This window comes from Ornithodoros turicata, chromosome 9, assembly GCF_037126465.1.
Source record: "Ornithodoros turicata isolate Travis chromosome 9, ASM3712646v1, whole genome shotgun sequence".
Lineage (NCBI taxonomy): Eukaryota > Metazoa > Arthropoda > Arachnida > Ixodida > Argasidae > Ornithodoros > Ornithodoros turicata.
Window position 1 is genome coordinate 21,243,583 of NC_088209.1, and position 104,376 is coordinate 21,347,958.

Consider the following 104,376-nt stretch of genomic DNA (forward strand, 5'->3'; position numbering starts at 1 on the left):
CCTCTTCTGGAACCTTTTGGGGCCACACCCAACGCTAGCCCTAGCGACCCCACCGTCATCAACATGCTGGCAACTGCATTGAGCTCGATCACCAAACTTCTCGAACAGCAACACGCAACCGCACTGCAGGTAACTACGATGCCAGACTTGACGTCTACGCTACCACTCTACTACGGGAACGACGCCGACTGTTTCAAAGACTGGCATTCCGCTGTGCAGTCCTTACGAGAGAGGTCCGGATGGAGCGACAACGCCACGCTCAGCTCTGCTATATCAAGACTTCGAGGACGCGCATTGGAATGGCATAAAACCGAGGGCACTAAGCTAACACAATGGAATGACTGGATCACCGCTCTCCAAAAAGAATTTGATATTCCCTTTTTGTTTCGCCAGTGGGTGAACCACGTCAACCTACGACGCCAACGCGAGAAGGAACCCCTTGTGGATTACATTTACGCCCGATTACAACGGATCAAGAAAGGAAAGTACCAACTTTCTGACCCTGACATAGTGGACTGGATTATCGACGGTGTTCTCGAACCAAGGCACAAACCTATGCTCTCTGCCTTTTACACGCTCCGGCAAGGTTCTGTAAACGACCTGGTACAGTACGCTCGGGAAATTGATCGCCAGTCTACGAACACAGTGCACAAAACTCCCTCCACCGACCACTCCAAACAACGAACAGCGAAGACGTTCACAACAAGCAGAAATGACCAAGAAGGAGTTCGGGACCAGAAACCTTCTGACGGCATGCGAAGCCAACCACCCGAAATACAAAGGAAGGCTAAACCTGCAACTGTTCCACCAGACATGTGTGCAAGGTGCTTCAATGTCGGACACCGCGCAAAGGACTGTTCTCTCCCTGACACGCGTACAGAAGAGGAAAAGGCCGAAGCTCAGCAACGTCGTCGGAGCCGTGACGGCCAGTTCCAAAGACAAACACCGCCTCTCACTGAAAACGCAATCAATAACGTTGTGTCCTCTTATCATGCACCTGCGCATGGCATTATACTTGTTCCAGCCAGTATAAATGGCATAGATGTCTTAGCACTATGGGACCCAGGCTCTGCTGCAACACTGCTATCTCACGACATCGCAAAGCTCCACAAAATTGACGTCATCCCTAACAAGACCGTCACGTTAAAGGGACCCTTTGGTGGAATCAACAGCCCTGTCGGCCTGGCCCAAGGGACCGTGTCAATTGGATCGGCAACAGCTACCGTCGAACTTCGAGTCGTCGACAGTTTGAACTACCCCCTTATTGTCGGCTTGGACTGGCGACGCGCAGTTCCTTTTGATTATATTGAGCGCTTTCACGGAAACGTACACACTCTCGAATGGATTCCGAAACCGAAACCCGCAGACATCGATACACCAGAAACCGCAAATCACTCGCCTGCTGTTGAGCTTGTAGAGTCCGAATCGTCTCAGCTCTCTGCTACTCCGCCACTGAGCGACCCCAAGACTGCAAGCATCAGCCACACCACCGATACAGGCACTGAACCTGACGCTATCAACATCGGGGGATTCACAAAACTGATCATGGAAAACGACACAGGGCAAGCTCGCGACAGACCCATTCCAAGTCTTCCATCAAAAGATGATATAGCCAGCAAAATATCCTGTCTCCAGGGCTCACAAAACGTAACCGCAGAGGAGCTTGAGAGGCTAAAGAACGCATTGCTAACGAACTTGGAAGCGTTTACGCAACCGAGTACGGAACTTGGACTTTGCCCACACGTCGAACACACCATTGATCTTCTTGATGACAAACCGGTACGCATGCAACCTTATTCTACCTCAGAGGTCAACCGGAAATTCATCAAGGAAGAGACTGCCAACTGGCTTCTCAAAGGCATCATAAGGCCGTCACGATCACCATATGCATCGCCGGTCATCGTAGTCGACCAACCACACCACGTGTCCACACCCAAACGCCTCTGTGTTGACTACAGGTATCTCAACGCAAAGACTGTGAAGCATGCATACCCGATGCCCCGCGTTGAAACTGTACTCCGCAAGATAGCAGGATCTCGTTATATGACAAAACTGGATATCAAGAAGGCTTTCCTCAACATTCTGCTCAAGGAATCCGATAAGTCAAAGGCTGCATTCGTCACCGAGAATGGACATTACGAGCCCAACCGTATGCTTTTCGGACTATGTAATGCGCCAGCAACGATGCAGAGTGTCATGAATGACGGCTTAAGACACCTTACGAGCACGGGACATGTTGAAGTTTACATTGACGACATCTGCATTTTCACTGATAAGGTTGATCACCACATTGAGCTTGTCTCCGAAACGCTGCACACTCTTTGTGAACTTGGACTGCGAACTGACTTTACCAAGTGCATCTTTATGAGTTCCGCCATTCCATTTTTGGGTCTGATTGTTTCACCCGAGGGACTTTCTATCGATCCTCAACGCACAGAAGCGATCGAAAGGTACCCTACACCACGTAACAAGACGGAACTTCGGTCGTTCCTGGGACTAACATCGTACTATAGAAAGTACATCAAGGATTATTCGAAGATTGCCCGTCCTCTTACCGACTTAACAAAGAAGGACGCACAGTTCGTATGGACTAGCGCCTGCGAAACCGCAATGACCACGCTCAAACAATGTCTGATGCAAGCGCCCATACTTGCAACCTTCAATCCTGAGCTTCCCACAGAAGTCCATGTTGACGCATCACACCAAGCTTTTGGAGCTGTTTTGGTTCAGCGAGAGGGTAAAGTTGCCCGTATTGTAGAATACGCAAGCAAGAAGGTTCCCATATCGGACGAAAACAAGCATTCAACTGAACTTGAAGCAATCGCATTGCACTGGGCTGTGACTGACAAGTTCCACTGCTACCTTCAAGGACTGACTCACTTCGATGTTTTCACCGACAACTGGGCCGTTACACATATCATGACGAAACAGACGCCACACAGACGCCTCGCACGGCTTATGCTCGACCTGATGGAGTACAACTTCACCATCCGACACACACCCGGCAAGCAAAATACCGTTGCCGACACGTTGTCAAGAATACCCGACGAAGTTCACAATCTCCTAGTTCTCCGTGCAGCGGACTCTCGCCTCAACGACGCACAAAGGCAGGATCCAGCACTTGAACCTATCATAGACGACCTCGAAACTGACTGTCCATCCGCAGCGAAGGAACACTACTCCCTTGTAAACGGCACTCTTATGTCAATCTCTCCAAATGAGACACCTGGCATAATGCGCACCGTCATACCACGATCACTCAAGCACGCTGTCCTCAAATGCTACCACGACAAAGATGGCCACAGCGATGCTCCACGAACACTTTCAAAAATTCAGCGAAGGTACTACTGGAAGACAATGTCGCAAGATACACACGCATACGTGAAGGGATGCCCGAAGTGCCAGGAATATAACCACGTGCCCGGTGTACAAACGCGCACATTGCAACCCCGAGCACCACCTACGACACCATTTGACCACGTCGCTATTGATCACGTTGGTCCAATAAACACGGAGGATCCGAACAAATATTTCATTACAGCTGTTGACCTCACCACGCGGTTCATTGTAACACGCGCTGTTCCCAGCAAATCCACTGAGCATTTCCTCACATTCTTTGAGGAGGACATTATTGATACGTACGGAACACCTCGAGTGGTCATCACAGACAACGACAAGGTGCTTATATCTGCAGCAGCAACACGATATTTCGCCGACCGATATATTGAACGACGGACCACCATACCTTACGCACCTGAGACTAATGGGCTTGTAGAAAGAGCCAACGGCAAAATCTTGCCAGTACTCCGGAAAAACATCGACGGTGACATCGATCACTGGAGCGCCTACCTCAAACGCTCAACATTCCAAGTGAACGTCACCGACCATGCAGGACTAAGAACATCGCCATTCCAGCTGCTCTTTAATTACTCACCCCGACGGCACATCGACAACGCACTTCATGTCAGCCCCGACAATCTAGCCATCGACATTGAAGATGCGCGTAATGACGCACACGTCAGCCTTACAAAGTATTTACAAGCCATGAAAAAGAGTTTCGACTCTCGACACCGGACACCAACATACAAGATAGGAGACAAGATCCTCTTCTCCAACGGAATGAGAAACGGCAAGCTTGGAAGTCTCTATGAGGGACCCTACACAATCACGAATGACGAGGACAACGCTTACACGATTGAACGCTCGTTGCCGAATGGGCAAACGGAAAAGAAAATCGCCACTGCCATGCAAATCAAAGCCTACCGCGAACCTCATCACATGGAGCATGACTACGACCTCATTGCCGAATGGGCAAACGGAAAAGAAAATCGCCACTGCCATGCAAATCAAAGCCTACCGCGAACCTCATCACATGGAGCATGACTACGACCTCAGCGAGATATTTGACGAGTTTCCCTCGGACAGCCAACCTGACGAGGATCCATCAGCCCTGACCCCTGATATAGCAGAACCCGCTTCCTCGGAAGTACCGCTCAGAGCTCCCGTTGGAAGCCACAAACGCAGGAGATGCCCACCTCGATGGCTATTGGATTACGTCACCGGCGAAGATTGCGAGGACGCAATGTTTTACACCGGGGCCGTGTTAGCGTGTTAGCGCAGCGGTCAAAGTACGCGCGCACGAGAGCGAGGAGGGCACGACACCCGAGACGGGCGAGACGGCCGGGGAGAAACACAGAGAGTTTCGTCGGAGGCATTCGACGCTACACCTTTGGCAATGTCAGACGTTTGTCTTACGTATTAAAGTTTCGTTTTTTTCTTCTTCCTATTTCCGATTCCGATCCCATTTTTATCCGACAATACGCCAGGTTTTGCTATACGTGACATTCCATACGCGGCAGCTTGTCACAAGCCTTCTCTTCTTTTGCTGCAGGAACTGCAAGAACGTGCGCAGGCCCTCGAGGGATTCCACAATGACATCTTTTTTGCCATTCATGACATCCAGCGGAGCATGCGCCACCCTGTGAAGCCCACGTATCGTGGTACTTCACCCATCGCGCGTAGCAGCCAATCAAGTGTCAGCGAAGGTTTCTCGTCAAGGTGCCATAAGTCAGTCTGCCCTGTCCAAAGTCTGCCCTGGGGTCTGGGCCAAGTCACAGGAGCTCACTGGAACGAACTCAAGTCGAACACGGACTAAGCCAACTAGAGTCAAAAGCTGAACGTCCGAGAAAACAACCTGCTAGTCTCTCTTTACAGCCATAAAAGGCGATGCTTCCACTACCCTCGAAAGTGAAAGCAGAACGGCTGACTATAGACTGTGATTCTGGCGATCACCCTTCTGGTGTTCCTAACAACTCAATAGGCCGCATCGGCTGCGGAGGCTCCATGTGTTGAGGAATTAGTCTGTTATTTCACATTATTATTATTATTATTATTATTATTATTACTCACATTATAGTCTGTTATTCCATGCTATCAGAATATATGCTACAAATGCAGTTAACAAAAACTGATATGATAAAATATATGTGCACAGTGCGATTGATCTCATACTTCATGCTTTTGCTATTCTCTTGCCTAAAAGATTGCGCATGTAGGCATTTACAAGCAAGAAAAATAAAATTGCGTATTGCACACAAGTTGTTCTGTCCTAGAGATCTTGCATGTGGACATGACGTAATTCATGAATGCCCTTTCATGAATAGCGAAAAAGATGCCATTGCGGAATCCCTCGAGGGCTTGCACGCGTTCTTGCAGTTGCTGCAGCAAAAGAGTAGACATGTCACAAGCTGTCACGTATAGAGCGTCACGTATAGCGAAACCTGACGAAGACAACCTGGTGCAATCAATTACAGCCCGAGGTTTCCAGGGAATACTTGTTCGCAGTTTGTGATCATCATGAAAAATTCCGAAGAGAGTGGAATATTATCAGCAGTCGACAAAACGCGAAAAGCGGTTGCTTGACGTCCCGACGTAATCACTTCTCAGATCCTTCTAAGAGAGGAATAGCAGTGAGGGGGATCCCAGATGAATGCAAGATGAAGACGGAATGACGATAGACGATGAACCACTGCACTATCGACAAATATTTATTTTCAACGGCGTTTTTCGTTAAATACGAGCGCGCGAATGGAAAGTTTGGCTGCTTGATTAAACGTGGTATCCATTTTTTTGAATGTAGGAGGAATGTTGTTTTCGAGATTCCGCTGACTTGTCGTAGAGATTATGTAGGGAAAACGTCGAGGGAAAACGTTAATTTTCGGTAACGTGAACAACGCAGTAAAAAGGGAGATGAATACAGTACGTTTAGAGATCACGTGACGGAGTGCACATGTGGATTTTTGTTTGAAAAAAACGGAAATTTTGAAGACTCGTAAAGACGACGGGGAATTGCCATTTGAAGAAGACAGACACATAAAGAAATTGGGTGATAACTGTGTAAGAAGGGTTTCCATCTATTATTCAGATAAATTTCAAATTTTGGAGGATACGGTCGTACACGTGGTGATGCAGCTTGATATTACACATGCTTATCAAAGCTATTGTACTCGTATTTAAGGAAAATGGTTTTGAAAATAAATCTTTGTTAAAAGTGCAGTGGTTCATCGTCTATTGTCATTCCGTCTTGGTCCTGGATACCTTCTATAACGTCACATCACCATCACAGTCCATCACATCATAACCCATCATTCAACATCAAACTCAACATCACATTACATCATGGTCCACCACTCAACATCATCACATTACATCATGGTCCACCACTCAACATCATCACATCCCATCATTGCCCGTCATTCACATCATTCTGATGATGTGATGGTGAATGATGTCGGTAATGGTCACCACGAGTGAATTCGCCGACCTATGTGTCCAGCTGAACGGCAAAAATGAGCAATGTGAGCACAGCAAACAACAAAGTTGCTTCTCGAACTGAAATTAGTACCACGACCTACTACTATACTGGAGACCTAGACATCCGCAAAGCTCCCATGCAGCGCCGGAGTAGACGTTCTGGCAATCGCCGCTTCGCTATGGGATTTGGCGCTACTTAGCACTATTCGTTTCTGCGTTATTTGCCGAAACTATGGCAACGTATGGTGGGCTGTGTTGACAACGACGAAGAGGTACGGAAGAGGGTAGCGCGTGCTTAGCAGCCTATGTAGCCCTCTGTATCAGATGAACGACGGCGGCAATGATGAGAGTAGTGCACATGCCATTTCCTCTCACCAATAATGCCATGTGGCGCTTGTAGCGGCCGCTCGTAACTAACCCAAGACCCGGTTCTCCCATAGGCGACTGCGATTTGTCCAGATCTCTACACTCTCTAGTATGGAGTAGGTCGTGACTAATACTTGAAATTACTTCGTCCTCCTGCCATACGATGATCAAGCACACACAAAAAAAAACCTGAGCAGCTGTGCAACGTTTGATACTCGCAACTGAAATACAGCGACAAAACTGTGTCGCTGCGGTTTATTAGGGGACTTTAACGAGATTCTTTCTTCGTGTCTGCGAGTTCTTAACTCCCATATGTTAACATATACATAGTGCGTTAATACTTCGAAATTATTTCTTACAAATGAATTGCAACTCGAACCCTGCTCAGATATTTAGAAATCGTTACAATCTTTTCTGAACCAGTCCGTATTACAAGTACACAAGACACGAACACTCACTTGAAACATCCCTCGGTGGAGCCTCCATGAAGTGTTGTGTTTTCCACTCCAGACACCTGCATCACCACACCTCACGTGAGACCCAACGTCGCGTCACGCCTCCTCCGCAGCGCGCTTGAGTGACGCACCGCGCAGCGATATCTGGGACACACGGCGCACGCATGCTATCCGGTACTTAACTCCGCATGTACAGCTGTCGCTGTAAAATTGGTACGCCCATGCAGACCACTATCAGACTCCATAACGCCGTTGTCGGCCTCACAGAGGTGGGCAACGTCCTGACTCTGTAACGTGTAATAGACGTGTAATAGCTCTGGGGGAATCTGCGTCCTGGTCCGACTTCTTAAGCAGAACTTCCCCGCTAGCACGCTCTTAGCCGACCACGATCTCGAATGTCATCATTCTGCCCCCGATTGGCAGAATGAGGGAGAACGTTCTGCCTCGCCAAAATAGACGCTTCGCAGAATGCAGCCGCGTGGCGCCTACCGAGCCGTGCTATGACGTCATGTTTCATGTTACGTCACGCGTGACTTCTAACGTGGTGCCCAAGCAGAAGTCTTGAATTTGCTACTTTCGGGGATTCTATTAAAGACATAATAGAAGACATACTTTTAAGGGTGTAGTGGTCACCGGCAACTGCAGCCCAGTGCTGTAAGGCAACCACTAAACGGATTTCCACCAACTACGAACCCTATCTGATTAATTAAGATCACAAATGATGGGCAAAACGACGCCCCCTGAACTTTCTGAATACTTAGTAAAACAACAAACTGACCTCGAAGATCTAAGTGTGCGCAGGAAAATATCCCGCTTATAATTCCTTCATAAATTGTATCACGTACACTCCCGCTCTGCCATCAAGCAACAACAAACATGAACGCTTTCATTAGCACCACCATCACCGCCATCAAGGTGGCTCGTTGTATAGGTACTCTAGGTGTAACACCTTGTGGCGGCCCGTGGACGACGACAATATGACCCTGGTGCCACGAGCTACCGCGCTGTCTCATCAGTTCTACCGGCACCGTCCTCGTACCATAATCCTAGGTTGAGGCCGAGCATACCTGCCCTCTGGGACATTCTATCACCGCTGCTCAGGACTCAAGAAGAGAGACACCACCTCCTCTACTTTTGGTGAGCCGAACAAAGAACACCATGTTCGGCGTACTTCGTCCCTTCACCATCCCAAATATTCCATCGACCAGCGAAGCCTTCACTGAAGCTACTGTGCCTCGTTCCTCCGAAGGCTCGCTAGGCGGTGACGCTCCACGCACATTCAACGATCTGGCATTCCACGACGCCACACTCAACTCTCAACACGCCACGCGGTCACCACCCCAGCGTCCCTCCGCCTCACGCTTCGTGACGGTACTCATCGGGCATTCACCGGCGGCACCTTCCAGAGCAACACGCTCCTGTACCTGTCGCGGTACGCTGCTGTCAGCCGCACCACATGTATCTCCTACGTTGGAGATCCAGGAACCCAGCCCGGGCTGCCTTCACTCCTGGCCATCCCCATTGACTCTCCTCTTGGCAGAGCCAGCAGCCGACCACCCCATCGTCGTGCACCCAGGACCGCACCACACCTAAAACGTGCTCCCAGTTGAACAACCTCCCATCTCTGTCCGTCCGTCCGTTTGTCCATCTGCGTGTGCGCGTGCGTTATTTCTCCGATATCTGCTCTCCTCCCACGTGACGCCTTGCCCATGGTGTTTTGGGAGTAAATAAAATGATCGATTAAATTAGAATAAGTTGTGCGAAGAAATGTTTTATGTTGTATGCTTCTGGATTGCGGTAACTGTTGAGGAAAAGTATATAACGCGCAGTGATGCCAAGTAATGTTGTACCTGCTATCCAAATTAAGTAACAGAATACCGCTGTTTAATCCGCACGAGCGTAACCCAATACCAACGCCGCTACAAAATTCAGGAGGTAACGCGACACCGTTACCGCTACCAAATGAGCGAAGCCCAATACCATTCCGCTATTTTTCCCGCGGCTGTAGCCTTCCGTCGTACAAGGATCGTCTCGCTGCTCGGATCATCTAAGGGCGGTATATTTATGATCCTTCAGATCATTATAGAGTATCGCCCACGGCGATGACACTCCCCACCTATCATCCCGAAATAAAGTTGTTGTTCAGATCATTATACGTTACACTGTGAGCACGCATCACAAATACGCAATAACTTTTTTGTTATTACGGGAAAATGTTTAGTTTCCTTTCCTTTAGCTTTTGTATATTTTACCTTTTATTGTATGTAAATATTCGATACATATACGTACATATAACAACCAAACACAAAATACGTTGAAAGGTGAAAGTCACTGAAAAGGTTAGCCAGCTGTATCGAACCCACATCTTCTGGGTTACCGGTCCAGGGCTCTACCAATTGAACTAAGCTAACACGCCTCTCCAGCGACTTTCGGGGTGTGTCATCTGAAGGGACAACGATCTTGCATCGTTGATTTCTTAGGCAATTTGAGGCATTTGAGGCAATTTGTTTGCATCTGTCCCTTCTATGTTATTCCAGCCTCAGAACATCAGTTTCTCTCTTGTACAAAATACGTATTATACTTGCTGAGTGAACATCAAAGTATCATTTACAAGAGATCACATCCGGATGGTATATACGTCCATATGACTGGAAGATGGCCAAAGTACTTCCTAATCATAAATCAGGACACCCATGTCTCGGTTCAAACTACAGGGTGTTCAAAATTAAGCTTTCATGAGCGCTACGCAAACACAGCGATTACAGGAAACCGGATGATAGCTTTACGCTATTTGTGTAAGAAACAGCTGCTACATAATTAGCAGCACCTGTTTCTTACACAAGTAGCGTAAAGTTATCATCCGGTTTCCTGTCATCGCTGTGTTTGCGTAGCGCTCGTGAAAGCTTAATTTTGAACACCCTGTATAGGCCTATATCTCACCAGTACAGAGCATGTATGAGCATTTCATATTATGGGTTTCTCAGAAGATATCTTGTCTCCACGACAACATGATTTTCGAAGAGGCTTATCTACAGGATGTCTCTTGTAACGTGTTCATAAATTTTGTTTAAAGAGAGCAATAAAAGTAAAACGACCGCTACTTTTCTGTTACTTGAGTTACAAACAGGTGATACTTTTGATGTAGCATCTGTTTGTAACTCAAGTAGCAGAAAAGTTGCGGTCGTTTTTCTTTTATTGCTCTCTTCCAATAAAATTTATTGACACGTTACGTGAGACACCCTGTATACTGTTACACAGCTAGTAGAAGTAACTCATGATTTATCACGTATTGTTAATCGAAACCAAAAAACAGACTTGGTTTTCCTGGATCTATGAAAAACATTTGATAGAGTATCTCACCAAAAGTTGCTACATAAGATAAGATACCTCTTCGATTTACAAATTTGGTATGTGGCTTGAAGCATATTTGACTGGCCGTACGCAGTACGGGCAACTATCAGAACTTCAGAAGGGTAATCCCAAACATTACGCGTTTCTACAAGTATCTTGGTGTGTATATTGAACTTGTCTTACAAAATGCATGTGCAGGAGTTTGTTAAGAAAAACGCTGAAGAAGTTGTGGTCTCTCAAAAGGCCCTTGAAATATGCTACATCAGACACTGGAATCATTGCATACAAAACACTAACTCTAACTGTCATCGAGTGTGCAAGCCCTGTATGGCATCCGTACATAAAATCTGCCCTGTTGAGGTTGGAAGGGTTGCAAAATAAGGCTCTTCGTTTTACTTATAACGAGCACAACTCAACTGTATCTGTTTCTTTTCTCCTTGGCAGGTTTTTCTACCGTGGGTAAAAGATTTGACATGAATCGGTTAAAACTTTTGTATTCTATTGATAAATGCTTACTGCATATAGATAAACCCAAGTATCCTTAGTTATGTTATCCAAGTATCCTTATCCAATATCCAATCGAAGTATCCTTAGTGTGATACCTTACTCAAATCGACAGACTCTGCACTGAATTCAGATTTCACAGAGATTGTTTCAAGTTTTCGTTTTTCCCTCGCACTGTTCGTGAGTTGCCTTTGAGTGTTATTAGCTCTTCCAGTATTGACTCTTTAATGTCAGCTTTAGAGTTGTAGTTCCAGTAGACCGTTGTGTGCAAATGCTTGATATCTTCATTTCTTGATGGCTGTGTAACCACTCCTATTGTGGCCCCATCGGCCGATAGTATTGTCTAAAGTTAAAATAAACACCTTATATTTCGTATTTTCTTTTGTTGCAGTACGTCTGCGCAACGACTGCAACATCATAAGCCTGTCGAATCCGATATTGTGTTTTTTTACTTTCTTTTCCGCCTCTCCCTTTCTCTTTTTGATTTATTTTCTTTTTCTGAGATTTCACGGTACGTGACTGTATTAGGCGCCAAGTCACTGGAAACACAATTGTCATCAAACGCAGTTGCAAATCCCGTCGTAATGCACGGAAATGGGAGCTCATGAAGCGCACAGCATACTGACATATTTTCGAGGCCCTGCTTTGCAAGTGCGGATGAACTTTGTCAGCCTTAGTGCCTTCTTTTTAGGACGTGTTTGACATAATAACTTTCCTTCAAACACGGTGTGATTGAGGTAATCTTCTTGGAAACTCCCCCCCCCCCCCCCCCCCAATGTTACTGTCATGTCCCATTGTCTCGGAAGGATAAGATGGTCATCGTCCCACGCACGAAACGCATACATAAATTTAAGTCAGACGTCGAGTCTCCATAAAACCTGGCTCCAGTCGGACGTCACTCGTTCGAAGAGGGGACAGAGCAATATCCGTTTTTCTTGGACGACAGGACTGCGAACGGAATTTAAAGATTACCGCCACGATTTCTCAAGCTGACTCATCTATTGACATTGACCAAGCATCTTGCGTTCTGGGAAATGTTATTAGTTGCCGGTGGTGGCGCGCCAGACCGGAAACTGTAAAGTTGTTTAACGCCGATATTCCAATTTGGTCCTGTATATCTACGCTGACTCGTGTCTTCGTGTTTCATCGTCTACGTATCTGGTTTATGGCGAATAAAACGGAGTTCGGATTTAGGGCTCTCGGGAGACGATTACCCCGCATAACGTAACGTAATTTTATTATGTAACGTAATAAAATTAGACGCTAGCGACGACATGCTGCGGGATACGGGACAATCAGAAAGACCTTCATCCTAGTTTCAAAGCTGTCTCTCTGGTAAAGGGTGAAGTCGGAGCCTGCGTCGTTCTTTGTTACGTTGAAACTTTTGTGGCATTTTTTGTAGTCACCAAAAGGCCTGCGCTCTGTTTTCGCGACGTGTGCTTCTGGTGGGTAAATGTCCCTTATGTTACTGTTCAATATGACTGACAGAAACTGCTTGCCGCGGCTGAGACCACAGTCAAAACAAGCCAGTGGGAAGTCGTCCTTGCAAGGGGCGTATCTCGCTGTCGATGGCGATGGGTCGCGCTATTCAGCTACCATAAAGGGACGGACGCCCTATTCTGTGCCAATACGAAACTGTGGTGGCACATTATTCTTCGTTGATCGTAGACCATGGTGCCGAAAATCACATGCGAGTTACTGGCGTAGTTTTTGTGTAATTTGGTTAAGTAAGCCGGAAGAGCAGATGACGTATGTTGAGAGTATGGCGGAATCCCCTGTTTCGGAAAAACAGGAAGACATCGTACACTGACCAACCAATGAGGGCACTCCTTCCATAAAGATGAGCCGACTGCACGGTCGTCTCGAAGGAGCGGAGCAGACGAGCTTGGGAAATAATCGTCTGCGCGCTTCACCCTGATTGGCGTACAAAAGTACGTCACCACGATGTCCTTGCCGCTAGGGCTGCCCCAGCTGAAGAGGCAGCATGCTAACCTAAAAATCGCGTTTATTTAATATCTACGCACTTTTCGGGAGAGAAAATTGGCCAAAATGACCTTGAAACAGTGTCAAACATTGTAGTACTTGTTTCGTACATGCGTTTCCGAAGGAAACTCTCACTTTAAACGTAACTACGAGGCGGCCTATCAACAGTACAGAAACATCTCGCGCACAGTTTGCGTTCCTCGTTCATTTTAGTTCATGCATTTGAAAAGAAATGAGCAGCACTCTGCTCTAAACCCATGGGAGAGCGATCCAGCGAAAAACGAACGGAAGCTATATTCGCGTAACGATGTGTAGAGCCCCACACAGACAACTTTATTTCTAATGATGATGATTGGGAAGTTTCATCCCTTTGAAACGATAATCCTCGAACTTCTGCTGCGAAGAACCCAACCAGTGAATCCTATCATTTTTGAACTCTTTCACGCACGATTACACAAACAAGTCCTAAAACCCTATAAAAGCGACTCCGCTACCAGGCAATGCCGAAAAGCGGGCCTGTCCGGGGATTATTTCACAGTAGCGTGCACCGGCACAGCAGTCAACAGCGGGCTCTTCCAGTCAGTCTTATCAACTGTAACCGACATGAGTTCATGAAAGCATTCGGAGTAATCTACTTTGATCCTTGCCCCCAACTTTCAGAGCGGAAACCTGATTGTTGCTAAAAATGCCAGCAATGTGGAAATACGGATGTCGTGAAACGGAAATTATTTTTCTCTATTTGGTCCGCGAGCCTGCATTTTCTCTGTGGCTCCCAATTCCGGCTGTCGAAAGTGTTTCCACTTTTCCAGCGAGTCTTTTACCCACGTCCTAACATTTTATTTTATTTATCTTTTTAAATTACGCTTTCTATCCCTGTCTGGAGCGGCGTATCAATACAAACTGCGCCACATTACGTCGTTGTTGTATTGTCAAAGAATGCAGCCGGTGTCGGCTGTCACTGTCCACATACGCATAACTAAGTAAAATAGTAATACGAACAAATAGTACTAGGCAAAAAAATAGGAAAAGGAGTTCTTATGACATGTGACGCTTCTGCAAAAAGCCGAGTATTTTTTTTTTCGAAAAAAAGAAAGAAAAAAAAGAAAGCTCGTGTTTCCGCACCGCGAAGCGAATGTGACTATGATCGGCCAGTAAAGGGTGGACGGAGAAAAAGGAAAATAGCACGAAGAAGAGGAAGTAGGCGGAAACACAATCGCACACGTGCGTCCAAGGCCGACTTCTGGGTGGACTGGAGCGTGTGCCGGAAGGCCCAGGCAAAATGTCACTCTTCCAAGCCGTTCGTGGAAATCGGTCTTCGGACATCTTTTAGAGGAGCAGTTGCACTCTTAGCAAAAAAGGTGGAGCAGTTACACCTTTTAGGAGGCAATAGGTGTCGCATATGTTGTGCCTAAAATGTTGCACCTGCTACCTGGTTGAAGTCGACACAACAGATTAGCGCAAATCCCAAAACAAATTTTAGTTGCAGTTATCTTCGTGGCACACAATGTGCACAATGTCCACTGCACTGTCAATGCTGGGAAAGCGACACTCCCTGAAAGTGGATTGCTTCTGTCGCTGTGATAACAGCACTTACATACATTTTGTGTTGCGCAAAGAGGCGGTAACAGGCAAGGTTACCACCCTTTTGCACCCTTTCGTCAGACGCTATGTTGACTTTGATGGTAACTATAGAAGTTACCACCTTTTCACACTCTTTTTTTTTTCTGGTGTGTTTTTTTTCTGGTTTTTAGGTGTGGGAGCACCCCTTCAGTTTTCTCACTTTCTTCTTCTTGGCTTCGATGTGTGGTTCGACAAATGCTACGCGTTCGTGCAAGAAGCAATTATAGTAGCTGACCTGTTGGAGTCGCCAGATGATTTGTTGCACACTTGCACTCTTTCCGAGAACCCCGAACAAAACGCGTGAGGCTGACGTGAAACCCGTGGGAGTACCATTCAGGTTGCTTGTGTAGTGACGTCAGCCGGCTCTGCAGAAGCGGCCTGAGGGTATGTGGTCAGTGTGAAGCGCCGTGTCCGGCGCAGACAAATTTTCTGCGTCAATCGAAAGCTCATCATTTCTCCTTAAACGTCTACCTACCCGCTTACTCAGTCGACGCTTGCTCCGTATGCAATGTATATAATGACGAACTGAAGTGTCTTTCTTATGGTGTCTTCGAATGGTCGTCCCGATACTCCGAGCTGGAGCGGCTCACACTGCATCTCACTCCAGCTCCGAGCCGGAGGAACCGGGCAGAAACCGACCGAACGCGACAGGTTCGAGCAGAGAAGCGGATAGGAAATGTTAATTCACGTGACTTCCGGTGCTTCCCTCGTAGTCAAAACTACGACGACGCAAACTGCAGAGCATGGCAGGCATGGCGGAACAGAAACACTACTCAGCGGAAGCTGTCACTTGACACTCCGGCGGCGTTGGTGAGAGCACTCTATAGAGCGCTCCGAGTTGTAGGAGAGAGCTCCAAATAAACCTGTCGAATGCAATGAGAATGTTCTGTTTCGACCAGTCGAAGATGAAACGTCGCTCAGAGCGCTCTGGAGCAATCGGAAGCAGCCAGTCGAAGACACCATAATGTTCTGCGTGGCCGATGCAGCACAAAACATATCCGCTGACTACGTTGCGGAGTGCAGTACGGATTGTCAGTCAAATTTGTGCGTCTTTGCCCCATTGCAACTCTTTGCAGACGAAACTGTTGTGCTTTTCACGAGAACAAAAATAATACGCCACTGCTCACTTACTTCTATAGATTTGGCCATCCATTTGGCCATCAGCAAATATTTCAATCTGTGCTGCTCTGTTCTTTTTCGCCTCAAGGTAATCAAGAACGCGAGGTGCAGGCCTTCCCCGTCTGGGTTACAACCTCCACAGTCATCGGATTGCATGGACGAGTCGTTTCTAATAAGCGCATCAATGACTATCATTTTTTGTATTTGCCACACTTCTCAACGCCGAACCATCCATGCACCGTTCGTATTCATCTCCTCTAGGTTCACTATGGCTCGCCCCTTCCCCCTCCCCCTCCCCTTACCGTGAAGGACTTCCGACGCCCCTGTCTATCCATCACCGAGAACCGTTGCGGACACGCCACAGTTCAAATAGAAAATTGCGTAGACATCGAGAAATAGAAGGAGAAACATATATCAATACAATGTCGGTGTTTTTAATCCCGTTGTAGCATTTACAGACGTGGACAGCAGGAAGGAGTGAGGACAGGGGGGTTAATACGCGTCCTGGGTCGACTTCAAGGGGAACTGCGTCGACATTCGCCTGGAAAGTCTGCAGGAAAACCCAGGGAAAACCTCAGACAGCACAGCTGGTTGTACAGGATTCGAACCCACCGCCTCCCAGTCTTCGGCACGACTTTGGCTACCACCAACGGATGCTTACCAATACATAATATTGCAGTTTTACCGCAAGCAGTGCGAATTCATATGCACGTGTTCATGTGAAGCAAGAAGTATATATGTTGCAATATCACACGGCTGGCGCAACAACGGCAACACGCGTGGGGACTGCCCACGCACAGCACCTCTAACGAACATCGAAAGCTTTCATACAGTTCGTCAGTTTTTCGTATTTTGACTTACTTGGTCGCATGGCTCGCAAGAACCATGAACTGTCCCCAGGACGTTGATCGGACTCGCCGCTCACACTGTGGAAGTTGGACGAACGTCCGAAGAGTGTCATTGTGCGGCTGGTGGACACATAGGGGCAGCCAAGAGCGTCAAGTCAGATCAGTGCTGTACCGAAGTCCGTGGAAGGTCCGCTACGGCGTTCAGAGGACGTTTCAGGAAGTCCACGGAGTGCTAGCTACCCACTGACAAAAAAAGGCAGCCCCACAGAAATAAACTGGCGTTCACAACGGTACCGTCTATGCCCACCCTGGAAGAAATGCGGGGTGCTGCCCTTTCCAGCGAGTTGCAGTTTGAAGGCAGACGCCTCGCTGCCTCGCCCTCTCGACTGATTAGAAGAGATCTGTTATCAGCAGGTGCGCCCTCGATACGTTATCGTTCTCAGCTGCCGTTGCGTAATGTTCGAAAATGTTGTCAGTACACTAGTCATGTGTCTCCCTTGTGGAATAGGGCATAGCACGGGGTTCCTTGGGGCGCTCAAAGTTCAACCATGGGAACCATATTTAGCCAGGGGACAACATCAGTTAACATACGTACTGGCAGTGGCCATATCGCCTTGCCGTTATTGGCCTCGTTGATGTAGGCCCGACTCGAGGGTACCTCAGGGACACGACACCGTTGCCCTCGACAATTACGCTGGCTCCACGCTTTGAAGAGACGGTTGTTTTCGTCCCCATCATGTCCTTGCCGCTGGAGCTCCCCAACAAGAACAACAGATAAATTAATGATGATGAATGGGGAAATTCGCCACATGAAGTGCGGCCCACTACCGCAAGACACAATGGACGGAATGATGATGAGACGATGAACGACGCTGAAAAGCTGCAGAGTCAATGCTATAAAACTCGTTTATTTAATATCTATGCACTTTTCGGAAGAGAAAAATTGCCAAAATTACTGTCGAACATTGTCAAACATTGTGGTACTTGTTTCATACACACGTTTCTGGAGGCGACTTTCACCGAAGTACGAGGCAGTTTATCAACAGTACAGCAACATCGCCCGCACTATTTGCTGCACCACTGTTTGTGGGTTCGGGGGTTCAAACCCACAAAATGGTACCTTCGGTAGTGCATTTGGGAGAGGGAAACGAGAGGGAATCTTCCTCACCCATGTAAAGCCCCCAATAAAAGAACCTCTGAAATATTTTTTGACTACGCCGCTGGTTTGAAGACTTTATTTATTTACTTATTAATTAAGTAAGGTGCTTTATTGAAGGTCACTAACTACTCTCAAGTTTTCCGTATTCATCCCCTTATGTCGCACTTTCCAAGGGGAAAAAAATGTCTCGGGAGGGGTTATATGGGGGCTTTACATATGGGAGAGGATTTCCCCCTCGTTTCCCGCTCCCAAATGCACAACCCAAATGTACGATTTTGGGCGGGGGGGGGGGGAGGTTCAAATCCCGAAACACACACACACACACCTGGCTACGCCACTGCTCATAGTGGAAGGAAGCATACTGCTCTATGACTATGTCTACATGGTTTCGAATACCAAACACGAATTACCCGGAGTAAGCCGGCGTTCCTTGTCTAGACTCGTTACGGCACGGATTAAACTTCCTCGGAATGGATGACGTAAAATAGTCGCGGACAACAGACGACGGGCAAATATGCCCGTCTGTAAGTCAATTAACCCTGAGACGCTCTTGAACTCCACATGACCTCTCCTCACAGCTCGAGTTGACCCTCAACAATCGAATAACAGATGTATGCCGACAGTGTTGTAAAGCAGCTCCGTGGTATGATGTAACGCGTGTCGCATATGTGAACACGTTGCAGATTACCTCTTACGTAACAGCAGCTGGTAGGTACCCTATATACTGTGCTGAGACGTTTCGATCAACACGCTCGCCCTATTGCGAGCCATATGCGAAACTGTAGCACAGGTTGAGCTTTAATGGCTTTTATTGTGCGCTTTAAAAATTGTGGTCCATAGCAACAACGAGTGCAAAACAATCGTCCCCTTTGTCAGGTCTTCATGTGACGCACATAACATTGCTCATGTGGCTTAATTCTCAACGTATTCGATAACACAACGAGCTGTTTCGGGGGTATAAGCGCCAGTTGGACTGCACAATCATTCAGTTCCTGTACTCATGTGACCGCCCCCCATTTTTTTTTCTCGTAGCATTTTGTTTTTCTGGGAATATCCCTGTTTTCACCTAAGAGGTTGGGTTTGCCCTACTCCACCCCACAGATGGAAGGCAGCTCGCCCAACACGCATACCGCGTAAACGGTGTCTTTTGGTAATCTTTTCTAACGTCTAGCGCACGAACTGTCGTGCCAACTGGATGGCGCAGCTGTTGCGGTACCGTCGGTCACAGAACGGTGAGTATATACCGTTGTTCGCCACCAACCCACTCCGGTGCTTCATATCGAAGTCAACAGCCATAGTCTCATCAAGCATCAAAATAAGTACCTTACTTGTACACTAAAATATTGAAGCTCCGTTCATCCCATAATACCTGATACCGTGTTTTCAGTTTGCGAGAGATCTAGTCGGGGGACCTAAATGTCCTGTGACACCGTCTGTGGTCCAAAGTTCCGTTAGCAGCAGCATTCCTGTACAAGATAGGAGTCGCTTGCATGCCGACTGGTGGAAGACCGAAGGACGTGGAGTACTTACTGGTGCTCTGTGACGTCAAGCCGATATGGTCTCTGAAAAGTGCCCCTAGATATAGGCGTGAAGGAGGTTCTGGGGGACTGGCCAGGTCAGAAAACGGCAACCAAACACTTTGCGCCTACTGGTGTGCTTTCTGAAAGACATGCGGCGTCCATATTTTAAGACCAAAGGCTCAGAATATCCCAAGTGAGTGACATACGTCCTGAGTCACGCTTGCACGAACGTTGAGGAAGTTCCTCAGTGGTGTCCTCATCGGTATCTTCTGTAGTGCTTCGGGCACACGCTACAGCCCTCAGCCCTGCTCGTGTGCATAAAGTACTATGAGAAAGATACTCAGGGCGCCACTGGAGAATTTCTTCAGCGTTTGTGAAAACGGACTCTGATTTAGCATCCATCGAGTGTTCCGGTGGCAGCTGGCTCTGAACCGGTGCGGCTCAAACCTCCATTTTGTTCTTCTCTCTCTCTCCCTCGGCAACACGTGGAAGCGAGGTCTAGACAACGTTGTTTGTTTAGGTCAACCATTACACAGCTGGCCAGACTCCCGAGACTTCTTTTGCTCCACGTGCTTAAGTGTGTTGCAATTGTATATCCATCCTCCAAACATTTCTTCCGGCAGTTACATGAGCAAATATTCTTTTCGCCATTCCAGCGTGCCGTAAAAATCATCCTCTTGGATCACTTTCATACAAACGATCAGTGCAGACGAAAGAACGCCCAGAGCAATACGAGCTTAATAAAGGGACGACCGCCGTTGTCAACATAAATCTTGATTAATGATGACAATCGCGCCACATAGTCGCGCTGCCCCTCAAAAGGATCGAATGGGATGTTAATACAGAACTAAGAATAAAGGAAGGAGGAAGTGCTTTCCAAACGTTACTTGCAGCCTTATATTCCTTCTTGTTAACCGCAAAAAAGAAAAAAAAAAGAGAAGAAAAAGAACCGCGGCTGATAACGGCAAGTGAGAAACAAATCGCAATGCCGATAAACGTAGTGCATCAGTAATCTACGAAGGATTGAGAGCGAGAGAGAAATAACAAGACGTTGCTTCTAGCGACACCCATATGGATCACTTGTTTACTATCCGTATATATGGCTTCAGCGTCCATAATGGTCTTGATTGTATCGGCAAACTTCTGCATTAAAGCATCAAGAACTTTCTCGCGCGGTAGTCGGTGTTGAGATAAGTGGACATGTTGGTCCCACCTTAATTCTGTGCTGTTTTGCAGAGACACTCTGTCGTTGATATCGGCAAGAATCGCAATATCATTGTCCTGTGCGGATGTAAGCGGCAGAAGGTACAAAGCGCATCCTGTTCTTTCCCTTCGGGCGATCGACAGGAATAAAATGATAGTGGGATAAGAAGATGCGAATGGTCCCTGAAGACGATCGACGGTGTGCTTTTGCTGGAGTGGGAAGAGATTTTGTTACCAGAAGGTTGAAGGTCTGCTGAATTTCCGCTATTCTTCCAAGCTATACCATAATATCTGCACTGTCGATTTAGTCGAGCGCTAAAATGCCATATCCCATAAACTTTTCGTTTTTACATCTTCGTGTTGTACGTCAAATACCATGCGGTTTTGCACAATAAAAGTGACTATACAACCAAGATCATACTTGTCTGCAACGCGCTAGCTCGCGATTGGAACACCTGGTGACGAGATATAAATCCTGTTGGTCAAACCACTATGTGTTTGTAAGGGAGGGCGTAAAAAACATGAACGGTAGCCGGGACGCGTAAGTGATCAATGTCACTGCACGAAACACACGGTAACAAAACGGCAGAGTCCCCCTAAAGTCGGCCAGGGATGCATACTAATGTCTAGTCTCTCACGCCTTCCTGCTGTCCTCTCTCCATCTGTCCACGTCGTCTGTACGCCTCTCATAGCCACAGTTGCTTCGCGACGTCGCAGAGTTGCTGCGGTGCGGCAACAAGAGCTGCTCCCGTGCGTGTATACTCTGTCCTCTTTGATGGAGTACAGATGATGAAAATGATGAAAGTATATGAGTCAATTTGCCGAACAGCACAAAAGGTCTTGATGCATGCAGTTTTCTTTTTGTGTTTTGTTTTGTTTCGTAGAACAAAAAACGTACACAAACACAGCCGCGCTCGTTCACTCTCGGCTCGCCCCCGAGGTGTAACAAGAAGGAGAAGGACGACCTATGACGTCATAACATCGGCGCGGTCAGTCGAGGTCAGCGCCTGTCTTTTTCTGTTCGTGCATGAGGGCTTTCTTCTTTTGCAGTCGGTAAACTTGCTCCCTCGGGGAGGGGGGGATTGAAAGGGTGACCCATGGGTATGGAGGATTTCATTGTCCCGCGGAAGTTTCTCTGTGAGCAATGCTTCTTCAGAGCCCTGAACAGCTGACCAGCAGACGATACTCTGAACCAATCAGCGAGCGCGGACTAAAGCCCCTATAGCACGGACGGTGTAGCGTCAGAACAACGTCACAGGCTGGTACTGCTCTCCACCACCGTTGCGCACGGTCGCTTTTTGTGGCGTACTTTAAATTCAATCTCTGCGATAATTATAACTCTGTGGGGTGAATTACTTCTCATAGTGCATTTTACCGACCTACTTACCAGTTTTATAGAAAGAAAACCTTGCGTTAAAAATGACTTCTGGGCTACTTTAAACGATACTGGTTTGTCCTGCCACCTACGTATTCGTTACAAAGTACTCGAATTGTGGCAGAGGCCACATCTGGCGCGTTGGAGACGTGAGACGTGATCTGGGGTGTACGCACCCCACACAACCACCAATGTCCTGAGGACGTCCTGAAATGGTCAGAATATCTTTGTCGGAATGTGACGTAAATAGGATGTCTTGTGGATGTCTATTTGCGATGTCCGTTGGGACAATAAAACCGTACATCCTGTAGATATCCTGCAGTCATCCTGTGGCTCATGTCTCATGTCAAACCAGAAGTTGCGATTGAAATCATGTGGTATGAATTCCCAAAGTATGTGGTGGGTGTAATTCTCTCCTGACTTGCATGCCACATTAATAATACAATGTACGTATTGTATAGCAAAAAGGCAAAACAGCTAAGCTCTATTGACATGCTACACGAATATTTTAATAATTAGCCTAAGACTCATTTTGTTTCTGATTACTTGATTTAATGTTTTTTGTGGATCTCTTGGATGATCCATTCTTAACTGGCATGAAGCATGGAGTCTTGCCTCAATCTGATCTCACTAATGAATGATTTCACACTAATTGTGTGTCGTCCCAAACAGCACAGAACACAAAAGGATATGTACAACAGCATGTTAAAATGGTTAATGTCAAGTGCCACTGTGGTTGCACAGTCCTTTGGCAAATTTCACTGCAAGATTTGTGCAAAAACGTCTGAGCAGACAAGTCGAAGTTACACGGGGATTGAAGCATTTCCCGTCACTCACTCTTGGCGTATTGTGTGTGACGAGACAAAACAGTAGACGTCATAAGACTCTTCAGCGCAGTTAGAGAGCGCGGATATCAAGTCACTTCAATTTCCCACTACCTTAGAGGGAATTCAAATACTGCAGTTATTGCCCTTTGTTTGGTTTCTGTGTCTTCAATACACTATTTAGGAAATTGTCCAAAGTGTGCAAATAATTCATGCTCAAAGATAAAAATAAATAAATAAAATAATAAAACAAATTAATTAACTAAATAATAAAACAAATAAGTAAAATAATAAAATAAATATATACCAAAAGTTTACAAAGTTGTGCAGACAACTCGAAATAACTGAGTATTGCAAAAACTGATTGTGCAATACGATAGTTCCTGGCTTTAGTTACGTTGCGAGACGTGAGCTTTCCCGGTCCTTCAAACCGAAACTTAACTATAGCCACAGTGCTCTCATCGTCACATGCGACCAAGCGGCATCGGCATCAACTCGGAGTCGGTTTTGAACTTGGAAACTTTTGTTGGCGTAGCGTCTACGCAGCCTGGTGAATTGTGTTTCCTCCTGTCCTTCAACTCTTCCGAACGTATAAAAATGTGAACGTCTTTTCATCTGTGTAGTGAGGTGCTTCCTTGTGCATTTTGTTCCTGAAGCTTTGCAGAAGCTCTATTACGGCAAAGGGGAAGCGGCGTGTGTAGAACACAAGTCGCAAGTTCCGAACCGGCTGGTATAGTGATGACCAGATATTTATCTATAGTTATCTGAACTGCATTCATGATGTGTACTCGTGCTCCACTCGAAGCTCTTAAAATCTCTAGTATTACCAACGTGATCTTGCCATGTTTACCTGATGCAATGATGCATGATATGCCTATGTTCTGTGTAAACGCTTAGAAAATACTGATTTGCATCGCATGGTTTCGGTTCAGCTCTAGTGATCCCTGGAACAGAAGCATTGCGGTGCTAGTCAACTCTTTCTATCAGTCAGTTTAACTACGTATGCAGAAACATATCAAACTAGGCGTCATATAATTACGTGAGCTTATGTCTGGAGCCTGAAGGTTTCGGGAAATATTTTTTTTCCAAATTCGGGGGTGAAAAATCGCAGAAATAACCATATGCTCTAAATTCATGCGAATTCTGGGTAGAAATCTTCCTTTATGCTAAAGTTCAGGATAAATCTGACTCTATTACTCAAACAAACTGTGCAGGTTTCATAGAAATGGTGATGTAATTGCGTTTGCTGCCAAACAAGCTAGTGTGCATCTTTTCAGTTCGTTTTCTTCGGTTTGTTTTTGAGTAAGTTTCGGTGAGGGCAATTTTCTTTGTAAAAGAACTAATTTCACCCTAAACAGGCAACCTTCAATATGGATTGTAGATTCGGGGAATTAGCTGGTTAAACCCTTTCAGGCTCTACTCATGTTGATACAGCATATGCAGGAAACATCATGAGACCGCAGGGACACCAACAGTCTTCCGCATAAGAGAGGAAAAGTCTCAATTATGTGTTGTGTTAAGTCAGTGGTAATCTTTTTCTATAAGTGTGATGAGCTTTTGGAACATTTCCTGCTTTTAGGTTCAAGAGCTTGATTAGCTTGGCGGTAGTGAAGTAAAGCAATCTACACGAAAGATACTCGAGTACCTTCTGACGAACTGCGTTGCTGCAGAGTTCAGCTGGGTTGTTCAAAAGGGCAAGCGGAAGTTTGTGTGGCAAACCTGTTTCAGTAAAATTGCCTACTTAATCTATGCCTCCAATATTCCTTGGTGGCAGTTACTGTTTATACTACATGTCAGCTCTACCCTGTGATATCTTCATGTTAGGATGCGAGCAATTTTCACATTTTTGGTGTAGCAAAGTGCCTGGGCTAGCTCGAATCTATATGCCCTTTATGGTGCTGGTAACTTAATTAACCGCCTTCGTTACTCAGGATACTCACCCACTTAGATGAAACACCAGTTCCTACATCAGCTGCTCATTCCAAGAACTCATGTTAACTTGATACATTGTTAACTAGCTCATTGCCAGGTGATATACAGATGGGTTTTTTGAGTGGGAGTACAAAATATTCAATAAAATGTTTTGTCACAGTGAACAGGCTTGTGTGATGGAACAGCTTGCATTATAAGGTGTATACACAACATACGGGGCAGGGGGGCACACTGCATTAACGTTCTGGAGTGTCCAGAAAAACATCCTGAGATGCCTAGAAAAATATCCTGAAAATGTCATAAAGGACGCCACCAGGATTGCCCAAACCAAGTCCCCGGCTGTTGCAATCGAAGTACGAATGATGTCCAATAGTATGTCATCAGGACAATCCGGGATATCTTACGGACATCTGATTGTCCAGTTGGTGACATCATATAGACATCCTCAGGATGTGCCTTGGTTGTGTGGGACGACAGGTCATTTATTAGCACATCCTATACACTCCCTCACCCTCTTTCCTGGATCACGGAAGAGAATGAGCAAGGTTGACGTCACTCCATGACGCAGCAGGACCCGAAAGGAGTGCCGCTCAAGAGGCTCGCTACGCGGCTGCTACGTCATGCTGGGCTGCCTACGTCACAGCAGCAGATGGGGCTCATTCTTGGTCATCATGGTGCACTCCTTCTACTACTTCTGTTGAACGCAACTACTTTCTAATCAGTGCCAGCGTCAACGGGAAGGGGGGGTGGTGGCAAATGCCCGCCTGGGGGGGCGCTAATGATACACTTTTTGGCAGGAAGTGACTGCTTTAGGACGACAGAAGAGTGGGAGAAGACGGGAGGGGGGGCTCATATTTGCCACTTGTACCCCCGGAGGCAAAAAGTAGACGCCGGCTCTGCTTTTAATGTTTTCTGACAAATTTTTGAAACGTTCAGTTCCGTACACCATGAAATGGGACGCTACGTTCCACTAATCCTTCTACACCATTATGTGGTACATACGGTATAACTCAACTCGTAACATATGATGCGATAACATCGGGCGGCCAGTGGACAACGACGCGTCACTATACTACCCCGTGCGTTGGCACAAGCTTCAGTTCTATCAACCCGGCCGAGGACGGCAGCAATGTGGTGGAGGTAACATTGCTTTGAGCAGCGTGTGTCGGAGACTTCCGGCGCACGTCAAAAGCACCCCCCGAGTTACCCGCAGTCCCACCCTGCAGCATGTATAGGCAGGCAACACCCTACGTGTAACATGACGGTACCATTATTATTATTATTATTCAGTTCTATTGGCCATTGACGGGTTTAGAATCTTCCGTGACGTGTATATATTCTATTATCACGGATATGGACTCAGGAAGAGGAGTAACCTCGTTTGTACAATGCACAATGTCATTGGGTGGATTCACAGCTATAGTGCCTGTGGAACCACTCTGACTTAGCATGTTGTTGCGTATGTAGTCTGTGGTGGCGTGCCAACATGCCAAAAAACGACTGGGAATGACGTCATGAATAGAAGCAAATGAAGAGAACTATTTGCATGCGTACAAGAGATGGGAATTACAGGAAAACTGTCGGCGATCCGTTCAGCCTGGTCATCGCCGGATGAGGAACGGCCCCTAGGCCACCGTGGTCTCCTCTGGTGTATCCTCAGCCGCTGCGGAGACCGCAGGAACGTAACCAGCCAAACTTTTGTGGGGTGCGAGAAACTGTGACAGGAGACAGAGTCGCACGTCGGAAAGCAACAACATAAACGGCACATCTTATTTTTCTTTCCAGCAATCTGCTATGTCCTCGAATTTGATATGCCACTCCTGAGGCGCATCACAAAGTGAGACAATCAAGCAACGAACCTCAGCATCTAGATTTCACAAAATTTATCGGCCGTGAAAACGTGTCCGATGCCCAGAACAGGTCTCTGTCTCCCTCCTACTGCCAGTGGAGCGACCTCATTGGCTCCCTCTCCCAAACAACGAGATTTTTCAAAATGAAAAAAAAAAAAAAGAAAAAGAAAACGTACGTGGTTTGGCATGGATTGCCGGCAAAAAAAATTGCTGAAAAAAATTGCCTCGCTCCTCCTGCGTCACAGCTCGATGTGTACGTACATTCACATGTGACACATGCTGAGAGAGGTGCTACACCCAATCTTCCAAGTGAAAAATCGATCTCAAATCCCCGCTCATATTCCAAAAATCCAGTGACATTACGTGCTAGAAGCAAAGTAGGTTGAGCACACGTGCTGCACTGGTGCAACCACCATTGAAATTGCCCGAACTATCTGGATTTGAAGTGCACAGTTTGTCGCGGCTTTCCCATTTTCGGGAGATGCCACGCCGACGACATGCCATGAAAAATCGACCTCTTCTTTGAAGGAATGGTCCCAAATGCTGGACGTAAAACACGTTGGTCCTATGGAGAGCTGGATGGTGCTAGCGGTGGAGGCCAAAAAATGGCAGTCAGAATTGTTGGAGCACGAAAAATTATCAGCATCTGTAATCTAGACATTTTGTTGAGATCTTGGTTGTGAAAGTGAGCACGTTGATTCAATCCCTTTGCCAGCAGCAGCAAGGGCCAAGTGCACCGTCAACCTGCTTTGTTAACATACCAGTTAGTCATTCAGGAAACGACACAGCAGCAGCGACAATTTGGAGAAATCAGTCGGCCTTGATGTCGGCACATATACTGTCACGCTGTCCAGGATTGCAATTCCTGAGAGGGCACCATAAGTGCGGTTTGGATGTTTCCTTTTGCGCTGTTGATAGTTTCCCTGAATTTTTGTGACCTTCTTAACTTGGGTCCAACTGCAGTATCAATGAAACGTTCGACCAACAACACACCGGCAGGCAACATTGGACAAGGTGCTGGTGTTTATTAAAAATGCTCTCTTCTTTTTTTCTTTTTTTTTTCTTTTCAACTCCTTTCTGCACTTCCATAGAAGGTCTCAAAAGGAAATAAATTACAAATGATGGAAACCTATTCACAGGCTTCTTAACTTCCCCCTTCCAAACAGAAACAGGCAAACACGATCCACAACAAACGAACAGGAGAGGTCAAATGCCAGAACCTGGAGGATGATCATCTGCATCTGCATAGGAAAAAAAAACAGGAAAGGTGTGAGAGAAAGCCACGACATTTTCGAACAACAGCAGTACATGCCATTCTGCCAGGCAACATGTATCCCCACACATGCTCTGAAAAACTCATCATTCTTCTTCAGTCTTCATCCGAACTACCATGTTGGTTAATGTAATTGATGCACGTGCATGATTAGTCCTTTGTTGGTTACTTTCTCATGCATATAAGGCTTCCTGACTTCAGCATATATGCTGAAGTCAGCATGCTGAAGCATGAGTTCAGCATATATGCTGAAGCTGAAGCAAAATTGATCAGCAAGAACACTAAACATACTTCACTGGGGAACTCCACAATTTCAAACTGCTTGGCCACATCTGGAATGACGCCTGTCACCAGGCAGACTATGGAGAGCCCCGATATCAACAGACTATAGAGAAGTGCCTTATTTTCTTGTAAGCTCTCCATGAATGGCTGACCCTGCAGAACAAGAACATGGCAGACGTGTCAGCTAATCTGTGGGCATCCGAAAAATTTGGGTGGTAGCCCAAGATTTCATTTTCAAAAGATTTTTTTTTTCGTGTAGCAATTAATCAGGAATCTGTAGTGACATGATTCTGCATGACACCATGAGTGATGACAACATGAATGCTCTTTGAGAACCTTGGTGCTACGATGTTACCAAATGCCATTACAGGTCATCCAATATTGTTGTGTGCTGGTGAATCCTGACCTAGCTCAAAATTTTAACTTGAGAACCAGAATGCATCCACAAAAATTCACAATGAAAAATTCAATATTAAACATAAAAATTAACACTTGAAAAACACTGCGTATTTGAGTGCTGAAGTTTGAAAAGCAGCAAACAAAAGTCGGGCAAAGCATTTGTTATCAAAGGACTCAAATGAGGCAAAATATTCATGAACTAGATCATACAGCATGTCCTGCTTCCCAAATATTGTGAACGTCAATATTCGTACGTGTATTAACCGAATTGTTCAAATTTGAATATTTGTTTGACATATCTCACAAATCTCGAAGTGTTTGACAAAATCAGATTCGCTCACTACTATTAATTAAACATGGAGGGGACTGCAGAAGAACTTACCCTGTAGTTGATTGCAAACGTGGACACTTGCAGTGCCATGGAGATTATGTACACTGTACTGTTTAGTAATGATGGCTTGAATTCTGCTTCCAGATCAGCAAACTTTTCTGCTCTAAAATCATGTTCAAAACAAACCTTCAGCTCTCTAAATGCACTCCCTGACAAAATTTGATTCAGATATTTAGCATAGGGGGTGGCAAACACCAAAGGATATGGAGTGCTTACAGAATGAAGCCATAGAGAATACATAGAGACTTGTGTTTTAGGGTTGAACCCAGTAAAAGCAGTTTGCACACCCTGATTTGTCATTTCTGGTAGAACCCAGAGAATGGACTGATAAAGTGGAAGAGGCATTTTGAGAAACTTTACAAAAGCACTGTAGGTGCATTCCAATGAGTACTAAGCAGCATCAACGGTTCCGGACTAGGTATTATCCTTGAAAGGATGATATACTTTGTCTAAATGCTAGCACGTAAATAGACCAAGCAGAAGGACAAGGAAAAAAAAAAGCGACTAATGTATCTGCAACTGCGAACAAGCTGTGCTAAACTCAGTAAAGGTGTGCCATCCATGCTGCATTCAAATTACACATGTCTAAACAAGAGAGACAAAATTGTGGGCATACCTCGGGGGCGACCTCGAGTTTGCCTCCCTTACTAGGTACACGAGGCTGGCAAAATGCACAGCAAACTGCAGCAGGACTGTGAGGAGCGTGTAGACATTGAAGATGTTTGGCAAGGGCCGCTCTTTTGAGAGTGTCTTCAGGGGCTATGAAAGCAAGTGTATGTGAACACGAGAAACTATTAGAAACATGCACCACCGTGACAGCTTCTCTCCCTTCCTGGAAATTTTGTCACAATGTGCAAGCTGTACCCAGAAAGCAAGTTCCGTCTGCAGGTGGAGACGTGCCTCACAATAATGCAATCTACAGGGATTGTAGTTCCTATCATTGTTTCAAAACGGACGAAATTTGAAGGGATCTATGTTTCAGGTCGTAAAGAGGCAAGCAACATCAATAGAAGTACGTTGAGAGGTTTCTGCGGTGTTTTGGTCGACTGTGTCTTACATATTCTGGTGTTTTAAATGTAATGTGTCTGCCTCGGCAGAGGTTCAGTCCCCCTTTGCGAGAGCACAGTAAAATACATAAATAAAATAAATGCATAGTACACAGTAGAATCTTTGATGGTACGTTACAGAATTTTTTTGAAGTCCAGGCGGTGTTAACAGCACGAGATAGCAGGACAACGCGGGTGACGATCTTTTGCTTTACCGAAGAAGGATGGTTGAGCAGAAAGAGTACACGGAAGAACCGCAACTCGGAATGCACTGCCGGACTGCAGTTCCCACTGTGGGGTTGCGTGCGACTTCATTTGTCATTGGCACGTCACAGATGCCAGTTTGAGACAACCGGAGGATGTCGACACATGACAGCAGTTTTTTGCCACGTTAGATACCACTTTAATGCTCCTTTAATAACGGTAGACACTGCATAGAAATGTACCTCAAGACATGAAGAACGCAGTGAAGAGTTAGGGGGTGGGCTCTCTCTGATGAAGAGAGGTCCGCGAGGCTTTGGGCATATAATAAACATTGGTGACTTTTGTGATGTTAATTGTGTTAATGAGGTGATAACTTTGACTAGTAAGTTGCAGTACTAGTTAGTTCTGAAACATCTGAGGCACCTCTCACAGACAACATTAATGGCTGTAGCTTGGGGACTGAGCATATCTGAGAGCGCTGTGACAAAATTGGTGGAGGAGCCGTCGACACCAAAGATTTTTCTGTGCAGATTTTTTTTACTTGTTGCTCTTGGCCACACTCCACCCCGTAACACCAAAAATGTTGCGTGAAATTTCTTAAACGTCGGTAATGTAAACGATCGGAACGACGTAAATTCTACATCCATGCGACACATTTGAAAAACATGTTTTGATGCTTTTTAATAGCCAAGCGGAACTTACTTTCTGGACACCCATCGTATTTTGAACACCATTTCATTTCGAGACCTGCTCAACTCTAGTGCCACCGCACTCGTTGCATTCAAGAACTACTCATGTGAAGCTACTCATGTGAAGCATGTGAAGCACAGAACTACTCATGTGAAGCATGTGAACCAGTGAACTCAACTGACTACCATGAGCAACGTTTTATCTTGTCTTACCTTCGACCGTGAGATGAAAAGAAAGCAGCCAGCTAAAAGCAGGCCTTGCAGTGTGGCCTGTGTGTCACTGAACTTGATGCCATCAAGGTAAAGAACACTTTGGCTGTATGCCAACACGAGCGCATTCAAGGCAAGAATCTTGAACATCTGTAGAGTTGTCACAAGAGTACAGCGGCCTTGTTTTATAACGTGGCAAACTGTAAAAAGACACGAAAAAGACTGCAACAAAACGCGCCAATGCACTTGTCATTACCCACTACGTATTCCAGTGCACGATAAACAAGTGCAACGGAGACACAATCAGTCACAGTCAACGGCTGTGATGTCCTGTCTCCTTTGCACTCGTTTATCATGCATCGTAACTACCAGCAAGCCAGGTCTGTTGCTATATTTTATGTATCCCCGTTTTATACCCATACCAGTCTGCAGTACACACACTACAGTACAGTATCTGAGATACTAGTACACTGCTTGCAAACCCAGGGTCACAAGGTACTGTCCTTTGGTGTAGCAGTAGCACAGCTACTGTGCTTTAGAGGGACGGTCGCATCCAGAAACCCATCTATGCAACCGGTACCACGATGTTCGGCATCAGCCGACAACCTAGCTGGCTGAATTTTTTTTGTTAGAAAAGCACTTAGATTCTAAATAAACGAATTTCAAACACCGCCGCTGCTTCCACGGCTGCTGAGGCTCCGCCGGCATGATGGCACTCCCTAACCGGAGGGGTGAGAGGGCAGTGCTCACGGGAGAGAGGCACTGTCCAGACACCTCGCGACTCTGTGAGACCTCCCCCCGCACAGCCGCGCATTCCTTTTCTCGAGGCATGGTTCTGATTGGTTCTTAGGGAGTGACGTCCTCTCGTTTTTCCAGAGAGGGAATTCCAGCCAACTCTCGACATCAGGCATCTAATCTTGTCATGTGTTCCAAAGAATAACAGTCAAACTATGCCAGTAGTTTGAAATAGAAAGAAATAGAAATAGACTGGAACAGATGTGACCGTCCCAATAAAGTATTCCGAAGTCAAGCCTAAGTTGTTGTTTTTTTCTTTTGCATGGAAGCCTGTCATTTTGAGAGAAGGAACAGGACAAACAGGTCGGAATACGTCAACATTTCGAAAGTCTCCTGGTCAAAATGTCATCAGCTCAGACTGTATTTTAAGAGGACTTTTCGTCTGTTGACTGTCAGTCACCCGGGATAGACTATTCCAGAAACACAACAGCCACAACAGCTTGCAGTTTAATCCAATCCCCTAACAACAAACAACATTAAAAAATACTCTGTTCTGAAGATGGTACTCACTGCACTGTATAGATGACAGCTTGGAAGTGAACGGTGCGGCGATGCTAGCATCACCCAGCTTCACAACTTGTGCTTGGTCTTGTTCCTCGAGTTCTTTCAACAACTTCTGAAGCTGTTTCTGCAGAAACACCAGGTAGTGCATGTGGGCCATATTGATAGATGCAAATAGTCTGGACCAGAGACACCACTTCAAATGCTTGACGTTTCATGCTATCTACACCGGTGCTGAAATTAAGGGGTCTGAGGGTTTCCACCCATTCCACGCATCTCATTTCTGCCAAACCTTATAGATATACTCACTGGATTGAACACACAAAGGTGGCAGCACCACTGCCTAAAACAAAAAAAAAAAAAAAAAAAAAAGACCGAAGTCTTCGTCGATCTCGTACATATCATTCACTCAAGCTCCACTCTGACACTACCAGGAGGTACAGGCACTTTTCAATGGGCTGTGTGGTCCCCCCCCCATACACACCATTAAAGGGGCACTAAAATGAAAACAAATGCCACAATCGAAATTATACCGGACTCTTTCTTCCTTTGGCGCTATGCAGTGAACGTCGTTTCAGCTCGCGCATCGGTGTTTTTAGTCCATGCTACGCGTGCATGCACGTGCCACACCACGGAGTAGTCCCGGTGAAGAACATAATGCACGTTGCAAAGCGAACTGGCATCACTGTCCGAAGAACATGAAGATAAATGTTGTCAGTGGAACTATTCACGAGAACTGTTGCGGACTACAATTCAGTGAATCGGTATTGAAAAATGCAGTGGTGCGCATCATGCCGCGCGCATACGGAACACAACGATCGGACCCGTTCCGAATCCACACGACCACGATAGCTATTCACGTGCTTCTCCCGCTGTCTCATTGGAGGCCGCGAATCTTTGCCTCCTGGGGATACCATTCGTTGCCGCCAAAGATGGTTTTGTTTTCATTGTGTTTTTCTTCTGAACGGTAGCATTGTGTGAACTAATTTTGCTTGCGTTATACGAATTGAAACACGGACTTTCATTTGAGAGCAAGTAGTTTTTGCATTTTAGCGCCCCTTTAAGGGTGCCACAATGCGAGACACCTCAGTTGATTAGCCAACTTCGGGATGTGAACGGTTGTGCCTCTCGCAATGCCGGCAAGTTGTGACACAGCAGCACTGCCAACTACGTTTTGCTTTTGCGACTGTACCAGAGCAAGGTACTAGTACCAAACATATCTGCAACGTCTGCTGAAGATCAGCTGCCTGGAAGGGCGAACGCCCTCCATCTACGATGCAGTATCCTTTTCGTGTCTCGATCACTGATGCGCTACTTCATTGTTTCACAAAATTGACAAGCAGGTCTCGTTAGTGATGTTTTGGCATGAATCAACACACAGAATAAGTAAAAAGTGACACAGTAGGGATGAGGAAGCATGCGGGCACCTGAAATCACCGTGAGTACCTGAGCGTCTGCCACTTTCTCAGCCCTGCTGAGTGGTCTGCCTTTGTTCTCGGGGCGCTTGCCCAGACGTCCTCTAGCTGCCAGTGCTTCCAGCTTGCTCACCGTGTGGTTGTTCTGTTCCCCATCTACAGCAGCTGATGTGCTGCCAAGCTCTTCCTTTTCCTTCCTGCGCTTCCTGTCCTGGCTATGGGGAGCATTTGCGAGTAGGGCTACCCCTGCGGACAAGGACCATTTTTTACCTGCTGCGAGCAATCTAAGAAAAATAAAATTACTGCGTGCTTGCTACTAGTGTATCACGAGAGCCTCGGGTTCAAGAGTCATACCTGGCAAAAAGCTACAGGGAACAAAGCATTCGTGTAATGCCGATAAACTACATCCTTGCCTCTGAGCAAGGATATAGGCAAGGACACCACCTCGACAGGCTAATTTGTGATACAGAGCAAGCCACTGCATTCAGTGGAATTTTTGGAGAGAAGATTTAGAAGAAGAAGCATGTGCCATCCTATGCACTAACTACTGGTATACAAATACCCTGCAGTATAATTTATGGTAAAAAAGAAAGACCATGTAGTTACTTTAAAGTAATTATCCCACATAAGCAAGACAGCTAGCTCAGGACATCTTTTTCTTACAGAGTGATGTGGAGCACCTCCATCCTGGTGTGTCCCCATGTATGTGATCATATGCGAAGACCACTTAGTCTATCCATCATCCCCAAGCAATCTCAGTTTCCTCACACTTTGGTGTGCAATGGGTTGCTTGTATGGGCAAACTGGGTTTGCTAAATCTGTTCAGTATTCATCAGTACCTCACCAGTGCTTAGTCATTCGTTTTACAATATTCTTTAAGCGCACTTGCGTAAACAAGACTAGCGATATGCTAACTGCAGTGCAAAACATACCGACATGGGCGTGCCTCAAGGCTCCAACGTCATTCGTTCCATCACCACACATCAGCGTCGTGAAACCCAGACTTTTCAAGGCTGTGATCACTTGTTCCTGTTACAAAAATACAATACAATCTGGCATCAGTGTGCGTGAAATCAACCAGACAAAAATAAGATGGGCTTTTAACACCGAAAACTAAAGGCACAAATCTTCATCTGTGTAGTAAAGGTACAGGGAAGAGAAGGACACCGTAAACAAGGTCGTTAGAAAACGTTTCTGGCTCTGGAGCTGCCTCAAACACTCGAGACTGCCACAGGATGCGTATAGCTTTTGTGCAACATGTTTTCATCCCAACCTCGCATAACTCTCTCCTTGTTTCACGTATGGCATCAGAGGACAACCAGAACTAGGTCAAAGTGTGACACAAAGGACATTTAGTGCACAACATGCGCTTCCAGACCAGTGATATCGTGACGACTTCCCCATGGGCCCCGGTGTCATGGACTGCTGGGACAAGTGAGCACCCCGTTACCTCTGGACACAATAAAATCTTGTACAGCACAACTTCAGTAATTCATAGTCAAACAGGGGCAAAGAAAATTTGCAGCTAAGCAGGTTTCCAAGTTGAGCAAACTCAGGCAAGCTCATTGGAATTGTACCTTTGTTGAGCAAGGAGAAGGAAGCAAGGGTGCTAAGGGCGCAGAAAATCACTTTTGCGGATTTGCTGCGCGCAGTAACTGGCGTCGGAAGTAACCGTTCATTCAATGTGGCATGTCACGTCCATCAGGCCGCTCTGTGTGCGCCGTCGAATTCCACAGAGTTGCGTACAACGTTAATCAACAGTAACACTTCCGAGAAAGACAGCATGTGTGGCGGTCCATCAACAGCATCTTCAGCAGGGTCAGCAACAACACAGTTTGTGCTAAGAAGGACATCCTTCGCAGCACAGATGTTCTCAGCGCCTTCCTGTGCACACGTACTCTTGAGATGACGCGAAACCAGATAAAGATTATTCGCAGTTATCAGCGTTGCAGCACAGCTATCAGCGTTACGTTGCAATAACCTCTTGCAAGACATGGGAAGCCAAATTGACACGGCACATGTGTTTTTGAACATGTTCCATCTGTCGCTGAGTCGACGATTGAAGAGGGGATGTTGGTGATGGTTCATGACGCAACATTGCAGCACTCAGACAGGACATACTGGGTTAGAACAAAGAGACAAGCGGATTGTTGCGAGCATTATGCTTCGACTTATGGGGTCAGGCTTCAATGCACGAACACAAGACCATAGGAGGCCTCTTGATTAAGCTAGGTCAAACTAGCAAGGTTCTACTGAACCAAGATGCGAAGGAAGTTGAGCAGCACAGCTGGTTTAATATCAGTGGAATGACACTGCAGCACAGTCCAAAGTTACTGTGTCCCAACTGGGGTGGTACAGAAGTAAGTCCTTATTCTTCTGTCCAGTACTTTTCATCAAATTTATGCCTCAGAGTTGTAAGAAGCATAATAACACACACTGAAAAATGTGTACACATTGTGTACTTGCAGATATATATATCTATTTTTTTTATGTCTCGAAGCAACTGAAACTCGACAATTTCTATCTGATTTCACCATGTAGTACTGGTAACCATATAGAGCTCCCATTCCCAATCCTCAAAAATAAAAAAATAAAAAAAGCTCAAGAACATCAGACCTTCTCGTACCTTCTGTTTTGGTGCAACACGGGCAAACACCCGCACGTGGTGAAGTATCTTGCGGAAAAATGCTGGGTCTTTCTCCACGAGATGATTCATGCCCTAATGATAAAGTGATGTTGAAGAGTTTATATGAAACATAATTGAAAGACATTGCCATATTTTTATGTCATGTACACACGGTCGCACCAGCTATTGCTATGTTTGGTTCCTACAACTTTCATAGATGAGGTTATAGGTTCATAGGTTCATAGGCAGATTCACAGTCATAGGTTCATAGGTTATCACCTTCATAGATGAGGTTCGTAGAACTTTCATAACAAAGAATGAGGAAAAGAAAATTTTGATGTTAAACAACGCGTACTGCACACAGCAGCTTTTGCATGCCACAAAGGCAACTCATATGCAGTTCATTATCACACCAAATTCCAAATGTAAATGTTTTGGTTTTCAATGGAGTATAAGTGCACACATATTTCAGCAGCCCCTTAGCACATTTTTTTTTCTCTTTCTTTTCCCAGACCTACTAGTAAGAAAACCACAACACCTGGAGATTTCACTCCCAAAAGAATTGCAAAGCCTGGTCAAAATTAAGTCACCGAAAGCTCTAATAAAATATAGCTGCTGTTAAAACAATTATATAGTGTGCAAGTGGTAGAAAAAAATAAATAAATAAAATGCAACATGACTTGCACAGCGCTGTTGAACTACCGACATGTTGACTTTCCCGTTCAGGAAATATTCTATGTCCCTGAATAAACAGTACCTCGTGTCAAACATTCATCTGCATCTAAAGTCCCTACTTCCCTAAAAGTGTCGAATGACTCACCTCACCAGTGATGCAGAAGTCGTACTCATCAATGAATCTCCTATTCAATACTGAACCAGATAGTGGTACCTTGACTGACTCATCGATAGACACCCACTCCCACACTGTCAGAAGGATGGAAAGAAAATGGAAGAATGCACATAGTTAAAGGTAAAAGAGAAAGAGACTGTGAAATGACTCGCTGAGATCCGAAGCAAGAAAGGGGTACAGGACGTGATTTTAGATTTCTCTTACCGTCATCAGCAATCTCCGTCAGAATGAGCGTCACCTCCTTCGAAAAAAAGTTTAGCTCTCGCGCCACGTGACAAGCTGTAAGCGGAGCGTCTCCGGTGATCATGCAGACCTAAAAAGCGAGCAATCAATCCCCCTCATTCACGATACGCGAGGTACAGTCGAGCCTGTTTATTACGATCCTCAACTCCACTATACGATGATAACTCTGATATCGAAATCAAATTGCTGGTTCCCATCAGATCACGCATTGAAGCACAGGTAAGCAAGACTTAGATGCAACGATCGCCGACAATTGACATGGAAGCGCCTTGCTCGCATACGGCCAGTGGCGGATCCGGGGGGGGGGGGGGGGGATCACCCCCAAAAATGTCAGTTTATACATTGGATTCCCCCCTCCCCCACTACGCGCTCCGACAAAGAAACCGCCCCCTTTCAAACAGAGGGTCTGGATCCGCCCCTGCATACGACGATCAAAATTCTCCCAACAGCCAGTAAAATGAGACGCAAGATTGATTTTTTATTGAAAACATAGCAAGCAAGCACTTTCCAGCAGCATTTAACTACACATAACCGACAAGGATTAAATGTGTTGCAGAGCGTGACTTCAAAGGCACTTGCTAGAAGTTACGGAAGTTACGGTACCTGTAACGGTTCTCCGTCTCCATATCGTTCTCTCCCCCAAAAGTGTTTTCTCGGTTGCTGCGCACAGCGAGGGTGTCCGCAGTTCTGGGAACCGTTTTGTTGAGGAAACGCACATGCCTCAAAATTACGTTCCGCGTGCTCTGCGGATTTTGTACTGGTACGAAACCGCTTTGCAAAATACAGTGCAAAGAAAGCCACTAAAACGTGTGCCGATTTTAATTAACCGTGGACAAGGCACGTTCTGATGGATGACGCAGTTCCGATAGTGAGAACAATGATGACTTATGTGATTACGACATTGATGGTGAGCAACGAACATGATCATCAATCTCAAGGGGTGCAGACCCTCACATGATATAGGCAGTTATGTTGTCACTGCAAAAGACTTTCGTGGAATGTAACACAAAAGCTGCCTCAAACTAGAGTAACATAAAACGTTTGGATGCTTTCAACAGACATTCATATTCAGTAGCATTCTACTACTGTTCTAGTACTCTATTCTGTCCTATTCTAGTACTGTTCCACTTTGCTGACGCGATCCCGACCGGCGATTTAGAGAAGGTTCATGTGTTACGACACTTCGATATAATGACCGGATTTCGCATTTACGTCAATATCGTTGCGAACAGGCTGGACTGTACCACAAAAGGTCTTTGTTTGTGAACAAGTATGGCAACTTACATGGTGACTGGATGATTGAATTTCTTTGATCACAGACAGGGAATCAGCTTTCAGTGGGCAAGAAATGACTAGGAATCCCACAAAGTCAAGGTTCTGTTCAATGTCTTCTCGTGTGAGGTCCCTAACCTATTCAAAGATCATCATGTTAAGAGCGTGAGTCGAAGGAGTTCCATCAAACCACGCAGACTCCATTAATGATAAGCTCAATGGGTTTTCGTATTTGGAGAACCTCATTATACTAATGGCAGAAGTCACAGTTGAAGAGAGACAAAAAGTAGTAGTTATGGAACACCACCATTACAATCATGGTGTGTAAAGAAGACATTTCTGCAAAATATATTTATATAAAGAACAAATAGACCCCAGACCACACCAACAGTGATTGTTTGATAAATTCAACAGCCTCTTCCTAATGCCACTATAATCGTGTTCAAGTCAAGAAGGAAAAGAACTCTAGTCCGTCAGCTCTCAAAATATTACTGCGCCACAGATACGATGCAACACCACCTAGACGGGGAAAGCCTGCTTACTCATCGACGTGACATAACAACTAAGAGTCAGCCAATCAGGACCGTGTTTTCAATGGCGGTAGCCAATCAAGAACGAGCTTTCAGCCGTTGTAGCCATGGAGATGAACCAAAGTCGTCTGCGAGTAGTGATTGAACTTCCCCGTATACTATATGGGAAAATATTAAAATACGGCGCAAACGATCCCATATCTTTCCCAAGACTGATTTTCTGGAAATCGTGTTGCACTTTTTGTCCACAGATTCATGTCTACAGGTTCCAAAGTGGGGTGCAATCATTTGCGAGTTCTTGGATTCGCAAACGGAGATTCGCAGATAGCAGACGAATTCTATCCACGTAGCGAAGGAGGGAGAGGAGGCAATAAGCAGGCCTTCCGTATCTAGGTGGCGTTGACACGACGGCTGGACATAGAGAGGTCACGCTGCTTCCGTACTTGCTGCTAAGACCAGCCGCATGATGCTGCGGTGCAGCAGAGAGTGTGCTCCCCCTACTGATGGTGCGTGGTGGCGCTGCAGTATTTCTCCTGGTGGGGTATTGTGTCTCCTTATCTCCAACGGTGTATGTAGTTGACGGACTAGATATCTTTTCCTTCTTATCTTGAACACAACTACAGAGGCTACGCATTTTAGCATACTGCTCCGAGAAGTGTGCACTGTTCTGTATTTGCATACACACACAAACAACAAGAGGAGAAACTGCCTCACCTGTTGGTGACTCAGCTGTCCAAGCTCACTGCGACCCATGGCCAAGACTCGGGCCCCTTTTCGTGACATGCGAAGGTACACCTCGTCGTAGTCATCCGGAATGTGAGAAAACTAGGGGAGAGCACGACATCAAATTTGCATTGCTGAAATAATGCCTGCCCTGGGTTTTTCCTTTTTTCAGTTCAATACCATCGTGAAGTGGGCCAGCGCATGCTAGAGTGGAGCCCACAATATATTAATAGTATCATTGTAGAATAGCTCGAGAAAAGTAAATGACCCCACACAATGATAGAAATGTGCAAAGAACACTAAGATATGTGAGAATGATTCAAAAACTGTTTCATGTCAGCACTGCTCTTTGTAATATAACAATATAGTCTCCGTTAAAACGCTACCCAGAGAGTGTTCCGTCACACCTCTACAAGGTTTCTAATGACACAGAAGCATGTTCATGCTATGTGACCTGGCATAATATTCACCATATGTTGTCACATTGCAGTCAAACAAGGATGTGCAACAAATAATTGTCTAACAGCTGTGTCATACAAGTTGTTGATGGACGAGTGATGCTGCCTTCGTCTTGTGATTGCAGCAATTACAGATTTCGTTGAAAGTTTATTAACACTCAAGCAGTTTCCTTGTGGAATTTCAACATGCAATTAACGAGAACGCAGTTTCATAAAAGTTACACACTGAATGACTAACAAGTAGATGAGACATGCCATTCTATGTGGCAGTTCAAAAAAGAGGCTCGCAGAAATTGGTCAAGCTCCAACAATAAGAAGGGTGCTGCTCGCAACACGGTTGTTTGAAATTGCCTGTCAGTAGTTCTGCAGCCCATATTTCCTTGGTTACCCTCGAAAATGTTGTTCCAATATTGTATTTAAAAGTGAACCATATGCTGCACGTGTCTCTTACTCGAAATAAATTGTGTTGCAACACCTCGCAATTTGAGATCGGATAAACCGCGGGGTGCTGATTTCAGACAGCTGTGTCGCAAGCAGTACACGTAAAATCAATAAGAACTCTCTTTTATCACCACGTACCATGGGCTTCAGTGTCTCCGGGGCTCCTTTCACAGCTGCTATGTAGTTGGTTTCAGTGGAGCCCTGTGAAGCATAACCAGCAACCACAGACATTCGCTTGAGGGCACTGCTGAAGTGAAAACGGTTGAAGACCTTGATGCCGGGCACTTTGCCTTTCTTCGGAACCACAGCATCTCCTAGGGCGATGAAAAGACGCAAAGCCCAGTGATTGCACGTGCCTAAAAAAACTACATGGAATCGAGCTTACCCTTTGTCAAGTTCCACTCAATTGCTAGCAGAGTGGCCTTTTCCAAGGGGTCACCCACCAGTCCGTCATCCAGTTGTACCAAGGAATGACAAGAGGCCATCACTTGGGTAGTTTCTAAGGGAATGTCTGATACGGGGCAAATGTCTCTTTCATTTCTGTTGACGAATGAAGATTTCAGTTCAGTCTGAGGACTCTCGGGAAAATTATACCGTTAGTTAGGCTTTTCTTCAAACGCTAATGTAATTTAAAAACAACAAGCGTGTTGTAGTGCATCAGATCTGACCCCATAGTAACGAAAACTCACTTCAGCCCAGCAACACCTTCCACTATGAGACTGTCGCTAGTCAAAGTTCCCGTCTTATCGAAGCAGCAGGTTTCAACCTTTCCTGCAAACGGAATCCTGAACGGCTCTGTGCAAAACACATCTGGAAGAGGTAACGGAAAAAATTGATGTCCTGATAGTAACAATATATAGTCACGGTATAAACAGACCTTGTAATTAGAGATATTATGTTTTTTTTTTAAATCAGGGAACAAAAATCGGGTATTTCAGGGGATCTAAAGCAGGGTAAAATCGGGTGTTACAGGGTGGAAACATAAACTGTCGGCTTGAAAATAAAAAAATACTGCATTTCTAGCGCTTCAAATGAACACGAGATGCTGAGCGGCAAAGTCATAACAAGGACTCACCTAAACGAGTGAGGGCGAGCAAAGACGTGTTCACAGCCAACGACAGCTCGATTGGCAGTTCTGGAGGAACCACCGAAGTTAAGATGAGGGCGCACTCCAGGAACAACTTGTAACGATTCCTGGCGGGATCTTCTGTACCTGTTGCGTGTGTTCACACAGGAGCTATCAGACGGATGCAAGGGTGCGCGGACTTTCGCGGAGCAGTGACGGCCCTACCTTTCAGCCAAACATAGCTGGCAGCGGCAATGGCAAACACAAGCAGGAACAGGATAAACGCAAAGGTTTCCAGGTTGTTAGCTGTGACACGCTTCACCCCAAACAAGATTGTACGAAGCAGTTTGCCCTGAGCCGTGTTGAAGCCAGTCTTCAAGACATAAGCCACGCAGCCGTTATCCGCAGCTGCATAGTAAACGTGGGTCTCACAAGGTGCGTGACTTTACGAAAGGGCGCAGAGTTAAGAAGTGGTGAACTAACGTCTCAAACCAGGGCTGTTCTTTGCAGGTGGTGTATGCTGAATAACCTTTGTCCCACCAAAAAGAATATGAAGACGACCGTCCATTCCAATGTCCAAAATGTGATTAGCATCAACGCCATCAACGGGCTCCTGTAAGACAAGGCACGTTCATCATCAACTGGTACAGTACTGGGCAATGTTTCGCACAATGTGATCACCGAGGATCCTAGAAACTCGTTTATCACGGAAAGACATGGGGAATGCGGATTTCAGTTTTGGCAACGGTAAAACAGAAATTTTGGAATTCGAAGCGGAACGTCGTGAACATTTTTTTTTAATGATGCAAGTTTTGTTTCACCTCGGAAGGGAAAGCAGTCAAACACAGACCTTGTCACGAACATCACATCATTTCTTAGTTATGCTTTCCGGCACATCGTAACATCCAACCGTGAATTCACGAGAGAACAACTGTGGGTTCTTCGACCACATGCAAGCCCCTTCCTCTGTAGCAGAACAACTCATGCACTTGTAGAACGTCCTCGTTAACAAGCTCCCTTACTCTTTCAAACTGCGCCAACCTAGCTTCAAGTCACTGTTGATCACACACACACACAAATTAGGTAGGCATACCTTCATTTGAGGAACTGATTCTCCAGTAAGCATGGACTCATCCACAATACAGGGTCCTTTCAGAAGCAGCATGTCACATGGCACGAGATTGTCGTTTTGTGAACGTCCTGGAAGATGGCATATTAACCGCCAATCGCGCGATGAAGAATATTCGACGTCGTAACTCACCTATAGAAACGATGTCCCCAGGTACGAGATCACAACTGAGTATTGGCCTCCACTTTCTATTTCGATACACCTGCCCACAAAAAACGGTAACATGTTTGTTACTGAACTTAAAGCCTTCCCGCAGATGGCGCTGCACACCTGGATCATGTAGGGCTTGTTCCCCATTTTGCGAATCTCCGAAAGGTTCCTAAGCTGTTGTTGAACTAGTGTGCATTCAAAAGCTATAAGCATCATCAGTGTGAACACACTGTAGTACCAAAACTCGTCTAGGCACCAGAGGGCCACGCAGAACACTTGAAAGACGAAAAATGGTGCTGTGGCTCGTTCCTTGAACAGTTCCATGAACTCTGGAACCACCATTTCCAACCTGCCAAGATGACATTGCAGAGTGAGTGACAGCGGCAAGTTCAGCAGGGATTGTTACAGAAAATAATAGTGTTTCCGTTTCTGATCGAACTTTGGTACTGGTCTCCGTTTCGCTCTTGAAGTAGATATTTAGTTTTTGTGTTCGCTTCTCAGCTATTTCTGTTTCGGGTTCCATTTCCGAAACAAATTTGGCAGAAAGATTTGGTGAAGTGCGAACTGCACCTGCATCACGGTAAAGGCCATCACGCTTGTCATGCGTTGAGTTGTAATTGGCTGTAATACGCTGTGGATACCAAATGTAAGAAAAATGAATTTGTGGGGTTGCCAATTCAGGAATAACTGGGATCAGAAAACAGACTTCCTTTATGGTTACTGTCCTTTGAATTCTGTTTCGGTTCCTGGTAACGGCAACAAAAATAGTTTTGTTTCTATTTTCGTTTCTAGAAAGCATAGGAACCGTTTCCGGTAACAATCCCCGTGTATGACATTCCAGTGACATCTTCATTGATACGAAATATGGCATGGTAAAGCAGTCACGTACTCGTTTTTGCCATATCTTCTTTCAGCATCGACAGCTTCATCGTCATCACCATAGCCCTTCCAATCTTGGTACTCCCTAAGTGGCATTTCTGTAGGGAACTGTATCCCTTGAAAGCATTTTCTGTCGAAGTTGTAAAAATATTTTGTCTTTTGAAATATAATCCAAACATCTGGCTCCGGCTGTCCTTCGAGCTAGGTTAAAAAAGAAAAGAATGCGTTGCGGTGACGAGCTTACAGGGTTTCGTCGTAAACGTACCTTTTTGACATGAAGTGGAACCAGTTCAGACGATCCATTGTTCGCCGTTGGAATCACCTTAGCAAACGTCGCTTTAAGAGGATCTTTTTCCTGTACGCAGTATGGGGAACGCATTAACAAACCGTAATGACATGAGGCACAATCGATACACAGCGTATTTCAGGAAGTTTCGCGCCCATCAACTGTTGCACACATATTGGTACTTCATGAGGCGTAATCTGGTCGTCTCATATCCGTTTTAACCTTTTGGAAGTGAACCCCATTTTATAGTTGCCTGTCGTGTTGCAACATATGGTAATATCACATATCTATCTCGTGAGACAACCTGAACGAGGAACTGAATTCCTTAAATTGATATGATAAAAGTTAGCCACCGGACCCTCTTCATTTAAAATGTGTGTTAAAGCTATGTTATCGTACATACCTTTCTGTATGACAAAAAGCATCTAACGTGCACGGACCAATGACAAAACAAGCATGTGAGTATGTGGACTACACCGATTACAGCCAGCGCTATCAGTCCAGGCTCATAGTAGTCCGAAACACCATAAACAGATGTCCATGTGTAAAACCAAACTCCATATAAGACAACGAATGGACTGATACAACCATCCGAGAGGAAATGCAACGGAGTATGTAAAGAAACATGATGCACAAGTTCGTCGACGCTGCCCGTCGGCGCCGCCATGTTAGAAACTGAAAGTATTGCAGTACCGCAGTCAGCAGACAATGCCGGAAATGAAACACCGGTTGATAAAGGTGTATGGAACATTTAGAAACCATCCAACGAATATTTCATAATTTCAAAATTTATCATATACACATTGGCTATAAACTACTTTATTTCATAATTTCTCAAGTGATATACTGCGAGCTTTCGAATCGTCTGCTACAAAACCGAAAAGACGAACTGGCCGGCGAGGACGGGATGAATTAAAAAAGGACGGCACCAAGAGAGACTGGGTGGTGGTGGTGCTGGACTCGGCTTCTTCCGAGCTGTTCGCCAAGAGTTACAGTAGTGGCCAATGTAGCCGCAAGTAGAATGTACAGGACGGACATATCACTGGCGCTACTATATATACAGCAGTGCTGGGAGGAGCCGGTAGTTGTTTAGTAGCCGTTACTGATGATGATGCTCCATCTTTGTGAAGGTCATCCAGTCTATGGAGTTCAATAATAATTAAATTGGGAGTACATTCACACGTAAGGTGCTTCCGCTGCACGTGCTGCAGGTATGACTGAGGATAATTTGAACTGAATGTAACTCTATAAGACGACCGCGGCCTTATTTTTCTCAAGGTCGTGCCCTCACTGGTTCTCAGGGAGTGACGTTTTCTTGTTTTTCTAGAGAGGAAATTCCGGAATACTCTCAACATCCTTCGTCTGCTCTGGGCATGTATTGCGTCCAAGGGCAGTATTGAAATACACTGTATTTAAAATACTATTTAAAATAAAGATACATATATGTATTTATATCCTGTATTGAAATACAGACTTGAAAAATGTATTTGTAATTATATCTAAATATCAATTCCTGTGTATTTATTATTGTAAAAAATACATAAGATCATGGTGTGTTCCAAGGATTCGCGCCTGAGCGATCCTGATTGGCTGACTATTAGTTGTTGCGTCGCGTCGATGAGTAAGCAGGGAGGTAACCGGGTTCGAATCCCGGTGCCGGCTGTGCTGTCTGGGGTTTTTCCTGGGTTTTCCTCAGACGCTTTCAGACATATGTCGGCACAGTTCCCTTAGAAGTCGGCCCAGGACGCACATTCCCCCAGGGCGTCAGTCGTGACGTTGCCCACATACGTGAGGCCGACAACGGCAAGCCCTATCGCCATCACCACCACCACCACCGATGAGTAAGCAGGCTTTCTCTGTCTAGGTGGTGTTGATCCAGGCCCTATGATTGAGGGGGGGGGGGCGGTTTCTTTGTCAAAACAGCGCGTAACAAGGGAGGGGAGAACTAACGTGTAACCTAGCGGTTCGCGGGGCGGGCTATCACCCCCCCCCCTCCCCCGCCACAGTGCCCTTATCGGTAATGCACGCGTTCGTATTCAACAAAACATGTTTTGAATGACTTCGTCTTCGTGTTACGTTTAAACACACAACCAATGGAGTTGTTTTATTTCGTGAACTGATGGGAAAACGGGCGTCTGAAAAGTGGCATGTCGATGATTGCTTCCAGTTGCTGACGACGGCGTTAAACAGGCATATTTTTGGCAGGCTTGGGAGCTTTCTTTCTGCAAAGAACCATCGGGAAAATATTTCAGTTGCAGCACCACAGTAGACAGCGCGTTAAAGGGATGCTACAATGCAAACATTTCTCTACGCGGAATGAAAGATGTCGTTACCTTGCCACCAACATAAAAGGAACGGGATCCATCGGATGCAACGTTCGTGATTTATGAGCGAAAGTTTTCTCTTTCCCTCTCAAGAAGGCCCGCCAATGACGAGCGGGCTCTCATTGGTCCCTTCAAACAATTCATCCAATCATAGCGGGAGATCGTTTGAGGAGACCAATCAGAGGCCTCTCCGCACTGTCGCGCTTCGTGAGAAGAAAAGGGAGAGGGAAACTCAAAGTGTGGTTCCTTTCGCTCATAAATCACGGACGACGCAACAGATGAATGCCTTTCCTTTTGTGTCGGCGTCAACGTAACGGCACCTTTGATTCCACGGGGAGAAATATTCGCACTTCAGTGCCCCTTTAAGAAGATTGAGTGCATCTTTTGCACATTCTACCAAACGCGACTTAATGTAGTGGGTTTTTGGGCCACCTTCCAGTCCTGACTTTCGGGTTCCCGCTCATCGTAATTTGTTCCTTCTTGTCCTCTCTCTCTCTCCCCCTCTATCTCTTTCTTCTTCTTCCCCCACAACTGTCATTGATGGACTTGGCACAAGGCTATCGACGTAGTTGGGCCCTATACGTAGACTACAACTTAAAACCACGACTTCTAGATGGGTGTAAGAAACCCAAAATACCAGGAGCCGGTGTTTGGTCATCATACAGAAAACTTAATCGCGGTCAATACAACTATATAGTTCGTGTTTGCGCGCAGTTGAAGTTCGGGTGCCTGTGGCAATTGACCACTTGCCGAGAAACGTCATCATGACGTTGGTAGACAGACTGAAACCGAAACAAATCGGAAGGGGAGGGCTGGGTTCCACCAATGGGCAGTTGTTCGCTGCCTCCTATTGAAAGAAAAGTAGGACCGAAGGTCGCGTCCCTTTCAGGGACCATTGTATAATCCCCTCAAGACCGCGTGGCTTTCGGGCGCAACCTTGTTCGCCCCCTAGCTTTGAGTGTAGTTCAAGTCTACCAAATAGGTGGCGCTGTCGAACACTACGACGTCATTTATTAACAAACAGGGAGAGGTCTATTGAAAGAAAAGTAGGACCGAAGGTCGCGTACTTTTCAGCTACCACCGTATAATCCCCTTAAGACCGCGTGGCTTTCGGGCGCGACCTTGTTCGCTCCTAGATTTGAGCGTAGGTCAACTCCACCAAATTGGTGGCGCTGTCGAACACTATGACGTCATTTGTTGACAAGCAGGAAAAGGTCTGTTCCAAATACCTGTCCATCTTGTCTGCTTCGTAAAAGGTGTCCGGTAATGGCTTGTTGAGCGTCTCGGGAAGCAGTAGGGTCGTGCCGGCCATGAAGAAGCAGCTGGCCGCGACGAACACGTGTGGCACCCAGTATTGTGTGACGTCTCCCTGAAAAGGAAAAGAGAAGACAAATGAAGTGTCATGTGAGGTGGCTTCGAAATAGAAAATCTTTGATTTCGAAAGCAGTAACTAGTTAGCCAGAAAAGTACCTAGTTACAGTTAAAAGTTACATTTCCCGTATCAGTAACTACTAAATTACTTCCCTAGACTGTACATACGGATAGCAATCAGATCTTATCACCACGTTCAAGCAGTATATACATCGTCTGCTTCATTACGGATTTGCTGAGATTACATTTGTGTATGGATGTGGAACGTATTAAAACGTAAAAATCACGCTCACATCACGTCATGTGATCACCCATCATACCCCCGCACACTTCAGGTTCCAGGTTTCAATGATGACCCTGGAACAAAAGTGCTAGACAACGGTACAACGTCTCATGCACCGGCGTAGCCAAGGGGGGGAGGGGTAAAAAAAACCTCTCAGCAAAAAAAAAGCTGATCTCATGTACGAACATTCATTCAAACTTGATGCCCGTATATCCATTGTGGTGAATATTTGGGGATTCGAACTTATTCTATTGTGTCGACCTGACAAACTCCACAAGAAGAAATATCGATTTAGTAAAAGCATGCAAAAGTTCGTCTCTCTGAAGTGCGCAATCTGCCGCAGCGCTATACGGATGCGGCGAAAACACCTCTCCCGTAATGACAAATGCTGACTTCAAGCGTCCCCCCATCGTATGGAATTACTTCACACGGTATTCCTGTTAAGCGCAGAAAGGACGGCCTGCGAAATATTGGAAGCTTGGAAGACCACTTGAACGATAGCTGTAGTATATTAAAGTAACAACTATGTACAACAACAACAACGACATAGATGAATGGATGATGATGATGACGATGTGGGATGTTTCCCTGCGTTGAGTGCAGGGCCCTACCCTATTACAAAAATGTTCACATAACCACTATGTAACGGAAATAACTAATAAGGCGGGTTTCTTTGTCAACTTTGTGATTAACTTAATCGTAAGGATTAGCATAGCAAAGTGTATACCGAATGCCCAAGCTTTCTGTGACAGCCTCCTATAAACAATGACAAGGGTTGTAAAGCATTGACTGAAACATAGCGTGCAATAGTGCAATAGGACATATTGTGGCACCTGGTTCCCCTTGACAAGTTTATTCAGTGGATGGAAGCCCTGATGAGGTCGCCTGCATCAACTAAAAGGACTATCCAAAAATGTGCTGTGTATGTCCAGCTTGTGGAATTCTGGCAGAATTCGACTGGGAGAATTGTCTACAATTCGGGTCTGTAGAGGGTTCCATCAGCTCCTGTTCACAAGTGGGTCCCTTCCACATGCGTCTTCAGGTTCAAATGAAATTGCGGGACTCGAACATGATGTGCATTCATGCGGTGCAATTGCAATCCTACTTTGATGGGAGATACGTCTTCACTATGGACTAGTCTAAGACTGGACTAGACCCCGTGCGCCCTCGCCAGAGAGGGTGCCGAACGGCAGGTCCTGGTAGGTTAGTTGGACAGTATAATGCGGGAATCAAGAGAATTAGAATTTACGCGGGTGAGCGCAGATGAGCGCTTTCTTTTCTCTGTTTACAGACCTTCTGACGGCGGTAAGGAAGGGGGGGGGGGGCTTCACGTTTACCCAGCCCCTGACGCAAACTCGCTTCGGGACGGCTCTGGCCACATGTTTTATTCCTTAAAAATATGTCCAGGTGATCAAGGGGCACAGACAATGAAAGAGATGTCAAGCGGTATGTCATGTTGGCAGAAAGAGAGCACCAAGTGAAATCATTTCACTTGGTTTTCACGAGCACGGGCGGAAGAAAGTGCACGGCCAGAGAAGATGTGCACGGGACATTTGCTGCATTATTCGGCCTTGGCTGGACAGCTTGAGCATCGGTTTTGCACTTGGGGCACGGCCCTGGTTCCTGGAATTGTACTAGGCACATGGCTTCGGTCCTTGGTCCTCGCCGTTCGGCACTGACCCTGGTTCATGCTCGCGGGAGGGAGTCTGCGTAACTGCTGCTTGCGTGTATCCCTTGTATACCTGAAGGCGGTCCTCACTCGATGTGTCCACCCTCCTCCCCCCTCCAGACCGAGCTCCAAGTCGACGCCCGGACTCATTCGTACAGTAAAGCTTTTACACATAACCTTAATGTGCCATTATTACCCTACATCACTTGCCACGCTGTGTATACGTATGCGACAAGCCCTGAGGGTCCTGTCGTCCACACGTGCCTGTCCAGGTACTGTGAACCATTGACCCGCAACCAAGCACCAGCACCGAGCGTCCACCAATGGAATGTCAGTCCTCCCCAGCCTTATTCCACGCACATCGTACGCATCGTACGCAGTCCCACCTCGATCCCACATCTTATTATTTGTTATGCTACCGAGTTTTTAAAAAAAATCCCATTTCCGAGGTGCCTGCCGACCGTGGTGGCGCCAAGCGGTGCGGGGCAGCTCCATGAAATAGGCGGAATGTGACGCTTTGACCGGTTGCTCTATGGCCCAACGTCACAGCGCTTCAGCTCATTTCCGCCGGCCGCGTCCCTGTTCACAGGCCTAGTCATGAGACTACGCCTGCACTTTCGTTGCGCGCTGGGTACTAGGTCATACCGAGATCGGGCGAGGAGGAGGAGGCGACCCAAGAGTTCAAAGTGCCATAAAGTTCAGCAAAGTTCCATGACGCGGGAGCTCAGTGAAGGGGTTTCGACGGAGATTTTTGGCACACATAAGCCTACATTTCAACCATGGTTTCGTGTAATATTCGGGATTGGATTCACAACCCCTTTAACACGCATTGCCAATGTTCAAATGAACTTTTAAAGGTGTTCTATACGTGTAATAATTTTGACAGTGATGCCAGAAGTGACCGCCGCCATCAGAACGGAACCTCTACAACACAAACAGCGGTGCATATCCAAGACCCGTCTTCATTATGCCATTGAGCAGACGGTTTCATACCAGATCTTTCAGAAAAGGTGCCACCATTCCGCCGAAGCGGCTGCAAGTAAGGCAACAGGCGAAACCGAAGCTCCTTGCGGTTGTCGGGAACACCTCGAGTACCATGATCCACTTGATGAAGCCCGAACTCAGGATAAAGAACCGGATGAGCATGTGTGAAGAGATGTTCAACCAAATAGAAGAGCCTGCAAAAGTCCTCGTTCATTTCAAAACACATGCCAAATAACGTTGCACCATCTCTAAGGTACATACCTCTTGGAAGGAAGGGGCGTGGAATTGCCGCCAACCCCGCCAAGAACAGGGCCGTGCACTGCGATTTCCTTCTTGGCCACCGACGTGCAATATAGAGCCCCACAAGGGCTGCAGGTATTTCAGCAAAGGCGGACAGTGCGTAGTTGACGTAGGGATTACCTGGTACAGCAGTGGACGCCAGTACGATATTGTAGTACACAAGGGATCCCAAGGTCCTGGGTTAAGTGCCGTTACTTGTTAATGCTTAGGAACATTAACTATAGAGAGCGCAAGAATTAAGGGTGAACAGCTTCTTTTCATTTATCGCTGGCTCAAACGGCTGCAGGTATGGAGTGAAGGGTTATACAGAAGTTCACGAAACACTACTAGATGGACGGAAGCGTCCATCTAGTAGTGCATAACCCTTCCCTACATTACTGTATCAGGTCACATAATGACCTAAAACGAATGAGGCCCGTAGACTTCTCAAGCGGTGACACAGTATTTGAAGTCGAAGTTGATTGTATGCTCTATAGCGAAGAAGTAGAGGCAATGGTAGGTGTGAGTGGTTCCATTTGGGTAAGGGAGAGAGAGCAACAAGTGGATCAGAGCAAGGAAAAGAAGAAATAATTAGGCGGTGACAAGCTGCACCATATGTAAAGTATATAAGCAAGAATTGATGCCAAAGTCTGTTTCTCTCATGTTTTTTGTACCATTTTTCGTTGGAAATCTGTAGCGACTGCATGTTCTTGGCAAGTGGCACTGGGGCAGCGCCCAGCCTGCTGGCCGGCATCCCCATCTCATCATCGTATCTCTATTTGTGTGTGTTGGCAATCGTCTTGCACAAATCAGTGTACCATTTTTTTACCTTTCCCTTAATTAATTTAAGTGACGTAAATTATATATGTCATAATTATCACTCTTTTGGGAGCGCGGCTAAGAGAAAAAGGCCAGGAGCATAGCGGAGAGCAGATATGTTTATTGGCCGATGGCCGCAGAGGGAATGGCTCCCGCGTGGTGGAGAGCGTGGGCGGGAGCTCGCTTCTTCACCGTCGGCGGAGGCCGCTACACTCTCACAGCTCGAGTGTCAATTGAAAGTGGTAGTGTACGAACAGAAACCACTGATTAAGTAGTGTCCAACCAGGTGCCCCTAACGTGGTTCTTCATTCCGGGCCCCAAAGAAAGACTGCGGGATTTGAAAAACATTCCTCGTGTCCAGCAGCCTGCGCGTCTGGACAGCCGTGCTCTGAACGAACGAAGTCGTCTCCTTCATTCCACTTCCACGGGGCCACCCAAGTCGCGCTAGATTCAGTTCAGCTCGTGTGCACGCAATACTCTTAGAGGATATACTTCAGAGGAGAGAAAGACAGTGAAGAGAGAGATAGACACAAAGTAAGCAATGGACAAAAACATATTTCTAAACTGAGCCCAAGTATACGCACGGCAGACGTACCATAGTGAGAACAATACCAATGTGTTTCGGCGTAGTCGAGGAGTTGAAAAAAAATCGAGGAAACGAAACGCAGATTCACGAGGTATCTGTAAAGAGCGTGTGATGGAAAGTGTTACACAGCATTACGAGCAAGCTCGTGAATGAAGAAACCCAATCACGATGTCTGCTTCGAAGATAACTCCGTCGGTTATCGTGAGTTGGGTATCATCGAAGAAAAAAATAAAAAAGGAGGACTTACATTCGTGGAATGAAGGACTAATTCGGTCATAATTTGCTCCATTGCAGGCACAGGTTTCCGGTTGATCCTCAAGATGCGGACGAGTGCTGCCTCGGCTTCCTCGAGGCGACCCTTAGTCATCAGCCAACGGGGCGATTCCTGAATAATGCTGCAGATAAAGGCACGAAAGAACCAATCTATCACCGTAAAATGTTCCTCTGTCTCTGCCTGTGACAGGCTTTACCTCCATCGAGGACTCGAGAGTTAAAATATACGCTCGAAGAAGGGTTTTTTAATGTATACTCACAACCAATAGGGCAAAAGCAAGAGCGCGAACAGCCCCGCTCCAAGCTGGAGGTAGTTCCAGCTGTCCAGAGTGTATGCCAACAGGGGCAGAAGGAGCAGTGGAATGGTGTAGCCGATTCCGAAGCCGACGTTCATCATCATACGGTACCCAGGTGGCATGATTTCCATTACTGCACGCGAACGCGGTTACCGTTACAGAAATTCACAAAGCAGTAAATGAAAACACCGAATATGAAAGCGTGTGTCTCGAGGTAAACAGCATAAAACGCTTACACAGTGACACGGCCGTGGCCTGGCATCCCGCAATGCCCATTGCGAGGAAGGAACGAGCAGCGTTGAACCATCCGATTCCGGGAGAGAATGCAGCCACAGATCCAAAGACAAACACGATTGTAGCACAGGTGAAGAAGACTCGTCTCCGACCGAAACTGTGTTACAAGAGCGTGCATCAAGAGAGAGAGAAAAAAACTTGTACAAAATATGCTGTTACATCAGGCTGTTCGCGAATAGACCTCGCCCTGTTTGTAAACAAATGACGTCATACTGTTCGACAACGCCACCAATTTGGTAGAGCTGAACTACGTTTGAGGCTGGAGGTGAACAAGGTCACGCCCGAAAGCCACATTGAGTCTTGAGGGGCATTGCGATGAGGGGTGAGGGTCACTGAAGGGAATCGCGGGGCACTGCGGTATCGTTACAGTGGATGTCTTCCCACAAGGGCATACCGGGCAATGACCACGCTGACTCTCTGGCAGAAGCAGCTGGGAGAACCAGGCCGAAAGTCAAAGCTCCCCCAAGCAACTTCTGCTGCTCGAAATCAACTAGGGGGTATGTGTGGATGCTGCACCCTGACAAGCGCACGAGAGACGGATCTGCACCGCCACTCTGTGCTACTGGTGGCCTCTCCAGGGCCGAGACTTCCCTCCTTCTACGTATCCGTTCACGCAGTGACTACACACGGGCCCACGCCTTCAAGCTCGGCCGTACCCCGAACCCTGGATGCCCGCACTGTGGGGAAACAGAAACGGAGGAGCACGTTATTATGTGTTGCCCAGTCACATCAGATGCAAGACGCAGGCTGCAGCAAGGTGTAGAGCATACCGGCAAGCCTGAACTCGAGGAGATTGTCTATACCCTCGTGGCAGCCTCCATCGTCGGAAGCTCATCCAAAGAGCTCTTCTGGACTTTTTCAAGGTCGTCGACCTACAAGGGGGACTGTAGGAACACGCGAAGCCTAGCAGCAACTAATGTAACTGTTCTCCCCTTCCCCTCCCTCTCTTTTCCTTCCCCCCGAGCAACATGCAGTCAGCTAGGCAGGCAGACCGCTCGACTACCCAACGTTACAACCCTCCTCCCTTCCTTGAGGGAATTACGATGGTCCCTGAAAGGGACGCGACCTTCGGTCCTACTTTTCTTTCAGTAGGAGGCAGCGAACGAGTGTCCATTCTTGGAACTGAACCCTTCAGATTTGTTTCCACTTCAGTCTGTCTAATAACGTCATGATGACGTTTCTTGGGTAGAGGTTTATTCCATACGGACAGCAAATTTTCAAGATGGGTGAGGGTCAAGTGCCTACTCCCAGCGGTGTCGTATGGGTTTGCATCTCCAATGGAACACTATCTGTCTTCCGCTGGAGCAAAACGCATTTCTGGGATTGGACTATGCCACGCTACGTAGGCCTCGCCAGATTTCCTCGAACCCGTGACCTACTATTGGCGAATTCTATTTGCAGATCTGGCTCCAGGAAGATGCAAAAGTTGTTCCATTGGAAGAACCAGGTCATGGGTGGAATGTTCAAATCGGCCGAGAAGAGGCAAAACATTTGCTGAAAGGGGCAAAATTATTCCACCTACCATATAACTAGAGCTCCGCGTTTTCGGTTTTAACCGAAAAACACCGCAAAACATACGCCGTGTAAATTTACCTTCATTCGATTTTAATCGAAAAACACTGAATAACAGAGGAACATTCTAGGAAAGATGACTGAGATATATTGCTGCACATGCCCAGCAAGTTGTTGATGCAGATCATAAGACCATACAGAAATACGATGGTTGTCAGGGCAGAAATCAGGGCAGATAACGATGTCATTCGAGGTGATGGTTGGCTAGGAGCGTGCTATGCGGTAAAGTTCATTTTTAAGAGTATAGAGAGCGGGCATGCACACCCGAAGGGGGCGAGAGCTTCACCGCATAGCACGTCCCGGTCAACCACCGTCCTCCTGAACGACAACGTCCTCTTCCCTGATTTGATGAAAACGGGGGAGGGGAGGGGCAATTATGAACTGCGTAATGCCACAAAAATGGCGTCCGCCCTCGTCTTCATCAAGCCAAGGAAGAGAGCGTTGCCACTCGAGATTATGGTTGGCTAAGAGCGTGCTATGCGGTAAAGTTCGGTTCGGTGTTTTGTTTTGCTATGCGTTTTCCTTTTCTTTTTTTGGCTATAGTCGTGACGACGCCCACTTCTGTGTGGCCAACAACGGCGAGCCTATCCTGCCATCACCCCCCCCCGCCCCTCGGTTATAAGAGTGTAGGTGAAGCTCCCTGTAACTCACATACAAAACAACACAACAGGGCGAGTCAGATCGCAATATAGGTTTCTAACACACTAGGCAGACAAAAGTCAATGGGAAATTCACCGATCCGAGAGATCCCCGAAAAGAAGTCCTCCAACGAGAGACCCGGCCATGACGATACTCTGCATTGCCGAACGGTGCCAATCATTCTTGCAGACGAGGTCCCACTATGCGGAAAAATAAGTTGGAACAGTGTTCCTCAGCATGGTTTTATTCTCTCAGTCATTTTAGCCGCTACGGCAGTATGTCCCTGCGCAGTCGAGAGGGTAAAGTTCGCAGAAACCACGTAATGAAGTGTCAGGCCAATCATAAGGCAGCAATAAGGAGTTGGTGGTGCTGGTGGTGGGGGATAGATCGACACGGGTCCACAGATCTACTCACCTTGACATGTTACCGTTTACTGTAGAGGGAGAGAAATCTGGGCGAGTTCAGCGCTCTGTCCACGTGCGTGTGCTTCTTTTTTTCCTTCACGCTGTTCCTCCGCACTTGATCATGACGAATGTTACGCCTTATTTTGGAGAGGGCCCGATTGTGTCGCTCCATGACTAATATACCTCTCCCTGTTTGTAAATAAATGACGTCATAGCGTCCGACAGCGCCACCAATTTGGTAGAGTTAAACTACGTTCGAAGCTAGGGGGCGAACAAGATCGCGCCCGAAAGCCACGGTCTTGAGGGGATTAACATGGTCCCTGACACGGGAGGAGGAGCTTATTTTGTGCCATTATGCACGGCACAAAATAGGCTCCTCCTCCCGTTTTCGACAAATCTAGGGCGAGAACGTTGTCATTCGGGGTGATGGTTGGCTAGGAGCGGGCTATGTGGTGAAGTTCATTTTTAAGAGTGTGGGCGTCCCCAGGCGTCCCCGCGTCGCCTGGGCGTCCCCGTGGGTGGGGCAGAGCGGGAGAAATGACGTCCCGCGGACACCGTGTTGTCATCACCCGGAACATCCCAGTGACGTCCCACGGCAGTCCCGTCATGAATGAATCATTATGAACCCAACCATTATCTCGAATGATTATGGTTGGTTAGGAGGCGAAGTTACTGCCATTCCGTTTAATGCATTGAGTTTGCCATGTGGCTAGGGTAGTTGCATAACTTTATAAGTGTCACAAAGAGGCGTACGCTTCTCGTTTTTAACAATTCTGTTTCTCTCTCTCCCTTCTGTTTTCAGAGTGCAGAATGATATCGTTCTCTTTCCTGACTGCTTCGAAATGGAGGCGTACGCCCTTTCGTAGAAATCAGGAAAAAGAACGATATCATTCTGCACTAAGATATACGTTAATTGCCACAAAAATGTGTACGCGATGTTCTCTTCTCAAATCAGAAGCGATAACTGTATCACTCCGCGGAACGGTTGGTGCAAAGCCTGTTGCGCGGCGAAGTTCCGTTTACACCGTGGAAGTACCAATTAAACAAAGATCAATCAATCGGTAAACTCTCACCTGTTCTACAATAGTGTTCTTGTGCGTGGACGTGTTGTACTCCCACCTACCGCACGGTACCGTGACATCCTTGTCCACAAACCACGAATCATTGACGAACGACACTGAAAACATCTCACACTTGGCGTAGGAATCACCTTGGAGTTTGGGTATAGCCATCTCTTTCCAGTGCTCCACACTTAGGTTGAGGAATCCCGCAGGCCGGGCGCACCAGTGGTCGATGTCTGGGGCGATGAGCGGCGTCAGCATGTTCGTCCATGCTGTAGGGAACGCCCGGGTCACGGCAAGAGCGATGACGACTACGTGGTAGATGCCGAAACCGCCAATCACGCTCACGATGTCCAACATTAGCACCTGCAAGGACCAGGTACATGACGCTGGGCTGGTACAAGAAGACAACTAGAAGAGTGATTGCTTGTCCTTGGTAACGAGGTATTATCACTGAACCCCGAAAGCTAAGCAGGGCGTTAATCCATGCGCAGAAACACCAGGCTGGATGCGATACCAACGCATCTCGTCTGTCAGCCATGGAGTTAACCCTGGGCGCTCTACAGTGCTGTCATGATGTCACACACGGGTAATCCCTCCACGCAAGAGGACATCGGACTATCCTTCAACGTACCAAGCAGACTTCCCCATCATTTCGCGTCCTTCGTGCGTCTAAGTCAAAACGTCGCTCGTTTCGGCCCTTTGTTTCAGCAAGTTGGGCCTGAGCAGCAGAATCTTGTGCACAACCTGCACTGTCCCATTTTCCTCATGACGTGCCAAACGCTACACGAAGGAAAGCTATACCGTTATGGATCAACCAGAAGCTATCGACATCAGACCGTTCAGTATATCCTGAATTCTTGGACCTTGGCGCAATCCAGCGGCAATCCAGCTGGGCTGTTTGATCGCTCATGACTTTTCTAACAGCTATACAGGTCTACTCGACGAACTCTAAGCCTTACCCCTGCTACCTTCGCGTGCGTGTCGTGCTACCTCATAAAATCATATTTACCCGCGCGCACTGGGCTACGGTCTCGCAGCATAAGCCGGGAAACACCACATGCCATCACCATTCATAATTTAATTGTTGTTCTTGTTCTCTTACATGTAGACCGTCGGGCTCTAGACATCTAGTCAATTATTCACCTGCATTTTGCGCCGATTTTGTGCACAGTGTAGGACATCCCACAGTGCATTCTTCTTCTTTTTATTTTTCTCCAGTCCCAGTGTGTGTTGCGGTTATGTATTCTTCGCAATGGAACAGGTAGCGCCTTTAATGGGTGCTGAACGTTGCAAGGTTTATCTTCTTTTTTTCTTCTTCTTCTTCTTCTTTGTTCCCTTACAACGTTGCAAATGCGTACTTGTGTTGAAATTAGGCTCTAAATTTGGAAAATGAATGTCTAGTCGAATGCAAGTGAAGTGAAGTATGCAGATGAATCTAGATATCAGTATAAAGAAAATTTTTAGTCGTACCCGCGGTACACGTCAAGAGCCCGTGCAACAACCGGAAGTTTCTAGAAGAGCGTGTTTTTGTTTCATTGATGTATAGCAAAAACCTTCCACGCGATAGAGGGTCACTCCCCTAACGGCAAATAAACGAGAAAAAAAATGTTTTTCAAGAAATTCAAACATCGTCAAGGAACACGCCACGGTGATGTGCTTGGTGATGGTGATGTGCGTGGTGAGGTGCAGACCTATCCAACAACTACAACGGTGTCAGCCACCGCGTTTTGGCTTTTTCTGCCTGCGCCTGACGTAAATGGCCAATACACGCAAAACCAAGAGCAGAGAAATTAAATAGGCTGTGCACAACTTACTTTTTACTTTCACTTACAGATGATAGGAAGTAAAACTCCAACTTGCTTCACTTCTCCGCAGGGTATGGGAGCAAGCATGAACTTTTCAATGCTGCCATGGGTCTCAAATGAGTTTGTATTATCTCAGCAATATGGGCGTTATCTAGCACTGGCTGTCTTAAGTATACATTGCGATAAGATACGACGTGTACCAACAACTCTGAAAGCGATTCACTCTTCTACTTGGATCAAATGATTTGATAAGTTTTGGAGTAAAGGATTTGCTACTGCATTCCCTGCAGAGGCAAATGAGATGTAGCAATCTCCGAGCAAGGAGCATCCCTACATGCACCGTTAAAAAAATAACTAATCACGTAGCAGCTGCAATTTTTAAAAATAAATTCTACACAAATGTAACTAATACACATGTTGTCCTACTTATGTATGCCGACTTCTGGCCTGATCCCTCAATGACCCGAACACTGCTGCCTTTTAACAGGCTCTTTTCGTTTAGCAATCCTGACATTCGGAGTAACGGCATTCAGAAAGCCAAAATCATTGTAACGCCCTCACCTTTTTTTGTCGCCTCCAAACAAGACCTAAAGTAAGGTCTCCTCTGAGAAAACCAGCGTTATCCCGGACTAGCGACAATCTTGGAAAGAAATCCCACTTATCTATATTACCGAAGCATTTATTGCAAGTGAAAGTGCAAAATCTCCTTCCACGAGCACAGGGAATCTCAAACACGTGATCGGTTACTGTTACAGATAACTTATAAATCTGACAGTTCACTGTCATGTTGCCTGAACAGACGTAGGTGCTGAGAGATGATTCTGGGGATGCTCGCGATGTTTAGGAGGAAGAAGGCAGATGTTTACGCTACGACGAATAACAATTGCGGCTTTGAAGCACTGTTTTCTGTATTATCCACAACGTCTATGGTGGTTACAGGAAGGACACTGCACTTACACTCTAAAAACTGGTGGTGATGGTGATCATGGTGAAAAGGCTCGCCGTTATCGGCCTCACAGAGGTGGGCAACGTCACGACTGACGCCCCGGGGGAATGTACGTCCTGGGCCGACTTCTAAGGGAACTGTGCCGACATATCTCGGAAAACGTCTGAGGAAAACCCAGGAAAAACACCAGACAGAAGAGATTGAACTTCACCGCATAGCACGCTCTGCGCCAACCACTTTCACGAATGATAGGGTTACCGCTTCGGATTCGAGGAGAGATAGGGTGTAAGCCTTTTTGTGTCAATTTAGATATATTATAATTGACACAAAAAGGCGTACGCCTCCCTCTCTCCTCGAATCAGAAGCGATAACCCTATCATTCGCGGCAGTGGTTGGCGCAGAACGTGCTATGCGGTGAAGTACTGTTTTTACGGTGCCCTGCTTTAGCGCTCCTTGTGTCCATGAGGAGAGTCTCGTGTGTCACTGTTCTCATGTCTCTTGTCTCCAATTGCGGATCAAGACACTAGGTTCTTCTTCTTTCTTTTTTTTTTTTGGGGGGGGGGGGACGGTTTCTTTGTCAAAACGCGTAATTAGTGAGGGGAGAGCGCGGAACTCATGTATAGTCTAGCGGTTTGTGGGGCGATCGCCCCCCCCCCCCCTGGATCCGCCACTGGTTGTCTCAATTATTATTTTGATAAGATTACGTGTAACACGTGTCAAAACTCCCTAAAGGTTACTTTCGTGTAAATATCTGTGTACATATATGGTGATACACCCTTCCTTTGGGGATGTTACAAACCAATGTTGGACATTCACAGCGACCTTATCGGCAATGCACGCCTTCGTATACAACAAAATATGTTTTGAATGACTTCGTCAATCGTCTTCGTGTTATGTTTAAACACAGAACCAATGGAGTTGTTTTATTTTGTGAACTGATGAGAAAACGAGCGTCTGAAAAGTGGCATGTCGATGACTGCTTCCAGTTGCTGACGACGGCGTTAAACTGGCATATTTTTGGCAGGCTTGGGAGCTTTCTTTCTGCAAAGAACCACGGGAAAACATTTCGGTTGCTACACTACGGTAAATAGAGCGTTATAAAAACACTAAATTGCAAAAAAAAAAAAGAAAAACCGCGCGGAATGAAAGATTGCGTTACTTTGACACTGACACAAAAGGAAGGGGATCCATCGGTTGCGTCGTGCGTGATTTATGAGCGAAAGAAACTGCTCTCTCTCTCTCCTTCTCAAGAAGGCCGCCAATGCGGAGCAGGCTCTCATTGGTCTCCTCGAACAATGTGTCCAATCATAGCGAGAGATCATTTGAGGAGACCAATCAGAGGCCTCTCCGCATTGTCGCGCTTCATGAGAAGGAAAGGAAGAGGGAAACTTTTCTTTCGCTCATAAATCACGGACGACGCAACAGATGAATCCCGTTAATTTTGTGTCGGTGTCAAGGTAATGGCATGTTGCATTCCACGAGGAGAAATATTTGCACTTTAGTGCCCCTTTAAAAAGACTGGCTGCATGTGTGGACATTCTACCAAACGCGTTTTAATGTGGTAGGATCATAGAGCCATGTTACAATCCTGACTTTCAGGCTCCCGCTCTCTTTGAGGTGCCAATGTGTTGCCATTGTAACCTCTTTCTTGTTATCCTCTAGCTCTCTTTCTTCTTCTCCCTCCACAATTGTCACGAATGGACTTAGTACACAGCTATTGACATAGGTGGGCCCTATGTAGTTATGACTTAAAAACGTGAATTCTAGAGACGTGTAAAGAACCGGAAACAACAGGAGTCGGTGTTTGGTGGTCATAAATTAACACATTGCGGTACGGTTACGGCTAATTTACTCGCGGTGAACACAACTAGTTTGTATGTGCGCACAGTTGGAGTTCGGGTGCCTGTGGCAATTCTAAATACCTGTCCATCTTGTCCGCTTCGTAAAAGGTGTCCGGTAATGGTTTGTTGAGCGTTTCGGGAAGCAGTAGGGTCGTTCCGGCCATGAAGAAGCAACAGGCCGCGACGAACATGTGTGGCACCCAGTATTGCGTGACGTCTCCCTGTAATGCACAAGAGATGACCCAGTACATTTGTAAATTTTAGCGTGAGAGTAGCGTGGTGCTTGTCACACGGACTCACAGTACCTGGAAAGCCGCCGCGATTTCTCAGTGAACCTATAGGGTGTGTACGCACGTGTGGTATAATTCCTGCTGATTTGGAGGAGACCGTGTTATCACTAACGCACGAGATTCGTCCAGGAATATACCGTCATGCAGCTAACGAAGAACTGAACTATATGCTACCGCAGAGAGGGCACCTCCTCACTCGAAGACTTACACACCTAGCAGTCAGATCACGTTCAAGCAGTCTACATCGTCTGTTTCATGACGGGTTTGCTGAGATTACGTTCATGTATGGATATGGAACGTATTAAAAAGTAATAATCACGCTCACATCACGCCATGTGATCATCTATCATACTCCCGCAAACAGTTCCATCTCCCAGTTGGCACCACCACATGGATCAGCCTCAGCCTGGAACAACAGTTCTAGACAACAGTACAACGTCTTATTTACTGCATATGGTCTCATGTAGGAACATTCATAGAAACTAGACGCCCGTACCAACTGTGGTGGACATTTTGAGATTCGAACCGATTCTATAGCCCGTACACTATTAAAAACGAACTTCACCGCATAGCACGCTCATAGCCAACCATCAATCCGAATGATATCATTCTGCGTATTGACTTGTTGAAAATAAGAGGAGGCGCTTATCTGGGACAGATTATCTTGTCCCAGATAGGCGCCTCCCCCTTGTTTTGAACAAACCAGGACACAGAATGATATCATTCGAAATGATGCATGGCTAGGAGCGTGCTATGTGGTGAAGTTCATTTCTAAGGGTGTATACACTAAAAACAGAACTTCACCGCATAGCACGCTGGGCGCCAACCATTGTCTCGTATGATAGCGTTATCGCTGATGATTGGAAGACAGAGGGGGGGGGGGCGTACGCCTTTTTGTGGCAGTTTTCATATATCCAAATTGCCACAAAAGGCGTACGCCCCCCACCCCCCTCTATCTCCGAATCAGAAGCGATAACCTTATCACTCGTGGCAATGATTGGCGCACAGCCTGCTATTCGGTGAAGTTCTGTTTTTAGAGTGTACCTGTCAAACTCCGCACAAAGAAATATCGATTTAGTAAAAGCACGCAAAAGTTCGTCTCTCTGAGGTGCGCAACCTACTGCAACGCTACGAATGCGGCGACAACATCTCTCCCATAATGACAAGTGCTGACTTCAAGCGTCCCATCGTATGGAATTACTTCATACAGCATTTTTGTTCCGCGCGGAAAGGACGGCCTGCGAAGGATTAGAAGCTTGGAGACTTGAATGATAGCTGTAGTATATTAACGTAAACACTATGTGCCTGAAATAATTAGTATGGATTTCTTTGTTTCTTTCCATTGTTTCTTGGTGAGTAACTTAACCGTAAGAATTAGCATAGCAAAGTGTATACCGAATGCGTAAGCTTTGTGTGGCAGTCTCGGATAAACAATGACGCTCAAGGGTTGTAAAGCAATGCCAAGCATGCCAGTTAAAACACTTTCGTTATATGGTGTTGGTTGAAACAGCGTGTAGTAGTCCTTGTGTTCAAGGACATACTGTGGCACCTGGTTCTCCTTGGCAAGTTTACTCAGTGGATGGAAGCCGTGATGGGGTCGCCTGTATTAATCGAAAGGACTATCCAGAAATGTGCTACGTATTTCCAGCTTGTGGAACTCAGGCAGAATTCGACTGGGAGAATTCTCTACAATTCGGGTCCGTTGAGTTCCATCAGTCCCTGTTCACAAATAGGGCCCTTCCACATGCATCTTCCAGGTTCAAACGAAATTGCGGGACTTGAACATGATGTACATTCATGCGGTGCAATTCCAATCATAACTTTGATACGTCTTCACTATGGACTAGTCTGAGTGAACCGGGGAGAATTCATCTGCGCGACGTCAGTTTAAACCACCACGTGACCTTGCTTCGGTTTCGGCTTCGTTTCTTTGCTGTGTAGAGCGGTATTCGTACCAGGGCCTTTCGGTCTTGAAATCACATGCCCTATACTTTGCTATGATCACATTGCTGATCGCCACACCAGTGCAGTGAGGAACGTGCCTATCCATATACAGCTCTGTAAAAGGCTCAAGCTCCTTTCTTCTATGGACTAACTAGACTGAACCAGCTTAAACTCTCAATTTCACTTCGGTTTTGTGATTATAGATGACTCTACACTACTATCAACGGGCTGCTCTGTGTGCTGTATGCAAAGAGCCATAACTCCGTGACGCGAGAGCGCAGTGAAGGGCTTTCGACGGCCATTTTTGGCACCCATAAATCTACATTTCAACCATGGTTTCATGTAATATTCGGGATTGAATTCACAACCCCTTTTAACACGCATTGCCAATGTTCAAACGAACTTTTAAAGGTGTTCAACGTGTAATAATTTGGACAATGATGTCAGAAGTGACCGCCGCCAGCAGAACGGCACCTCTACAACACATATGCCGCCGCATGCAAGACCCGTCTTTATGCCATTGAGCAGATGGTTTCATACCAGATCTTTCAGAAAAGGTGCCACCATTCCGCCGAAGCGGCTGCAAGTAAGGCAACAGGCGAAACCGAAGCTCCTTGCGGTTGTCGGGAACACCTCGAGTACCATGATCCACTTGATGAAGCCCGCACTCAGGATAAAGAACCGGATGAGCATGTGTGAAAAGATGTTCAACCAAATGGGAGAGCCTGCAAAAGTACACGCTCATTTCGAAAGACATGCCAAATAACTCTGCACCATTTCTCAGGTATATACATACCTCTTGGCAGGAAGGGGGCTGGAATTGCCGCCAATCCCGCCAAGATCAGGGCCGTGCACTGCGATTTCCTTCTTGACCACCGACGTGCAATATAGAGCCCCACAAGGCCTGCAGGTATTTCAGCAAAGGCGGACAGTGCGTAGTTGATGTAGGGATTACCTGGTACAGCAGTGGACGTCAGTACCAGATGGTAGTACACAAGGGCTCCCAAGGTCCTGGGTTACGTGCCGTTACTTGTTAATGTAATCTATAACCATTCCCTACTTTACTGCAGCAGGTCAAATAGTGACCTAAAACGAATGAGATCATAGGTTTCTGAAGAGGAAGGGATGTGAGTCACATCATGTGACCCAGTATTTGAAGTCGAAGTTGGACTCTACGCTCTATAGCGAAGACGTAGAGGCAATGGTAGGTGTGAGTGGTTCCATTTGAGGAAAGAGAGAGAGAGAGGAACAAGGGGATGAGAGCAAAGAAAAGAAGGAATAATTAGGCCGTGACCTGCAGCATCTTATGTAAAGTATATAAGCAAGAATTGTATGCCAAACTTCCCTCCTCTCTTGTTTTCTGTACCATATTCCGCTGGTCATGCTGCAGCAGCTGCATGTTCTTTGCAATCGCCTTGCGCAAATCAGTGTACCTTTTTTTATCTTCCCCTAAGTAACTAATTAATTTAAGTGACGTTAATTATGGATTTCATAATTATCACTGTCATAAGTCGAGTGTCAATTGAAAGCTGAAGTGTACATACAGAAACCACGGATTAAGTATAGTGTCCAACCAGTTGCCTCTAAAGTGGTTCTTCATTCCGGGCTCCAGAGAAAACTGCGAGATTTGAAAAACATTCATCGCACTCTTAAAAATGAACTTCACCGCATAGCACGCTCCTAGCGAACCATAATCTCGAATGCCTCGTACGCCTTTTTTTGTGACAATTGTGAACAGCATAAGTGTCACAAAAAAGGCGTACGCCTCCCGTTTTCGACAAATCAGGACAGATAACCATATCATTCGAGATGATGGTTGGCTAGGAGCGTGCTATGCGGTAAAGTTCATTTTTAAGAGTGCGTGATTAGCCGCTTGCGCATCTGGACAGCAGCGCTCTCAGGCGTGCCCTGAACGAACGAAGCCCTCTCCTTCAAGTTCTACTTCCACGAGGCCACCCAAGCCGTGTGCACGCTGTAGTCTTTGAGGATATACTTCAAAGGAGAGAGAGACAGTGAAGAGAGAGAGAGAGACAAAGTGAGTAATGGACAAAAACACATTTCGAAACTGAGTTCAAGCATACACACGGCAGACGTACCATAGTGAGAACAATACCAATGTGTTTCGTCGTAATCGAGGAGTTGAAAAAAAATCGAGGAAACGAAACGCAGATTCACGAGGTTTCTGTAAAGAGCGTGTGATGGAAAGTGTTACACAGCATTACGGGCAAGGCCGTGAATGAAGAAACCCAATCACGATGTCTGCACTCTTAAAAATGAACTTCACCGCATAGCACGCTCCTAGTCAACCATCATCTCGAATGATATCGTTATCTGCCCTGATTTGTTGATAACGGGAGCCGTATGCCTTTTCTGTGACAATTATGAACAGCATAAGTGTCACGAAAAAGGCGTACGCCTACCGTTTTCAACAAATCAGGGCAGGTAACAATATCATTCGAGATGATGGTTGGCTAGGAGCGTGCTATGCGGTGAAGTTCATTTTTAAGAGTGTGCTTCGAAGAGAACTCCGTCGGTTATCGTGAGTTGGGTATCTTCGAAGAAAAAAAAATGTGGGCTTACACTCGTGGAATGAAGGACTAATTCGGTCATGATTTGCTCCATTGCAGGCACAGGTTTCCGGTTGATCCTCAAGATGCGAACGAGAGCCCTCTCGGCTTCGTCGAGGCGACTCTTAGTCATCAGCCAACGGGGCGATTCCTGAATAATGCTGCAGATAAACAGCACGAAACAACCGATCTATCACCGTAAAATTGTCTTCTGTCTCTCCCTGTGACATGCTTTACGTCAATCGAGAACTCGAGAGTTAAAATATATGCTCGAAGAAGGGTATTGTAATGTATACTTACAACCAATAGGGCAAAAGCAAGAGCGCGAACAGCCCCGCTCCAAGCTGGAGGTAGTTCCAGCTGTCCAGGGTGTATGCCAGCACGGGCAGAATGAGCAGTGGAATGGTGTAGCCGATTCCGAAGCCGACGTTCATCATCATACGGAACTCAGGTGGCATGATTTCCATTACTGCACGCGAACGCGGTTACCGTTACAGAAATTCACAAAGCAGTAAATGAAAACACCGAATATGAAAGCGTGTGTCTCGAGGTAAACAGCATAAAACGCTTACATAGCGACACGGCCGTGGCCTGGCACCCCGCAATGCCCGTTGAGAGGAAGAAACGAGCAGCATTGAACCAGCCGATTCCGGGAGAGAATGCAGCCAAGGATCCAAAGACAAACACGATTGTAGCACAGGTGAAGAAGACTCGTCTCCGACCGAAACTGTTTTACAAGAGCGTGCATTCCATACATACATTCCATACATTACATTCCACAATTTGTTTGTGGAAATAAAATCACATTACATTACATTACATTACAAGAGCGTGCATCAAGAGAGGGCGGAGAGGGAGAGAGAGAGATACATGATGACGATGAAATGGGGATGACTTCCGCTCACTGAGGAAAAACAAGAGAGAGGAAAAGCATGCACAAAATATGCTTTTACATCAGACTGTTGGCGAATTCCATATGGACAGCAAATTTTGCCCCACGATATATGGTTGAGGGTCAAGTGCCTACTCCCAGCGGTGTCGTATGGGTTTGCGTCCCCAATGGAACACCATCTGCCTTCAGCTGGAGCAAAACGCATTTCTGGGATTGGACAGTTACCGCGCTACGTATAGGCCTCGCCGGGATTCCTCGAAACCGTGACCTGCTATTGGTCGAAGTTTTGCTCCAGAAAGGTGCAAAAGTTGTTCCATTGGAAGAACCAGGTCACGAGTGGAATGTTCCATCGGCGGAGAAGAGGTCAAACATTTGCTGGGAGGGGCAAAACTTTTTGACCTACCATATAGCGTGGGTTCGCACAGGGCAGAATGAGCAGAACCCGACGCAAGAGTGCAGGGCTGTAATGTCTCCGAGCGTTTCCGAGCTTGTGTTTTCGGTAGTGCCACAATTAGTGCTCAGCCGATAGAATATGTCACATGTTCCAGCTCAAGCTTGTCTCCCACACTCTAAAAGCATGCTGAAGGCCAACTATTTCCAGAACGATACCGTTATCGCTCCTGCTTTGTGGAAAGTGTGAGACGTACGGCTCTTTGTGCCAATAACCATAGCTGCATGAGTGTCACAAAAAGGTGTACGTCTTCCGTTTTCAACAAACAAGGGGAGATAACGATGTCATTCGGGATGATGGTCGGTTAGGAGCATGTTATGCGGTGAAGTTCTGTTTCAGGAGCAGCGCAACATTTCTACACTCTTAAAAATGAACTTCACCGCATAGCACGCTGCCGGCCTACCATCACCTCGAATGATATCGTTATCTGCCCTGATTTGTGGAAAACGGGAGGAGTACGCCTTTTTCGTGACAATTATGAACAGCCTAAGTGTCACAAAAAAGGATGTACCCCTCCCGTTTTCAACAAATCAGGGCAGATAACGATATCATTCGAGATGATGGTTGGCTAGGAGCGTGTTATGCGGTGAAGTTCATTTTTAAGAGTGTAGAGAGCGGGCATGCACACTAGAAGGGGGCGAAAGCTTCACCGCATAGCACGCTCCTAGTCAACCATCATCCCGAATGACAACCTTCTCTTCCTTGATTTGATGAAGACGGGAGGGGGGGGGGGCAACTATGAACTGCATAATGCCACAAAAATGGCGTACGCCCCCTTTTCATGTAGTCAAGGAAGAGAACGTTATCATTCGGGATTATGGTTGGCTAAGTGCGTGCTATGCGGTGAAGTTTAGCTTTAAGAGTGTAGGCGAAGCTCTCTGTAACTCACATCCAAAACAACACAACAGGGCGAGTTACATAGCGATATAAGTTTCTAACACTGTAGGCAGACAATATTCGACGAGTAATTTACCGATCTGAGAGATCTCCGAAGAGAAGTCCGCCAACGAGAGACCCCGCCATGACGATACTCTGCATTGCCGAACGGTGCCAATCATTCTTGCAGACCAGGTCCCACTGTGCGGAAAAATAAGTTGGAACAGTGTTCTTCAGCATGGTTTTATTCTGTCAGTCATTTTAGCCGCTACGGCAGTATGTCCCTGCGCAGTCGAGAGGGTAACGTTCGGAGAGACCACGTGATGAAGTGTCAGGCTAATCATAAGGCAGCAATAAGGAGTTGTTGGTGGTGGTAGTGGGGGATAGATCGACACGGGTCCACAGGTGAAACTACGTGCGTCTCACCTTGACATGTTACGGTTTACTGGAGAAGGAGAGAAATCTGGGCGCGTTGAGCGCTCTTGTCCACGTGTGTGTGCATTTTTTCCCTTCGTGCTGTTCCTTCGCACTTGATCACGACGAATGTTACACCTTATTTTGGAAAGGGACCGATGAGGTCGCTCCATGAGCAATAGGGGAGAGATGGAAACTGGGGGCTGCGCGGATGGCTTGCCTACTTGCATAGCGCATTGCAGCGAGATGTATAGCGACTGAGTAAACTAACGCGCGGACCGGGATGTACCAGTTCACCACGAAGTGAAATACCTAAGTGAAAGGGACAAGCATACCAGCTCTATGATATATGATTGATGATCGAGAAATGATTTATATAGGCACTGCACTCTAACAGCGGAACTTCACTGCATAACACGAATGGAAGTTAAGGTATATATTCGAACGGGTCTCTACCGAAGAAACGTCCGACCGCGACATAATCAGGACGTTGGTAGATATAGCGAAACAGGAACAGTGCGGACGAAGGACACCGCTGTTTCATAAAGTCGTATTCCTTCACGAAGGTCAAGGGTCGCTTCTTTGAATTAGTGGTACACACACAAATGAGGTCATGTTTTTGGTTTCTTTGCTGTCTCTATTCGCGTTCCTGGTCCACCGCGGAAAGAAAGGAAGACTCCACCGGAGGGTTGGTTGCATCGCCTCGAAAGTCAACGTCGTAATCCTATGCGCATTGCGGTTTGTTATTACGACTTAGTTCCCGCTTGCTTTGTATGGCGAGACACAGTCTCGGGGTTGCATTCACCCCCCATTTCAAGCATCTGAACGCCCCTCCGACTCCATGCTCTGCTCTCGCTGTGCTCTTTACACTTCCCAAAGAGAAGCTCTACAGTGCCGCCTGCAGTCGATCACGGCCGTACCATTCACATTGGCAACCATTCTCGGCCCTTGGTCTAACCAGAACGACCATTGCCAAGCTCTTGAGTGTGTCAAGATTTTTCTCCTGGACACTGGTCTCCTCTCTACCCTATGATCTGCCTGCGTACCTGTGTGCTGCGTTTGTTTTTGTGTGTGCTGTGTGTGTTTTGCCTACCGTTCTGATGTCTTACTGACTCCACTGACTATCGACCCTATTTATCATCGTTCATCACCTCATCATCAGGACACATCTCATCCTGCCCCATTATGCCTTGGGGTAGTGGGCCGCGCCGTACGTGGCGAATTTCCCCATTCATTATCATTAATTTATTTGTTGTTGTTGTTGCGTGAGCCGAGGCAGAGAGCCGCCAATTAAGTGGCATGTTTCCTCACTGATCGTCACCTCATGTATCTGCCTTTTGATCGTGTGCGCACGGCTGTGTCATTTGTGTGTGTCTTCATGTTTTTTACACTTCATCTACACTCTAAAAACGGTATAGCACGCTGTGGGCCAACCATTGGCAAGAATGATAGGGCTATCGCTTCTGATTCGAGGAGAGAGGAGGGCGTACGCCTTTTTGTGGCAAGTATCATATACCCAAATTGCCACAAAAAGGCGTAAGCCCAGCGCTTTCCTCAAATCGACGCGATAAGCCTGCTTTGCGGTGAAGTTCTGATTTTAGAGTGTAGAAACAGAAACAGAGCTGGAGGGCAATGTCGAGACTGGAAACAGAAGCAGAAATAGAACTTCACTACATAACACGCTGAAGGCCAACCACTGTACATCAGAATGATACCGTTATCACTCCTAATTTCTTGAAAGCGTGGGACGCACCCTTTTTCTGACACTTAACATAACTTTATAAGTGTCACAATGAGGCGTACAAACGCGTACGTCTTTAACATGTACAAAGGTGTACGTTTTTAACGAATCTGTTACTCTCTCTCTCTTCTGTTTTCAGAGTGCAGAATGATATCGTTCGCTGTCCTTATTTCTTCGAAATGGGAAGCATACGCGGCGGTACGCCCTTTCGTGGAAACATGGATACGCGTTATTTCCACAAAAAGGCGTATGTCACGTTCTCTCTTCAAGTCAGAAGCGATAACTGTATCACACCACAGAACGGTTGGTGCGGAGTTTGTTGACCGGCGAAGTTCCGCTTACACAGTGGAAGTATCAATCAAACCAAGACCGATCAATCGGCGAACTCTCACCTGTTCTACAATAGTGTTCTTGTGCGTGGACGTGTTGTACTCCCACCTGCCGCACGGTACCGTGACATTCTTGTCCACAACCCACGAATCATTGACGAACGACACTGAAAACATGTCACACTTGGCGTAGGAATCACCTTGCAGTTTGGGTATGGCCATCTCTTTCCACTGCTCCACGCTCAGGTTGAGGAATCCCGCAGGCCGAGCGCACCAGTGGTCGACGTCTGGGGCGATGAGCGGCGTCAGCATGTTCGTCCATGCTGTAGGGAACGCCCGGGTCACGGCAAGAGCGATGACGATTGTATGGTAGATGCCGAAACCGCCGATCACGCTCACGATGTCCAACATTAGCACCTGCAAGGACCAGGTACATTACGCTGGACTGGTACTAGAAGACAACTAGTGATTGCTTGCCCTTGGTAACGGGTACTATGTCCTGGCCACACGGCAGACTTAATGCATTAAACGGAATGGCATTTACTTCACCTTCTATGATTCACCTACTTCACCTCCTACAGTTATGCAGTTAGCGGAGAAATGCAAAAGGACGAATTCATTGGTGTAATTCATAGGTGTAAGGACGTAATTCATTGGTGTAATTCATAGGTGTAAGGACGTAATTCATTGGTGTAATTCATAGGTGTAAGGACGTAATTCATCGGTGGACATGAGAGTGGAAGAGCTTCCTTTTGCGCTTCACCGCGGCCAGCCGCGACAAAAATATGTAAACCGAAACCAATTAATTACTGCAACAAATGACCCGCTTCGGTGGCAGATTTTTCTCTAGAAGGTGTCCACTGAAGGTCCCAAAAGGGGTAGAACCATTTTAATGCCGACGGCGCCCTGCTTTAGAAGTTATGTTTTTCACGAAACTCATTTGAATTTTTATTTATATAATGAGCGCCTCCCACTCATTCACACGGTGCGCAGGTTGTAGGCGGTATTGGACAGATACTTGTAAAAAAGAAAGTTCTTCGATTTCTGCACCGGTTCGCGAATTACTTAGCCCGGGGATTTAACTGAGACATCTTGTATATATGGTAAAGTTCTGTTTCAAGAGTGCAATACCAGGAAAACCCGTTACAGTACTGCACCCTTAAAACACAACTTCCAGCGCAGAGAATGTTGAGGTCATGCGCGGGTACACTCTTAAAAATGAACTTCACCGCGTAGCATGGTCCTAGCCAACCATCATCTTTAATGACGTCGTTATCTGCCCCGATTTGTTGAAAATGGGAGGCGTACGCCTTTTTGTGACAATTATGAACAGCATAAGTGTCACAAAAAGGCGTACGTCTCCTGTTTTTAACAAATCAGGGCAGATAACGATATCATTCAAGATGATGCGGTTGGCTAGGAGCGTGCTATGCGGTGTTCATTTTTTGCACAATCTGAAAACCGAACTTCACGGCATTGCACGTGGTGCGCAAACCTCTGCCACGAAGGATAGGGTTATCGCGCCTTTAAGAGTGTAGAAAACTAGCGGATTATTTTGCTTCTCTCTTTTCTTTTTCTTTTTTTATTTGTGCCTCTTGTGCATCTTAGGTGTCATCCGACGTAGTCGCGTCTCATACCTCCATATTTTTGATATCTCAACCAAACAATCAAAACAAGGGTGCAGGAAGGACAATCAAGGGCCCAAAATGACGATCCAAGCCGAGCCAAGTGTTTTTTGGACAAGTTCTGTGTATACACACAAACACACACAAAAGCGCAATATCTCATACCGTGGACGCGGTTCCGCCGGTATTGGACAAATATTAGACGTCGATTTTTCTTCGTCGTGCACCACATTGCGTCCCTTCCGCGGCTTATTGGAAGACTGTTTGACTAGCTGTAAGTGAAGCCAATGTTGGACCGCCAGGATATCCGCAAACACAGAAGAAAAGTGTTCAATAACGGAAGCTCCCATAGAGCTGAACGGGGTCTGACAGAACAGAAACAAAAAGGCCGTGACATTTCAAAAGAGCGCGTTTGCTCCGTTCAATTGCAGAAGTTCGTGAAGAAGTAAGAAACGCAAAAAAAGGTGACGCAAAGAGAGCAATCAAGAAATCAATGTGGCAGCTAATCTATATTTTATCGTGTCGACTAAAGCGTGATAGCGAAAATTGCACTCCTAATACATTGAGGGGAGGTGGGGTGATGCCGAAATAAGCTCGCGCGCGCTTCACCTTGTATCACGCAAGGTCACGGTTATCACGTTAGGCACTTATATCACTAATGGCACGGCTATCACTTACATCGTGGTTGGCTAGGGGTGCGTTGTGCGGTGAAGTTCTGTTTTTTGCGCCACTTATACCTTACACTCTTAAAAGTGAACTTCACACCATAGCACGCTCCTAACCAACCATCATCTCGAATGATATCGTTATCTGCCCTGATTTGTTGAAAACGGGAGGCGTGCGCCTTTTTTGTGACACTTCGGCACATCAATTCAATAACGATTCAGAACATCTCTTTTGTCCCCTGCAGCGAATTGCAGAAGCATTTGCTATTTTGTTTGCTCTGCGGTACATATCTTCGTCGACACCAAGAGCGTGGAATATTCTTTCGGACATTAAGTCAGCCATGGAGGCCCTGGCATCATATTCGCCCAAAGTGATCCAACTCGCTCTCAACTTTCTTCACTCTTCGTATCAGAACCATCGTCACGTCTACACGGACGGCTCAGTCACGGCAGACAGCTCGGGCGCTGCGTTTTATATCCCCGATAGTGACTTTCAGAAAGCCTTTGCCCTCCCTTACCCAATGTCCTCTATGGAAGCAGAACTCCTCGGCATCCCGTCGGCTCTACAGCACTTGCTCGGCCTGCCGGCTGCACAGTGGGTTTTTCTGACTGACCGCAAGGCTTCACTGGATCTGCTGCTGTCTTTTCGCCCCAGCACAGTATACACTCTCCACACGCTCATACTTCAAGCTCTCACCCAACTCGCAGCCACTGGCCATTTTGTGACGTTTCAGTGGATCCCAGGACACGCAGGCCTTCTTGGTAACACCCGCGCAGACACAATGGCGAGACTCGCAACCTCTACCAGAGCTCGCCCTGCTACTCCTCTATCCCTAACGGCCTCTACCTGTTCCCTGCGCATCCGCCGTTGACGCTGTGTCCGTACGGACACAGCGCCAACGGTCACAGCGGCGTTCCAACGGCCGACGACGGTCACAGCGTGTTCCGAGCGGATTCTACCTCATATGATCATTTCTTTCGTCTCGTTGACCCGCTGCAGTACTTTACTATTGCCTGCCGTTGCAATAGAGCTGAAGAGCCACTCCCCTATCGTCTTCGAATGAATGTTGCAGGCACACCCACACTCCTGTATAAAATGCGCGGATGCGCCAGACGAACTCCCCCAATTGCACATCTTGTTGCGTGGAAGCCGACATTGAGCACTATCTATTATCCTGCAACCGGTATCCCTCTCAAAGACCCGTCCTCCAACGCCACTTGCCACAACTTGGTTACCTCAACGTCACTTTGGCCACTCTGTTCGGCCAAGTCCTGCACAACCAGGGGGCGGTTACGACTTCATGCTTCCGGCCTCTCGACCAGCGTCTAAGACCCCCTTGCGTGTGTGTGTATGTGTGTGGGAGGGGGGGTCGTTTTTCTTTTCTTTAAGGGAATAGCAAGTCGGCCCACGCCTGTCTAACCTTTCCTCCCTTTCTTTTTTCAATAAACATATCCCCCCCCCCTCCCATACATACACAGTATAGTGAGGTGACCAAGGCACTTCTTCAGTTCCTGCGGGTCTGTGGCCGTCTGGGTGACCTGTGAACTGTGACAAATTCTGTGTTTGGTTCTTTTTTTTTCTCTCTCTCTCTCTGTCTCTCGGTCTTTTCTTTTTCTTTTTTCTTTGCTGGGCATAGCAAGGCGCCGTAGCGCGGGCTAACCTTTCCCTCCTTGTTTTTTTTTTAAATAAACATATATTTCTGCCTTCTGTAAAAACAAAAAATCACGGATAAGATGCCAAAAAAATATGGTATTCCATCAGTTAATACCGAGCACATCACCCACTAAAATTCGCAGTCTTTCTTTATCATGCTTCCACCTTTCTACTTCTTTCTGTCTGTTTTATTTCTTTATTATCATTCTTCTTTTTTTTTCTTTTTGCTAATTACCACTTAGCTTTTACACCCGCCAGGCACCACAACGTGAGTGCAGGACCTCCTATTCCAGCATTCGAGGCACGTTTGTATTCTGCTCTTCGACTTTCTCACATAATTCCCGGTCCCTGTTCAAGAACAGTTCTGCATCATTTGCATGTCGTTAATTGGATCAGTGCACCGCTTTGCTTGATGACTATTTCCGGAGGAGATTAGAAGAGCGCGCGAAAAAAGAAATAAACATCATCGCATATTGAACTGTCGTTCGTCTGTGATGGAGTTCTGCTAATTCGATTTCGAGCTCGGAATGAAGTTTTGGCGCGGGAAGCCAGGCGAGCGTGTTAAGATCACCAGCTGTGTAAATCTCGGAATTTCTAATCAAATCAAAGATGATCGCAGAGGGGGAAGAATCAGATTGCGAAGGAAGCCTTTGTTGGTCGTTTTTAAAAAAAGTTCGTTCCTGGTGCGACGTTTGCGTATTTGTCATGTGGAACAACTACAAATACATTTACTGACAAATATGATGAAATCACATCCCTCTCTTCACTCCGTATTACTTTTATTGGCACACAGCATGTTAGGTACAAGTGTTTAGAAGTAGCCAACACCCGTGTTATTTATTTCTGTTTTTTTTTTCAAATTCAATTCAATTCAGTGAGGAAATTGAATGTAGAAGGACCTAATGGCTACTCGAATTTCTGGTGCACGAGGAAGTGAGTTTCATGTTGTAAGGTTGGCGCAGTTTATTGACGATTGGATACGCAAGGAGTGTTTGCAGGAGACGGTCTGCAAGATATCAGAAGTCGAGGTGGGAAAATTACTTTAATCTGTAATGCATTATCGTTGCTCATTACAGTTTTGTAAGGTAGAGAGAGATATATATACATGATGACGATGATATGGGGATGGGGATGGTGTAGTGCATTACATTACTCAGTAATTTTTCATGCTTAGTAATGCATTCCTAATGTCATTACTTTCACCAAGTAATGAGATTATACTTGAGCCTGAACATTTTTGAGCATTGCCATTGTTGGCCGCATACGGGTGAGAAAAAAAAAGAGGGGGGGGGGGAGAGAAGAGAGTTGAAGGGCTCAAGGTGAGGCATACACTCTTAAAAATGAACTTCACCGCATAGCAGGCTCCTAGCCAGCCATCATCTCGAATGATATCGTTATCTGCCCAGATTTGTTGAAAACGGGAGGCGTACGCCTATTTTGTGACACTTTTGCTGTTCATAATTGTCACAAAAAAGGCATACGCCTCCCGTTTTCAACAAATCGGGGCAGATAACGATATCAGTCGAGATGATGGCTGTCTAGGAGCCTGCTATGCAATGAAGCTCTGTTTTTAGAGTGCGGAGGTCAATCTTAAAAGAGAACTTCACCACATATAGGACGCTGAAGACGAACCGTTGCGCGGAATGATACCGTTCTCACGCGTGATTTGTGGAAAGCGCGGTGCGTACGCCTTTTTGTGGCGCTTATTATACACTCTTAGAAATGAACTTCACCACATAGCACGCTCCTAGCCAACCATCATCCCGAATGACAACGTTCTCGCCCCTGATTTGTTGAAAACGGGAGGCGGAGCTTATTCTGTGCCGTGCATAAGTTACATAAAATAGGCCCCGCCTCCCGTTTTCAACAAATCTAGGGCGAGAACGTTGTCATTCGGGATGATGGTTGGCTAGGAGCGTGCTACACTCTTAAAAATGAACTTCACCGCATAGCACGCTCCTAGCCAACCATATTCTCGAATGATATTGTTAGCTGCCTTGATTTGTTGAAAACGGGAGGCGTACGCCTTTTTTGTGACACTTATGGTGTTCATAATTGTCACAGAAAAGGCGTACGCCTCCCGTTTTCAACCAATCAGGGCAGATAACGATATCATTCGCAATGATGGTTGGTTAGGAGCGTGCTATGCGGTGAAGTTCATTTTTAAGAGTGTAACTGCGTAAGTGTCACAACATGGCGTACGCTTTCCCTTTTCAACAAATCAGGGGGAAAACGATATCACTCGTGATCATGGCTGGCTACTATCGTGCTATGCCGTGAAGTTCTGTTTATGGCGCGTCAGGACGCCCACTTCTGTGTGACCAACAACGACGATCCGATCCTGCCATTACCCCCCCCCCCCCCTCACCGCATAGCACGATGTCCTTCGGTATGATGGTATCGCACCGAATGACATCGATCTCCCCTTATTTGTCAACAACGGAAGGCGAACGCCTTTTTCATGGGGAGTCATGGGGCGCCTTTTGCGTACGCCTTTTTGTATCAACTTGGTTATATGATGACTGACATAAAAAGGCGTACGCCCCTATAATTCGTAGTAATGGTTGGCGCACAGTGTGCAATGCGGTGAAGTTCGGTTTTTAGAGTGGCAGCATACCAAATTCCTGACTCATTCATTCCATCTCATCGTCATCATCTATTGTAGTAGTTGTTGTCATTCCCGACTACCCCCCATGTTATCATCATTATCTAGTTGTTGTTGTTCATTTCTGACTACCAAGCATTTTCTATTGTTCTCACAATGTATTCATCAGTGATGGCCACTAACTACTTCTACAGTAGTTTAACTATAACTACTAACTACTTCGCGATGAAGTAGTTATCTAGTAGTCAACTACTTTTCAGGGGAGGTAGTTAAAACTACTTCTTTAACTACTGCAATGTATTTTAACTACATATATAACTACTTAACGTTGTCGATTCACACCAATCACATTCTATAGTGTTCTTGGACACCTAAATATGAATCACAAGCAGCGATAAAAATGAAGATTTAGGACACTTGCACGGCCCAATTGCTCTGCACCTCCGTCCTCATCAAACAAGTAGCTCAAGGAAAAAGTCCGAAGCACAATCGTGCCGTAAAGCTTGCGGTAAAATCGGACGTAGTTGGCGCCTGCAGTAACTTAACTACTGTAGTTAACTACTCGAAATAGTAGTTTAACTAGTAGTTATCACTAGATTTCTGCAAGTAGTTGATAACTACTTTTTAACTACAATCAAGTAGTTTAACTAGTAGTTTAACTACATGTAGTTAACTTCACCACATAGCACGCTCCTAGCCAACCATCATCCCGAATGACAACGTTCTCGCCCCTGACTTGCTGAAAACGGGAGGAGGAGCCTATTTTGTGCCATTATGCACGGCACAAAATAGGCTCCTCCTCCCGTTTTCAACAAATCTAAGGCGAGAACGTTGTCATTCGGGATTATGGTTGGCTAGGAGCGTACTATGTGGTGAAGTTCATTTTTAAGAGTGTACTGGCCATCACTGGTATTCATTCTATTCGTTCCATGCTATTTTTCTTTTTGTGCTATGTCAAGTGTATACGTACACCCGTAGTGCCTTTCAGTGAGTACGTGCTGGTATATAGTGGTATAAGTGGTATAGCTGGTCGCCATGTAGGTGGAGCCAATTTTCTCCTTTTTTTTTTCTTTTTCATAATCAATCAATCGTGTTCATCTTCATACGAAATAAAACTGAACGGAATCGACGTGCAGAGGGATGCACTGCATTAACTGTCCATCCGAGTGTGACACATCGTATAGGCTCAGTGCTTTCTATTTGAGCGCACATTTTAGTTTCAAGTCCAAACCGCGGAATATATACGCCTTTTGTCTGATTTTCATCGCGCGAATCTGCACCACTCATTTTCATACGATTTGCATGCGCAAGCGAAGAGAAAGCAGAATGCATTGCCTTCGTGTCGTTCGAAGATCCATTTGAATTTCAGGCTCCCTTTTTGCTCCGTTTGCTTTGTATCTTTTTCTAGGGAAAGTCTTTGGCAGCGCGGAATGTCGAAAATTAGAAACACACGAAGCGCTTAAGTTGTCGTTAGTTTAAGGATACTCGTCAGATCAATTCAAACTTCCATTTGGAGATTTCTTTCTGCTCCTGGCGCAGGATTCTTGATTTAAATTGTCGCTTTCATTCGTATAGCGACATGGAACATTTTTGGGACTATGGATCCACCGAACCGTCATCGAAGGCTAATCTGCAAGACTATCTGCGAGCCAAACGGTACGTTAAGAAAATTGTGACGTTCTTCTGTTTCCGGTAAATATAGTAAATATACTTTGCTGGTAATGCCAATAGTGTACTTTGCCAGCAGTATACATGCCCTTCTGCACCTCTCCGATTTGTTGCCAAAACGACATTCTCTTTCGCAGCAAACACGCTCTGCGCCAACCACTGTACCGATTGATACAGTTATCGCTCCTGATTTGAGGAGAGAGGGGGTATTATATGCCTTTCTATGACAATTCAAGTTGTCACAAAGAGGCTTACGCCTCCCGTTTTCAACAAATACACTCTTAAAAATGAACTTCACCGCATAGCACGCTCCTAGCCAACCATTATCTGGAATGATATCGTTATCTGCCCTGATTTGTTGAAAACAGGGGGCGTACGCCTTTTCTGTGACAATTATGAACAGCATAAGTGGCACAGAAGTGGCACAGAAATGACACAGAAATGTCAATTTTTAAGAGTGTAGGGGAACTGAAATATATCATTCTGCATGGTGGCTGGTTCGGAGCGTCTTTAGTCGCGGAAGGACCGGAAGTCTTCGTGGCAACGGAAGTTGTGACGGGGGCTTGTTTGGGTTTACCCGAGAATGTCATGTATCGTTTTCTCTCCTGCACACTAAAAACAGAATTTCACCACATAGGACGCTCCGCGCCAAGCATTGTCACGAATGATAGGCTTATCGCTTCAGATTCGAGGAAGAGGGAGGCGTACGCCTTTTTGTGCCAATTATCATATATCCAAATTGACGCAAAAAGGCGTACGCCCCTCTCTCTTCGAACAACAACAACACATAAGTAATGATGATGAGGTGGGTGTTGTGGTGGGTAATGGTGATGAGGTGGGTATGTTAGATAATGATGAGGTGGGCGATTCACCGCCGTTGTAGCGGTACACTGCACCATTTGCTTTTCGGGAACGATTGAGAGGATGATGATGGAAATGGATCTCCAGTCCGGTGGACCCCAAGAACTTCGCTAGAACAACTATGGCCCCCTTCCATATTATTTTTTCGCCAATATCAACATCATCAAGTTCGCTAGAATACGAACGTGATGTCGTCAAAATACAATGTTTCTGCATGCTTCGAAGCAAGGTAGAAACGCCGCATTTTAATGGTACACTCTTAAAAATGAACTTCACCTCATAGCACGCTCCTAGCCAACCATTATCTCGAATGATATCGTTATCTGCCCTCATTTGTTAAAAACGGGGGGCGTACGCCATTTCTGTGACACTTATACTGTTCATAATTGTCACAGAAAAGGCGTACGCCCCGTGTTTTCCACAAATCAGGGCAGATAACGATATCATTCGAGATAATGGTTGGCTAGGAGCGTGCTATGCGGTGAAGTTCATTTTTAAGAGTGTAGCACTATAAGGCTTCGATTGCAGCCCAATACAGGGAGCAAGGACAGGAGCCACCGTGTTCGTAAACAAGCCCTGCCCTACACTCTTAAAAATGAGGGGGGGGGGGGTGATGGCAGGATAGGCTCGCCGTTGTTGGCCACACAGAAGTGGGCGTCGTCACGACTCTTAAAAATGAACTTCGCCGCATAGCACGCTCCTAGCCAACCATCACCTCGAATGATATCATTATCGGCCCTGATTTGTTGAAAACGGGACACTGGATTGGAAAAAGAAAGAAAAATATGGAGAGGTTAGTCCCGACCCAGTCAGAACTGGCTACTCCAAAACGCGTTTGTTGGTAAACAAAAAGAAAGAAAAAGGTCAGCTACGAAAAATAGGACAAACAAACAAACAACCAAGCAGGATAAAGCATAAAGGAAGACGGGGGAAAGGAAAGGGGAGACGTTCGACGCCGAGAATCGGGACACTTATGTGAGCAAAACGGGACACTTTTGTGACACTTATGCTATTCATAATTGTCACAAAACAGGCGTACGCCTCTCGTTTTTAACAAATAAGGGCAGATAACGATATCATTCGAGATGATGATTGGCTAGGAACGTGCTATGTCGTGAAGTTCATTTTTAAGAGTGTAGCTGTCTGGCCGTGTTAGCCGTGGGAAAGAAAAGAGAAAGGAACGGAAACGAAGCCGCGAAAGTGAGGCTCCCAGCGTGCGTTTGACATCGCCGTGTCAGAATAATGTCCGACCTGTGTCCAGCGGAGAGTGACATCCTAGACAGAGGTGACCGAGCGCGAAATTGTGCGTTCGCGAGGTGGTTTTGCAATTCGATGGAACGGAACAGTGACCGCGGTCTCATTTTCAGGAAGACGTACACGCAAAAAATATAGGAATCCATATCTTATCAATGTTCATAAAAATGCTCACTGCAACCGTTTCTTGCAGAGCCAAGAGACAGTAGAACACTGAATACAGACACCGACGTCCGTGGATATTGATCGAAGCAGTGACTGATACCTGTCTGAAGATTTGGGCAGACGCGTTAAAAACAGAACTTCCCCGCATAAGAAGCTCTTTTCCAACCATCATCATCATCCCGAATGGCGTCGCTCTCTCCTGATTTGTTCAGAACGTGGGGCGTACGCCTTGTTATGACAGTTATGTATTTATGTTAATTGTCATACACACACACACTTAGAAATGAACGTCACCGCATAGCAGGCTCCTAGCCAACTGTCATCCCGAGTAACGTCGTTATCTGCCCTGATTTATTGAAAACGGGAGGCGTACGCCTTTTTTGTGACACTTATGCTGTTCATAATTATCCCAACAACAACATAGATGAATGAATGATGATGATGATGTGGGATGTTTCCCTGCATTGAGTGCAGCACCATACCCCATTCCAAAAAGGTACACATGAAACGATGACGAGGGAAGGAAATCCCTACAGTTCGTGAAGGAGGCCGGTGGCCCTCAGAAAGGAAAGGAAAGCGCCAAGAGCACGGCACTGATGTCCAGGGTTACTCCATGGGCCGAGGACTTTGCAGATGTTGAATGGCCTCTGATCCAGAATTTCAAGTCGACATTTAAAGCCTGTCGCTCGCATACGTACTGGCTACAGTCTACTATAATGCGTCGGATTGTTGCCGGGAAGCCACAAGTTGTACACAGCGCCGTGTTGCTGTGGCCCAGCCTATACCGGAGTGCAGGGGTGAATGCAACGCTAAGTCGTAAACGACGCACGAGAGACGTAAAGAGGCGAGGGAAACCGCCTGGCATTTCAAATAATAGAGTTTGGTCAACAGCATACAGAAGCGACCACCGGGTGATGTCATGACACCATTCCTGATGGGCCCAAGGCGACGTCAACGCGGACAAGAGGGGGCGTCTATCCCCGTTCGAAAGTATGATGGAGACTGCTGAGCGGCCATGGCGGGCCGCTGCAGCTGCCCGATCCGCTACTTCATTGCCTCTTATTCCAATGTGGCTAGGGACCCATTGGAGGGTCAGCCGGTGGCCCCTGTCTTCTAAAACCTTGAGCGTCGTCAAGATGTTCACTACCACCGGAGCCAAGGAGCCACGGATGCCCATGTTGTCTCATAATTGTCCCAAAAAAAGGCGTACGCCCCCGTTTTCAACAAATCAGGGCAGATAACGATACCATTCGAGATAATGGTTGGCTAGGAGCCTGCTATGCGGTGAAGCTCTGTTTTTAGAGTGCAGTGCCAACTGTGAATTAGTTACAAAAAGGCGTACGTCCAGCGGTTGCCGCATATGAGTATAACAGTATCATTCCGTGCTTTGGTTCGCCTACAACCTGTTATGTCGTGACGTTTCTTTTAGCATCAGGTCAATGTACCAATTACCCCAAGCACTCATCCTTGTCATGAACCTTTCGTGTACACCGGGGTTCGTGCCTTCTGTAATGTACCAACTACCCAAAGTATTCGTCTATAAGACTGCACCGTGTAGGTCCGTCCGTACCTTTAGAGCGGCACGTGACAGTGAGCACATGACCAAAAATTTACTGCCAACGGTGGCGCTATAAAGTTACCGCATTTACCTTGTTTCGCACAATGCCTAAAACATGCAGCTTTCTCTCTCGCTCTCTAACCCTCCCGCTCTAACTTATCATTCTTGTTTCGCAAGCTACACAGTCACAAAGTATTTTCAGTCAGAACAGTTCGCTTCATAATGTAACAGTTCTTGTCTCAGAACCTTCTCCTCTTCTTCCTCGTCTCTCCCGGCTGGCTACATGGCAAACAGATTTCTTGAGTAACTCGTCGACGTCGCTCACCTCTGTCTTGGCGAGGAGATACTGGATGAGCTCGGGCTGTGCGCCGGGCAACGTTATGTCCTCATCTCCAGTGACGCATTTAGCAACCAGTGGTTGTGCAGGGGTTCCTCCAAGTTGAAACTCTACCCACATCGTTCGTAAGCTGTCGGCTGCGCCAATGTAACAGTTCTTGTCTCAGAGCCATGTCCTTTATTCCATTCTACCTACTCCTCTTCTTCCTCGTCTCTCCCGGCTGGCTACACATAAGACGCTGGTAAAGGTAGAGTCCCTAACCTGGTTAAATCCTCCACCGGGTCGGCTCTGATGTCTTCATGATCGGAAGCGCACTAAACGCTTTGAACCAGTCGCCGTGCCGAATTATATCTTTCGCTTTCCTGATTTGTGGAAAACGGGAGGCGTACGCCTTTTTTGTAGCAATTTGAATTGCCACAAAAAGGACGACTCTCTCTCTCTCCTCAAATCAGAAGCGATAACTGTATAAATTGGCAAACTGTATAAATTGGTGAAACCGGATGTCGTTTTGGCACCAAACCGAAACCAAACGTGAAAACGGTATGTATATAAAATAGACCACACGAGAGGAGGATCCTGTAGACCACGCCTAATTTACATGAGGCAAACGGCTTGACACCATACAAAGGCTTCCGTTCAGGGGAATTGGCAATGACCGATAACCACAGAACACTGACACCAAAACGTTCCCCCAACTCCTTTAGGTTATAAGACACAGAGTGGACATACGGTACGAAAAATAACTTCTTACGCCTTGTCTCGGCCCCGTGGTCCATATTATCCTGATTCTTACGCACCCTCAATAATGTGTCACAAACACTCCGGAGCAAAGACACGGGGCACCCGTTCTCAAGAACGGGGTCACACTGCTGAGTGTACGCTTCCGCAACCCTGTGCTAGCATGATTTATTAAGAGCCGCACATGACCTAATAATACATCTTTTTACAACCTCAGGGTGCCCTGAATCGCCTTTTTTTACCTGTTCTGGACCTTCTACAGTGGAAAACCTCCCCACTTCATCGTCAAAATATAATTGTCGTTGTTGTTGTTTGACCTTGGGGAAAACCACCAGCACAAGAGATCCCTACTGGCACACAAACTGAGATCTCAAAATCTGACAACCCCTTCTACAGCAACTTCACTCGTGAACTTCAAGCTAGCACCAAAGCTGCGAAACACATCAGTCACTTCTCGACCAAAGTCATCGCTTATGTGCACCTCCCCAACAGCAACTAGCGACAAAAGCAGCAAATAGACACCCACATAACGGAAAGCCCGTCTGACCCCCTCAGATGTGGGCAACACACCCGACAACTGAATGTCAACTTCTGCAAAAGAAATGTCACTCAGCACAGACGCCGCTGACGAACTTCGGTGTGTATCCCCTTCCTTTGCACAAAGTAGCCGGAACCATCAGCATAACGATCGTGGAAGACAGGTATCACTTCGGCTGCTCCAGGAAGCCCTCAACTGTGGTACCGCAACTGTTTCGGAATTTCACGTTCCCATACGCTCCAATGCGGCCCCTGGTAACCTTGAAGAGCGGCTCATGAGGTATCGAATAATACAGATCTTCAACGTCAATGGGCCTAATGTCGAATTCGAATGGCAGATTCCTAGTGTTTCCGGAGCAAGTTTTGCTGCTCCGCTGGGAGCAGTGCCGGAGTCTGCCAATGGAAGCTTTGGAGCGGCCTTCAAACCAAGGTAACTCGAAGGAGCAACATAGACTGCGCCGCCAAAATAGGCAGATTCCACCGGAACTCCACGTGACGTATCACATGTCGCTCGCGCTGTCTCTTCTTCGCTAACATGGCCGCTTCGCAATGCGTGACTAGTATTTCGCGTCGTACGTTGGCGATTTTGCTTCTTGAAGAAAGCGATGACTCAGACATTACTAGGGCAACGTTAGGAGATTAAGAGGACCTTCATGTTGCGTAACATGGGGTTGTAGTGGAACATGGGTACCTCCTTCTTCTTCCTCCGTCTCTGGACGCCATCCACCAAGGGAGATTGGCCAGGGCTAAACCCCAAGTTGATCAAGTCCAAGTTGATCAGATCAAGCCGCTCCATTGCGGAGTCTGCCACCTGCTCCGACTGTGCTGTTGGAAGTTAACGTAAGTCTCACCCCTCCACTTTCGATACCGTGTATCTCTTCGATGGCCTCACTTGAATCACGAACCAGCAACGGGTCAGGGAGGTCGACACCAGCCAGATGACGCTGTAAGTACCGAGAGACCACCTCCTACCAGGTGTCACGCTTGGACACGATGAGCCTCAAGGGGCAATCCGGCTTATGGGCCTTGGCAGAGAAGAAAACCTCCAGGGGGGGGGGGGGGGACAACTTGGACCATTTTTTAATACCATTAACAAGCGCCTTAAGTTCTATTTCCTCACATATAGGCCGAACATCCTCGTGCGCATCCTTTTGACCGTTGAAGACTGACCACTTCTTTGGAACTCTTCCCAATCGCCAGGATTTTCCTTTCCTTCTCTTCAACACGACTGGCAATAGAGCGCACCCACGTCTGACGTCTTCCCAAGAACCTGTTACAGAAGACGTCCCAAAAAAGAATCACCTCAGCCGAGACGCTACGCTCAGTTCATTTGTCCCCTGAGTTCTGCTTACAAAACAGCCTTTTCAAGTGTAATTGGGAGAACTTCATCACGGCTTCATGGTAAGCGACCGATTGAACTTGAGAGACGAAAAAAAAAAGGAAATCCCCGAGGAAAGGCTTCCTGGAATCCGGTTGCCATAGAGACAGCACGGCCAAATCGACTGCACGCATTCAGTTGCGACAGTTTTTCTTTCTTTTTTTTTCCTTCACAGATACTTTCGTTTATCTCTCTCTTTGCTCGGCCTCGACACATAATTGCCCCTGTGTCCAAGCAATTCCTGCCTGGCAACAGCGTTATGTAAGCACCGAGTTCATGTGATGTGGGGAAAAGCCGAAAATGTGGTGAGGACAGATGCGGAGTTCTTGTAGGTAATAACTAATAAATAGCTGCAGCCTTGTTAGGGAGGCAATTCAGAAGGGAGATAATTCAGAAAAGAAAATGCATAGCTACACCGTTGAAACAGACGTCTACCACATGATATGCCGGAGGCCTATTATTGCACAGAACGGTACTGTTATCACTCCGGATATCTGTATTTCCTTTTTAGTTCCATATACTACTAACGTCCTTCAGGACGTCGTTGGAGAAGTGGAGAAGCAATGGAGGTGGAGAAGCAATGAGATAACGAACATCAATATACACCATGACATCACTGAAGATATCGGGCTCATAACTGAAACATATTTCGAAATGAAAAAAAAAAGAAAACGCGGAAAAGATCAGAACATAATCGCAGGCAACACAATATGTTGGCCCAATATTTGGGTGGATATCGATTATACTAGTCAAATATTGGATCAGTATTGCCGATGTCCAACCAATATTGGGCCAAGATATTGGGCTGCTTGAGAAGATAAACACGTGACTGCAATTGGAATTCAGAGATGGAACAAAGAAGATCGTATACAGAGGAAAAATGATACAGTTCTGGAGGTAACAATGATATCCGGTAACTCATTCCATTCTTTAATAAGGCTTGCTAAGCAAAGATACTTAAAGCAATTTGATAACTATAGTTGTAATATACCTGTAATGTTTGTTTCTCTGAATTCTTCTAGAATGACAAAAGATACAGATTTGTGCTCGTCGTGTTTGATATTTGCCTCCAACAGCATGGAAATGAGTTTTAATCTAGCAATTTTTTATCTTTCCGACAGCAGGCGGTCTGATGGAAAGTTACTACTTTTGTTCCGAGGCTGGAACATACAGACAGACAAACGCCTGTATTCTGCCGTTTGCTGTAATGGCTAAACCCAAGGGCGCCCTTCTGGTTCTGATTTGTTTGAAAGCGCGTCTCCTGTTTGTGACAACTAAGAGGGCACTAAAGGGCAAAAAATTTCTCCTTGCGGAATGAAATACGCAGTTACATTGACACCAACGCAAAAGGAACTGGGTTCATCGGTTAAGTGGTCCTAGACTTAGAGCGAAAGAAACCGCAACCTACGATTTCCCTCTCTTTCTCGAGAAGGCCACCAACGCGAAGCGGGCTGTCATTGGTCTCCGCAAACGATGTGTCCAATCATCGCGGGAGATCGTTTGAGGAGACCAATCCGAGGCCTCTCCGCATTGTCGGGATTCGTGAGAAGGAGATAGAGAGGGGGGGGGGGAAAGCGTAATTGCGGTTTTTCTGCTGCGAACGACGCAGCCGATGAAACTGTTCCTTTTGTGTTGAAGTAAAGCATCATCTTTTAACCACGGCCTACTACATTATAGCGACCATGTCATAGGCACCTCTTCCCAGCGCCGCACTTGGAGGCTAGCAGTTGCTTTACTCATCGGCCCAGCTATTGCTTCCTCAAGTCCTACAATACTTTGTACTTCAGCTTCCTTTAGTGTTTTTATACAAGCGGTGGATGTCCCACGAGAGATGCTTCTTTCTAAAGTTGGTTATCATCACCATTCCATGCGTTTCCGTAGGAGCTGTTGCTGTCGTCTGCTACGGTAGTCGTATGTCCACTTCTGCGCGTTCAGAATTCAAATTTCCGATGTCCAATCAGGATGTAGATCTCACGGGCCGATGTGTAGCGCTCCAGCGGATCGTGCGGACGGGCTTCTCGTAGGGGTTGCCGATTATGACATGGTCGTTATAATCTAGTAGGTCTTGCTTTTAACATGCCTGCGATCTCGAGTGTCTCCATCGTGCTGGTATAACAACAGCGCGACATCATCGACTAGATCTCTCGTTGAAAGGACATTCCCGGAATACACAAACCCCGCTCTCTATAGGCCGCGAACAGGAGGCACTTTCACTAAATTACAATTATACAAGACTGGCTCCCTGGATAACCCAAACTGCAGACACTGTCAGCAAACCGAAACTATCGAACACATCCTGAATCATTGTATTGCGTATGCTGGGGTGCGGGAAAAATACCTCGGACACTGCAGGAATTGTACGGTGGATGATATGTCCTACATCCCAGAGGCTCTTTCAGTGAAAGATACTACTCAAAAACTCGCGGCCTATAGTGTGCTTCCTTCACGAGGTTGGACTCGCCTAAAGGCTTAACACTCAGAGCTTATTTGCTCACGCGACCTTTTCACCAGTCTTAGCAGTGACCGACCTAAAACATAACTTCCAAACGTCGTCGTTTCAACATCTCATATAATCTCATCTCATCCTCGCTAGGGTCGTGACGCTGCCCACATGAATGAGGCCAACAACGTCACGCCGGTCTCGTCGTCACCACCACCACTCTGTCCTAAAGGAGGTAAGAACTCTGATCTGGTAGTTAGTTACAGAGGTAATAGGTGTAATATTGTTCTACGCTTCGTAATTCTGTTTACAGTTTATTGCTCAATACTTCTCCTTCATAACGTGTGCGCCGTTAATACAAATGCGCACTTTTTTTTTCGGAAATGGACAAGTATAGACGTACCGCCATCCAGATATCCCTATCCATTGTTACGTCATTTGAAGAATTGTAGCACCAAACAGACGCCAACGCGGAGGTGCACATACAGTTCTGCTCTACATTTTTAAAAATGAACTTCACCATATACACTCTTAAAAATGAACTTCGACGCATAGCACGCTCCTAGACAACCATCACCTCGAATGATATCGTTATCTGCCCTGATTTGTAGAAAACTGGAGGCGTACGCCTTTCTTGTGTGAATTATGAACAGCATAAGTGTCATAAAAAAGGCGTACGCCTCCCGTTTTCAACAAATCAGAACAGATAACGATATCATCCGAGATGATTTTCGGCGTGTGAAGTTCGTACGAAGCGAATCGTGAAGACCGTATCGATCAAAAAAGAAGGAACGTGCATCACAACTACAGTCTTAGAAATGGACTTCAGCACATAGCACGCTCCTAGACAACCATCATGTCGAATGTATCTGCCCTGGGGGCTTAATCGCTTCATCGTCGTTACGGTCGTTACAAGCTAACGTGTGGCAGGAAATTCAAAAAGGCGGGCGGGAAATTTAAAAAGGTGGGCACGTGACAAAGCACGTGCACGGCGCTCTTCGCACGATACGTGAAGGCCGTGGTACACGTCACGCGCAATGTGTCACGTGCCCACTTTTTTTCCCCTCCATTCGTTAGCTTGTAACGACCGTAACGACGTTGAAGCGATTAAGCGATTTGCTGAAAACGGAAGGCGTACGTCTTTTTTGTGACACTTATGCTGTTCATAATTGTTACAAAAAAGGCGTACGCCTCCCGTTTTCAACAAATTAGGGCAGATAACGATATCTTTCGATATGATTGTCGGCTATAGGAGCGTGCTATGCGGTGAAGTTCATTTCGAAGAGTGTAGAGAGCTGATTTTTAAGCACTAACAGGGGGCGCTCTTGACCGAATAGTACACGATATGCCGATCACCATCGCGGATGATATCACTCTGTCCCCCGATAAGCTGAGAAAGGAGGCGCACACCTTTTTATGTATCAACTTTCCTTCCAATCAGAAGATGAAACGATACGATTGTGAAGGTTGGTTGGCCTAGAACGATTTGTGCGACGAAGAACGCTACCTGTTATAGTGCCTAAAAATCCCGCGCTTTAATCACAACTCTCATCCCTGTCGACGATACCGTCAGGAAATTCCATCGCACCTTTCGATTGGACAACCACGCTTCCGAGAATCTGGCGTCAGCAGACTGCGTCGTCGTCGTTCAGCGCCCTCTCAGTCCTCCTCCTTTTTCTCCCCTCCCCACGCTTTCCTTCTTTTTCTGCGTTTTTCGTCAAATTTTTCCCAGCATTCCTTCTGGGTCGAAACTATTTCTCTCTCGCCCAGCGCGCCTTCTCCGCCCTTTTTTCTTCCTCTATTTCCTCATCAGTTGGGCGCGTGTTCCTCTTCCACCTTTCTCCCTCCGCTATTTCGGGATGGTTGCTATTTTTAGCACCGGACCTTCGCTACACGTTGATTTTGGACGTATCGAAAGTATTCCTCGAGATGTGCCTTCAAAAGGACGCCGATAAAGCTCTCTCTCTCTGTCTGGCTGCTGTTAAAAAGAAAAGGGAAGAAAAGAACGACAGACGAGGAACGCGCAAAGGGAGAAAAATAACGGAAAGAAGCGGGGGGGGGGGGGGGAGAAAAAGCGAGTTCGAAACAGGGCGAGAAGATATGCCACAATATCTGGACCCCAAATGTCAAGTGTCGTATCAATGGTCGTATTTTCTTATACATTTCCGCTCCTTTTACCGTGCTATGAAGTCGGGCCGTAACTTTTGATGCGAGGCAACGGTGGGGGAAGATATTGACGATAAAGGCATGAAATATTACGAGAGTGTTTATGTAGAAACGGGGTACGTGCAAAACGAGGATCATGGAAGAGAAAACGTTATAAGGTGGTTAGTGTGCTGTAAAACGCATCAAAGAAACATTGGGTTGGATAGGCGCCTATTTGTCCCTTGTTTCTAAGCATATTCGACCTCTCTCTCGTCGTAGCATTGCGCCCGCTGTCATAAATACATGGTGTCCCTTGGTAACTGTAGTCAGAATTGGTCCCTGGTCAAATCCAGCCAACCAACGCTCGGCCCTTAAAGCTCTTTCGACCTTTTTGTGACGCCGCATGACTTCGATCCTTACTGTGAAAGGGCTCATTGTTTCATTCCCCACATCACCACCAGCACTAGGTAGAGTATCGCCCCCTGGCGATGAAACTCCCCCTTTATCATCTCCAAATAAAGTTGCTGTTGTTGCAGTCAGAATTTTTCCACCAGCAACCTCCTAATTAAGTTTCACTAACTAACTTTTTAATTAAGAAAAATAGATGTTCGGCCCCATGATAACTACCGTTCCGTTTGGTGCGCTGATGCCGCTGCCGTTTTCAGGGAAAGAGCGTCGAGCCAATATGGCGTGTGGAAATGGCGCCGGAAAAACGGCAAATTTGGAGGCCATTTTTGTCCATCCCACTGAAATGCATTTTTCGCTTGTCCGTACATGCGATGGAGATCAACAGTTACGGCGTGTTCCCCATTGTACAGGGTAAGGGTAAGAGTTTCTGGTGGGACCACAAACATGGCCTCCAAATCTGCCGTTCTTCTTCTTCTTTTTTTCTAGGACAGTTCCTCTCGCTATATTGGCTGTATCCCCTTTCTGAAAACGGCAACGTCATCAGCCCACCAAAGGAAACTTTCATGCGTTGAAATTGGGCAAAACTTCTAACTTTCGTAATTATAAAGTTCATTAGCGGAAATTAATTAGGGCAGCGCCTTGAGAGGTCGCGTGCGGCTATAAGGTGGCGCACTTAACCAAGAATACATAACCAATTACTGTAATTGAAAAGAAAAGAATGGATTTCATAATTAAAAAAAAAAGAAATCTGACCCGAATTACCGCGGACGGCCTTCTGTGTATATCCCACGACTTCAAGCTTCGTCTTTATCATATTTGCATTAAAAGTTGCTTTTAAAAAATCAAATTCGCTTCCTTAATTATTGCGCCTCGTTACACCGCGTTTTGAGGCCGTGCTGTGTAATGAGGTTTCTTTTTTTTTTTTATGCGTTCACGTAATTATGTATTAATCGAACCGTGGCGACTAAATGGCCACTGCTGTTCATGAGTGCTCTAAACGTGCATGAATGGTTGGGCCACCCCCACGACATACAATGAAATGCGCCCATGTAATACAGGGGTAACTCTACACTGCACCATTTTTTTAATCGCTTGTATAGCAGAATCGGCATTTTTTTTTCTCTCTCTCTCTCTCCTGGTGACGTCTCATAGGTAGGAAGTGACTTTTTCTGGTTAAATGACTTTCTCAGATTCGGGGGGTAAAAATCGGGCGCTATTTTTAAATCTGCGATTCGGGGAGAAATCTCGCGATAATTGTGCCTTCGGGTATTATCGGGTGTTTTTGTTTTTCCTCTGGTCTATTAAGTCCTATCCTAATCTCTCTTTTTTGGTTTTTGTTGTTGTTGTTTTTCGCGCGATCGTGACCTTCCAGCGGTAATCCCTGAAGGCATGGACAGTGTTGACACACATGGGTGTACTGCTGGGAACGTAAGTCACCCATTCTTACATGTGTTACATGTGGCGACCTTTGTTCGTCGTCAGTGGAAACGTCACTTCAGGATTTCATAGTGACTGGAATTCGGGGAGAAATCGGGTTTAACCCGAATTGGTCGGAGGTCAGTTCGGTGGGGGGGAATAACCGGGCGGAATCGGGTTTAACCCGAAAAAGTCACTCCCTAGCCATAAGCAACATGATTTTTGGATCATGTGATTTTGTTTATATTTCGTTGTGGCGTCTGCTGACATATTGCCATCAGTATAAAACCGGGGGATGAAAATTATAAGCGAGCATATTCCTCCAAAATACGAGTACATCGCATCGGCTGAGTGTCCTACACTCTAAGAAAAGAGGGAGCGAAAAGATGGTAACTTCTATAGTTACCTCTTGGGTGAACATATCGTCTGATAGAGGGTGTAAAAGGGTGGTAAAAGCAGTTATCATATATCCAAATTGCTACAAAAAGGCTTATGCCCCTCGCTCACCGATCGGTAAGTAACCGAGCGGTAACCCTAATATTCGTATAGATAGCGGGCAGAACTTTGCAACCTTTTAGGCACAACATATGCGACGACTATTACCCCCTAAAAGGTGTAACTGCTCCACCTTTTTTTTTCTTTTTTTTTTCTAAGAATGCATCTCATCATTGGGAGCTATGGGCACTACGTAAAAAACTACACAACAGCACCTTTTTCCTGAGTTGCTCGATGTCATCGACACTACGACGCCTCGTTTGAAAGTCTACGTGTTTTACTGGAGGGATATCGGACACACACTCACACACAAGAAGAAAAAAAATTACTGAGGGCGAAAGACGCCAGAAGACACAGGTAAACAGCGATCGTGTTGTTTCCAAACGGTTTCACCACTGATCATGCACTCTTAAGAAAAAAAGGGAGCAATTCCTTTTTGGGACTAAACGCATTGCCACAAAAATTAGCCCTTTAAGGGAGTAAATGCGTGGGACTAAATGAACGTCACAGAGTGAAGTCTGCATTTCACGCTCTCTTCTATGGAGTCCCAGGTACATAATTCACATCCCTGAAATACTTCGAATTAATCAGTCAACCGTGATATGTCGAGTGGCGGAAAATCTTGCGGCATACATAGGGCACAATTTCGCAATAAAGGATCGCTAACTATTTCTTCCTCTGTGTGGGTGGAAATTTGCCAAGTTAGCTAAGTTATGTAGCCCTAACTTCATCAAATTCACGAAGAGCACATATTTCGGTATAGAACAACAATAACAACTTTATTTTATGATGATGAATGAGGAGTTTCATTCAGAGGCGATGTACTCTACCCCATTGCTGCTGGTGATGTGGGGAAATGAGATAATGATCCCCTTCGTATTAAGGATCGAAGTCCGATTGCGTCCAGAAAGGTCACAAGAGCTTTGAGCGCAGAGCATTGTTAGTATGGATTCGGCCAGGGACCACGGGACTATATAGACTGCATAGACTGTTGCAATCAGGAGACCACTTGCGAAGTTCAGTGGCTATTTGCACTCCTGGGGATTAAATTTCGGGGTTAGGGGACAAAAATGAGGAGTAATTGGGGGGGGGGGCAATCTAGGGTACTAGAAACTGCAATTACTCCCAGTTTTTCTCCTTTTTCCTTCGAGTGCGAGCGCGATCATTTTTATGGTCACGTGTAGGTTGACGTATGACGTGTAACGACGGCTGGTCCAGAATGCACTGGCACGTGCCATCGCCTGTGTACTGATATATCGTGGGGCATCCCCGTGCTGTCTCCGCTATACTGTGGTTTAACACCGCGAAAGCTTACAAGACGTGCCGTGCCGTCTGACTGCATGGGAGCGCATGCATCGAAACGTGATGAATGGCGGAGCTGCCAGAATGGCGTGCCATTGAAGTTCTAGGGCTTGTGACCAATTCAGTATGCCGTCTCAGTTGAGTAATCGAGTAAACGACATCTCGAGACACTCAATATTAATGATTTCGGGAACTCAAGTAACGCACTAGTGAAGTTAGTTTACGACTACCGGCGAAATTAGTGCGTGCGTGTTAGACGTGCAAGTTGGGCTTCATACCAGATATTATGCACGGAAGTTCCACAGGATATTCTGGTGCTCAGCTGGTCTTAGATTTGTAGGTACCTCGAGTACCATGCTCGAGATTCTCTATTTTAAATACTTTGGTTAGTATTTTTGGTATCGTACTCGGTACTTTCTCGGAAATGTATTTGCACTAACCTTTCCCTTTCCTTCTTCTTACTTTGCATTAAACATATTCCCCCCCTATTTGCACTCTATCTCAAATACTTTTTTTTAAATAGTATTTACTACTAAATACTCTTAACTACCTTTCGCGTGTCTGTTTGTCTTCGTACCATGTTCAGTTTCACAAGAAGGTATCCTTTTACTTCCATGTTGTTGTTTTGTTTTGTGTTGCTTTTCAACGCATTGTGAAAAGAACAACAACTTATTGGCCAACTAGATTATTTTCAAAGAAATAGAAGAAGGCTTACTGTCAAACACTGTGAACTGAAACTGCTACAACGAGCCAAGAATGTCTATGCTGAAATTTAAAAAAAGAAAAACGGTAATTAGTTTTGTGAACAATACCCTAGCATCTTAACTGTATCTTAAGTACTGTTTGAAGTATTCTCTAACTCTAGTCCAATTACTTTATCTTATAAGTATCGGTACTGTATCCCAAATACGTTCTGGATCCAGTATTTAGTATCGTATTTTAGTCTACCGTGATCGCTGTCCCTATACGCGTCAAAAAACGCCAAGAGTATGTTACTATGTTTGCGAGTCCTCTCGCATTCTTATGTAGGATTTCTTATTTCGTGTAACACGACGTGCTGGAACGAACCAGCCTGGTAACATGGCAGTGAGGATATAGTTTTCGCAGCGGACTCATTTTGCGACTGTACACTGTTGAAGCAGGGAGTGGTACGCCGATTTGATTTTCAACAAATCAGGAGACAGAATGCTATCATCCGGAATGGCAATTGGCTAGGAGCGTGTCACGTGGTGAAGCTCTGTTTTCACAGCGTACTATGATGCAGAATGCCCTGTTGTAACGCATTCCACAAATAGATGGCGAAGTCACACAAAAGTTGTTTTCGTCATTCTCTGGAGTGTTCTGTAAAGCGTGCTTGCACTGCAATGCCGCATTGTGCGCAGGAGAAGCAACCACACAGTATGTTTCCTTCTTCAGCCTGCAGAACAGTAATGCATTATAGTTCGAGAAGAACAAGGTCAACTCACAGTTAGACAGAGGCAGCTTAATAAAGAGGCAGACGACTGAGCCTGTACATCACTAACATACATATACAGGGTGACCCAGAAAACGTGTAATTGAATTATAATAAAAAAAACTACGCCACCTAGAATCATGCGGTCGACAGCATTTGTTCTTATTAGGTTTTTGCCACCTCCTGATGTGAATGTCATGTATCGTAAGTTTAATTATGTAAATATTAGCGAACTGAACTCGGAAATTTGACAAGTAAAAGTCACTTTTTTATCCCACCGATATGAAGAGCATGACGAATTCACTCAAATTCATGATAATTGACAGTGATATTCATGAGCTATGCCATCGGAAAAAAATAGCCGAACATCATGCTTTTCGTCGCAGCGGACCATAACGCGCGATGACTTTTTGAGCGCAATCGCATTCAGTCCGACGAAAGGAAGGTTTCAAAGCCAGCCCACAGAGTGATAGTAGAAAAAGTAACAGTTCCTAAAATTGGGAGAGGGAAAGCATTATCCCAGCGAAAGTCGGACGCGATAAGCCATGCCTGTGTTATCTCTTTCTGCGATGTCGGGGTGGGCTGGGTTTCCAACCTCCTTTCGTCGGGCTGACGAAGATTGCGCTGAAAAATTCATCGCGCGCTATCCTGTGAGAGCCCCGTACAGCATGATGTTCGGCTTTTTTTTTCAATGGGATAGCTTATGAATTTCCCTGTCAATCATCGTTATTTGAGTAATTTACCGGTAGACATGCTTTTCACATTGGTGGGGTAAAAAAGTGACCTTTACTTGGCAAATTTCCGACTTAAGCTCGCAAAAATTTACATAATTAAACTTACGTTACACGACATTCACGTCAGGAGGTGGCAAAAACCTGGTAAGAACAAATGCCGTTGACCGCATGACTCTAGGTCGTGTAGTTTTTTTTTATTATTATTATAATTCAATGACACATTTTCTGGGACACCCTGTACATCAGCCATCACAAGCCGATTGTCTGCGTCAACAGTTCAAACACGTCCGAAACGCCAATCACACAGCCGCGCGCCATGACGTTCCAGCGTCGGTAACTCCCACCTATAGCGCAACACTACTACACCGTCCGAACCGCGCGCAGAGAAAACTTACCGAGAGTGTGTAAAAAGTCAATCAATTTAGTCCCATGCACGTTTGTCTTTGCCTTTCGGGACAGAATCGCGCACAAAATAGGTAGAATGTATTCTGCACACGCAGATTTTCTCGGAATGACAGAAACATGACTACAATTTTCATTTTCTTTTTCTTTTTTTTCTTCTTCTTTTTTTTTATGTAGTGAGCGAACTTCTTGCACGAAGAGCAGGCTTGAGGGCGCGTGAAAGGAACTCTCAGTTGATGTCCTAGAAGCTGTGCTTTGTAGGAAAGCGAAGCTTGATGTAGGGGGGGGGGGGATATGTTTATTAAGAAAAAGAAAGGAAAGGTCAGCCAGACGAGGGTCGGCTTGCTATTCCAAACAAAAGGGAAGGGGAAGGAAAGAAAAATAAGAAAAGAAAAGGGGAGGAAGGAGGAGAAAAGGGGAAGAAAAGAAAAATAAGAAAAGAAACGGGAAGAAAAGGAGAAGAACAAAGCAAAGGAAAAGGAAAGGAGAAGAAATGAAAAGAAAAGGAAAAGAAAGCGAAAGGGGACGAGGGGGGTGTAGGGACCTGCACACAACGCATGCGAGACTGAGTATTTGGTGTAACTGCCGCTCTGATCATCGCTTATCTCGCCTCGTAGACTCAGGAGACACTGAGGTCTTTTTTCGTGTTTTACACTGAGGCATGTATGAATGTGACTCGATTGCGATTGCGGTGTGTTGTCATCGTTCGTCCCATTGACCCAGCACCGAAGTACAAGTGCACTGTGGCGACCCTCAGCGGTCGCCATGGGATCGTCGCCTCGGACATGATGATGGTGTGCTGACCCTTCTGTTCACACGGTGCCCATGTGGAGACAGAGAGGATCGTACCCAAATAAAAATGACAGCGAACTTATTATTTAGTCCGGAGAACTGCCTCGAAAACGCACGCAAGTTTTTTTGCCATTCCTGAACAATGCCTGAAGGTTTCCAAAACGAGGTTCTACAAACACGCTAAATTCAGCGAGAGTTAAGAGTCTCAACGCGCCCGCCATCTGTGCGCAAAAGAAGGTACCTTCGGGCATAACAACGGACGCAGTGATGAAAAGTACTCCATGGAAGAAAATGTTTTCATTGTATGTTCATTAAAAAATACTACGTGTGTGTGAGACCTACACATTGTTTCGGTTTAGCCTGATACTGATTCCGGAACCGTTCGCTGTCCGCCATTTGTCTCAGCCACATGAGAGAGGTAAAGTTAGGAGAAATCACGTGACGACGCCTCTGTCCACTCACAGGGCAGCAACAAGCGGGTATTATTCGCCGACAGGCATGGTACTGCATGACCTGTGCTCCACTCCTGCGCCCAGCCATGTACGCGTGGCTCCATAGAAGAAGCCGCGTGCGTTTCACCTTGAGCCATTTCGGCCATTATTTGGGCGAGAGGCCAATGAGGTCGCTCTACAGCAACACCACCTAGATAGAGAAAGCCTGTTTACTAGTCGACGTGACCTAACAACTAAGAATCAGCCAATCAGGGTCGTGTTTTCAACATCCGTAGCCAATCATGAACGTGCTTTCAGTGGTAGTAACCATGGAGACGAGCCACCGTCAGCCGCATGGGCGACTACTGTCGTCTGCGAGCAGCGAACGCGCGTACTAAATGGGAAAACAAAATAAAGCGAAAAACGGTTCCATATTTTACTCAACACTAATTCTGTGGAAAGCGTGTTGCGCTTTTAGTCCAGAGGTTCAAATTTGCGAAGTTAGTTGGAATCATTTGCGGGTTCTTGAATTCGCAGAACGGCGAATTGCGGTAGCAGACGAATTCTGACTCTATGTGTCTACGTAGCGAAGGAGGGAGAGGAGTCATTAAGCAGGCCTTCCGTATCTAGGTGGCGTTGTCAACAGGGAACATGTGAGAGAGGGAAACTGGGTAGCTGCGTAGACAGCTGACCTACTTGCATAGCGTATTGCATCACTTAGCCAAAAAAGACGGGACGGCAGGATCAACCCTCTAATACCCTAGTCAGCCAGCAAACCTAAGTCAGTTAGCGGAACGGCGGTTACTTCATCGGTTGTCCAACCATCATTTCGAATCACGTCGTTCTCTGCCCTGATTTGTTGAAAACAGGAGGCGTACGCCTTTTTTGCGGAAATTATGAACGGCATAATTGTCACAAAAAAGGTGTACGCCTCCCATTTTCGACAAATCAGGGCAGAGAACGATGTAATTCGAAATGAAGGTTGGACAACAGGTAAAGTAATCGCCGTTCGGCTAACTGACTTAGGCTTGCTGGCTGACTAGGGTATAAAACGGCCACAACCGGACGTCCGGCCACGCTTCCGAAAAAAAAAAAAAAAAGAAGAAGAAGAAGCGCCGTCTCCGGATATAATTCGAAATCAATCGTCCCTCATTGGGAGGCGCAATCGACAAAAAATAAAGAAAGCAAAGGGCGCTAATGCCATGGGTCCTTCTTCGCCGCCGCCGGGTGTAAAGGAACGGAGGAGCAACGAACGGGGTCCTCTTCTCCCAAGCTCATTTCCGGTCATCCCGGAAGTGTCCCTCGTTAGTAGCAGGAACCCCTCAGACCGCCACAATCACACACACAAACATATTTCACCATCGTCCTTTTGTCGTGCAGCTGGCGCTGATATTGGACGCGTCCAAAGATGGCTCAAGTGCTCCAAGGCTCCCGTATCTGCGTTAATTAAAGATGGAACGGTGAGAGGCTGTTAGGCGCTTTGCGATTGGTTCAATATCTCCCAAGTGGCTGTGCAGTTGTGCCGCTCAATGCTTGCGTGCGTCCTATTGTGTGCATGTGTTGAAATGATATTGTGGTTGAATCCACGCATTCTTATATCCGTACAATATTGTACGAATGTCCTGCAATTCTACGGATCTCGGTACTGACGCTTGCTCCGCATCGTGGCCGGCAATCTATAACCTATATGTAAACGTGAAATTGATGTAACAACGGCAAATAGATGGTGACATAAGGTAAAAATTGTCAAATAATTGCATAAAAAAAACAAGGACACCGGTTAATAAACAATGTAGACAGGACGACAGCAGTTCTGCAGCCGTCCTGTCTACATTTTTGATTAACCCGTGTACTTGTCTTTTTGCTGCAGTTCTTCCACCATGTGCACGTACCAACTCCCCCTGTACAATCCGTTGATAAGGTAAAAAAACCGGTCAGTCTGGCTGACCTTTCCTTTTTTAAAAAAATAAACCTTCCTATCCCCTCCCCCTACCGGGTTAGTTTGGTGACTCACATGAAAGCGGTAAAAAAACCCCAGTGCATGGGAAAACATGAAAGGTGGTGCCATTGTGGTGGTGCTGCTAATGAATGATCTCGCCGTTGTCGGCCTCGCAAAAGCATAAAAGACGGGACGCAACACAGAACTGGACTGCCAAGCAGGTTTATTTACAAAGTTCGCGCCTAAATACCACCAGACCAACCCCGCCTATCACAACGAGTTGTGATAGGCGGGGTGTGGCTGTTTCGAGTGGCCCTATTTTAATCATTTGTCGTTATCTATAGCAAAAACACACTTCTCAAGGCCCAGACACGTTTGGGGCCGAGTTCGCAATCTGTAACAAGAACTTATCTTTGAGCATCAAAAGGTGCCCTTTTATAGTTAGAAAATTTCCAACTCTCTCAGACAAAAACAACCGATCGAGTGCTTACACACTGCAACCCGAATCTGTTCGGTTAATAAAGCTGTATCTGGATTAAGTTGCTAATGATATTTTTTCGACAACGTTCCCCTGTTTGTATTGGCGCTAAAATTGCCCCCTTCTTAGTGACCTGCTTTTGGCAAAATGGATAGATCAGTTTGGAATGCCTCGAAAGAGAAAGGAATTGGTACTACGCCATGGAGACGACTTCCTTATCTGCGTGAATCAAGGTGTTCAGTAGACAGATGGGAAACAAGTTTTCGAGCTATTAGGGGCAGGATTACAGTTTTCCCTTGAGATTGAAGAAGTAGGCGAAACCCAGTTATCGGATCTGATAGAATCACAATTCCGTGAAAGGCGTTTGTGTGTGTGGGAGAGATTTACTAGACGGATTTCACATGGTACGTTTGTTGGGAGTTCCTATACAGAGGAGCAAAAACACTGTAACTCCCTTTGGCTCCATTACAAAAACTGTTAAGAACTTAGTTGCAAAAAGTGACGGATGTGTTAATGGCTTACAAGCTTGTATACGAAGCAGGGCAGAGGCTGGTTTTCCAGCAAGCAGGCAATAGCCGGGCTGACACTTCCTTTTTTTCTTTTGCTTTTTCTTTCACTCTATTAAACATATCCCCTCCCCCTGGTTTTCCAGTGGGTTCCAGCCCATTGTGGTGTCGTGGGGAATTAATAGGCTGACAGTGCCGCAGAAGCAGCTCTCTCATCTCGGGACCGTCATCTCGAGACCGTCGTTCCATTCTTCGACATCTACTGGCATCCCTGGCTTCCCGCCAATGGACAAGTGACATTATCCCCCCATCTACGCTTAGAAGAGTTGATCCCCCGCCTGCTTTCCGGATGCGAAACACCTCGAGTCAAGACGCTGCATTAATTCATCGGATGCGACTGAATGCGGCTTTTAAAACTCAGTGGCGTTACCGCCTGAGACAAGTTGACTCTTGATTCCAGATGCCGTCACTGCGGCGATCTCGAATATCTATAGAGCACATCTTCCACTGCTAAAACACAACTTCACCACATAGCACGTTCCTAGCCAAGCATCATTCCGAATGATATCATTATGTGTCCTGATTTGTTCAAAACAGGGGGGAGGCGCCTATCTGGGACAAGGATAATGTGTCTCAGATAGGCGCCTCCTCCCATTTTCAATAAATCAATGCACAGAATGATATCATTCGGAATGATGGTTGACCAGGAGTGTGCTATGTGGTGAAGTTCTGTTTCAACAGTGACCTTCATTGCCCACACTACCAACCTTCCCGAACTACACTTTCTGGGTCGCTTAATCAGCTGGACTCTCGCCCCCCCCCCCTCTCTCTCTCTCTCTAAATTGCTTGGTCCATGGCCAAGTCCAGCCCACCAACGCTCTGCCCTCACACACACACGCACGCGCGCACACACACACACACGCGCGCACACACACACATGACGATGATGAGATGGGACTGATGCCGGCCAGCAGGCTGGACGCTGCCCCAGTGCCATTTGTATAGATACTGAGAGATGATGATGGAGATGAGGATTCAGGCGACCAATGCAGGGTGGAGAGGCCTGTTGATGACACGAAATCCCAAAGGTGACGGAGAACTCGGCGCATATGAACGCTACTGGACCAGGGGCCCAACACCTTGCCGGGCCCCTCAAAGCTCTCCCTCAAAGCTCCTTGTTAACCGGTGATTTGGCCTTTGGCCAATAGTTATCGTGAAAGTGGCGGGTTTCGCTTTTCTATTTTCCCTACCTTTTCCCCTTTGGGATGTGGGTGGGTGGGTCTGTTTATGTTATAAAGTATCCAAATTTGTCGTGTGACGAATTCAATACCTCCCTATTATTCTTTTCGTCAACATCAACATCATCTTGTGATCCTTTTGGACGCGGTAGGACTTCGGTCCTGACTGTGAGGCGAACGATTACTTCATTTCCCACATTAGCTCGAGATTTAAAAGAGCTTATACATCTGGCAACAGAAAGCTCAAGTGAATTTTCGTGAACATAGCTCCCGAAATAAACGAGCTACCACGCACTTCTTGAAATCTCGAAACGCATCCTCGCTTTACAATCTCATTGAATACGAATATCGAAGCAACAGCCTATAGTAGACATTCCACGCGAAGACACAAACATCGTCGTCATGAGATGATGCAGTCTCAAAGGGCCTTGGAACCCCGCATTCATATGCAAATAAAGAAGAGAATTTCAGTGAATTTCTGCATGAGTCGCAAAGAAACATGCAACTGACAGCTTTCAGGTTCGGAAGTCCCCAATCAGATGTGTGCGTGTACTCCGACACCTCGCATAAATATCTGACGCGCTCGCGGGACATCGACAGAGATATCCGACTGAGACCATACATCATGAGAGATGATGAGAGGAATTCGGTTTCCACAGTTGTACCAGTGCGGGAGCTCCGATAATCATTAATCTTTTCAAACTGGAGTAGAATTCCATCGGAAAGCATTGGTGTTCGAGATGCGAGGTCATGGGGAGAGGGGGGCGGTTGCCGTTGAAGAGGTCTGCGAGGTTTTGGGCGTAGAATTTACTGTGGTGGTCACTTCGAATTAGCTGTTGAATAATTACAAATTTTATGAATTGTATTAATTTAAGCGAACAACAAACCGTAAGGCCAAAACGTCACACTACTTTTTTTAGGTGTCAGTCTCATAAGCGATTCGAAAGGCGCAAAAATGAAAAACAAAATTTAGGCAAACGGTTTACTATGTATGTGTTTATGTGTTTATTATGTGTGTTTTCCGCGCCGTGTGAAAAACTGAGCGAAATTTCCAAACCTGAAAAAAAAAATAAAGTCCTGGCAAATTAAATCGCATAAATGAATTCACAATATCAACGAAACAGTTAGAGCTGATTAAAAGTTATTTTACCATTTATTTCCATGGTGAAGGTGCGTACTGTTATAAACCTCAGTCATTGAGTATTGAGGAGTGAGTTTATCTCATTTTTTTTAAATTCTCCTTAAAGAGAAAATCTGATAAAGCCACTCTTCTCTTTCAGTGAGTCAACATTACAGGGAATACTGCACCTCCACATATGAACGCTATGTGTTTGCTACTTGTACATTTCGCTGCTGGTTACATTTCTTATTTTTATGCTACGGAAATAGTGTGTGTTAATAATTTACATTGTACTAGGA

General features: G+C 46.2%; 3 protein-coding genes and 1 long non-coding RNA gene across 4 annotated transcripts in view; 1 reads left to right on the top strand and 3 right to left on the bottom strand.

The window, feature by feature from the left end:
- The window catches only part of LOC135368315 (uncharacterized), a 9,916-nt gene extending 4,420 nt beyond the window's left edge, over nt 1-5,496 (top strand). The window contains exon 3 of the long non-coding RNA XR_010414744.1: nt 4,892-5,496. This is a non-coding gene — a long non-coding RNA (uncharacterized LOC135368315). The remainder of the gene's footprint in view (nt 1-4,891) is intronic.
- A 22,431-nt stretch (nt 5,497-27,927) lies between these two features.
- Nucleotides 27,928-45,449, bottom strand: LOC135368316 (endoplasmic reticulum transmembrane helix translocase-like). The gene is made up of 25 exons (XM_064601505.1): nt 45,184-45,449; nt 44,760-44,849; nt 44,505-44,695; nt 43,736-43,964; nt 43,598-43,667; nt 43,430-43,536; nt 42,820-42,949; nt 42,562-42,744; nt 42,346-42,483; nt 41,960-42,080; nt 41,656-41,810; nt 41,409-41,584; nt 40,363-40,473; nt 39,131-39,256; nt 37,808-37,916; nt 37,574-37,677; nt 36,754-36,846; nt 35,060-35,156; nt 34,159-34,373; nt 32,722-32,839; nt 31,420-31,616; nt 29,884-30,026; nt 29,259-29,370; nt 28,487-28,630; nt 27,928-28,163 (listed from the first exon to the last, which is right to left on the bottom strand). The coding sequence occupies exons 1-25, from the start codon at nt 45,445-45,447 to the stop codon at nt 28,056-28,058; spliced, it is 3,531 nt and encodes a 1,176-aa protein (XP_064457575.1). The 5' UTR covers nt 45,448-45,449; the 3' UTR covers nt 27,928-28,055.
- A 1,403-nt stretch (nt 45,450-46,852) lies between these two features.
- LOC135368317 (organic cation transporter protein-like) lies at nt 46,853-60,071 on the bottom strand. The gene is made up of 11 exons (XM_064601506.1): nt 60,004-60,071; nt 57,647-58,000; nt 56,266-56,369; nt 53,901-54,055; nt 53,629-53,797; nt 53,343-53,490; nt 53,105-53,190; nt 51,673-51,887; nt 51,421-51,605; nt 48,334-48,473; nt 46,853-47,002 (listed from the first exon to the last, which is right to left on the bottom strand). Exons 2-11 carry the CDS (start codon nt 57,992-57,994, stop codon nt 46,963-46,965), a joined length of 1,590 nt encoding a protein of 529 aa, XP_064457576.1. The 5' UTR covers nt 57,995-58,000; nt 60,004-60,071; the 3' UTR covers nt 46,853-46,962.
- A 1,223-nt stretch (nt 60,072-61,294) lies between these two features.
- Nucleotides 61,295-90,828, bottom strand: LOC135368329 (organic cation transporter protein-like). The gene is made up of 11 exons (XM_064601526.1): nt 90,807-90,828; nt 71,797-72,150; nt 69,347-69,450; nt 67,603-67,757; nt 67,331-67,499; nt 67,044-67,191; nt 66,560-66,645; nt 65,260-65,474; nt 65,004-65,188; nt 62,311-62,450; nt 61,295-61,429 (listed from the first exon to the last, which is right to left on the bottom strand). Exons 2-11 carry the CDS (start codon nt 72,142-72,144, stop codon nt 61,390-61,392), a joined length of 1,590 nt encoding a protein of 529 aa, XP_064457596.1. The 5' UTR covers nt 72,145-72,150; nt 90,807-90,828; the 3' UTR covers nt 61,295-61,389.
- Nucleotides 90,829-104,376: the final 13,548 nt, after the last annotated feature.

What these genes read in the sequence shown, in the direction of transcription:
- LOC135368316 (XM_064601505.1), bottom strand. Translation starts at nt 45,447, where the DNA reads ATGGCGGCGCCGACGGGCAGCGTCGACGAACTTGTGCATCATGTTTCT. An exon ending in CGGAGACACTGAAGCCCATG is followed by an intron (nt 40,474 to 41,408) that starts GTACGTGGTGAT and finishes GCTCTCCCCTAG; the next exon opens with TTTTCTCACATTCCGGATGA. An exon ending in CTTGAGGCACGCCCATGTCG is followed by an intron (nt 34,374 to 35,059) that starts GTATGTTTTGCA and finishes CCTTGTCCGCAG; the next exon opens with GGGTAGCCCTACTCGCAAAT.
- LOC135368317 (XM_064601506.1), bottom strand. Translation starts at nt 57,994, where the DNA reads ATGTTGGACATCGTGAGCGTGATTGGCGGTTTCGGCATCTACCACGTA. An exon ending in TTCGGGGATCTCTCGGATCG is followed by an intron (nt 54,056 to 56,265) that starts GTGAATTTCCCA and finishes CTTGTAACACAG; the next exon opens with TTTCGGTCGGAGACGAGTCT. An exon ending in TTGCTTTTGCCCTATTGGTT is followed by an intron (nt 53,491 to 53,628) that starts GTGAGTATACAT and finishes CTTTATCTGCAG; the next exon opens with CATTATTCAGGAATCGCCCC.
- LOC135368329 (XM_064601526.1), bottom strand. Translation starts at nt 72,144, where the DNA reads ATGTTGGACATCGTGAGCGTGATCGGCGGTTTCGGCATCTACCATACA. An exon ending in GGCCACGGCCGTGTCGCTAT is followed by an intron (nt 67,500 to 67,602) that starts GTAAGCGTTTTA and finishes GTTCGCGTGCAG; the next exon opens with TAATGGAAATCATGCCACCT. An exon ending in TTGGTATTGTTCTCACTATG is followed by an intron (nt 65,475 to 66,559) that starts GTACGTCTGCCG and finishes CACGTAACCCAG; the next exon opens with GACCTTGGGAGCCCTTGTGT.